General features: G+C 36.2%; 8 protein-coding genes, 1 long non-coding RNA gene and 1 pseudogene across 12 annotated transcripts; 4 read left to right on the forward strand and 6 right to left on the reverse strand.

The window, feature by feature from the left end:
• Window positions 1–426: 426 nt before the first annotated feature.
• Window positions 427–4,232, reverse strand: LOC132191758 (putative disease resistance protein RGA1). Its single transcript, XM_088511117.1, has 2 exons — window positions 1,565–4,232; window positions 427–940 (listed from the first exon to the last, which is right to left on the reverse strand). Exons 1-2 carry the CDS (start codon window positions 4,139–4,141, stop codon window positions 872–874), a joined length of 2,646 nt encoding a protein of 881 aa, XP_088367243.1. The 5' UTR covers window positions 4,142–4,232; the 3' UTR covers window positions 427–871.
• Window positions 4,233–5,860: 1,628 nt separating this feature from the next.
• On the reverse strand, window positions 5,861–18,173 carry NTRC (NADPH-dependent thioredoxin reductase C). Its single transcript, XM_059606399.2, has 10 exons — window positions 17,899–18,173; window positions 17,569–17,776; window positions 17,327–17,432; window positions 16,129–16,394; window positions 9,534–9,813; window positions 8,876–8,983; window positions 7,718–7,804; window positions 7,476–7,580; window positions 6,686–6,816; window positions 5,861–6,098 (listed from the first exon to the last, which is right to left on the reverse strand). The coding sequence occupies exons 1-10, from the start codon at window positions 18,137–18,139 to the stop codon at window positions 6,038–6,040; spliced, it is 1,593 nt and encodes a 530-aa protein (XP_059462382.2). The 5' UTR covers window positions 18,140–18,173; the 3' UTR covers window positions 5,861–6,037.
• Window positions 18,174–24,215: 6,042 nt separating this feature from the next.
• HSFB3 (heat shock transcription factor B3) lies at window positions 24,216–26,559 on the forward strand. Its single transcript, XM_059571966.2, has 2 exons — window positions 24,216–24,679; window positions 25,781–26,559. Exons 1-2 carry the CDS (start codon window positions 24,443–24,445, stop codon window positions 26,252–26,254), a joined length of 711 nt encoding a protein of 236 aa, XP_059427949.1. The 5' UTR covers window positions 24,216–24,442; the 3' UTR covers window positions 26,255–26,559.
• A 3,947-nt stretch (window positions 26,560–30,506) lies between these two features.
• Window positions 30,507–73,458, reverse strand: ABCA1 (ATP-binding cassette A1). 2 transcript variants are annotated; one of them, XM_059572881.2, is made up of 40 exons: window positions 73,211–73,458; window positions 72,644–72,723; window positions 72,072–72,240; window positions 70,313–70,395; window positions 68,717–68,933; window positions 64,933–65,162; window positions 64,738–64,798; window positions 64,489–64,575; window positions 62,674–62,906; window positions 62,426–62,540; window positions 62,243–62,332; window positions 61,119–61,339; window positions 60,811–60,923; window positions 57,749–57,855; window positions 56,609–56,671; window positions 49,932–50,018; window positions 47,832–47,930; window positions 47,571–47,755; window positions 46,221–46,275; window positions 46,039–46,110; window positions 45,258–45,965; window positions 44,931–45,109; window positions 44,176–44,386; window positions 43,478–43,561; window positions 42,077–42,118; window positions 41,882–41,978; window positions 40,440–40,567; window positions 40,250–40,354; window positions 39,148–39,294; window positions 38,090–38,347; window positions 37,858–37,993; window positions 37,352–37,431; window positions 37,111–37,218; window positions 36,571–36,721; window positions 33,982–34,118; window positions 33,824–33,898; window positions 33,452–33,755; window positions 31,277–31,410; window positions 31,017–31,075; window positions 30,507–30,934 (listed from the first exon to the last, which is right to left on the reverse strand). In XM_059572881.2, the coding sequence occupies exons 1-40, from the start codon at window positions 73,295–73,297 to the stop codon at window positions 30,853–30,855; spliced, it is 5,679 nt and encodes a 1,892-aa protein (XP_059428864.2). In that variant the 5' UTR covers window positions 73,298–73,458; the 3' UTR covers window positions 30,507–30,852. The 2 variants fall into 2 exon arrangements, with proteins under 2 accessions (XP_059428864.2, XP_059428865.1); XM_059572882.2 differs by lacking the exons at window positions 64,933–65,162; window positions 68,717–68,933; window positions 70,313–70,395; ... (1 more) ...; window positions 72,644–72,723; window positions 73,211–73,458 and having other exon boundaries at window positions 64,702–64,770.
• Window positions 73,459–83,347: 9,889 nt separating this feature from the next.
• Window positions 83,348–87,105, reverse strand: LOC132191750 (Integrase-type DNA-binding superfamily protein). The gene is made up of 9 exons (XM_059606840.2): window positions 86,748–87,105; window positions 86,492–86,574; window positions 86,364–86,372; window positions 86,168–86,256; window positions 85,752–85,825; window positions 85,628–85,678; window positions 85,022–85,080; window positions 84,193–84,818; window positions 83,348–83,742 (listed from the first exon to the last, which is right to left on the reverse strand). Exons 1-9 carry the CDS (start codon window positions 86,966–86,968, stop codon window positions 83,689–83,691), a joined length of 1,266 nt encoding a protein of 421 aa, XP_059462823.1. The 5' UTR covers window positions 86,969–87,105; the 3' UTR covers window positions 83,348–83,688.
• Window positions 87,106–90,521: 3,416 nt separating this feature from the next.
• LOC148583260 (uncharacterized) lies at window positions 90,522–92,118 on the forward strand. Its single transcript, XR_015909388.1, has 4 exons — window positions 90,522–91,056; window positions 91,337–91,416; window positions 91,542–91,601; window positions 91,853–92,118. It is a non-coding gene; the product is annotated as an uncharacterized LOC148583260 (long non-coding RNA).
• Window positions 92,119–112,354: 20,236 nt separating this feature from the next.
• Window positions 112,355–116,472, forward strand: LOC132162029 (uncharacterized). 3 transcript variants are annotated; one of them, XR_009438196.2, is made up of 5 exons: window positions 112,355–112,681; window positions 113,006–114,270; window positions 114,351–114,526; window positions 114,971–115,010; window positions 116,228–116,472. XR_009438196.2 is itself a non-coding variant. In XM_059572274.2 (5 exons), exons 2-4 carry the CDS (start codon window positions 113,310–113,312, stop codon window positions 114,978–114,980), a joined length of 1,152 nt encoding a protein of 383 aa, XP_059428257.2. In that variant the 5' UTR covers window positions 112,362–112,681; window positions 113,006–113,309; the 3' UTR covers window positions 114,981–115,010; window positions 116,228–116,472. The 3 variants fall into 3 exon arrangements, 2 of the variants coding, with proteins under 2 accessions (XP_059428256.2, XP_059428257.2); XM_059572274.2 differs by having other exon boundaries at window positions 112,362–112,681; window positions 113,006–113,769; window positions 113,845–114,526; XM_059572273.2 differs by having other exon boundaries at window positions 112,361–112,681; window positions 113,006–114,526.
• Window positions 116,473–117,682: 1,210 nt separating this feature from the next.
• Window positions 117,683–118,734, forward strand: LOC148583261 (putative ubiquitin-like-specific protease 2A). Its single transcript, XM_088511049.1, has 5 exons — window positions 117,683–117,754; window positions 117,844–118,016; window positions 118,149–118,280; window positions 118,351–118,432; window positions 118,537–118,734. The coding sequence occupies exons 2-5, from the start codon at window positions 117,904–117,906 to the stop codon at window positions 118,732–118,734; spliced, it is 525 nt and encodes a 174-aa protein (XP_088367175.1). The 5' UTR covers window positions 117,683–117,754; window positions 117,844–117,903.
• Window positions 118,735–118,737: 3 nt separating this feature from the next.
• LOC132162036 (putative ubiquitin-like-specific protease 2B) lies at window positions 118,738–120,427 on the reverse strand (annotated as a pseudogene).
• A 1,447-nt stretch (window positions 120,428–121,874) lies between these two features.
• On the reverse strand, window positions 121,875–122,913 carry LOC148583262 (uncharacterized). Its single transcript, XM_088511050.1, has 2 exons — window positions 122,189–122,913; window positions 121,875–122,049 (listed from the first exon to the last, which is right to left on the reverse strand). The coding sequence occupies exons 1-2, from the start codon at window positions 122,911–122,913 to the stop codon at window positions 121,875–121,877; spliced, it is 900 nt and encodes a 299-aa protein (XP_088367176.1).
• Window positions 122,914–127,565: the final 4,652 nt, after the last annotated feature.

Below are 127,565 nucleotides of genomic sequence, written 5' to 3' on the forward strand. Positions count from 1 at the left end.
AGATCGAGGTCGATCCACATGGAATGGTGGACACTCAAGTAAAATTTTTATTATCATGCAAAGAAAATAAAATGATTTGGTTTTTGTTTTTCACTAAGAAGTGGAGCAATGGAATGATTAAATTAACAAATCTAAATTAATTAAAATAGAGCTAAGGAAAGATTAATGGGAAAATCACTAGGGCTTCAAGGATCCACCTAATATTCTATTATGTAATCTTGAGACATCTTTAACTCAATTAGGTAGAGAATCAACTCTCATAATTGGAAGATTTAACAGTAAAGCACTAATTAAAAATAAAGTAGATTAAGCATGGGTTTGATTGAAAAATTGATTTCAATGACATATTAAGAGAGATTAAGTATTCACAATAGATTCAAATCAAACAAAAAGTAAGCATTTGATATAAACAAAAAATGATGATGAATCAAAAACAACTTGTCAACATAGAATCGTTTTCAAATTAATTAAAATCATTCCCAACATCCGACTATTAATCTATGAAAAACATCCAACATAGTTTCAAGAACACGTAATAAAAATATTAAGTTTGACCCATAGCCCATCTAAAAAGACTTGCCACTCATAATCATGAAAATAAATTCTATGATCAAAATACTAATTACTTGCAGCTCTCCTGTGTCTTCCTCTTTTGATTTTCTGCAGGTGTTCATTTTCCCTTTGTTTGCAGTTGGCAGAGGTGAGTCCAACGAGACAAAGCATCAGCTCCCTGCAATTTCTTATGAAAATAATAGCCACACATCAGATACCGAAGATAAAGGAAAGCAATTTCCTTCTTCAAAAGAGCAGATCCTCTTTTTTCAGCTCTTTACAAGTCAAGCAGCCTGCTGTCATCTTGAATGTCAAAATTCTACTTCCCAGGACGTCGCACTCGCACGTTACTTACAGCATACATGAGCCTTTCGTACAAGGGATTTCCCTAAAAATTAACAAAATTCATTATATCATTTAACAAGCGATCATCTTTAATTTATATTTAACTATAGTCATAAATGCTCCCTACATTTCAAGAGCCAAAAAGTTCAAAGTTCAAAGAACAAAAAGACACATTTACATGGCAATGCGAGTTTTTGTTTTCTTTTTTCCTTTTTTTTTTTTTTTTTTGGCAAAATCATGCCACTTCCTACAAATATATAATTAAGGATTGACCAATATTCCACATTTAAGAATAAAATACAAGAATTTGTACAAAATAAGATATGATAATGCTTACTTTAATTAAAAAAAGAAAAAAGAAAAAAGAAAAAAAGGTGCAGATTTAAGCTATTACCATATGTTCCACACAAAAGATAATTTCTCAATGCATTAAATGAGATTTAATGCTTTAAGAGCGGAATACTTGCACCTAGCTAGAGCTATTAGACGAGGTAAATAGCAAGCAGATTTTGTCCAAAAAGATTTTTTTTTTAGTTTACATCAAATTCGAATAAAGCAAAAGGAATTCGGTGTTTGAATTTTACACGCTTCCACTTGGCAAACATTGGGGTTTGAATCAATAGAGCATTAAGACCAAAGAAGACGAATAAGAAAAACCTGCCCTTACCTCATCATCTTCTTTTGTTGAAGTACCCTTCGTGTCCTCATCAAGTTCAACCTTTCGTACATGAACGATCTTGGGTTGATCTGCCAATTTGCATCTGTTGCTCAATTCATGACAACCTACAATCTTCAATTCTCTTAGCGCAGTGAGATGGTGTGTCCCCTCCGGAAGAGATGATAAATTGGGACAGTTGATAATCTCAAGTGTGTGAAGTGATTTGAGAGTTGGAAACCACTCGGGCAAGAACATGAAATTGTTACAATTTTCAATTCGTAGGTATTGTAAAGTATTAGCAGATCCTTGTAGCCATTGGGGCAAAAACTCCAACTTTGGTAAATCAATAATCGCCAAACTTCGGAGGCTCAACTTGAGATATTGATTGTCTTCTTTCCCCATCAAACTAAGATCTCGACATTGAGCAATGTACAAGTTCTCTAAGGCGGTTAAGTGCTTGATACTAAGTGACAAAGAAGTCAAACTTGCACATTGATTTATTATCAGTGTCCGAAGGTTGGTGAGGCACCCATCCATTCCTTGAAACAAAACTTTTAGTCTCGAACATTTTTCTACAACAAATAACCGAAGAGAATTCAAGGATCTATTCTCCAACAAGCACGAGCACTTTATTGTTACTATCAAAGCCCTCAGGCTAATCATGTTCCTTATATCTTTGGGCAACCTTTCAAGTTCGCTACATTCACTAAGTGTTAATGTTTGCAAATTGTGTAGCTTGCATATTGAATTAGGAAGTAACTTGATTCTTTTATTACCAGATAGGTCAAGATATCTCAAATGTTTTAAAGTACCAATATAACTTGGCAACACCTCAAAAGATGATTTACTTAAATCAAGCAATCGCAAGTACTTGAATCTCAATATGCATGCTTCAACTAAGGACATTGGGAGTGACTGGAAGTCTATAGCGGGCATAACGGTGCGCACATTTGCTAACTTGTCTAAGCATTTTGGAACTTCTTGACCCATTTTTGAAAATGACAAATGATGAACAGTTCCAGAAATGTCTTTGTCGTCCAAGTCTACTACTGAACACTCTCCTTGTGCAACTGAGATTGCAAGATCATGGAAGAGATCATGCATTTTAAATGTATAGAAGGGCAAGCCAGGAATCATTTTCTCCAACTCTTGGAAGAAAGATCTTGACAACAACTCATTCATATACAAGTGCCCAACATCTTCCAACTCTTGTTTATTATTAATAGACGTTTCAAGTATTAGTCCATGTGCCATCCATCTTCGAATCAAATGATGCGAATTGAATACATAATCTTTTGGAAAAAGAGAACAAAAGGCAAAACATCGCTTCAAATGAATTGGCATTTGATCGTAACTCAATTTCAATACAGGTAAGATGTCACTCTCTTTTTGTTCTAATTTCCATATCTCGTTATCTCTCACAAATTCCCACTCCCGTTCATCAATTTTTAAATAAAGCATGCTGCCTAAAGTCCTCACTGCCAATGGAACCCCTTTACATTTTCTCACAATTTCTTTTCCAATTTTTAAGAGGTTTGGATGTTGTTCCTCTTCTCCTTCCTTAAATGCACATTTCTCAAACAAAGACAAACAATCATATCGGGATAGAACATCTAAATTGTATGTCGAATCAGTTTCCATAGTGGAAGCAACCAAGTTACTACGTGTTGTCACTAGAATCTTACTTCCTTTAGAACCATCAATTAACAAACCTCTCAATTCAATCCATTTATTATGATCTTCATTCCAGACATCATCCAAGACAAGTAGGAATTTTGTATCCCTCAAAACTTCTCTCAATTTAGTTTGTATTGTATCCACATTCCAATTATCATCAATTGTACCCCATGCAGATTTAAGGATTTCTTTTATCAATCTTGTAACACTAAAATCTTTGGACACACAAACCCACATTCTCAATTGAAAAGTCCCAACCACAAGTTCATCATTGTACACCAACTTCGCAAGTGTAGTCTTACCCAAACCTCCTAATCCAACTATGGAAATTACATCAACGTTTTTGCTACCATTTGGGTGCATCAAAAGTTTTTTGATATTTTTTTTGTCCTCATCCCTACCGATTACAGTTGATGGATGGACAAATGAGATTGAATCTGGGTCTCTCAACGGGCGCATGATATGTGCATCTCCACGTATTATGGTGAGATTAAATTGACCCTTATCAGCAGCAATCTCATCTAACCTCTCTCTAATTCCCTTTATTTTATGAGCCAGTTTGAAAGGGAATGCACGCGTCATAGACGATGAAAAGGAATGACGTACCTTTGTACCAGTGCTCCCATATGTGGCAACCGCTTGCTTCCTTAAAGCTTGGTACTGAATTTCATCAAGCACATCCTCAGCATCAAGAAGGACATCGTTGAGCTGCCCTAGCCAGATTCTCAACAGGGAGTCGCTTGCTTGCTTCTTTTCGGCATCAAAGAGCACCTCTCTAATGATTGACATGGTGCGCTCAAGCTTTCTCAGATCCCTTTTGACACCCCATATCAAGCCTAACTCTTGGTAAGCAACGGACCCAAGCTTCTCTATGACCTTTCCCACCAAGCTAAAGGCAACTTCAGCCATTTTCTGTAGGATCAGTGGGTGGGGGGTTGAAGCCTTGACGGAGAAGGGAGAGACTCAGAGAGGGAGGAGGCAGCGGAGTTGTTGAGGAAGGAATATATTAAAGAAAGAGTACACGCTTAGCCTCAGACCTCGAGAGTTTTCGCTGCTTCTTGTTTGATTCCATGGCTTGGGACCCATAACAAGAAAGTACCCCCACCTTCTATTTTTTTCTTTTTTTTTTTGACTTATTTTCCATCTAAATATCTTGCTTTTTTTCCGTTTCATCCTGGCATGAAAATATAAATAAATAAATAAATAAAACATCTGTAATTAATATTCTCCAATTAATTTAAAATTAATCGGAAAAAAAAAATACATTTCATTAAAAACACTTAATTCGGCATAAGAAACAAGATTCCTAACTATTTTTCGAAAAAATTGACTTTGAAAACAGACTTTAGCATGGAAAGCAAACTCTTAATAATATATATATATATATATATATATATTTTTCAAAAATACGGGACTTTGAGAAAATATTTTCTTCATCTTATATTATGGGTAAATACATTTTCCTTTAAAACATTTTCTTAAAAAATATTTATTTGACAATAAAAAGAAAATTCTTAAAATTCTTAAAATATGACTTAAGAAAGTTATGTTTCTTCTTCTCTTATTATGACTTATGTATAATGTTAGATCCCAAGGTTATGCGTTCCAACCTTTGGGATCATGGCATCATCTACAGCCACATCCGTGCCTTTTGGCCAATTAATTAACTTGTTGGTGCACTCAACTTGACAAATATGGTAATAGACCACACTTTTATGTTAACGTACTTCAATGAGTTACGCTCTATCCCAACTTTGATACCGTGTTATGCCTTCTCTTATCTCTCTTTTATATACATATAAACTGACCATCTATTCTTATGAGAGCAATATGAAATGAGTTTTTCTTTCCTTGAAAATAATGATTCTCTCTCTCTCTTAGAATCCTATGAATATCATGTGTATTTGAATAACATGGTAACAACTTTGAAACTTGAGCATAATTTTCATAAAATAAAAGCAAAACACGTGATAACATAAACATTTTATAGTGCGAAGAAAATCATGAACATAAAAACATTTTATACCAAGAAATTTAAACACGTAGAATGGGTAATGAATATCACTTTACTTCTTAGCTGCTAGTAGGCCGATTGACTTTTAAGAACTTCAGTCACATAAATGTTTTATTTGGCATCATCCATGTAGCATACTCAAAAGAATGTCGCATATGACTAAGCTCAAGCCTAATTTTTTTTTAAAAAAAAAAACAAAAACAAAAACAAATAGCAAAGAGAAAGAGAGACAGAAATAATAAAGTTGGAAACAAAAAGGCATAATATGCATTGCTTCTTCAAATTTGAAAAAGCACTCAGCTTAAATGCAAAATGCATTTGGTTTAAAAAATCGTATGGACCTCCAAAAATTAACTTAGAGTGATACAGCAGACTGCACAAACAACAAAATTTAATCTCGCTCCACCATATTTTGCCTGTTCCCCAACCTTACCCTCCTATATATATATAGGAAAACTAATCGGCAGAGAGAAAAAATTCATGAAAAACCACAATGATTTTTCTCTAGGCAGCCATGGTCGAAAATTAGTCAATTTAGTAGCAAGTAGTGGAGATGAGAACAAAATTCATAGCTGACCTCAACCAAATTTAGAGAATGATTGAAATTCAAGAGAGGAAATTTAAAACCCATACCAATGAATTGATAGCTCGGCTTGTATAATGTAGAGTGCAGTTGATCAATATGAGATTTCACTGTAAAAATTGATGGCATTATTCAACTAGACTGTTTGGGAGGAACAAAATTGGATCACAAAATGAGGGCATCACCCTAAAAAGTCTTCAAAACATTCTCATTTATTTTCTTCAATGAATTCTTTGTACTCTCTCTTCATTTTCACCCCGGACACCGTCCTGCATAGCCAGAAAAGAACAATCACTAAAATTGAAAAAGTAAGCTTTCTAGACTTGAATTTGACCGTTTATTTAAATTTTTATTTCCTGTCTTCTGTTTCTGTTCCCAAGACGAATACATTAAAAAACATGTCAAAACATAAAACACAAAAAAAAAAAAAACAAACAAACAAACAGTATTCACTTTTACGTCATTTCAGAACATTTTTTCAAACAACAAACAAAAGACACTCCCCAAACATATTAACTAACATACCCGAAATCATTCAACCACTAAAAAACAAGATAGAGAAAAAGAACATTCTTTGTGGAGGATAAGATATGCAAAACTAAAATAAAATTTTATATTCTTAATTATGCTAAGACTTATATGGCAACATGTCATATGGATATGCCATAATGTTGAATAGCAAAGCACCTACTTTCCAACGAAAAATTGCTCATCACAACTAGTTTATGTCAGTCATATTATACAAAAATACATGTGGATAAAGAACAAAGAGTCTAAGAGACAAAATAAACAGCAATAAAAATTCAATAACGCACATGTAGCACTAAGAAGCGCGAAAGGACTAAATATAACCAACCTGATCATTTCCTTATTTTTGAAAAACTGCACACATGGTGTACCCATAATTCCAGCTGCTTCTGCAATTTCTGGATCTTCCTCGATATCAATTTCAACAAAATGTACATTTTGATCAAATTCATCTATCACCTATCATCACAAGTTAAGAAAGAGTTTACCAGTCTTAATTAAACATTCAACAACAACAACAACAACAAAAAAAAAAAAAAAAAAAAAAAAAACCTTAGATATAATAAAGCAAGAATCATTAAACAATAGCCACAGATATAATAAAGCATGAATCATTAAAGATGACACACAGAAAATGCAATGGGATTTGTATTAAGTCCAACATATGAAACAAGTAAATTTCTTTTAAACTGTCATCTCTTTTATTAACAGACTGTCATATTCAACATGCTTCATGCATGTTAAGATTTTATACAACATAATGAATTTCTTTTAAGTTTTACAAGAAGTTTCCGAAGAATTGTTTTTATCATGCATCTTTTGTGAATTGTATGGAAAAATACGGGAAGAGAGAGTGTGACTAGATTAATTCAATCGTAGCCCTCTCAACCCCTTCATATAGATTTGATCAAGTGGTACAATAACAAAGAGTCCTTTAATAGCTCACTAACAAACTCTTAACAACTTACTAAACTAACTAATTCTACAAACATCTTCAAACAAAATATAAATCCACATTAAAAAAAATCATGTGTAAAAGATCATAGTACCAATGAGAACTTAACTAGCATTGAGATTTAAATATCATGCAACAGCAAAACAAATTTAAAATAATGTACCTTACTAAGAATTGGCTTCAACGTCCTACACGGACCACATGTTGGTGCAGTATATAGTACACATATAAGCCTTGGACTTTCATGGTACAATTTTCGTAATGCATACTGGAGGAAAAAAAAAATAGTAACCGTTGTATTAACTTACACAGAAAATCCCAAAACAGGAAAATTAATTTGGGTGAAATGTCACTAGCATAAAAATTGATCATATCCAAGCTAGCATTTGGAGAAATAACTCGTACCTGGCCCTTATGCTTTGTAAGTGTAATGTCAAAACCCTCTCGAACATCTCTGTCCGTGATTTCCTTCTTGACTTCCTCAACTGGCGGCTGTCACAAGTAAATCGATGAACATTGAATTTTGTGAGGGACCATGTCATAGGCCTAAAAAATTATGTGACGATAGACTATTACCATCCAAATTCAAGACTTACTCTTTAAAACTAAAAGTAATCAGTTCGTTTTACACTTACAAGGAGCCAATAAGCTCTGCTCAAATGGCAATTTCTCATCCCATAAGAATGGGATGAAGGGTGAAATCATGGATTCAAATAGATAGTTTTGTAATTTGCCAATAATAAGAATAAAAGGAAATCCAAGAATTACTGCAATGTAGGACAAACCAAATCTAACAAAAACGTAAGAATCTAAAGCCTTGCTCTATAAATGAGTAAACTTTTTATTTTCTTCTCTTCTTTTTTTTCCATTTTTTTTTTAAATAATAATAATAATAATAAGTAATTGGATGAGAAACTTGTCTCAAAGATCTCGATTGTAGATGCATTATACTATATATTGTACATGGTTTCATCATTAATATTAGATCAAGAAAATGGTTGGTCCAGTCTATTGTTTTTGTGCCTATTTCACCTCCGGGACTTGGTTAACATGTATAAACTTTATAACTTCATAGCATACAGACGGATAGGCAATTTACTATTTTTAAAGGCAGCAACTTCATAACCTTGACAATTTATATTTCTGATAATAGTTTAGCATACACTTTGTTGCTTCTATGAGTCAAGAAGCACAAAGAGATCAACAAGGCAGTCTGTGGACTTTATTGCTCTCCGCGGCATCCCTCATGGTAACAATGTTATGGGGGTGTGCAGCAATAAATTTGTACATCTACTATATGACCATTAACTAAAACATGTCTATGGTTAACTAATTATGGGCAGCCGAACTTGATCACTAGGTCAACCAATATTCGCCAGGAAAACTGATAAATTAGGATCAATAATTACAAGCACTAACTTTATTATCACATATAAACTAATTGACCATGCTATGTTCAACTCTCTGTGTTGGAAACAACAGCTTTCCAATGCATGGGGACGATAAGCACATGAATCTACATAGAGACAAGTAGGATTGATGAAGTTGGACTCCCTTGAATACCTGGTGAAACTCAACAAGGAGATCTTTGCTTGCAAGATATCTCTCGACTGATAAAGCAGCAATGCATCCAGATCCAGCAGCAGTTACTGCTTGCCTCCATTCATGGTCCTATTAGGATAACAAGAACTAGAGTTACAAGATTGTCAACAATGATTATGATTCCCAAACATAAGGTTATCCAGATCAGAAGATGGGATTGAAGTTAACAGAAAAATAACTATCTTGTAATTGAACTTGAGAAGTGAATGTGCTTGCTACTTATCAATAAATTCAAATTCTTTCTGTTGTTTTACAAGCATTAAAAGAAAGATTTCGCTTGCAATTGCTAAGATTCACAACTTCAAATACAACTATAACAGAAACTAAAACCTATGCCTTGAGCCTTCTCATCCATCTCTAAATGTGCCATGCCAAGAAACTGATTAGATGACATTCATCACTTCCACCAAATTTATACAAGATATTTCAACTAATTCACAGAATATCCTTGAATATATCCGAATTCCTCATATATCCAACAAGCAATAATTACTAGTAGAACTGTAGCAATAATTGGGCCGCAGTGTTGAATCAGTATCTGGGAGGCACAATAAATCTTGCCAGGTCCTGGACCAACCAAAAACTGAGGAGATAAAAATGATAATTCGGAGAGGATTACCTGTACGTCTCCAGCAGCAAAAACACCTTCAACTGAAGTTCTTGCACTACCCTCTTCAACCAACACATAGCCCGAGCTGTCAAGCTTAACTTGACCTTCCAACAACTGGCTATTCGGCGAATGACCTATACCATAGAATAACCCTTTTGCTTCAAGCACAGATTCCTCCCCAGTATCAACTTTTCGAACTAAAACTCCAGACATCTGGCCTTTTGTATTGCTAACAACATCCAAAGTCTCTGTATTGAAGTGCACGGTGACATTTGGATTGTTGTACACTCTGAAACATTCGCGATAATCAACCTGTTAAACAAACATTCAGGGAGTTGAAAACTCACATACAAGTTGCTCATTAGTATATAATTCACCATCAACAAAGCAGCCAGCAGAAAAAAAGAAAAGAAAAAACCCACAACAAACAGAATTTTTTGCCACCACTTAACAATTGACAGCGGCCTGTAATTGGATAACAAAAAAGATTAGCATCAAAAGCTCCACAAGACCTAATGTTTAAACATTGGCATAGTTAAGATTTGACATATTTTCAAGTGGTTCTCACTAGACAATTGCAATGGAGAAAAATTATAAAATGTTTATTGAGGGGAAAAAGCTGTTGTGATGAGCATCAGACCATGCAAGAAACGTTGGTAAAACCAAGATTACTTTGCCACGCGTTATATCGCTACTACCATCTGCAATATGTTCCATTAAGTTGGGGCTAAAATCAATCCTGTCAACGGGGCACAAATTTAGGGGAGACATACTATAATGTAATTGCCGTTATTTGATGCCCCCTACCACCACATACGTTCAAAAATTAGCTGGTACTTGCAACTAAAACTGTTCATGAACTACACAAGGGTCAGCATTGTTCATGAAGTCATAATTACTTGTGCACGTCAGGGTTATAACATTTTATCTATACTGGCAAGGGCTAAATGAAGAGTAGCCGTAGATTCTAAATATGGCAGCATGTGAGGAGGGTGGAGTTCTGATGAGGTAAATGGGTCGCATGGGGTTCGTCCTTAGAAAAATATCAGGAGGGCTAAAGGTGTTCTCTAGATTCATCAGTTTTGCTGCGGGGAATGGTTTCCAAGATTAGATTTTGGCCTGATGTATGGTGTGGGGACTAGGCCCTTAAGGAAGCGTACCCAGAGTTATTTTGGTATAGCTCACCTTACGGATGATTTTTTTGCTAATCACTTACAGCTCTTCGTGACTCTCATAAGTGGAATGTTACTTTTGGCAAAGCAACGCATGATTGGGAGGTGGATTCCTTCCCGTTCTTCAATTTGTTGTATTCTATCAAGATGAGGTGGGGTGTGGCAGACAACTTGTTTGGACATCACCTTCTACTTACCTTTTTCGAAAGGAAGAGATGCAATTTGGTCCAAGATAGAGGTTTGTGTTAAAAAGCTGTTCCATTCTTGCATATTCTCAAAGAAAAAGATTATATTCTAGAGTAGAAGGGATGCAAAACACTAGAGCTTCATGACTAGGGTTTATTTTATGCGTTTTTGCTTGTTTTATTTTTGTCTTTTTAATGTTTTAGCATAACGGCATTATTGTATTTTCTGTTATTTAGAGTTTCTAAAAGTTTTTCTATAAAAACTAGTTTTAGCTGCCAGACAAGACCGGTAATTTTTTTTGCTGAATAAAATTTCTAAAGAGAAGTTTCCGGCGTTTTTCTACTTTTGGGTATTCTTTTGAATCAACCAATTGTTGATGTCTTTATTCTTGGTATTTTGAATGAATCAATCGGCTTAAAGAAGGATTACACTTCCAGTATTTGTGTGCGGATCAACGGATTCAAGATTGTTTATCATGGGGAAGATGAGGGTGGTCACCCCTTGGTCAGCCTAGATGAGGGGTGGCCACCCTTACAAGAGAGCCACCCCCTATGTGAAGGGATGCCAGCAGCCACCCTTCCTTTCTGTGTCTTTTTTTTTTTTTCTTCTTTAATTTTTAAATTTTTTTGGGGTAGATTTGTAATTTAGATTAGATTGTCACATGTCAATATATCATTATCGTTGATGTGTCTAAGTGGCCACATGGGATTAACTTCAAAAATGCTAACGGAATTATCATTTTTATACAGAAGCAAACCATAGGGACATATTCTATAAAATTCAAACGACAGGGACTGATTTTGCATTTTTTTTTTTTCCCCCTAATTGAAATTTGGGAGTCTTCACCGTAAGTCCTAGAAACTATCAAAAACATACAAAAGCTTGTCAACAATTTTCAAACAGTTAAAGTATTAATTTTTTTTTTGATAAGTAATATTGTTTTTTTTTTATAAGTAAAGATATATTATCAAGGCGCAAAGGGGCGCAACCCTAGTACACAGGGAGTATACAAGAGAGCGACTAAGAGGAAGAAAAAGAAGAAGAGAACATAGAAAGGAAATCAGGGAAGCTTATCACTAAGGGCGCTAGCCATCTAGCGGTCCAAGTGAAAAGGGTATACAAGAAAAAGTGTAGAAGATCCTCAATATTTCTAGACGAATCCTCGAAACATCTAGCATTTCTCTCGATCCAGATGCACCACATAAGGCACAGAGGAACCATCTTCCACACAACAGCGCTACGGGACTTGCCACCCGCCCACCAGGAAGCATACAAACCCCTGACACTCCCAGGCATCACCCAACACAAACCAAACCGAGAGAATACAGCGTTCCACAAGGTACTCGCAACCCCACAATGAAGAAAGAGATGGTCAACTGACTCCCCATCCGATTCGCACATGCAACAACGGTTAATCACAATAATACCTCTCTTCCGAACATTATCCAGGGTTAGAATCTTCCCAAGCGCGGCCGTCCACGCAAAAAAAGCCACTCTCGAAGGAGCCTTGGTACGCCATATGCTCTTCCAAGGGAAAGGGGAATGATCTTTGGAAGCAAGGATTCTAAAATAAGATCTGACCTCAAATTTTCCTTTTCTTGAATCGTTCCACCACATCCTATCCTCCCCTACCCCTCGCATCAAGTGCGAATACAAGAGAGAATAAAAAGAGGCCAAGACCTCCACTTCCCAATCATGAACCCTGTGAATAAAGGAAAAATTCCATTGCACAGAGCCATTTAAACACTCCCTATTATCCGCAATAGACGCATCCTTATTGGTGGCAATATTGAAAAGTCCAGGAAAAGCATCCTTGAGAGACCTGTCACCACACCAGATATCCTCCCAAAACCTGATATTGGACCCAGACCCAGGAACCAATCTAATCTGGCAATGAAACGACCTCCACCCCTTGCTAATGTTCTTCCATAACCCCACCCCGTGCGAACCACTAGGCTCCCTGGATCGCCAACCACCCCAAACCTCGCCATACTTTGCCACTAGAATCTTCCTCCACCAAGCCTCTTTCTCATGAGCAAATCTCCACAACCATTTTCCCAACAACGCCTTGTTCATCAGACGCAAATTCCGGATCCCTAAGCCTCCCTCTGAGATCGGAGAACATACCTTGTTCCAACTAATTAGATGAAACTTAAACTCATCATTAATCCCACCCCATAAGAAATCCCGTTGAATTTTCTCCATACGTTTCGCCACAGATGCAGGGATAGGAAATAGAGACAAAAAATAGGTGGGAAGATTGGATAAGGTGCTCTTGATGAGAGTAACCCTCCCCCCTTTAGACAGATATAGCCGTTTCCATGGGGCCAGCCTTCTAGCATACTTCTCCAACATGTCCTCCCAACTGGCCTTAACCATAAACGGGGCCCCCAACGGGAGACCCAAATACTTCAAAGGCATAGAAGCTGAGCCGCAACCAAGAATGCCTGCCAAAGTGCCTGTATTGTTCATACTACCAACAGGGACCAACACAGATTTAGCCAGATTCACCTTTAACCCTGAAACAGCTTCAAAACAAACGAGTAATGCACCAATGTTTCTAACTTGATTAGGGTCTGCTCCACAAAAAACCAAAGTGTCATCTGCAAAAAGAAGGTGAGAAACAATAACTCGATCCGACTCTCTTCTTCCCACAGAAAAACCCGAGATGAGACCCCTGTTTATCGAGGCATTGATCATCCTGCTAAACGCCTCCATGACTAGAACAAACAAGAAAGGAGAAAGAGGGTCTCCTTGCCTCACGCCCCGTGAGCTATCAAAGAAACCGGAAGAGGATCCATTGATCAAAATCGAGAAGCGCACAGTCGAAATGCAATGTTCAACCCACGAACACCATTTCTCTCCAAAACCGCATCTTCTTAAAACATAAAGAAGAAACTTCCAATTCATATGATCATAAGCCTTTTCCATATCCAACTTGCACACCAAGCCAGGTTCCCCTGATCTGATTCGGCTGTCCAAGCATTCATTGGCAATAAGAACTGAGTCCAAAATTTGCCTACCTTTAACAAAGGCATTCTGCGGCTTAGAGATAACCCTATCCATCACTTCCTTCAATCTGTTGGCTAAGACCTTTGCAACAATCTTGTATGTCCCTCCCACAAGACTAATCGGACGAAAATCCCTAATATCGGAAGCTCCATTGGTCTTCGGAATAAGGGAGATAAACGTAGCATTGAGGCTTTTTTCAAATTTACCTCGCTCATGGAACTCTGCAAAAACCGCCATAATGTCCTCCTTAATCACCCCCCAGCAATCCTGGAAAAACGCCATAGAAAAGCCATCCGGGCCCGGCGCCTTGTCCCTATCCATACCTTTCACCACCTCCCACACCTCCCTTTCCTCAAAAGGAGCTTCCAACCTAGAGGCCTCTCCAACATTCAACATATCAAAATCAAGATCATCTAGCCTCGGTCTCCAGCTGAGACTCTCAGAGAAAAGGGACTCATAAAAGTTGGTAATGTGATTGCATTAGCAATAAGTAATATTGTATATATCAAAAAAGCGCAATGTGCCTCTAGGTACACAAAGAGTATACATAGGTAACCCAACTTTAAACCCAAAGACAAAACCCAAGAAGACCCAACCCAAAAACCCAACAAGTAGCCACAGCCAAACGGTAAAACCAAAGAAAAAGACCCAAAGACTAAAGCCCACACTAGCCCAACACCAGCCCTAAAAACCCAAAACCCCTAATGCACCTCTGGAGAAAAGGAAAGTGCGTTTTTTGTCCCAACACAACCCCGCCGGCGCTAACACCTCTCTGGAGAAAGTCTCCCTCTAGCCTCATAATTGATGGGGCATTCTAAATTCTTGAGTTCCCTCTTCTGTTTTACTTTTGGGGTATAGGGTTCCTGCTCCTCTTCAATATTCGAAAAAAGATTCAAAAGACTTTTCTCGTAACCTCCTTCCCACAAGACAAACCCATAATGGAGGCGAATTTCACCGCATCTTGTACCACCTCCGAATAGTTCTCCACCCCCTTCTCCGCAGTTTCCGCCACAACCTCGGCAAACAATTCCTTGTTCTTATGCAACTGCTGAGCAATCTTCTCCTTCACTCTCCGAGTATACCCTATTTGAGATTTGGATCTAGAGGAGTAAATGTTAAAAGTATTAATTGAATTTGCCTCTTCCTATTAACTTAAGTTTTTTGGACAAATTGTGATTTAACAAGGTATCAAAGCTAGAGGTCATAAGTTCGAACCTGACTCCATCAATTCACCCACATTTTAATTAAATATTCCACGTGTTTGACTTCACCTATTAAAAGAAAGTTTGAGCCCACACATGAAGGTGAGTGTTAAAGTATTAATTACATTTGCCTCTTCTTATTATCTTAAGTTTTTGGGACAAGTGGTGATTTAACACACACACCATCAAACAAACTTTTTTTTTTTTTGATAAGTAAACATTCAAGAGAAAAAACTTTTTTTTTTTTTGATAAGTAACATTCAAGAGAAAAAACTTTCACAAAACTGCTTCCGAAAGTTTACATTTACAACAAACCATTTATCACAAAACGCAAAAAATGTTTTTAAAAATATTTCAAGTTAATAAAAAGTTGGGAACCTTCACCATAAGTCCTAGAAACTATCGAGCTTGTCAGCCATTTTCAAACCATCAAACAAACAACATTCAAGAGAAAAAAACATTAATCTCTTTCATTTACAACAAACCATTTTATCACAAAACTGCTTGTCCTCATCCACTATGTTTTGCTTGTAAGAGAAAGAAAGGTAATAATCTTTACAAGCCAATCAGATAAAATACAAAGAATAACAACACAATAGAGTGAAAAACATGCATGCTGGCAAACAAAAGGAACCTATGGTGAGAAATGAAGAGAACATAATGGAACAAAAAGTACAGGTAGGTGCCATGGGAATTCCTGAGGAGCACATGGGAGAAGTAAAGAAAGAGAATAACAGAACAAAAATAGATTAAAATCTAAAATAAATACGTCAAAACTAAACTACAAATAATAGATAAATAAGTATCGAGGAAAATGACGATGATATTCTTTGAGATAATGACAAGTTTCACTTAAGAGTATCTCTGATATGAAATACGGAATGAGAATGAGATTGAGTGGAACAATCAACAACTTCAATCAAATATTCATAATAAGCAATTTACAATGACAGATCATACTTGTGTTACACAGAAGGGATGCAATCATAACTTCAAAAGAACAACATTAAAGAAAGGGCCACTAGAATTCACCTATCTTGCATTGCTTTGGAAGCCTTTAGTTGGTCCCTACGTACAAGTAAATGAACATGGCGAGCATATTTAGTTAGGTATAGTGCTTCCTCTGTAGCTGTATCACCCCCTCCAACAACAGCCAGAACTTGCCCCTTAAACAACGGTGATGCTCCATCACAAATAGCACAAGCACTAATTCCCCTACTCCAAAATTCTTCTTCGCGGGGTAAGCTAAGCTTTTTTGCAGTAGCTCCTGTGGCATAAATGATACTGTGGCACTTAACCTGAAACATAAACATAAGCAAAAGAACTTCACAAAACTGACGCAAACAGACTTCTCAATAGCCAAGAAATGAAGATTGAATTACAGCCTACACTCATAACATACAGGCTATTAGCAATGACATAAGGGGGGATATGTGGCCATTGTTTACAATGGCAATAATATATTTATAATATGTACGGCAAAATTTAAAGCTTGCTCTTCATTTTTTCTCTTATTACTTGTGATAATATCAATTCTGAATCCCAGCAACTATGACTAACTTTTTGAATAAAAAGTACCATTTAACAAGTTTTGAAACTAAAAGCTCTGTTAAGCTAAGTTAAACAAGACTACTAGACCCTACTGGAAATTAGATATAAGAGAGAAGTAAAATTCTTTTTCTTTTTTTTTTCGGCTTAGTGACTTACACACACACACACAACGAGACCCAAACCTCCCAACCTCACCCACCACATATATATGGCGGGTACCATTTGGCCAAAAGGCCATTGGCAAAAGAACCATAAAGTTCAATGACCACATATTCACATCAGATGTATGTTTTATAACTGTACCATAAATATACATTATTCAATACCGTTTTCTGAAAATGTAGATATCCCTGTCTATGTATATACGGCATTGACAAGTACAAGTTGTGTTTATACTCATTCCCCATCAATGGAATGGCTCTATCTTTTACTATGAACAACTGAACAAGACATTATAAGTGATCAGTTGACACTTGGTTTCCATAGAAACTGCTGGAATCACATCCATCGAGCAAATCAAACCCCATTTGTTTCCGACACATAGAAGTCATCTCTGGGCAGATCCAAAGAACTAGTTTAAATCAAGTTTGAATATTTTTATACAATTTGGAATTTCAATAGTAATTATGCGATTAATCTAACAGATATAAAATGAGCAGCTGCAAAAATAATATATCACCTTACGTTCACTACTTTGCACGGTAAAAGGACTGCTTTTTACGTCAATAAATTCCACATCTTCCTGGAACAATTCTGCTCCCCAACGCTCAGCTTGCCGTCGCATCCTAAAATACCCAATATCAAAATTCTATTCTACAATTCTAGTTGAAATTGCATCTTCCTATAATTAATAACAAAATATGTAAAAAAAAATTAAAAATTTAAAAAAAGTTTGATACCATATAATTCTCCTTTTTTTACCTGTCCATCAAATCTGGACCGGTAATTCCATCAGGAAACCCTGGAAAATTCTCCACTTCAGTGGTAGTCATCAACTGTCCCCCAGGAACACCGCCTACTTGATATCCCTCAAACACTAAAGGCTTCAAATTGGCACGAGCTGCGTATATTGCCGCCGTGTATCCAGCAGGACCCGAACCTATGATAACCACATTCTCAATATCTTTCGCTGCAAAAAGAAGCAAAATGCTTGATTATTCCCCATATTTTATTAGCCATACGTGCATACATATCAAGTAACAACTAGCATACACATACATACATACATACATAAGGGTGTGTGAGTGTTACCTGGAGAGGCTGGGAGGTCGGTCGAGGAGGCTCGGACAGTGAGAAGGGGAGGACGAGTACGGGAAGAGTGGAAACGGAGGGCGCGTCGGCGAGAGGACCAGGTGTTGAGGAGGATGAGGCTGTGTCTGTGTGGAGGAGGAAGAGCGTTGGAGAGAGTGGTGGGGGAGAGCGTAGCGGACATTGGGCTGACTCGGTGAGTCGGCGCGGAGGCTCCGATTCCTATCTTCGCGTTCCAACCCATTCGCTTCAGACCATACAATGGACTTGCCGTTGAAGAGGCATTCCTGTTTTTTTGTTTTTTTTTTTTAATTTTTTGTTTGTTGACGTGCGCACACGCACTGGAGAGTTAGATATACTCGCAGGAGTAAAGAAAGATGTTCTACTCGCTGGGATTATTTTCTAACAGATAATTATGTGTGCTAATTGAGTTGTAGCTTTCCTAATGAGTTTTATTTTTATTTTTTATTTTTATAAGTATTGGGATAGAGTTTTCCTTCGACCTAATTAGGTGAAGGAACTTAATTACTTCAAAAGGAATTTTCTAAAAATTCCTTCAAACATACTTTTGTTTTTAATGCTCTCACAAGTTTAAGGGACATGTACTAAATGACAATTATTTTTTAACGGAAATTTGAGAATTTCATTGATTAAAGATCACGAGTATAAATCTCTTACAGAGCAGAACAAAAAATTCTTACAGCACAAAACATAAAATTTTACAAAATCATAGATACAAACAAAAATTTTTACAATCAAGTGTTATCTATAACTTCAATCTTTCGCTAACTCATGTATAAATACAGTTAAAGAGTAGATCTGCTCCGAGCATACTAGGTCTAAGACATGAGTAGTTAAATTTCCTAACAAGATTTATTTAAACTGGCCATGAGAGATAACCCCTCACACCAAACTATTTAGGCCGTGAGAAATAACCCATCATACTTAAATATTCATCCTCGCTCATGAGGGCAAATCTAGAGATAATAAATATCTTATTCAAAACAAAAAACGCAAACAAACAACTATCAAGCAGGAGCAACGACCGGAAAGGAAATGAACGGCACAACGCGGCGAAAGGTGGATAAACGTATAGCTGAGAGGCCGAAGTTGCTGGTCTTGACAAAAAACACCTACAAACATAAAATTAAAAAATTAAAAATTAAAAAAAAAAAAAAAAAAAAAAAAGAAGGGTGAGGGGGAGGGTAAGAGCGGGGAGAAGAACCCTCCTCCTCTCAAATTTGTCTTTTTACACATAGTGGAGAGACCGAAGTTGCTGATCTTGATAGAAAACACCTACAAACATAAAGAAGAAAAAAATAAAATAAAATAAAATAAAACAAGGGGAGGGGGAGGGTAAGAGCTCCTCCTCTCAAATCTGTCTTTTTATTAAATTTTATAAATTGAGTTTGAAAGAAGTTCAACTAACTCAAATTAGAGAAAATTTTTGTTCTTGGTAATGTAATTTAATTATTCATAATAATTTTTATTTGTTTCCATTTTGTCCTTAGTAATAAAAACAGGAAAGGTCAAGTTTGTCACAAGCTTTAAATAATTTAAATTTAATTCCTTCACAACAAGAGTTAAATTTTTTGTTTTTTTTTTGCACTTTTTTTAAAGTGGAATGTTAGGTGCTTTCATAGTGTTATTTTAGTGTTCTTCTCATCCTAGGTGAAATATTATTATTTTTTTAAATAAAGTGGGAGAAATAAGACAAGTTTCGTTTTTTGTTTTTTTTTTGTTTTTGTTTTTTAATTAATATTCACCTAGGAGTAGGAAAATACTAGAAAAACACTTAACATTTTTCTTTTTAAATTATTAACTTTTTTAATATTGTTTATTTAAATTGTAACCAACACTCTTTTAAGTTTCGACAATGACTCAATGAGTAACGTCAAGGGCAGACCCAGGTGAAGGTTTGGGAGGGGGTTGTGCCTCCCCCTAAAAGTTTTAAGACTTTCCCCTAATTTTATTTTATTTTATTTTTAAATATACCCCTAAAAACATTTTTTTTTACCCTTGATTATTTTTTTTAATTATTTTTTTAATTTTGCCCACCACAAACCTAAAAGTCTAGTTCTACCCTTGAGTAATATTACTATTTACACTTATTCTGTATCGATGGATTTAGCATGCTTTAAGTGACTGACATAAAAAATTACTTAAAATACGTTATATCCGTCCAATGTAATAAATAAATATAAATAATTACATTACTTTTGCAATATCTTTCACCTCAATTTCATGATAGTTTTCAATTATTTGTGCTCGTTTCACATTAAGATTTATATATACTATTTGCAATGTATATAAAACTTTTTCTTCAAAATTTTGGAGCTACAAATGTTCGATAATTACCATCAAAATTTGATGAATTAGGACAAAAATATATGTAACTTTAGCATTGAAGCCTAGAAAACTAAATATAATTGTGGAAAGCAAAGTTTATTAAAAAAATATGTTTCTACTTTTTTTTATAAATAAAAAATAAAATCATTATTATTGAATTTGTTGTTATGCCATTTAAAAATGAAGAATGTTAAGCTTACAAATAAATTTTATAGAAAAAAATTTACAAAGTAATGTGGCAGAACATGATTAGATATAAAATAAGTTTAAATTTTGAAAAAACTTAATCATGTTGTGGGATATTAGTTTGTAAAAATTTTTCTATTAAATTTATTTGTAAGCCTCACATTCCTCTTAAAAAATAAAGAAAAAAAGAAAAAAAACAAAAACCAAAAAAATTAAGGAAGCGAGTAGACCTGTGAAGGTGTAGACGGGCGAGTAGCGACGCCATGCATCTTCTATCTATAGGTCCATCATATGACATCGACCTCGATGATCGCAAAGCCTGTAAAAATTGTAATCTTGAAATATGCACCGTCGATTTTGGGATTTCATTGATGGACGGCTGTCAGCTAGTTCCACCTGGCCTAGAGCTTCTGTATCCAGTTCCAGCATACGTAATCTGCTGCATCTTTTGTTCACCAATGACCTCGTGCCACGTAACAACTTATCTTAGTTTTCATGTGGTGCATTGGTGATCGATTGGAATTTACTACGTGGAAGGTGTAAAATATCTCTCATAGTCTCATAGCCGTACGATGATAGGAATAAGGAAACTGAATATTATTTAGGCCTTCACCCAAAAGAAAAAAGAAAATTGTCAGGCCCATAGGCCCATTTCCTACACAATCGTCCAAATCTTAGCTTATTTGGGCCAACAGACTTTGAGTTAAGCTTGGAAGCCAGGCCTATATGCTTAGCCCAACTCAAAACTTGAGCTCAAACGACAAACAACATGTTGTTTGGTAACGTGTTTGTATAAATATTTTCTCTTTTTAAAAATAAAAATACTTTCTTTGTTTTTTTGGAATAAGTTACCAACGAAATACTTTTTTAAATAATAAAATATAAAATAGTGTTAGAAATAAAGTACAAAATACTTTTCAAAAAACATTTCTAAAAGTATGTGTATTTTTTATAAGCCTATAATCACCCCCACCGGAGGAGAGGGGTGGTCATACCTGGCAGTCACCGGCCCAACCACCCCCAACAAAATAGAGTAAAAGGGTGGTTGCATGGCCATGCCTTTTATTTTCTTTTCCATTTTAGAAACACTTTTTAGATATTTTTTAATTTTTAAACAATGCTAAAGCCTAAAACACACTTTTTCAAAAAGTTTACCAAACAATTTTCTTTTATAACCCCATAAATAATACTTTTTGAATGTGAATATCCCACCAAAAATCATTTTCAACTTTCCATCACATTAACTATTTGGGTCTAATTAAATAGAAAAAAAAAAATAGAAAAAATAGGAATAAACGTTATAATAGACCAAATAGATCTCTAAGAATATTTAAAAAGAGCTTAAGTACTACGCTATCCTAGCTGATGATCAAAGTTATGCATGTTTTATATGTAATAACATGCTTATAAGCCATGTTCGGAGTTGAAATGCATTCTAGAAACTCATAACCTCGTCGTTTTAGTTGAATTTAGATCGCAATCGAGGCATGCATGCCAAATAAACAAATATTAAAAAAAATGCAATGAATTCGGTACCCTCCATAAATATAAAAATAAAAAATAAAAAAGCCGAGGTTTGTCTCATCTCTAAGTGACATTTCAACCACCGATTATTAGTTATTCCATTTTTAGCCCTAAATTAGGTTGATTTGTTTCATACTTAGACACGACTTGAGAACTCGATGCAAATTCAAAATAAAATTAGCGAATTAAAGTTAAGAGATTTAATCTGTTTAGTTAAATAAATTATATTAAAATTGACCTATATAATTTTATATTGCTATCGGAGTAAGACCCAAATAGGCGCATAAACAGAAATTGCTACCGCACTTTTCGCACCATCATTATTTCGCGGGATCCCAGTGGGAAAACAATCCCATGGTTGGTGAGGAGGCTTAGAGAGGACAAAAGCAGCTGACAATTGGAATTAGAAAATGTAGAAGAAAGAAAGGGTTCTAATTAAATCAAGTCAAGAAAGCTCAGCTGCCCAACCAGAACTCCTTCGTACGTGTCCAAATGCCCTGCATTTCTTCCACCCCCCCATTCATTACAGCACGTGCGATGCACGCTCTCATCGCTAATCGAGGGAGCATATATATGGGTCCCACGTAAATATTCACCCCGGAAGAGCTAGAAGCATTTGGTCAACCAAACTTAGTCTAAGAGATTGGCTATGATGAGGGTTGTGTCAGAACTTTACAGCAAATTACTGCATCCGGAGCCCTCATATGCTGACCAAAATGTTCATAGTTTGGTCAATAGTGCAACTCTTTTGGGAATTATAGGTGTTGTTCGGTACAATTCTTCAAATAAATAGTAATTTAACAGAGTATTAGAGTTGAAAATTTTGATTCTGTTATTCACCCGTGTCTCTAATCTCGATGAATTGAGATTCTCGAGAATTTGTTGTCCAAATTGTAATCAAGAGATCGAATTTATATAAAATTTATTTATCCAAATAAATTTTAAGATGTCAAACTATCTACTTGGACAGACAAATGAATCAATATGCTCAATTGTCTTGTTTGTCTTTTTGAATGAAGTGGTGGTGTAGTTATCACACGCGCTTAACTGGTAAGTGAGAGTAAATACTTTATAATGAGAGATTTTGGGCATGGAAATGATGGAATAGCACAGAAAGTCAAAGAAGTCGCTGTTCTAATGGAAAACTAAGAAAAAAGAAGAAGAGGGTTTTGTGATGGAGAATTGAAGAAATCAAAATTCAACAATGGAAGAAATTGGCACGTTGGATTGGGATTTGAGGCAACAAAGAATGTTGAAAGAAGGGCAGACCTGAAGGACTTTAACAAACATTACTTTATTTTTATAGTAGAAAAATATTACAATTGGAGATAATTAAGCCCACACGTGTCTGTCGATCTTGACCGTTTATCCAAACGGTTGGACCCATAAGATAGATGTGATACATGGGTTTTTCGTGAAATTGTTTTGATATGATTAGACAATTATCAATGCATGATTGTTTTTACACCTAGCTATATGCATGCATGCTGCTCAAGATTCCATCGACATCCACCATTTGACCCAACAATATAACCATTTCATATATATATATATATATATATATATATATATATATATATAATGTTTTGTCGAGTTGTGCATTTCTATATATATATATATGCTAGATTAACTAGAAGTATTTGAAATTTGGAATATATAGGATTCTATTGGTTTCAGTTTTTACGGTTTAAATTTTATTTTGTTATATTAAACAGTGTACATGATACCACGTCAATTAAAAGATTTAAATAGCATGGCAAGATATTCACCTATGTGATAACATATATATCATTAGATTTGTAAAACATAATCTGACCCATAAAATGATAAGAATATGACTCAGTCATAAACTTACGAGACTGTAATGCATGTGGATAAGGATTCACAACATTTACGTGCCTAAATTGCTAATAATCTAGACAAATAATGTGAAATATCTTAATGAATCTCATATATCGTCTTTCACATTAATTACCAGATAATTATTGTAGAACCCAGTCCATTGAATGTGATATGTTGTTAATTGACCGGTCAAAATCACGACCCTAGCCATGGATCAGTATTTGAAGGTCTAAATAACAACATGATCGTATGGTGGACGGTGTCCATTCTTAAGTAAGAATACTTCTGGATGCACAGTATCCTTCCAAGACAAAAATGATGTACATAGTATAAATAATAATATGCATGAGCATGAATTTTCTCACTATAAAGAAGTGGTAGGGTTAGTACATACGTTTCAACCATTACCTTTAATTTCTTTCAGAAGGAAGATTGAGAGAGAGAGGGAGAGAGAGAAGAGAGAAGAAGAGGCCCTTGCATTTCTCATGAACTGTGGAGTCGTGTTGGGTTTCTATTGTTGGGGTTGGGAGTTCTTAACTGCCCTTCTTCTCTTCTCCTCTTATCATCCATAATCTTCTTCTTCTTCCTCTTCCTCTTCCTCTTCTGGTAAGAAACTTCTCTCTATCTCTTTTTCTCTCAAGAAAATATGGAGGGTGTGTGTGAAAAGGGTTTGTTGGAATATGTGAGGAAGTCAAGCCCGCCACCTTTCTTGCTGAAGACGTACATGATGGTGGAGGATCCAGCCACCGACGACGTGATATCGTGGAATGCAGAGGGGACTGCGTTCGTGGTGTGGCAGCCGGCGGAGTTCGCCCGGGATCTCCTCCCAACACTTTTCAAGCATAGCAACTTCTCTAGCTTTATCCGGCAGCTCAATACCTATGTACGTTTAACTAATTAATAACCCCACCACTCTTCCAATATATATACTCCTTTTTTAATTATCTCTCAAAACCCTAATTTCAAATCTCCATCTCATCATGTACATCAACACAAAACCACAAAAAAAAAAAAAAAAACAAAACAAAATTCTCTATATTTTGGGCAGTTGATCACTGAGTGCTTAGTTTTCTTGTTCATAAAAATTATTTTTTATGAATAATTTTATTTATTTATTCCTTTTCTTTGGACAAATTAACCATGAAAATTCATGGGCTAGCTTTTTGGAGGAGGCTAAAAACAAAAGACATTTTAGATCTTAGATGATGATCATGGAATTCCTGTTCAACTTTTTTGATTAATATTGTTTATTTATTCTTGACAACTTCATTTATCATTTTGGGTTAGAATTTAATGGAATAGCGTGAGTGGGTTAAAAGTTAAAACCAAGCTTTTGGTATCATACCATGAGGTTTTTAACTTAATTTTAATTATCACCTGGGTTAGGTGGCATCCCACTGTAGGACAGCTGGAATAATATTATGAGCTCCTGCTGGGTCAAAATTGGAAATAATTAATTAATTGACCATTAAGCCGAATAAAAGAAAAGTCAAGGCTCAAACCTTAGATTAATAAATTGCTTGTGAAATTTAATTTCGACTATATATATATATATATCTTGTTTCTATTTCACTTCCTATTTCCAGCGTGGCCAAGTTGGATATTAGTCAAGACTCGAGAAGAGTCAAGAACAGGCTAGTAAAATATTATAAACGACAAGCCTATAATTCCAACGTAGGCTGTAAACGATAATATTAACTAAGGAAACATATATGTTTGGAATTCTTATAACATTAATTAAAATATCGTAGCATCCTTCAGCTTAAGGCCCACTTTTCTACTACTTTACTTTAATTTAATTGTTTTTGTATTTACTATTCCTACCAATACTTGGACAAACTTCTCTTTTAAATTGGGTTTCAAGAAATTATTGCAAACTTACTCTATTAAAAATTCCTGCAACATTTTGTAATAGGTTGTCTCACAGAATATTGTTGACTTCTTAGTATACAACTTACGTTCTTGTATTATGATGCATGCATAGGGTTTTCGAAAAGTTGCAACAAACCGGTGGGAGTTCTGCAATGAAATGTTCAGAAAGGGTGAAAAAGAGTCGCTATGTAAAATTCGTCGTAGAAAAGCATGGGCTAACAAGCAACAAGCGGCGGCGGCAGCGGTGGTACCACAAGAGTTTGATGAAGATCAAAGGTCATCGTCAATGTCATCGTCGTCAGGTTATGGTAGCCTTATTGATGAAAACAAACGTCTCAAGAAAGAGAACGGGGTCTTGAATTCCGAGCTCACGAGCATGAAAAGGAAGTGTAAGGAGCTTCTTGATTTGGTGGCTAAGAACGCACTTTCGGATAAAGAAGAGGAAGATGAAAGGCCAAAGTTGTTTGGAGTGAGATTGGAAGTTCAAGGAGAGAGGGAGATGAAGAGAAGGAGGGCAGAGATTCGTGAAAGTGCAAGCATTTTACTATCTCAACCCTACAAACAAGTTTCATGCAGTCTAATCTAAGTAGTTAGCTACTTCAAAAGTTTAGTGGCTTACTATGCATGTACTACACCGCCGATGAACGAATAAGTGTGTTAAAATATTAATTAAATTATGAAATCAACCATCTCTATCAGCTTAAGCTTTTAGAATAAGAAAAAAAAATGTGATTTAACAATGTGAAAATAGTTTAAGGAATATATGTAAATTGTTATATGTACTCCTAGAAATTAAGGTGATAAAACAGGTACAAGCCTGTTAAACTTGTACAAGTATGCATCAATGCGATGTGTCTCTCCTTTGATGATAAATTAGATAATTTACTTTTCTTTTTCTGTTTTTTAAAATGTAGAGGTATCATTTATCCTATATTGTTAATGTTATATATATTTTCCGTATATTCTAACAGTTAATATACCCATGCAATACATAGACTAATCATAAAGTGAAGAATGTCGGATGCCAGGCCAAGCCAACAAGATGTCAGATGCTCTAGGGAAAGCAGTCTGTATTGATAGTGTGTTTTTCAATAAGATGGTGCCGCGTGACCCAAACTACTACACCCACTTTCTTATAATTCTTAAGAATCATTCACTAACTTAGGCATCAAAGTGTTCTTTGTCTGCACTTTCAATTGGTCACTCTTGTTTCCTATCTTTGCAGGTCTCATTGACTGAATTACTGGCTTGCAATCAACTATACTAAATATGAATATGAATTTGTATCGACTTAATTGTTGACTTTGATAAGAGGGAAAGAGAAATATAAATTTGTCACTTAGAATTTCTTGTAATAGAATTTCAGATGTTGTGTTTTATTTCTTTTTAAAACTTTTGGTCATGGAGACTCACTAAGAGTAATTTTTTCTTTTTCATTCAAATTTTTAATTAATAAAAACTAAAAAAACACAAGAAAAAACCTTTGTGAGTGACATGGTAAAAAAAAAGAAAGAAAGTGTATACGTATTATACCCACAGTGAGCCATTATCCATAGGTAAATACGACAAGTACTAAGACCCAATTTTATATATATATATATATATATATATATATATATATATATTATATATATATATATATATTTTGAGAAATATTATTATTCTATATGTGTGACTAGCTCTCTCTCTCTCTCTCTCATAGTCTGGTATATCATTAAACAAAAAAAAATTGGGAAATTGGGTTGTTGGGTGAAGGGAGCTTGGGGTTTAAAAGCTATTTTCAGTTGACTCCTGTATTCGTTTATTGCGTTCGATATAAGCTCCTTTCATGGTTCCTTCCAAGAAATTAATAGGCAGCCTTCTTTTCCCAACTATTTCATATCCCAAATTGGGGGAACCTACACTTATTTTCCTCTGACTACTACCATATTTACAATATTTTTTAATTTATTCTTAGGGTTACAATCTCCTCCTTACTCTAGGATTTAATCTAATGGGAGGGGAATAATAATGGTTATTTTATGCGATTCAAAATGAAAAAAAAAAAAAAAAAAAAAAAGGAAAAGCAAGTTAATCAGAAAAAGGAAAAAGAAAAAGTAAACAAAAAACCCAGAAAAGACAAAAACGAAAAAGGAAAAAAATTTCAGAAAAATGAAAAAAAAAAAGAAGCAAAAAATAGAAAAAAGGAAAATAAAATAAAAAATGAACAAAAAGCAAAGAAAACTAACGGCTAAGTGCCAAACCCACAACCTCGTAGTGGGTCACCTAGCCTCCTAACCCACAACCAGGCCGTCAGCTAGAAAGTGATTGGACATTTTAGAGCATTCCCAGCAGACTCCCTATAAGGGAGTCTGTTCCCTATATATAGGGAATATGTCTAAAAAATTGCAAAAATCCACCTACAGCAGACACCCTATATGCTTCCTCAAACCATCAGCTGCTACAGTAGAACCCAATGTTTTGGGTTCTACTGTAGCGATCCATATGCATATTAAATTGAAAAAAAAAAACCTCTCTCCTCTCACATCTTTTCCCGCACGTCTCACTCGCCTCTATTTCTCTCTCTCGCACTTCACCAAATGGCTGACACAGAAACAACCCTGCAACCAAAAACAACCCTGCAAACCCAAATTTTCAATACTTCAATCGTTTTCTTAACCATTCCTGGCCGAGGCAAACCGCCTCATTAGATACGCGCTCGGCTAAACCCGAACGCATAACAACACCGGATTCTAGCAAAGCAAGCTCCAATTTGGGAACCCTCGAGTGGAATTTCTTTAAGATTCTATATACCTTTTCGACATCGGCGGCAAATTCGTCGTGCTCTGTTTGTGGGTCTGATCGTCTGGGTGATTTTGAAGGCGAACTAGCCCAAACCCAGTTCTTTCAGCGTCTGATAGATGATTGCAGTTGCTCTGGCCGATGGGTCTTCTACGGCTTGGATTGAATTATGGTGGGGTTTGGGGAAGACCCATTTGCGAGTGAGGAATGGGATTGGGGAATTTCATGGTGTGTGGAGTGTGATGCTGCGTGAAGGAGGTTGAAGGGCTGATTTGATTTGGAGGAAAGGAGGAAGTGAGGGTGCTTATTGAAGAAAGTCATGGTTTTTTAAGATAATCTCTGCATTTTCGTTTGTGGGTCTGCAACTACAGCTCAGCTTGAAGAAGAAGACGGAGACATGAGAGAGAGAGAGAGAAAAAAAAGAGTTTCAAGAAAAAAAAAAAAAAAAGTAAAAAATATTATTTTAATGATATAGGGAATGATTAAGGGAAGCTATTGTGGTGTATTTTGACATAGGGAAGCAAAAAGTAGTTTGGTTCCCTAAACTTAGGGAATATGACAGGGAAGCTGCTGGGAATGCTCTAAACATCACATATAGATCAAGTGATTGCTCTTACCTTTTGACTTAATATAATTTACTAGTGAAAGGAGACATTGCAACCCCAATGATAGATTGGAGTTGGAGATATTGTAAAAAATTAAAAGATTGAGAAGATATTACAAATTTAGTAGTAGATTGAAGAGATAAATATAATTTTCTCTGAAATTGCATGCATTAGCTTAATTAGTAAACTTATTCAAGCTTGTGGCTCAAAGTCAAATTTTTCTAATATATAAAATATTAGATTTTACTAAACGATTAACAGGAAATCTGAGATCATACAATTACAAGTCATTCTACTTCAGCTTTGGTTCGCACCTACAAATACGTAAAACATGAGCTATTCGTTTAAGCATAAGAATTAATGGCCTGCCATCAACTAGATTTCATTTTCAGGGATGAAGTGAACGTGCAATGTACAAGAGATTATACAAGTTGCCGCATAATGAAAGAATGATTTTCATTACCACATTAGAGAGTGTGCACTTGAGATTGCATGAGGCATTTCTCATTTATAATTGATGCTATGAAGAAATGATGATTGATGGTAAGAATGATATTTTACTGTCTCCAAGTAGGTAAGAAAACTATCTACTTGGAAGAAATATCAGTAATACCTAATTAATCCTTCACCCTTTAGGGATGCATGAGTGGATGATCCTTCACCCTTTAATTTATTTAATTTTTAATATTTAATAAATAAGTTAATATTATTTTAATATGGTATAGCAAAAAATGCTGACATGGCTTAACAAAACACATACGAAAAGACCCATTTTAAATCCATGACAAAGTAAACAGTTAAATTCAATTCTTAAGAATTCAAACACTGATTGTAAAAGACTCATTTACTCAATCAATTATTATACATTTACCCTAATAAAAAAGACAATTATAAAACCACACATGCAGAGGTCATACTTCACAAATGACTTCTGTGATCCATTTGTTGTCTTATTTATTTTTATTTTTTAAAGATATTTGTTTTCTTATTTTCACTTTCAAGTTCACAGCTCTTCCCAATTCAAAACCAACCAATTTAGGATGTACTGTAGTATAACAATGTCATTCATATATAAGGCATGGAAAAGTGTTACCTTTAAAATCAATTAACTTGACTTTATAATCTAGGGATAAATGCATTTTTTGTCCATGTGATTTGAAGTTTTGACACAGCTCATTTGAGTTTTAACCGATTAATTTGTTCTTTTTTGCTTATTTCAAGAAGTGATTAATCATTTTTTTAAACTCGGGAGTTATTTGTCAAAATCACAAACCACATGCCTATATATATATATATATCATTCAGTACTAAGTGATTCATAAATATGTTAATTTTCATGAAACCAAGCTCAGCACAATGCACGTAGGACGACCAATACTATTTAGTTTTGACGTGGTAGTGAAAATCACCATATTATTTATATAAAGGCATGAATCATTGCCACACTTTGAATACAAAAACTTGGATTTTTTATTGCCATAGAAGAAGTCCAGTCCCACTCCTTCTATGAAGTATACATAAGAATTTGAAGCAGAATGTATGTTCCATGTACTGACAACGTTTAAAGCCATCGCTTGTATGATGTTGGGATGCAAGCTTTGATCAAGGCAACAGCCAACATTTCCATAGGCAAATGTTTCGACTTGTACACAATTATGTCACTTTCCGATATATACAAATGGCCTTAAAACCTTGTCAGACAGACTCAACCTTTTACAGGGAAACACGAGAGCTACATGTATAATATGATCCTCCTACACTGAGTGAGTGAAAAATGGTTCAAGAAGACCATAATACCTCATGGGTTTGCAGCAAAATGATTAAATATGGTCTCCAGAGTAGATTGACTGATACTGTATTCTGCAATGCCCAGCTGAACTCTGAGAGATTAAACGAAACACTGGTCAGCTTGATTGACAAGAAAGGAACATGAAAAACAAGAAATGTATGAACATATCTAACCTATTTTGTTCCAGGTGTCCAAAAACATCTGCAAGTGAGAGGCCTTCTCCAAATGGCAACTGCAACAAAATTCAAGATCAACCACTATAGGAGTTGTAGAAGCTCATAATAGATATACAATTGCAAATACTTGAAAACACACACCCACACATCTCCATACAATTGCCCATGTTAGGTCACAACTAGTCACCAAATCCCAAATGCATAGGAGGATTATTTGAATTGCAATATGAGTATCCGAAAGTCATTACTGATTTTACCTGATATTTAACACTCAACCCATTGCATCCTTTGAATGTGACACCAGGAAATGAAGAGAGTACAAATGAATCGATCACAGAGAACTTTTCTTTCGCTAACCACCACTCGGAAAATATTGGTAATGGTATGCCACCTACGCCAACTCAAATAATTAGTAAAACGGTAGCAAGACAGAAAAAATAGGAGTTGCAAAATGATTAATAATGTTGACCATCGATTTGAAGAACCAAACATACATGACATAAAATCCAGAACATAATGATTTTTTTCCTTTTTTTTTTACAATTGGTGGCATGCACATGCACGTAATGGGCCTTGAACGCAGACCTCACCTTCCACCCCAATCTTATGGATAGACAAGGTACTATTTGAGCTAGAATTTATTGGCATCCATAACATATTGCTATTTTGGAGCAAAAAAAAAAGGAAAAAAAAAAAAGTAAATTGCACTAGCCATAAGTGAAATTTATAGCGACCTCCCTCATATTATCAAAAAATTGATAATAACACCCCATGCTAGAATAGTTTTTCATATACAACTTCAGCGCTGAACATAAGTGGCAAATTACCACTTATTCCAAAAACTTAAAATAATAAAAAAATAAAAATTTTAAGAATTTAACCACTACTTTAACATATGTTTGAGACCCAGATTCCCCTGTATAAGTAGGGATACATGGAATATTTTATTATGTTGAAGGTATAGAATATAGATTGGGTTTTGAACTCATGATGCCTACTTTAATATTATACTAAATTATCCTTTTCCATTAACTTAAGTTTTGAAGACAAGTAGGCTTTCAACTCTACTGTTAGTTGAAGTAATGGTTTTGGTGTAGCAAATTCTGTAATAGGAGTTAGAAATGGTAATGAAGATGAGGTTCACAATATTGATATATGATATATCCTATTAAGAATTATGTTGTGATACAAATAAGAAGTGGTGAATGGGTGAGGATGAGAATGATATAAACTTTCTACACAGTTCAAACATGGCTACAGTGTAATTCTAAAAATGTGTGGAATGGTTACAATAATTTCACCTAATCCAAAGGAAGATTAGTGTAACTTACCCTAAAATAGGAAAGGAAAACATAAGAAAAAGGAAGAACTTAAAATGTTCAAGAAGCATAACTCACTTTCTATACTGACCAGGAGTAATTACTTCTCAGTAATTGGGAAAAAAAATATAAGAATCAGTTTGCTAAAGTTAGCTTAGGAAGTAATTTATTTCAGCATCTTGCTGTAAGAGATGGAAAAGCCACACAGATAAAAGTGTGCAAGTGAATCTCGTTAAATTGTCTTACGTTAAACAACAAACAATCTTCTAAAACATAAGACAAGCAAGCTGCAGATGCCAAGAAATAAATGCCTTAATTCAAGTCGGACTTAGATGAAAAGTGCAAAAAGTTTATTGAGAACACTTAATTCCGGTCACTAACAAAAATTAAAGGATAACTTGTATAGGAACAAAAGAATCAAAGATCTGGGAAAAAATACATGAAAGCTGGAAGTAGTAGTAGCAGTGGTGGTAGTAGTAGTAGTAGAAGCAATAATAATAATAAAAAGGAGACACTACATTCACCCCCTCAAACTTGCACTCAAATTGTAATGTTACCCCAAACTATTAAAAGTTACAATTGACCCCCTAACCATTAGCCCCTTTCACTTAGCGCCACCGTTAAAATTTTCTATAACTTGGATGACAAACGCATCACGTGATGTGAAATGTCCATTATGTGAGATGCGTGAAAATACCAATATGCCCTTAGATTAAAAAAAAAATTATCTGGCAATGACCCACAGCTGCCCAGGCAGGCCGTGGATGACATTTAAAACAAAAAATTAATGCAGGAATATTATTGTCATTTGGGGTCATGTGTCTTGCAAGTGGTCCATTTTCTGTTTGCTTTAACAAAAAATCTAACAGAGGGTGCTAAGTGAAAGGGCTCCTAGTTTGAGGGTCAAAGTTGACATTGCAATTTACTAACAAAAGTGATGATAATCATAACAATAATAGTAATAATATCGTTAACTTTGTGAAGATGGAGCCCAAAAGCTTATAAAACATTCCATACATATTTCCAACAAAGCAAAAGGTATCAACAGGGAAAAAAAAAAAAGCAACAACAAAAATGAAGCACATAAATCAGCATATGCAAAAGTGCACATACCATGTCGAACCAACTGCTCAGATAGCTGTTCACCAAAATTCCCATCAGAAACAGGTGTGGACAATACAAGTGCCTTTGTTCTTTCTTCATTGCCAAGATAGCGTCCAATTGCAATTATCATTTCCTTTGACAGACTAATCTCTGCTGCGGATGCATTCTCTGATGCTATGGAATCAATACCCCCAATGCAAACTTCAAGATCATCAAGTAAACTTCTTGGGTGAGAAGGAATGTCAAAAAGCCTTTCTCGAATAATTTGGCAAAGGTTTTCCAAGTCCACAGTACTGACTTCAGCAGGTTTAACCTGAAGACAGGGAACAGAGAATTAGATTCCTTAAAATGCTCCAAAAGTTCACAATTCAGCATACATACCTCTAGCTCAAGGTGATTTCCAAATCGTGTTTTCAGATGCTGAGGACTCCCAATGCATCTTAGTCGGCCTCCAACCTTCAAATCAAACACAAAAGAGGCAAAGTAAATGGTTATGTGACACAAGTTCTTCAAGCTTGTAGGGAGCAAAGAAATTGTACCATTATCCCAATCCTAGTGCACAGAGCTTGAGCTTCATTCATGCTGTGTGTTGTAAGAATCACTGCTGTTTTTCCTTGTCTTGTAGATAAACGAGAAATCACTTCCCACATGAATCGTTTGGCAAGAGGATCCATACCTAGGATTATTAATTATTAATAACAATGACAAAATTAGTTGATTGGAAATAGCACTGACAAAGAAGAGAAGATGTTACATGGAGCATGTAACATTTTCATAAAAGGCTTGGGTAGGGAGATGACTTCACAATTGAATCATGAACAAACAAATAATAGGATAAGTCAATGGAGCATTAACTACAAGATAAACTGTAGAACTAGTAAAAGAGAAGTTTTGTGGTAGAGACACGACTCATGTAACCTTATAACTTGAATTTCATGATTTACAGATGCAATTGTAGATAACAATTTGATGTGTCAAAGCTTTTGTGCTGTCAGACCATTAGATGCACTAATTATAATTTTACAAAAATCAAGGCTTTGGACTAGTGCCATAGGTTCAAGGATGCAATAGATCTTCTATCGCTCTTCAAACGCATTTATAAATTATAGGTAAAGAAAACATGATTCAGTTTAACCGATCCCTTTAGGGTAAGTGGTTGTGAAGGTTTGTTACGGAGAGGGAAGCTTTGTGGAGAAAGGTGGCAAACATTCAATATGATAGTATGCGGGGAGGTTGGTGTTTTAAGGAGATTGGAGCCCTATGGTGTGGGAGTGTGGAAATGTATAAGGAAGGAGTGAGACGATTTTGCTAATCATGTGAGATATGTGGTAGGAGATGGTTCTAAAGTGCTGTTTGGGTATGATGTTTGGTGTGGAGAGTAACCTTTGAAGGTCTCATTTGCTGAATTGTTCACTATTGCTTGTGGTAAGGATGTGTGGGTGGCAGAGAATATGCAACTCCATAATGGAAACATTCAATGGAATATTATACTTACTAGACCTGTGCATGATTAGGAGGTGGAAGTGGTTTATGAGTTTTTTGAGTTGTTGTATTCTCAAAGAATAAGGCAAGGAGGCGATGATACAATTTGTTGGATTCCATCTAAAAGGAACTTATTTGAAGTGAAGTATTATTTACGAAAGATGAATATTATTGTGGTGGAGTAGTGCTAGAAATGTGAGGAATTTAGATCATCTTCTCCTTCATTGTGAGGTTGCTATAACAGAACATATGGAGGTTGGCTCCTTTGTATTTGACGTGGTGTCTTTGGAGAGAGCGGAATGCAAGGAGCTTTGAAGATTCTCAAGTGAGAATGGATTGCTAGAAATGAAGAAGATGATTACAATACCTATATATATGGAGAGTGGAATAGAATAGTTAGCTTATTTCTAATTTTTCTGAGTTTTTGGAATTATGTTCTTTTTCTATAAGGGGGTTCTCTTGTATATTCTTTGTGTACTAGAATTGCGCCCCTCTGCGCAATATACATTACTTATCCAAAAATAAAGGGTAAAGAAAACAATATCTATATAATTAGAATGTCTACCAAAGTCAACAAAAGAATTTTGTGACTTAAATAGCCGAAAGTAATAAATGTGAACGAATCTCACCCATGTAAGAGCATAGAACAGGTTAACCTTTCATAATGCCAATTGTGTGCAATTTCTTCATAGACATACCTTGTCAGGTCATGGTAAGATTTTCTAGGGTTTCAGAGTATTATCAAAACCATAAGAAGCTTAATAAAGAACTAACCCGACACATATTTGATTTAGCAAAGAGAATAATTTAAACATAAGCAATCTAGTATTCCAAAACCACTTTAGCCCTTGGGCCAAGACTATTTTTTGAAGACCATCTATTAAATGAATTGCACCAAGAACAGTAAGAGAAGTTTAGCATCTTATTCAGATTCATTGGGCTTCAAGACCCACCAACCATGTTCACCAGTTTTACAAGCCGAAACTGCCTTAAAAACAAGGACACCAAGATTCTCCAACTCATTGACATGCTCACTTAACTGAACGACAGCAGATCCTGACAACATGATAAATGTTGCATTGACTTTTTTCTCACACCCAACCAAAATAATTAGAAAAGGAACCAAATATATATCAATAGGGCTGCGTCATTTATTTCATGCACTCCCTTTTAATTTTTGTTTACCTACACTGATGTGGTCATTTTGGGGCTTATTGTTGGATTGCTCAACCCTTTGTTGTTTGTTATAATTTCTTTGTTGATGTATTATAATAAAAAAAAACACAAAAACAAAAACAAAAAAACATGCCGTGGGGGGAAACTGGGCACAATCTAAGAACTTCCTCTATAACCCGTTGATTTTGTCTATGCAATTTCAAACTTAGATACTTTTAATGAGGCAATGGGCTTCAAGGGGCTGCTCTCCCATCTCCACTACCCTAAAAGGTATATATAATAATAATAATAATAATAATAATAATAATTTGCTAACTAGATTTAATAAAACCTAATATAACTCAAACTAAGGCAAGTTTACCATTTAAAAACAATATTGCTACCTACATTTGATAACAAAAGATTAGGATAGAAAATATTTGTCAAACTTGTCTAGCAAGGTGTAGAATAAAAAGAAGCAGTGTCTATACCTGTGGATGGCTCATCTAGAATGACTATTGGAGGATCTCCCACCATTGCAATTGCAACAGATAATTTGCGCTTGTTTCCACCACTAAGGGAAAATGAAGGCTTGTCCACATGCTTCAACAAATCAAACTCCTCTAACTTTTCCATTACAACCTGTTCAAATGGCTTGAGGCATTATGGATCCCACATGTGATTGACACTATGTACTAAATCATACAATTAAAGTCAAATTTCTCCTACGCAGAATATTCAATATTTGATTGTGCAGGAGAACAATAAACTAGATCATCATTATTACTACTTCTCTCCCCCGTTTTTTTTTTTTTTTTTTTTGAAAGAGAAACAAAAATGGCTGAGCACAACATACTGAACCAGATTCTCTAACTAATACATTTAACCCCAAATTGAGGAAAGGACCTAGAAGAAAGACGTCTCATTGATGCACAATCAAATTCTTGCATATCATCAGAAGAAAGAGATTCTGATTAAACCACCTGCTCAAGCAATAAAAATTACTGTAAGGCTTCAACTAAATTACATACATCATCTATCCTGTATTCTGGAACTCCTTTTATTCTTGCGTAAAGCTCAAGGTGCTCTCGGACAGTTAAAAATTCTAATAGAGCATCGAATTGTGGACAATACCCGATCTGAAAGTGAATTAAAAAAAAAAAAAAAAAAAGTCAACTAGGTTCAATCAGTATATTATAGATAGTGTACATTTCAATTTTTTTTTTTTTTTTTAAAAAAGGAAAGTTTAAAAATGAACTAAATAAGATTTACATGTCGACGAGCAGCCTTGGGATTGGAGCATATGTCTTTGCCAAAAATATAAGCAGTTCCACCAGTTGGCAATTCTTCTCCTGCATGGTAAATATTTGGACAAAAGCAGGCATCTCAGCAAATATTTCAAAATTCAGAAATATGATAACAAAATGCAAAAGCATGCAGAGTTGCAGATATTTCAGTTATTAGCTATTAAAAATTAGAACCCTCTATGGTGGTATAATTGTTGAATATCCACATCATTGTCCTGTTCTTATAAAGTCTATCATCCTGGGAACCGCATAATACCCTCAGGAAAAGTAAAATAAATATATGAATACTTAAAAAGAACAACTTTCATTATATACTTATCCCCTCAATTCTCATAGAAATATAGTCATTTCTTATGAAGTTGGCCCCTCCAAAAACTAAATCGAATTAGAAGTTATTTATGGCAGGGATAAGATATGCTTTGACATTCCACAGATACAGTATTCATGTATTGGCACATAATTTTTATATACCAGACAGCATTGAAAGTGTTGTGGTTTTCCCAGCACCATTTGTTCCTAAAAATCCAAAACATTCTCCTGCTTGAACTGAGAAAGTCAATGACTGTACTGCGACTTTTGTGCCGCAATGCATTCCTCCAGGATACACCTGAAATTGGTATAATACAATAATGGAATGGCATGGTATTGGTCTTACAAAGTTAAGACTTAAAAAACAAGAAATTTTATGCAAAGCAAGTGATACCTTCTGAAGATTACGCAAATAGATGATGGCATTATCAATTGAACCTGAAAGTACCCTGTTTCTTTCCGTTTTCACATCTATGTCTTCATCAAGATCAAGAGCAACAGCTTCTGAGGAAGGTTTCAAGAGAGGTTCTAAATAACTAGAAGTGCCTGGCTGGAGACCTTTCTTACTCCACCACTCCTTGATTCTGACAGGATTCAATTTGTGAGAAGGCCAGAGTTCAAGCCCTAGTGTCAAGAGGAAGTAAATAATGCTCTGCCAGAGGAGAGAAAATCGAATTGAATCAGAGGAAGCCCATTTCAAACACATTTTTAAAGAGAATATAAGAAATAAAGTTGTCAGCATGCTCCAAACTTTCCACTGATACATCTATGCATGGTTAGAGTGTATTGCTTTAAACTAGTGGAAGTCCATGCCAAATACCAGGAATGAAAAAAAAAACCAGAAAAGAAGAAGAAATTTTCTTTTATTGCGCTACATCAAATAAACATCTTGGGTTCCATGTGAAAATTTAGTTTGCATTTGAATGGCACCAAGCTAGAAGTAGTTTTGCCGCTTTATTACAAGAACCAACTAGACAGATCAGCAAAAATGGGTGTTTTTATCATTGATAAAAGAAAAGCTAAATTAAAATGAAACTTTCAGAACTTCTGAATGAGCCATATCTACATGAAGATAGAAAATTACAATTGTAGTGAATCTCAAGATGGATGTCTATAATGTGAATCCATGGCATGAGAATACTGGGGAGATAGGAAGGTGGTATCCTCAGTCCCTTACCGATTAGCCATAAAAAGAAGACCAACAGACTCAAATTAAGTTCACGGCTCAAAGCATATATAACTTTATTTTTCTTCTTTCTAGTCATTCAATGATGTAAACATAACATAATCATGTATAAATTTTATAAGTACCTTTACGCCTACATTTTTTTTTTTAATTGTGTAATACTCACTCAATTTTTTCATGAGCAACACACATGATCAAAGGCTAGTCAACATATAAAATTGTAAACAAGCATATAGCTTCGTGCAGGATTGAGATAAGAAATGAACCTCAAGACCGAGATAACAAATCGAGGCGCCAGTAACATTCCAATTAAAAACCCCATCACTTGATTTATCTTTCATCCCTTGTCGTAGAAGAGCCAACGAAGCAAGCCCATCAGCAAAGCAAAACGCTGGAGATAATCTGAAGAAATTCTGGTACGATATATAACAAATGTAAGGAAAGATGAGATGGTTATTATCAGCATAAATTCTGACTACATATAGAGGAAAAAAATATTTAGTTACAGGAAAATATAACTGAGCAGCCTTTTATCAAGTGATACGTAATTATAGATTCATTGCTCTTGCTATTGTTGTATAGCTTATACATCCATAAAACAATAGCAAAACTGGTTCGAAATTGCACATAATTTTGAAAGCAATCATATGCTTTTCCGATGGAGTGAAGCATTGCAGATGGTAATAATTTCCCAAGAGAATTGACAGCATTGAAGTCAATTTAAAAGGACATTAAACAAAATCTCCATCCTCATCAAGTTCATTCTCCAAAAATACATCAAGCAAAGTAGGCAATACGTAGCTTTCGAACACATTGTCCTATCAAGCATTTTCTAACTCTCATTACAAAGAACACAGTTTGGTAAACAGGTTTCTCATTTAGTTGTTTTAAAGTAAAATCTTGTCAAATACAAACTATATAATAACAATCAAAGTGATAAATGATTAGGTCAAGAGATAGGGTTGAGGACTTGATTTATCGAAGGGCTCAAGATGAAAGTTCTCAGACCACTTATGTAAAATTGAAGTTTCAATTTCTCAATGGTGCTGGTGATTAACAGGTTGTTTTGAGGTTTAAGGTCATCAATGAATGACATGTATGACCTCAATTAACAAATATCTGTAAATGAAAGCTTTAGTTCAATGTTAAAAAAAGAATTTGCTACTGCAGTTGTTGGGGTACAAAATAGGACCGGGGGCTTTATGTTATGGAAGGACTCAAGATAGACATTTCTCTGACCATTTATGTAACTTTAAGTTTAAATCTCTTAAATGTGAACGTTCATCACGGATAGGGAAGTTAAAGCCATCATAATGAATGCCTTTCCACACCCTACGTTGACAATCTAGAACAGGAACAGTATACAACCTTAAGAAAAGAATTTGCACTTGCTGTTGCCGGTATAAGCCCCATAATGAATGAGATAACCATAAGAATGAGTCCAGTGAAAAAGTGGACCAGGAGAACCACATTCTGCAAGATGACTGAAAACATAAGTACTTCATGGAAGTATGGGAACAATGCACCTTGGAGTATATTGAGAAATGAAAATGCCCACCTGTGCCATGGTGTGGTCAGAAAAGAAAAATGTAAGGCAATATGTTAATGACGCAATTGATAATCCATATTCCAAGAACATAAGGACTGTTGGCAAGACACAACCCCTTCCAATAAACTGATCCAGACCTACAGAAATTTAATACATAACACAAAAGAAACAAAATGAGCATTAATCATGACAATAATGTAAAACACAGTGATGATATAAAAAAACAGTAATTGTTAATCTATACTATAATGCTTTCAAAATGGGAGAGGGAAGGGAAAGGAAATTGAGGACAGTGGGGGGGTGTTGGAATGAAGGAAAGCTACCTTTCCTTTGTTGTTTGGTTTCTAGGATACAGCAGGAAATCAAGTGGACCCAAGGGTAATAGGACACAAACTCTAACGGTTCTTCCTCAACACCCAAATCTGCAAGAAGAAATATGGTGGGCCTAGAGGGGAGGAGAATCCATCCATTTTTGTTTTTTTGTTTATCAAATTTTCTCAACACAGACATGCACAAACAAACAGAATGCGGAGAGATGCCGTCATCCCTTTTTCTTTTCTTTTCTCTCACCCCCTTCGCTTTTCTGATTTTTACTCTCCAACAAAAATAATCTCAAGAGTCAGCTAGGAAGGGAAACTGGGCAAGAAATTCAGAAGTATTCTTTCCCTCTCTTGACATTGGTGAAATTATTATCATTGGAAAGGATGAATTGCAAGAACTGTGCAAAACATCAGTTCAAGGTTTATGTCGCTGCAACAATGGTCTGGCTCCATTGTGGAAGCCACAACTAAGCTTATGGGCCCTTTTTTCCAATAATTCTCCATCTATTATGTGGTAGGTTATTATTTTGGCTATTTATGTCTTTTAGATTCTTTTCATTAGGGTTCGAATGTAGGACCAGGGTTTATTAAATCCTAGGGCTGCAGTTTACGTTGCTTTAGGATATTCTTTCCAACATTATAAAAGGGTTGTAATACTCACATTTGAAAGTATGGCAGATTATTGAGAACATGTCCCCATTCAAGCACTCCAACATCCATGAGAAAAATAATGGATTTCACAAATACCAAGTTGAAAAACATATCTTCATTGATTGGTGATCTCCTTATTTCCATACACAATATTCCCAATCTTTTTTAATGGAAAAAATTATAAATACACTATAACATAACTCAAGAGATGGCAAAAGGAATGATTTTTAAAACATGGGGTCAAACATCTAACATATCCCTAGAGCATTGAAATCATTTAATCTCATCAAACTTTCGACAATGCCAGTAGCTGAATATTTGAAAAAATAAAAAGAAAAGAAAAGGAGAATCTACCATTGATTTTTTTTGTTTTCTTCACAAGTATCAATACGTTCACTTATAATAGTGATCAAAATTAAGCCCAAATAAAGTCTGAATTCATAGTAAGATAAAATCACAAGTGAAAGTTTACGGACATACCAAAGATGTAAAAAAGAACTATCGCAAAAGATGAAGGAAATAAGAAGCTGACGAAGTCCCATATATATGTAGACGACCAATACGAAAGTACAGAAACCTGTGCAAGGATATATTCATATAAAATAAATTCCATAATAGTACTGATGAAACAAATACGAGAAGCCAATTTTTCGTTTGCCCAAAAATAAAACTTACCCCACTTATTAGTTGTTGGTGTTTAGCTTTAACTTCGCGTTCCTGGTTAAGATCGTAGAAATTATTTTGCCAAGGAACAAGAAAGTAGAGAATATTTGCAGTGCAAAAGCTATACAATAAGTTACACATATTCTTAAGCAAGTAGTCACAAATGAACTTCATTAGGCAAGATTTCCATAACAGACTATATTTAAACACAAATAGATAATAGAGGATTAGTGTTGCATGTGCAAGTGTAGTGGCAGGAGAGTTAACCATTTGCCATTATAATTTTCCTTGTCAAGAGATCTTATTAGTTGATTGACCTCCATTAGAGAGTACATTCTTTTAATAAAGTATACACAAGGTATACTTGTCAACTATATTTTTTTCCTATATATATATAACAGTGAGAGGGAGGAAATGTTTTTTTTTTTCCTTATTTTTTTCTATAAAACCCTAGAATTAACATGGTATCATAGCAATAATATACGATTAATATTTTTTAATCCCTTTCTTCTTCAAGGAATTCTTCACCTTTTTTTTCCATTTCTTTCTTTCCTGGCCCTCTTTCCTTCTTGGTTTAGCTCTTCTTTCTGCTCATTGTAGTTTTTCTTATGATTCTCAGAAGACCTTGAGGCCAATATTTTGTGCGCTAAAAGAGAACCCTTGCATCCTTATGCTATCAATTCCTTACCTCTTAGAGTTTCTTTGAACCACACAAGTTCACAAAAACCTTTAAGCCATATGAGTTCCAGGTCATAGAGAAGGCTAAATAGAATATTGACTAGATTTCTAGAGCTACTACGGTAAAAGATAAACGGGTTGTTTGTTGGGTAGAAGTTAGGTTTATTTTTTTTAATAAGAAATTGACAATTTATAAGGGCCCCCCTGTGTACATAGGCAGTATACACAGGAAACTCCTAACTAAAACGAGCAAAAGAAAAATCCAAACAAAACAACAAGAAAAACCCACAAAATCCGGAAAACCCTCAAAACACCAAAAGCCCTCTAACCCGAACCCACACGAAGCATAAACTGATTTTAATTTTAATGTTCTATAGTGGATCAGTTTCCAAAGTTTGGCTGCCTCGACGTGGTTTTACTTTTGAAGAGTTCTTCAAAAGGTTTCCACTTCGTCACCAAAATTGTTGTGTTTACTCTGTTTATTATTTTATTTAGTTTTGGTGATATTGTGTGTCGTTACAATATTTTTGTTGGTTGGGATTATTGAAAAACATGTATTCACCCCCCTCTGGGTGTTGTTTGGGGTCGTTGAGTTAATTTCACACTTCAAGCGACACTTTTATTGTTCTTCTTTTTTCAGATAAGTAGACTTTAAATGACAGCAAATGATGGGGTAAGAAATGCCATACACAGTTGCTAAAGTAGATATTTGAGATGTAGCTTTCTAGAAAATACCTTTACAATGGGAACCGCAAATGAGGCAGGAATGAAAGAGAAGGCAATGCTAACAATAACTGCTGCAGAAAATGCATCAAGATCCTACAAATTTAAAATGAAAATAGATGAATCTTAATGAAGAGAAAAAAAAAAATGAAGGTTTTAGCTGGCAGACACTATAAAGTCTATTGATTGGAGAATGTTTAATGACTTGTGATATGTCATTCAAAAGACAATTTGCATTCTAACACTCTTTCAAGAAGGATGCCTGCTTGACCCTTTCTTCCTAGAGGTAAACTAAAAGATATCTAGACTATTTAACTTGGTGCACTACAATTTTAGAAATTTTCCCACATTCCACATTCCATGGCATCCCTAGATAATCTATCAAATAAAAGTCACAAAATGACAGGAATGCATTAATCAAAATCCCAAAAGAGTCTAGTATGCTACAAGATAACGACGTAATGGAAAATAAAACATTATAAATGATTCAATTCCTAATCCACTTAATGAAAAGTGTCAAGCTTTTTCATGGTAAGGAGGAGCTAAATCATCTTGCCAAGCATGTCGATTTGATATTTCTTCTTGATATTTTCTTTTGAAGGTTTAATGCATCATTCTTTACATATGTGCAAAAGGTAACTTTGTGGCAACAGCTGTCAAATAATCATACTTTATGGATAAATCATATTAAAATGAAAGGAGTAGTGTACATGGCGTTGCAAGCGCTGGCTTTCCGTCATTGGCAAAGGATGATTACGTGTTTGAATTGTCATATTTTTGTTATGCGTAGCGAGCCTAAGAATCGCAGCATTCATTAAATTGATAAAAGTTGGAGCAGCATGCTGACAAGAGCTGTTGTGTAGTACAGTGTACCCTAGACTTCCATCTTCATTCTGGTCATCCATCACAATCGCCCCATACCTGCATGTAACCATGATTACATTCTTATATACACTTACAATACTCAAGTTTATTTCCAGTAATCCATGTTGTTGGATATCCATCTGTTATATTTTTATTTTGGCAAATTGCCGATCAACTCTTACAAGTCTCAAGAAAATTGACTATCATTAGTCCGATTGTACTTTCAGGGTTGAATGACTGTAATACTAATAGTATAAAAATACTGGGATGTACTACTCTCCAAGAAAGAATGTTGTTAATCAATTATTCAGTTATCAATATAAATCCTAAGAATTTCTCTTCTTTTCACATTGTGGATTCAAGGGTTCCTAGTATATTCTACGGCTAGTAGTGGATTCTAAGAATTAACTCGTTATAAAAATTGGCTATAGTCCTTTTCATCACTTTTGTCCATCATCAGAAGTGTACATTTCAGTTCTATTATTACAAAAATTGTTTCCATGACTGTGATTTTAATTTCCATTAGTCATACTAACATCATCTTAACAAATGACAGAAAGTCAAAAAGAATGAAGTAAATCAGATATTCAGGTTAACACACCTTGACTGGTAGGATTCGTTAAAGCTAGACATCAAAAATTCACTCATAGAAAGTAAAACTGGACCCAAAGATGGCCCAGCCGCCTCGATTGCATCAGCTAATGTCTTTTCTGAATCTGAGAATTTATATGTACTTGGTTTAAAGCTTTGAATCCACCCGCCTTCAACATACTGTGCAATCTACAGCATAAATAGCTTTTTAGAGGAAGAAATCACTACATTCTCATACCATCAACAATTAGTTAAATCTACTACTTTGAAGACTATAAGACAAGACATCACAAAGAAAAACAAGGAGCACCAACATGAATTAACGTGACTAACAAACCTCCTTTGCAATAGGCCAGGATAGATCAAAAGGAATTGGACCACCACCACCATCACCACGTAATAGAGGATTAAATTGTGAAGTTGTAAAGGTCAGAGGCCGCTGATCAGGATGTGGTTTGAGCTTGAGCAAAAAAAGTCCAAAAAGCAAGAAGACTGCAGGAATTAGAAGCTGGAAAACAATTGTTTTCCGGTCTCTCCGAGCAGATGTCATCCTTTTTATGAATAATGCTCTAGAATGTTGCCAAAATGTTGACCTTGAAATGAAACAACAGCAACAGCACTGCATACTTAAGAAGTTTATGAAACTCAAAACTGTAGCAAAAATTAAACCACAAGCTCTGCCCACTATGGTTGATATGACCCCAAGAATGCATTTGTAATTTCCATGAAGTTTTGAATACAAATACTTTTTGGGAGCATGATCATGAGAAGCAAGAGAAATCGCAGCATCAGGTAAAAGAAAGCCTTCATTACGCTCAATGCATTCCACTTCATCATAGTCACATCCTGCAACTCTCAGGAATACCTCCTCCAGAGTTGTTACAGATATACCATAACTTTCAATGCCCAGATAGTCTTTGTCCTCACACCCACTTGTTTCAGAGTTACCAACTGATCTACTCATGCAACTTTCAATTTCCCTAAACATACTTTCAAAAGATGATGAAGATGCTAAAGGAAGCTTGAAGGAAATCTCGGTTCCAACCTGCAAGTGAAAGGGAAGATCAGCAGTAGCAACATCAGGTCTATCTACTTGAGTTATAAAGTGAGAGCAGTACCTCACTCACACATGTTGCCGATGGAATATGACGGTGTACAATATCAGAAGCTACTGGGGCAGTAGGTGCAGACTGAAAGGAGGAGAACATAAAGCCAGCAGATAGCATGTCAGTGCTAAACAAATATAAGGAAACAGCCATCCAATGAATGAAGAAGAAAATAAATGAAAATTGGAACACACCTTCACTAGTGTTAGTGTATAACCAACCCCATACTGATGCTTCAAGAAAAGGGAACTGTTGAAATAATGAGCATTCAGAACAAGGAATTTTAGAGATATTTAACACTTTTCATAAACCCAAAGACAATGTGTTGAATTTTTTTTTCACATATTATTCAATTAGTTACAACATTTACATTCCAATAATGGAGGCCAACTCGAAGGGCTCAAGTTTGACAAAGAGCTTTGATCATCCTCAGAAGGACTTTCGGAATGACTGTACCGAGGAATGGTAAGAAGGGGAAGAGCAGAAAGAGGAAGATATTCAATTAAACTGGAGCTTCTTATTTTCTTTTCTTTTCTTTTCTTTTTTTCCTTTTTCATTTCCTTCAAGAATGATTACATATGAAAATAGTTGGCAACAAAGTAAATGAGGAAAGAAAGAAAGAGATAATTTTCATTATACTATAATATAACCTATAAGTAAAATAAAATTGATCAACACACTTCTTAAGAATAAGAATTTGTCAGTTCTCCATGTTTATCAATTCAACAACAGACATATCAATGTGTCATCTTCTAGATCAAAAGCACATTCCCATCATCTCTTTCCTTTTGTAGAGAAACAAAAGCATTAAAGTGAAAAATGTAGTGAAAAGAATATAAGATCCTTTTTTTTTTTTTTTTTTTTTTTTTTTGATAAATAAGTAATTCATTGAAAATTGGAAAGAGGAGCGCAACTCTAGTACACAAGATATATACAAAGATAGGCCCCACTAAAGGTAAAAAGAAGAACATAAAGCCAAAAAAGAATATAAGATCCTGTAAGAAGGCAAAAAAACGAATGACTACTTTCTATCATAGAATGTTAGTCAATTCACCTTCCACAGCCTACAGCAAGGTCGTTGAGCTAACTAGATTTCCTCCACTGGTTGTGATGAGGTCTACTTTCCTTCTAAGATGAATTTCAAATTGATGTACTTGGTTATGATGAATCTTGCAAGTGATGACAGACAATAAAAGCAAGTTATGCTTGTTGGCTTATTTCCTACTGGCCTAATGAATAAGGATCAATTGATAGACAAGAGTCTTACACACTGATGAAATCGCATATGAACTAAAAGTTAAAGAGTAATGTGATGCTAATTGTCCTGTATAACTCATGAATTTTACATAGCAATAAGAATGCATACATAATTCAGTAATGCCTAGGGGAAATAATGAGGCTTTCTATTTGGTTCCGTCTAAGAAACTTGGGCTTCAATGGAAAATTGAAGTATGCCATCTTCTTATCTTGCACCCTACTACGTCAAGGAAGAAGAAGAAGAAAAAGAAAATGAAGATCAGAAATTTATTTATGAGAGGATATACCTTCCACAGCATCTCAATGAACCATTCGCCATAATAGCTATTCGATCTCCTAGTTCATCAGCTTCATCCATCGAGTGTGTTGTCAGTAATATTATCCTGCCCTTTTTTATTTTTTTTATTAACTGCCACGTCAAGCGCATTGAGTATGGATCCATTCCACTAGTAGGTTCATCGAGAATAATAACCTGTAATGACAAAAAGAAGGAACCATCTCAGTAAACGCTTAAGTAACAAAAATGTGCAACCAAATTGTTTCACCACCTTGCTATCTCCGATTAGTGCAATTCCAAGAGACAATTTCCTCTTCATGCCACCAGAAAGAGCCTTAACAGTTGTACTGGTTTTATCAGCCAAACCCACCTGGCCATAATAACAGCAGAAAAAGAACCATCCTACCTTAATTCCAAAGCATAGAAATCACAAAAAAAAAAACAAAAAACAAAAAACAAAAAAACAAAAAACAAAAACAAAAACAAAAAAGGACGAACTCAAATGTTTTACAGTAGTCAAATATCATAGCACATCGGATAAGGGGATTAAATAACATAAAGCAAGCCAGCAGAATAAACAGCAAAAATAAATATACTAAGATCTACAATTTCAATCAACTCCATATGATGACCATGTATGTCATAGAAAGTCCATACTACACAGTATGATGTCTATAGAGTCTAGAACAATCAGTATATACTGTTGCCAGGTACTCTACTTTCCATTAAGATGTTGACCATTCAAACAAGTTGGAAACTTGGTTTTCTTGTGATAATTGAATCATTTTATAACAAACAAAAGCAAGGGTTTACGTAGAAAAGAAAAAGAAATCTAACTCATAGTAAAACCAATTTAGGTATAACCACAGAAAAGAGAGGTTATAGAGGATGAACATCTTTTTTGGATAAATTAATCTTATTAAAAGTGGGACGCAATCCGAGTACACAAAAAGTATATAAGATAGACACCCAATTAGAGAGAAGAAAAAAGCAAATCCATAAATTCTAAAAAATATGAAAAGCAAGAATTAATGATAGCAACCATCCACTCGTAAAGAATTTTGAACATTATAGCTTTTATCTCTACCAATGTTCTCTCATAATCTTCAAATTTTGGAATTGTACTCTCTTCAGATACACCACATCACGCAAAGGGAAGCCATCCTCCAGACTTCTAAATTACAGTGACTACTACTAAACTTGCCTCTCCAAGTAGCCAATAACTCCACCCACCCAATGGGGCATTACCCACTTTATCCCAAAAAGAGAGAAAACTAAAACCCACAAGTCTCTAGCTATGTCACAGTGGAACAGAAAATGATTGAAGGATTCTCTGCACTTCTTGCACAAGCAACACCAATCCATCACTATAACGTGCCTCTTTCTAAGGTTGTCCAAGGTCAAGATCCTCCCTCATGCTGCTGTCCAAACCAAGAAAGCTACTCTCGGATGAGCCTTATTTCTCTAAATGCTCTTCCAAGGGAAAGAAAGATCAGCAAGGGGCTAAGCGCATGATAAAAAGATCTGACCTCAAATGTTTGCCTTTTGGAAGGGATCTAACAGATCCTATCCTCACACCCTCGATTGAACCTAATGGAGTAAAAGAGATTAACGAACAAAATGACGATTTCCAACTCCCAATCATGCACGGATATGATAAAAGTAATGTTCCACTAACAGGTATTATTCAGGAATAGCATATGTTCTGCCACCGAGGCCTCCTTGAAGCAAACAATATTAAACGACACCGAGAAAGCTTCCTTCAAAGTCTGATCTCCGCACCATACGTCATGCCAAAACCTAATCTTAGACCTATCTCCCATCCCAAATCTCACAAATTTAAACCACCCATCCCACATGCTCTCATATATGCTTCCACCACCAATTGCCACAAAGCCCCCCTCTCTATGGCGTAACACACGTCATTTTCCCAAGAGAGCTCAGTTTTTTGTTTTTTGATTTTTTTTTTTTTTTTTTTTAAATACATAAATAAGTAATTCATCGAAAGAACCTATAGGACAGAAACATTTCTATCTAAATGAACAAGTCACGCAGTTTCTAAATAAATTCTAAATTGTACCAGGCTTTATCTAAAGGAACAAGTCATGAGATTGCTCAATTTAGTTGTATATTGTGCCAATTCAAATGGTCGGGGACCACATCTTTAACTATTATATTTTATCCACCAAGGAGAAACATAATAAAAGGGGAAACGTTCCTTCACAGTCTATCATTTAGCATTAGCAAATATCAAACAATTCCAGGAGTCATAGACCTGATAGTTAAAAAAGCGCACAGGAAACAATAAACATTTGAGAATACTAAACTAACACAAGCAAGCAAGACTCTAGTAGAGCGAAGAGGAACTCACTTCATCAATCATATCTGTAACAACTCTCTCCAAAAATTCTTCCTTCACACCCTTCAATATAGCAAAAATTTCCAAATGCTCTCTCACCTGGATAGAGTAATTCATCTCATCAAAACTAGAAACCAGGGTATATAAGTATCTAGCAACTTAATTAGATAATACCATTGAATAAGACATTGCTACTAAAGAAAATGCATTCAATAAAGATCAGATAGCTAGAGCTAAAAAATCGAAAATATAAGATGTTCTATTAGCATCATGGAAGTCATTATCTGCAAGAAAATCAGCATAGAATATTATTGACAAGGGTAGATTTAAGATTCATTAGAGCAATTACTTACACTATTATGTTAGAATATAAATTAAAATGATTAAATTCACCATTTCCTATTAACTTAAACGATTGGTACAACTAGTAATGTATATTCATTACTTCTGACATTGTGGTAACAAAAAAACCAAGCATTCAAGGTGATATCCATTGCAAAGTGAAAAATTGAATTTTATGATGTATCTGCACAAGACCTAAGAGAGTGAGTGCCTACGCTGTATCTTTTTTTTTTGATAAGTAAAAGTCATTGTATAAAAAGCGCAAGGGGCGCAACCCATGTACACAGGAAGTATACAATAGAGCCCACTACACGAGCTTTAAACTGAAAAGGACGCACATAAATCTATAAATTCCGTAAGCGTTGAAGCTTGCGAAGAAGACCCCAATATCCTCCAAGAGAATAGAGTTTGTAGCACCCTTTGCTTCAATGCTGTATTGCCCATTTCATGATCCTCAAAGCTCCGCGCATTCCTTTCTCTCCCTAAGGACCACATTACACACAAAGGAGCCATCCTCCAAATGTGCACGGCTGATCGCTTTCCCCTTTGCCCTCTCCAACTTTCCAAACATTCCTTCAAACTCCTCGGCATCACCCACGTTATACCAAATAGCTGGAGTATCATATTCCATACCTCTACAGCAACTTCACAATGCACTAAAAGATGATCAATAGATTCACCACTCTTCTTGCACATACAACACCATTCTGTCACAATGATGTTCTTTTTTCGTAGGTTGTCCAATGTTAAGATTTTTCCCATAACCGCCGTCCAAACGAAAAAAGCCACCCTCGGAGGAGCTTTACTCTTCCAAATAAGCTTCCACGGACCATCTACCGGGCCTGGATTTAACTTCACCTTGTAGAAAGACTTCACCTCAAAAATTTTCCTCTTCGAGGGAAACCAACAAATTTTATCTACCCCACCTTGCCTTACCTGTTGTGAATACAGCAATTCGAAGAAACTTGAAACCTCCTCCAATTCCCAATCATGAACAGGTCGAGTAAATCTTACATTCCAATATATAGCTCCATTTATCCTCTCCATATTCTCCTCTACCCATACCTCCTTATCACATGCAATATTGAACAAGGCGGGAAACAAATTCTGCAGAGGTGCCTCCCCACACCACACATCCTGCCAAAACAACACACGAGATCCGGTTCCCACCTCGAATCGTATATGTTGCTTAAACTCATCCCACCCCCTTCGGATACTTTTCCACAATCCCACCCCATGTGACCCTCCTACCTCCTTGGTACACCAATCACCCCTCATCACCTCATATTTTGTCTCCACTAATTTCCTCCACCATGTATCTCTTTCATGTGCAAATCTCCACAGCCATTTACCCAATAAAACTTGATTAAATTGTATCAAATTCTTTACCCCTAATCCCCCCGCCTCCATAGGCATGCAAATGTTGGACCAACGGACCAAATGGAATTTGAACTCATCTCCGACACCTCCCCATAGAAAGTCTCTTTGTATTTTTTCGATCCGTTTCGCCACACTCACTGGAATTTGAAACAACGATAAATAGTATGTGGGTATACTAGATAGCGTACTCTTGATCAACGTTAATCTCCCCCCCTTGGATAGATACATTCGCTTCCACCCTGCCAATTTCATCTCCAACTTCTCTATGACCTTATTCCATATAGAGGGGTCCTTATTCTGAGCCCCCAAAGGTAGCCCCAAATATATAAATGGTATTGAATCAACACCACATCCAAGTATACTTGCCAATCCTTCTACATCTTCCACCACCCCTATAGGAGCAATCACCGACTTTGCTAAATTTATTTTCAACCCCGCAACCGCTTCAAAGCACAACAACAAACAGCGCAAATTCCGAAGTTGTTCCACCTTTGGCTCACAAAAGATAATAGTATCATCAGCAAAAAGTAAATGCGACACTTCCATTACCTCATCAAACCGCGAACCCACCGAGAAACCAGCCATAAGCTCTCGCTCCACCATTGCCTTCATCATCCTACTAAAAGCCTCCATCACCAACACAAATAAAAGAGGTGACAAAGGATCCCCTTGTCTCACTCCTCGAGAACTACCAAAAAAATCTGCCGGTGTTCCATTAATGAGCACTGAAAATCGTACAGTAGAGACACAATGGTGAATCCATGCTCTCCACCTTTCCCCAAACCCACATCTCTCCAACATGTATAATAGAAAATCCCCGTTGACATGATCATAAGCCTTCTCCAAATCCAATTTGCAAATAAGACCAGGTTCCCCAGATCGAATCCGACTATCCACACATTCGTTCGCCATTAAAACAAAATCTAAAATTTGCCTGCCTGGTATAAAAGCATTTTGGGTTTGTGATACAAGCTTCCCCATTACGGAGTTCATCCGGCTAACCAACACCTTTGAGATTATTTTATACACTCCGCTTACCAGGCTAATAGGTCGAAAATCCTTTATGTCCACCGCCCCGGCTTTCTTTGGGATAAGTGCCACAAAAGTAGCATTAATGCTCTTCTCGAATTTACCACTATCATGGAATTCCTTGAAAACAGCCATCAAATCCTCCTTAAGGACCTTCCAACATTTCTGATAAAACGCCATAGTAAAACCATCCGGTCCAGGTGCCTTATCACCCTGCAAATTCCTCACCACCGCCCAAATCTCCTCTTCCTCAAAATCTCTCTCCAGCCACATTCTCTCCCCTTCCTCAATAGAGTTAATATGTTCCATCAGAGGGTCTAATAATGAGGTTGGTCTCGCCTGACACTGCTCAGAGTATAACGCTTTATAAAAATGTACAATGTGCTCCTGTATAGCTACCGGATCCTCGGTCCTTCGCCCACCCACCATCATTGCCGCAACCGTGTTATTTCTCTTGTGTGAGTTTGCCAACCTATGAAAGAACTTCGAATTCCGATCGCCCTCTTTTAGCCACAATGCTCTAGATTTCTGTCTCCAACTCATTTCTTCGTGTAAGAGTGTCTTCTCTAAGTTTTGAGAGCATTCCTCTCGCTGAATCGTCTCCTCGTCCGTTAATTCTCTACTTTCTATTATTCTGTCCAGCCCACCCAAAACCTCCTCCAACTCCTTTTTACGTTTGCCTATGTCGCCGAAAATCTCCACATTCCATTTTTTGAGGTCCCCTTTCAAAGCTTTCAACTTACTGGCCAGCACATAACTAGGATTACCTTCGAAGGAATAGGAATTCCACCAATTCTTTACCTGCTCCACGAACCCCTCCGCTTGTAACCACATGTTTTCGAACCTGAATGGTATCCGACCCCTTCTTCCAGCTCCACACTCCAATATCACTGGAAAGTGGTCTGATATTACTCTAGGCAATCTTTTTTGGCATACATCTGGATAGTGTTCCTCCCATTCTGTAGAGATCAAAAATCTATCAAGTCTGGACCCTGCACGCCTATTAGACCATGTGATCCGCCCTCCTACCATTGGAAGGTCGATAAGCCCATGCTCAAAGATGAAATCAACGAAATCGGTCATTGCTTGTGTTTGTCTTGTAGCCCGTAATCTTTCTCCAGGATTGCGCACGATATTAAAGTCCCCTCCCACACACCACGGTCGATCCCACACATTCATTACACCTCCCAGTTCATCCCAAAAATTGCTTCGGATACTAGCATCAGTTGGTCCATACACACCCGCAAAAGCCCATTCAAAATTTTCCGTGACACTTCTGAAGACACAGGCTACTACAAAATGCCCTACACATTCCTCAACTTTCTCCACCACTCGTCTATCCCACATTAACAAAATACCTCCAGATGCACCCATGGCTCTCAAGTACAACCACCCAACATGATTACACCCCCACACACTCCGAATCACCTCCATATTGATAACCTCCATTTTTGTCTCCTGTAGACACACAATATCCGCTTTCCACTCTCTTAGTCTCCGCCGAATTTTTGCTCTTTTCTCCGGCTCATTCATACCTCGCACATTCCATGAAATTATTTTTGGCTTCATTGACAAGATTTTCCAACCCTCCCGTTACCATTCTCGTTTCGCGATCCTTTCACATCATAGTTCACTGTGTTTTCCAGTCGCTTTAATTCCCGACTAACTCGATTCCCCACTTTAGCAATCCCCGGGTGTCCAGTGCCCCTTCGCCCATTTGCTCGATTGTTCTCGATGGCAGTAAACAGTGCCAGTAACTCCTCCTCATGCCCATCGCACTTGAGGCCCAATTCTTGGCAAAATTCTAACACCCGTTCTAGGACCCAATCCGGAGACAGCGGTGTATTTTCTCCCACTCCCATTATGGCTAGAGGTGAAATATCTAATAATTCTTCCCCCCCCAGTTCGTCGAGTAGACGGACCCCTTCTATTTCTGCACCAACCCCCTCACCCACAACCAAACACTGCTCGAGCTCCCTCACCTCTCCCATAACTTCAGCTTCCCCTCCTTCAGACTGCTCCATATATGTCTCCATAGCCAAACTCATCTCCCCGGGTATTTTCGCACCTTCTATTTCCTGAACTGTCGCCGGTAAGTCTCCGGCAGGAGTTCCAGTGATGTCAGGTATTTTCGAACACTGATCCTCGGGCTGACCCACAACTCCAGAGACTCCCAAAATTTCTGTGCTCCCCTCTTCGGCTCTGTCTGATGCTGTCGCCCCCTGCTCCACCACCCCTGGTGCCGTCGTATCTCCAGTCGCCGTCGCTGGTACCATGGAAACGTCACCGGCAGCGTCTGGACCGTCTCTAGTCCCTTCTTCGGTCGTCTCTGTCTTATTTTCAGTCTGCCCAGATGGTCCATCCTTCTCAGCGGCTTGCTCTGTGCCAAGAGGTTCCGTCAGTTGCTCATGCGTTCCGCTCCGATCAGCCTCCGGCGAACCTGTAATTGCCGGCAGAGAGATGTGGTCACTCGCATCGGCGTGTTCTGTGTCAACATCCTCCTTTTCTTGCTCCTGCGTCACCTTCTGGTCATCAATCGACGGTATTGCACTCACCGGTTTTGGGCGCCATCGTCGATTTCTAGTGGGATACCGGCGAACATATATCTTCCGATACCTGTTGATAATCTGCAACCTTGTGGGCTTATCAACAGGCTCTATAACCATTTTAGTGTTCTCAGGCCCATTCGCATTCACCCCATTTGGGGCCCATTCCTGCAGCCCATTCCCCACTTTGCTCTGGCCCAGCTGATTCGCCTTCCCCTTATTACCCCAGCCCATTTCCATTTCCTTATTCCCCCTGCCTATCTCCATCCCCTTGTTCCCACCGCCCTGCTCCAGTCTTTCTAAACAGCTGGAAATCTGTTTTTGTAAGGAAAGCAGAATTTCCTTAATGCTCGTGATATTCTCCAGCGTGGGTATCGCCAAACTTTCCTTTTGCTGCTGAGCGTGATCCCCGTTCGTAAACTCCATAATTTTCGCACTTTCCTTATGACTATTCACCCCCCCCTCACCGGCTGCCTGTGAACCGGAGGTGCCGGTCGTGCTATTTTCCCCGACCACCACTTCTGAATATGAACGCCGGTTCTGAAGTTCCTTCTGCTGATTTTGGGGCCCCACCGGTGACATCTTTGTGGTCCCTCCGCTCTTCGGTTGCATCTCTTTGGTCTCTTTAGGAGCCTTGCTGGTTTGGCTCTTTCCCTCCGACTCCTCCCCATTGATCACCCCTACTCTGTTCTTCTCAAAATGCAACTTTAGTCTCTGCAATTGCGAACGGCAATCTTTCCATCCCTTCCCTTCATACCCCTCCGGTATAATCACAAAACTTCTCCGTCCCTTCCCACCATATTCCGATAACTCCAGATAATTGCCGTGGGAATTCTTTTTTCGCTGCATCACATACGAAAAACTACCAAAGCGAAAAGTCCTCCAATTGTCACGAATGATCTCAATATTTGTCAAATAGTCCCATGCACTCACTAACCAGAAGATAGTTGGCCATGCCATGATCACATCTCGTGTTTTTCCCCGACTCTTCTCCGCCAATTGGACTCTGCCTTGCACATTCGATCTAATCTCAAAAGATTTAGTTTCTACGTAGAAGTACCCCAGATAACCCATTTTTCCAATCAAAGTTCGATGTTTCTCAATCTACTCTACCGGAATTCTGCATAAAAGGTATCCGGCATACAAGATTGTGAAGCCTGTTTTCTAGTACAAGTGAGAAGATTAAACATGCAAAACAATTTCTAATGATCATGTATAGCATTCAATTTATTGGACAAGCTTCGTCATTCTGTAACAACTGCCAATCAAGGATCTAACTTGAAAAAAAAAAAAAACTTCATGTTACTATCTTAAGAATACATCTTAAAGCTATTACAGTTTCAAATATGTTACTATACGGAAAATTGAAAATGAAATATGCTTCTTACTTACGGTCAATTCTGGAAAAAGAATATCATTTTGAGGGCACACACCTAATCCCTTCCGTATCTCATCCTGCAAAACAGATTCAAATTGATCACAAGATCAAACAAAAATTCAACTCTACTTCCAAAAGAATAGGGCAAACTTTACCAAATATTAACAAGAATAGATTGCTAGTAAATGGTTTAAATTGTGAACTCCTAAAATTAACAGTGTAAGCACCACACATTTGCTGGAATGAGTAAATAATACAAATGATAAGATAATGGAGCATGCCAGTTATAACTATTATTGGACGCTTCAGCAGTATAATCAAACCAAAGATAAAAGATAAAAAAGAAAAAAAGAAAAAACCATTCTTTGAACACTGCTTCATAGATTCTCATGTCAAGTTTGACTCCTTAATAGTTACAGAGCCTGTGTGCAACACAAACTCAATGGGTATGTACAAAGCTGCATGTAGTGAACAAATAAAATCTGCTCAAGTGACTTCTTATTTAGCATACTTGTGCACTCATATCAAACCAGGTCATAAAATCAGGTGTCTAAGAATATTGTAATACTAATCTAATAGGATTCCCATGTTTCCTTACCAGCTATGATCTTCAGCAGACATAAATATCTTGTTTTGAGACATATAGAGGGTGTAGAGCATGGCAGCCGTCTGAAATCCAGAGACGAGGACACAACTATGCAGATGCAGGTGATATCTTTTAACCTTATTTTTTTACAATTTCAAAAAAACAAAAAACAAAAACAAAGCTCATATATAGCATATGAAATCCATATATTTTCAAATTGTAAATGTTTAAGTGATCCATGCAAAAGAACAAATAAGGCCAAATTAAAGAAGAAAAATATTAATTACAAAGGAGCTCAAACCATCCAGATACAGCTAGCTGCTTGGAAGTATCTAACAAGTCAAACACCCCAACAATTGGTGTCTAATTTTTGTTATGCTCTTACAAGAATTTTGGGTAATTGTCCAACTCAAACAGCAAAACAACCACAAAACCAAATGTAAATACATCTAACCACTCTGCCAGAAACCTTGTCTCTATGGGCAAATAGTTTTAAGCATGGGAAATCATCAAACATCGAATAAAGGGAGAAGAGTGGAGGCGACTCATCTAAAAACACAAAACTCACCATGTCTGTTATGATATTCTTTCCAAAAACCGTAGCATCTCCTGAAGTAGGATGAAGAAGGCCAACAAGCATTGAAATGGTTGTACTTTTTCCAGCTCCATTGTGCCCTTCAAAAATCCAAATTCAACACACCAAAGTAATGATATATGTCAAGAAATGCAATAGGCAAGCTTCTAATAATGGGGGTAGGTAAAGACAAATGCATTTAGTATCTAGCAGATAAGGAAGCACAACCATAGGTATTTCTGTCAATTTTATTTTTGCTTCTTTATAAGAAGGGAAAAACTTAATCTCCCCCCTCCCAAAAAAAAAAGGCTACCACGCAATTTGCAATGTCCTCCCAATCTTTTGATTTTGTTAACATACCCAATTGATCTACCATTGGAGTCTCAATGTGCCCCTTCTGTGATCCAAAATGACAAAAATACTTTGTATAAAATTAAAAATTTCAGAAAAAAGGCATCACTTTGGTCTATTCAGATTTTTTTGCTTTTTTCTGAATTTCTTGTCAATTTTTTTTTATGCAGGGTATTTTTCTCATTTTAGGGGCGGAAGAGGACATTGCAATCCTAATAGTAGATCAGTAAGGTACATTGTCATTAACCAAATTGAAAAATTTGAGGGACATTGCAAATTACGTGGTAGATTGAAGGGGGTAAGTATAATTTTCCCTTATGAGAAACTCCAAGGACCAACACCCAGTATTGTTAAGGAATTCTACTTCGGATGGATGTATGCTTGGGTACAAGTATACGTACTTAATGGGCCTCTCCACATACAAGCTGAAGCTTTTGGGTTGGCTACTTTAACATAGTATCCTAGTACATAAGCACCACCGAGCTACTTAACAATGAGGAGAAAAGAAAAATCTGAAGAGCGAATCTTAAGCAACTGAGGAGCTGATGAGTAAGGTTGTCTTCCTCAACCAAAAGGTGATATTATACTTAATACACAATAAGCTTATTTAAGTCCATGAAGTCATCAAATGAATAAGGTGTTCTTATGGAACAATGAGTGTGTGGACTATGAAGGACTACTTCAAAAAACGTTATGTTAAAGGGAAGCAAATGTACTCTAGAAAGTAATGTATTATTGTAGCAACCTTTCTGGGCTTTTACAGGCCTCTTTGGCTAGGTTTTTTTATTTTGTTCTTCTTGCTTCTTTTTTCTAGGCGTTCCTTTTGTATACTTTATGTGTACTTAGGGGGACTTTATACTTTTAATGATATTTCTCATTACTTATCAAAAAAAACCAGGCCACTTTAAAAATCAACTTCAATTGTACACTTGTATTAGTTGTTTAGCTATTTTGCTCTTTTGACTAGTAAGTTAAGCATAATTTATCAAAAAAAAGAGTTATGCATACACCCGATGACTAGACTTTTTCCTGTGAATATGCTCTTTATGACAAAAGGGACTTAATGAGGATAGTCGCTCTAAGTTTATCTAGGCTAAAATTAAACGGGGCTGAATCTTCTCTTCTTTTTTTTTTTTGATAAGTAAATATGCATTATCAAAACGCAGAGGGGCGCAACCCTAGTACACAGGGAGTATACAAGAGAGCGACTAAGAGGGAGAAAAAGAAGAAGAGAACATAAGAAGGAAATCAGGGAAACTAATCACTAAGGGTGCTAGCCAACCAGCAGTCCAAGTGAATAGGGTGTACAAGAAAAAGTGAGTGAGATCCTCAATGTTCCTAGACAAGTCCTCGAAACATCTAGCATTTCTCTCAATCTAGCATTTCTCTTAATTAATACCTTATACATACACCCATTGATTTTTAAACACACAAGATCACTCTCCACCATATTCTTTTTTTTTTTTTTTTATAGATAATATCAATGTATTAAAAGCGCAAGGGGTGCAACCCATGTACACAGGAAATATTCAAAAGAGCCCACAAAACAAGCTTTAAACTGAAAATGACACAAAATTCTAGGAATTCCGCAAGCGTTGAAACTTGAGAAGAATGCCACAATACTCTCCATGAGAAAAGTGTTTGGAGCACCCTTTTCTTCAACTCTATAACTCTCCACCATATTCTTACAAGGGGGAAGGTGCAATTTAAGCTAGAGCTCACTGGCATTAAACAGGGTCACTCTTGAAAAGGACATGTAACATGTTAGAAATGGTTGAAACTCAGAATAAGAGTCAAACAATGTTGTCAAGCGTGAAAAATCTTAGTGCAGTTTAATGGATTGAAGGCATTAATCCTAAGAATGATACATTAGAAGGGTGACCATCTGACCATGAAATTCTTATGCTGAAGTTTATGGCAGCAAAGCAGGGAAGAGACCTAGATAGATCACGGAGACAAGTCAGTTCATGTATGGACAAAGTACCAACCATACAAAATCATAATATTGGTCAAAATCTCAAACAACATGGTCAGGAATGATCTTAATATTGTTTGGAATGTAATCTCTTCTTGTTTAATGCGGTGCATTTGGAGAGAAAGGAATGCTCGAAGTTTCCAGGATTGAGAGAAGACGAGCTCGGATCTACAGCTAAGATTCCTTAAATCCCTCTTCTAATGGAACTCTGTTAATGCCCTTTTTGACGCCTTCAACTTTGCAGATTTTTGTGGTCTTTTTCCTTGTTCTTCTTGATCTTATTGGGTGTTCTCTCTTGTGTACTTGGGGTTGCACCCCTTGCGCTTTTAATAAATTTGCTTTACTTATATATATATATATATATATAGACACACACACACACATTATCAGCAGACAGTTTAACATACTTTTTTCTGATCCAGGTAGATCTGATTCAATTAGTCTTCAACTTTTGAACTGGAGACCTCAGACTAACACAGTTTCTTCTAAACATGGGGTTTATTCTTTCTTTCTCCAACAAAGAAAGAACAACAAAATGAAACCAAGATAAACCGTTGAGTTACAAATACAATCCTATAACCTATGGTAGGTATTAATCACAAACTAAAGAGAAAACACTTGAGTTATGACCATTAATAAGGATATTAGGATATTGGGAATCAGGCAAGCAATTAAAAAAACAAAAAATGAAATCGACATACAATGAAGAAAGTATAAAGAATACACTCACCTAGAAGAGCAAGAATCTGATTTTCATACAAGGTCAACTTCAACGAGTTAACAGCACAACATTTCCCCTTCTTCGTAGCATACACCTTATGCAGATTCCTAATTTGGATGCATCTACAGGTTGAATAAAAGACCTTTTTTATTAGTAATAAATCTATGGAGAAGTTCTAAAGTAAACAACCCAAATACACATGGAGTGTACAAAATAAGAATGTGAGGAAAGTATCATTTTAAATGCACAAACACTAACGCATTCAAAATTTTTTTTTGATAAGTAACACTAACGCATTCAAATTATAGTGCATATACCTGCCATCAAGCTCTTGTTGCTTCATGTCCAAGCTTATCGCTTCCACGGCAGGTTCAAAAGTATCTTTACCAGAAAAACTTGCCTTTTTCTTCAAAATCTTATCACTAAATGTAACTTTTAAACTGGAAGCATGATGTTCAACAATACTTTTCTTTTTCCAGAAGCACCTATGGAATATGAAGTGCCATGGATAACGTAGTCCATTCTCCCTGGGAAGGACCTGATTACATGAACAAATTTTGAACATTTTCATTGCATGTAAGGTAACGCAGAAAGAGGAGGCACAGTAAAGAGGCTTATCCATAGCCTGCTAATGGAATAATGACAACACTAACAGTTTTTTTTTTTTTGATAAGTAATAATGAAAACACTAACAGTTAATCAAAATCACTTAATAAATCTATCAATTGTTCAAAATAAGAGCCCATCTGAAAGATTCCTGGTATAAAATGTCAATTTTTTTTTTTATAAGTAAAATGTCAACATTTATCAACTGATGGCCTTTGGATAGCTTGATATAATTTGATATACATTCTTTAGACCAAGACATACCACATCACATATTTTTTGTTAGTTTTTTAAGGGAAAAAGAAAGGTCTAACACCTTCAAATTATTATCATTTTGGAACAAACTAAAGCCTTGATCAACCTCATATGGCTTGAAATCTTAGCTTTTTAAGCTGATGTCATTATGAACATAATCGGTAGACCAAGAGTGACTGCTCATAGTATAAGAAAATAAATACCAATCTCTCCAATATGGTAAACTTAAGAGAAAAATTAAGAGGACAAGAAACCCTCTTTAAAATATAAATTTGATTATATAAATTAGCACAGGAGACCAGACAACTTGACAGGACAATTTATCCACATCAACATAAAGCAATCTTATACCATTTGAACTGTGAAATCTATCCATGTGTAAAACTCTACCAACAACAAAATGGATTCCCGTAAAATTCCAAGTTAGCATTTTTTTCCGTGCTAGCAACCCACAGAATGCCAGAAACATCATACCAATATGCATATTTTCTAAAAATAAACACACAAAGCAGTAAGACAACTATTCACTAAAGCAAACTAAACAATCTTGATAGAAAATATTTAGAGCTTAAAGATATACCTTATCCAGGTAAAGACCAATCACACAATACAGCAGTGCATCAAGCAACATCATCAGGAGACAGACCACAAAATTCACTCCAGATGATGCCTATACAGATCAATTCCTCAAAATGTTAGACACGCACACAAAGAAGGTTTAAACTAAATAGCAGTAGCACAAAACCCCAGATACAGAGCATACCCGCCATATGTTGCTCCAACGAAGTCCAACTTGAGCACGCTCATAGTCAGCAAAGTTAATTGACCCTAGAGCAAAGGCTGTAGGAGAAAGAAAAGAAGCAAGGACCTTTAATATCCTGAAATAGGAAACACAATTGAATTCCATCAGCCTTCTTAAATTTCAAAAGAAAAATAAAATAAATAAAGCATAAAGTTGTAGCCTGGTCGTTGACAGTGTAATAAAGAAAAGAAGCAAGGACCTTTACTTACATAGGGACAGCCTGGTCGTTGACAGTGTAATAAGGAAAATAGGCACCTAGAAAAGATAGGGTTCCAACCGCCACAGCTGTTTTGGCTCGTGTGAAGAATGTAGAGATCAAAAATGATAGCATGATTGCACTTAGTCCAAACGAAAAGAAGTACATAAAAACCACCGACTTATCACTATACTTGAAAAGGCTTGTCATGGTGCAGGCTGTAATAATCCCAGATGAAATCGCAAACTGCAAAGGGAGAGAGAGAGAGAACTCCATGACAATCTTTTTATTTGGAAAAAGCAGATACCTTCTAACTTCCAATAAAACCTGAACTAGAATATCAAATGCCAATAAATTAACTAATCCAGCACTTCTACAGTTCATACACATTGATCCATACTGGCAACTCTATGAAAAGAAAAGGAAAAAAAATGTAAATAATGCAAATCAATCATTTTTTTTTTTTTTAAGTAGTCGAAATATTATTATATATAAAATTCAATCTCAAAGATAGCGCGGAGTGGCGCAACTTTGGAATCATATATGATTATATTCAGTTTCTCCCTTTTTTCTTTACTATATCTTGGTTGTCTCCCATTCCCAACAAAGCTAAGATCACTAGAACTCTGCATAACCAGGCAGCTAGAACCAAAAAATCCCAATCAACAAGAAGACAAAATAAAACCTAAAACCAGAACCAAAGTAAACAGCCATCCCCTTTTAACTTCCTAACCCGAGCCTTCAAGGCTCTCAATTTCAGGTGAACCACACTACTACTTCACACACAAACCCACTCCATAGTTCCAACTCCATCCTCAATAGATTTTTCATCTCATAATTGATCCAATAGAATTCAATCTCCATTTCCCCCACAGTAATTTCCTATTGCACCATCTGGTCATGGATGTGTACCCCATGACCGAACCTCAAAAATAGCAGCCGTGATGTGTGGGTATGTGTGGGTCAACACCTTGGCAAGTAGATGAAAATGATGGTTAGGGGGGTGTTGGGGGTGGCTTAAGGAGGCAGTGGTGGGTTTGGGTATGCGGGGGTCAACATCAGGTTTTGGTTTGGTTTTTAATGTTGATGGCTATAGATTTTGGTTTGGAGCGGGCAGTCGAGACTCAGGATACTCATTCCTTCCTATAAATCACTAATAAAAATTCAAATTACGAGGTATCCTGTCATTCATGAAGCATAATTAAGATAATAACTACAATGAAAGAATGCTCTAGATCAGCATCTTTAACTACTCCAAGTAGATGAGCAAATTTAACATGTAAAATGGTTAACAAAAATATATTATTCATAACACATAAACATAGGTACACCTAGGGCTGACCATTTCTAGTCAAAAGAACCCAGAAAATTATACCTGGACAGAGAATTCCTGTCCAAAAGCTTGGTCTTTTTCCATTCAGACAAGCAAAACGGTCCTCTAATTATCCCATCAAACCATAACCCTTACTTTCAGGCAGGGCTTGGACATGCCATATAGACATGATGCCCTCCTTTGTCCAAAGACTGCAAACCATACGCACTACTGTAATAGTTTAACAATGTCGAAATTGCATCACCTGATCCTAATTGAATTAATCAACCAAAGAAGACATTTAAATTCATTGAAACTTATCATTCTCAACCAAGTGTCTCAGTAATAGAGACGTGCCAACAATATTCTTAAATGTCTACACTAGAAAGCAAACACCGACAGATACTAATACAATAGAAATGAGAGAGAAAAGAAACCATTTCCTGAACTCTATGAAAAATGCAAAGAGAACGTAGACAATTATGATAATTCAGTCAAGGAAAAATGACAATATACCTGCAAAGCATATGCAATAAACCACGAAAGATGGAAAATCCCCTCTTTTAGGCCCATCATGTAGAGACCTTCTTTTATTTTCTGTTCCTGAAATATAAAACAATTAAATTGACTTCACGAACTTAAGGCAGATAATAGATCATTTTATACTAAATTGTAAGAACAAAGAAAAAAATTATATAAATTATCTAAATGCATAGATAGGTACTCAGCTTTATGCCAATTTCAGTAACATAGCCATTAACAAACCTTCTCAATCACAGAATAGCTTATCAGGCGAGAGATTGGATAGAGAAATCCCAAAAGATACCTGCCCATCCCAGTTGCAGGTCACCAAAAATAGAACATTGTATAAAATCAAAGCTATAATCATTAATTTCTGATAAATATAATACAAAACCAAAAGGATCAATAACAAATACATAAATTTCAAGAAGTACATACAATACACCCATAACATTCTTAATGATGGACTGGAACTCATCATCAGTGTATTCACGAGTTGGAAAGGGAGCTATTCTTATGCTTGAAGGGCTAAATTGCATCAGTGGCAACTTAAGCGAGGAGGCTGTGCCGAAGGATTGCGCTGAAGTAAGTTCTATATTTTGAGAGGTAGAGTTAGTTTCAGCTTGCTGGGAAGCAAATATAATGAATGCATCCATTACTTGTTGAAGCTGCAAAAAGTATGAAATCATCAATTACAACTGTCACAAATTTCCACAAAAGTGGTCTTCAAAAATGATGTAGTTGAGATAATAATCCGACTTAAAAAAAAAAAAGAAATAGGACTTGAAGCATGATTATGGAACAATGCATGCAATTAATTTAAAATGAAACTGAGAAAGAGATCAAATCATGATTACTACATATACATAATATGCATGGGAACACTTTTACTCTTCCTTTTGAATTTTAAGGACCTGAAAAATGATAAAACGACTTGAAGAAATTAGCTCTTCTATTCAAAGGACCTCATGCAACAGCATGACACATGTGTGCGCATGTGTGTAGGCATTGTGACCTACAAGGTAAGAAGACACCATACTTCGATTTTCCATCAAAGCCAGTGGTTCTCAACAGGAAACAAAGGGACACCCCATGCTAAATCAGAACTTAGGTTCTCTTTAGAACCTAAAAGCCAAAATCTAATTTCATTGTTAATACATGTTATGAGTTTAATTCAACTGACTTGAGAGTTTATAAAACCATAAAACCCAAATAATCATTGATCTGAACAATTAAGATGAGGCGAATCCTAGTGGTAAAATATAATCCAAATTGTTGAGAAAAATAATATTGGGCGTATATTATTTTCTCCTACATTAATGTTTACTTTTTTGATAAGTAAATGAAATAACATTTTAAAAAAAAATTGATAAGTAACGTTGAAAAGCACAAAGACGCAACCCAAGTACACAGGAAATATACAAGAGATACACCTAGACAGCAAGAGGAAAAAGATCAAGAAAATCATAAAAACTAGGCAAATAAGATAGTCTAAAGCAGTTGTTCAGTGGTAAAGAGTATTGAAGAAGAAAGACTTTAGTTTCACCACTATACTCTCACAGTCTTCAAAACTTATGTCATTTCTTTGAAGGATTTCTTTTCCTCCAAAGACACCACATTAAGCAGGACAAAACCATCTTTCACACTGCTGCACTCTGAAGACTATCACACAACCCCTTCCAACAAGTGAAAACGTCTACTACTCATTTAGGCATAACCAAAATAAACCCAACATGACTGAATAGCATTCCATAAGGCACTAGCAATTTCACAAAGGAGTAGAAGATGATCCACATACTTTCACTCTTCTTACACATCCAGCACCAATCAATCACTATGACATACTGCTTCCTTAGGTTATCCATGATAAGGATCTTCCGTAGGACAAACGACCAAGCAAAAAACACCACTCTCATGGAGACCTTGTTCCACCAAATGCTCTCAAAGGGAAAGAAGTACTATTATGAGGAACAAGGACATTGTAGAAAGATCAAACACTGAACAACCCTATCTTGGAAGGGGCTCAACAAAGCTTGTCTTCACCTCTCCATTTCAATCTAAAGGTGTACAACAAATTTAAAAATGAAGCAAAGACATCCATCTCCCAATTGTGTGCCACTCTGATAAAGCTTACATTCCACTGAATAACTCCAAATGATCTACCACGGAGGCATACCTAACATAAGCAATATTGTACAAATCCAAGAAAGCTTCCTTAGGGATCTAATCCCCACACAACATGGCATACTAGAATTCAATCTTGGAGCCATCACACACTTCAAATCTGGTATGACTAGAAAACTCCCTCAGTCGCTCCTAATATTTTTCCATAACCTCACCCTATACGACCCATGAACCTCATTTGAATACCACCACCCCACGAGTTGCCATATTTAGAATCCACAAGGCCTCATGCAAATAGCACCATAGCCACTTCCCCAAGGTATGGTTGAAAAAAAGCAAGTTTCAGACCCCAACCCACCCTCAGAGATAAGAGAACAAACCATAGACCAATATGGGATTGAGCTGTACTTCACCCTCCATCCCTTATTCATCAGGAGATGATATATCTTGGACATCCACCTCCCAATTATGAATTGCTCTTATAAAGCTTACGTTCCACTAAAGGGAATCACTAGAAAGCTCCAAATGAACTGCTACAAAAGTATCCTTCACACAAGCAATACTATATAAATCCATAAAAGCTTCCTTAAGGACCTTCTCCCTACACCACACATCATGCTAAAATCTGATCTTGGAATCATCTCCCAACTCAAATCTAGTATGACTAGAAATCAACCTCAAACCCCTCTTGATATTTATCCATAACTCCACCCTATACAGCCCATGAGGCTCATTAAAACACCACCCACCCTACAAACTACTAAATTTAGAATCCACTACAACTCTCCACCATGTCTCTCTCTCATGCACATAGTGCCACAACCATTTCCCTAAAAGAGCACGATTGAACATCAGCAAGTTCTAAATCCCCAACCCTCCCTCAAAGATCAGTGAACAAACCTTGGACCAGCTAACCAAGTGAAATTTGAACTCTTTACGTAGCCCACCCCATAATTAATCTCGATGAAGCTTCTCTATGTGGTTTGCAACACCAGCAAAAAGGGGGAAAAGAGACATGACGCATGTAGGTAAGTTGGAAAGGGTGCTCTTGATATGGGTAACCCTATCTTTTCAACAACACCATCGCAAACAAACTTGTCCTTGTAAGGGGCTCTCAACGGAAGACCAAGATACTTCAAAAGCAAAAATGAAACCCCGCAATCCAAAATGCCAGCCAGCCTATCCACACTATCAATATTACCCACAGGAACCAATTTCAACTTAACCAGATTAATCTTCAACCTGGAGACAGCTTCAAAACATTAAAATAAAGCATGTAGATAGCGAAGGTGATCAAGATTGGCCCCATAAAAAACCAAGTGTCATACGCAAATAACATGTGTGATACATTAATCACACTAGAGTACTTATCAAAAAAAACGTTAACCACACTAGAATGCCTAAACCCCAAAGAAAAGCCTGAGAGAAAACCCCCCATCAATAGTTGCAGAAAGCATTTTACTTAAGGCCTCCATGACAATAACAAACAAAAAATAAGACAAAGGGTCTTCCCATCTCATACCACGAGAGCTACTAGAGAAACTAGACAGATTTATAAGTGAATAATCATATTCATGACCTTAATTTTTATAAATGATTTTAAATTATAAAATAATTGAAGAATTTATGATTAAACCAAATCTGTTAATGATTTGGTTCAGAAAACGTTAAGGTCTAGGTCAAGCCAGGGACATCCCAAAGAGGCAATCTGGAAAGTTATTCCTACTTTATTAATGTGGAGCATTTGGAGAGAAAGGATTCGACACCTCTTTCAAGACTATGAGTCCAACGTGCTTTTTCAAAATTCCTCTTTTCTGAGATCTTTTTTGGATTGGATTGTTGCACACATTCCTAACTTTTCCTCATCGGATTTGGCAAATCTAATTAATTTTTTAGATTGTAGAAGCCTTTAGGGTGTTGGGCACTCTTGTATGTTATTTGTGTACAAGGGCTCTATCCTTTTCTTTCAATAAAATTATTATTTCATTAAAAAAAAAAAAAACTATTACCAGTGTTATAATAAAGCAGAAAAACAGTAGTAAAAAGAAGAAGAATGTGTTTAGAAAAAAAAAATGAAGAGGTAACAATGCAATCATACAGTCAAAAATCCGCTGAAGCTATACTGCATTGTTGGTACAGGACTGACACCCAGTTCCAAGTCATTGAGATAAGGACCATTTACGTCCATGATGGATTTAACATTAGGAAATCCCGAGAAAGCCCATGTGTGGTTGAGGCGTATACTGTAATCAAATAACTGAGGACCTTGATCATGAAACACTACTGCGCCTTCGATCTTTGGATTTGAACAATTCCTTAAAAAAGAAAAAATCCATTAAATTTGTCAGTGGATGGCCCAAATAATCTTGAAAGCATATGCAGCATATGTTACAAAGACATTGGCTATGTTTGTTTCTGCGTAAAACATCTTCTAAAAATATTTTCCTGATTCCCCAGTATTTAATGTGGGCAAAAAATGTTAGTCAATGGAGATTTTTTTTGAGCAAACCAAAAATACATGCAACCAAACGTAAAATGGCTTCCACTTTTTGGCTGGTGATGGTCTATTTGGGGTCTTTTAGGCCATGGGTGGCCATAGGTGTGGAGAGGCTTCACTATGTTGTGAATCCTTAACCACAGTGTAGGCTTTTCCTTTTGGTTAAGCGGGGGACGAAGAGAAGTTTTGGGGGGGCTCATAGTAACTATAGTTTTGAGAGCCGCCACATGGTTGTGTGTAAGGAAAGGCTGCAGTTTCAGCTATGGGTAGGCGAGCGATTGTTTTTAGGTGATAGGGGTTCTGGCATTTTGGATGTCAGTTTATGAGTGTGAAGTGGTCATTAGCCACAGTGCTATCTGTGGGGGTTTGGGTACTGATGGGCCTGTATTGGCGGTTGGATCCAAGAATGTAGTATCATTTTTGGTCAAAAGGGGTTGTTTTGGTTAGGAGAATGCCCATGTTGCAATACGAGTCAATCAGTGAAAAACATTTTCAAGTCCATTTTCAAGAAGGCACTTCATCAACTACGGAAAATCAGTCATTTTTACATTCCAACAGAAAATGTTTTACGTCAAAACAACCACAGCCATAAATGAAAAAAACAAAACAAAACAAAACAAAAACAAACCAACACCACCAACAACAGCAACAACAAAAAACAAAACAAAATAAAACAAATTAAGAAAGAATGGATAACTCCAAACTACTAGACTAGTTCATATGAGTAATTAAATGTGTTTTCAAGATAATAAAAGCAGATTGTAAGATATTTGAGTACATCAGAAACAATGCATAACAAGGCCCACATCGTCTTCATCCAACATGACTTTTCATAATAAAAACATCTTAAGTGGTCATGTGGTACAAAATATAAAGAAGAATTGAGAACTTTTTTTTTGATAAGTAAACTTAAAACAAATTTAAACTTGAATCTATGGTTGAACTTATAGTTGACAAAAAAACTAATCAGTTTTGAAGAGTTCTTAAAGTTTATGCAACAATGAACCAACACAGTGAAGCCTTCGAAATAATCAAGTTTGTTATCCTCTTTCCTTCATCAAACGAAAGAAAAAGGGGTCAGTTTTCCTTCTTTTTTTCCCTTAAATTACTTTCTATGATCACCATTGAGGCACACAATAAAAGAACTCCATCTTCAGAAAATGGCCTAAATATAAATACCATTAGAGTATGACTTACTTGACTTGATTATAGCTACCGTAGAGATCCGAGCGTATGTAGGTTTCCAGGTCTAATTCATCTTTGTAAACTCTAGTAACTAGCTGTAAATATGAAATGAAATTCATTAGGCTTGAAGTTAAAAAATAAATAAAATCTTACCAAGGAAGTAAATGAAGATGATACAAAAACTGTATTCCATGTGGGTTCATGATACAAGAAAAGCTCAATAAGAAATCTCACTCACATGCCTTATTAACACATATGGGGGAAAAAGCTTTTTTTGGGTGGGGGAGAGGAGGGAGGGGAATGGGAGCCTTTGTCTTATTTAGGAATCTGATAAAAAGAAGCCAGTGTAGTACATGACGAATCCATCATGTCTCCACTAGTGTTTTGGAAAAACAAAGGACTGGAAGACTTAGCTCACAACCCAAGATATGACATTGACATGGTCCCCTTTCATAAAATTGGTTAAGATCACTAATTTGTAGTCCTAAAGCCCCAACTGAGAGCTAGCAGCCCTGCTCAAAAAGGGGCCTTATGCCAGCAAATTTGTAGAAAGCAGAAACAACATATATATCATCGTCATATCCACAGTATTCACCCAAGCCCATGCTGCCAAGAACTCCTAAAAAACAGTCATGAAATCTCAACACTAAAAACCCATCACTAAGGGAAACCCATATATGATGAAATGCAGCTTTAGTCAAAACCTATCATTTGTGCACATAGACATAACTGTAATATTAGAGAGTTCTCATGAGCAAAAGTTGTACAAAAGCCAAAAAAAAAAAAAAAACATTCTAAAATCATAACACCTCCTTCATGAACTTGTTTGCATTTAGCTGCATAGCCACAAGTAAGGCCCACACATGAAAGGTAGTCTTAAAACATATAACTGCACCATCTTCTATAGCTTAAACTTGTGTCTATTAGTAAAACCAAAAGCCCCCTCTCAATTTTAGTTGGTGTGAAATTCTCCATGATGCACATGGATGGAGCAAAACAGCACCACCCAAATGACCTTACCTATGACCTATTTCGTTATTATATCCATGCTACCCATCCACAATGACTTGGAATAAATAAACTAAACATGATGTAAATCCAAGTTGTCCAAAGTTAGAGTCTATCCCTCTTAAGGCAAAAATGAGATTGACAAGTGCTTTTGTTAAAAAAGTGCACTATCGCGTCTAACACTATGGTAAGTTTGCCCCAAGATCATATTCTAGGGTTCAGGCCACCCTGCAGTGTACACCATTTTAAAAATGGAGATGGAATGTTAAAGTCGATAAGGCAAACAGGAGGAAATCAAGACACAACAGTAGGGACCTTCAACTGTCTGTATTTAGTAATACATTGCTCATATGAAAGTCACATTATGTGTTAACATATTACAAACTTTAACACTAAATTCACATAATATCAAAGATTACTTCAATGCACCATCCTCATTCCACTTCAAGTCTTTAGCAATTGTCTTAATTGATTGGTTATGAAGAATTAATACCGTAAAATAACCTCCATGGTGGAGAAAAGGAACTGAGAATTGATACCATAAAATAACCTCCATGGTGGAGAAAAGGAACTGAAAGCATAGATAGCTGAGGAAAATATAAAAGCATGTCCTGAACATATAAATATATTTTTGATGAATTGAATATATACATATATGTATTCATCAATGCATAAATATGGGGACCTTAGACTTACCCATGTAGGATAAGAGAGACTAGCAATGAAATTTAAACATACATACTTGATACATAAAAATGGATACCTTCAACAAGGGAAATTTCATTGAGATTAAGTTAATCATTGTCCTCGTCTCTTCTGTATCTGGTGCAAAAGCCAAATACTCTCCCTTTGCCAACAACGATTCTAAAATTTGTTGGAAACTAGGAGATTCTCCTTTGCCCACTTCCACAAACATTCCTTTCCGGATATACCTGGTCCAATTGCATAGTGCCATTATTTCTCACAAAACCATAAATGTCTACCCAATGTTAAACTAAAGACTTGCAGGCAATGAAAACCATTTTGTCTCTTCCTTTCCTTTTCATTTTTACAAAAATTACAAGGAATATGTTTCTAGGAACAAATGTCATAATTTTAATACGAAAATCTTCGTATTCAAAGATCATAGTGCCATACCCAATATTGGCATTAGTTAAGGTTAAATCTATTTTTTGTTCAACTTCTAAAATGCAAATAATTACCAACTAGATTTTTGTTTTCTTTTGCCTGTTTCTAGTTTTTTCAGACACCAAACAGAGAGTAACACAGATATACGCATATGAGAGGATAAAGAAACATCAGCATGCAAGAAAATCAGGGTCAATGAAGACTCACGGCTGTGCTGGGTGAATTTGGGTATCGACTTGCGTCCTTACTGCTATTAACAACAACATCACAACCGTAGGGAGCAATATCTGCCAGACAATTTATATGAAAATTTCAGGGGTTTTATTGATCCTTCAGTGCCAAATTTCCAAATGCAAAAACACCAAAGTCAGCATACACAATATCTCCTTAAAAATACCACATTATAGCGAAAAAAAAAAAAAAAAACAAGATGAACTAACTTCATTACAGATATCAATTACCTCACCAGAGAAAATTAAAAAACAACATAAAAAAAAAACCAAGCTCAACTGCAAAGAGTCGCAACAAATTAGTCTCACTAAAGCAAGATGATCATCGAAGATATTAACACAGAAACAAAAACATAAGGAAATGAAACACAACATTCAATTGCAGTGAACTCGTAACACAAAATAAACTTCGCAAAGAAAAACAAAATAAAACAAGTTCTTAATTGCTGAATGGTCAAGCATAAGAGTCAAACAAACAACAAGAGAATCAGAAATTAAAAACAACCAAGTCTAACGAATTCACAACCGAAAAAGGAAAAGAGACCTCAGCAGCGGTAGCGAAAGGGTGACGGATTTTGAGGAGCCAGTTCTTGCGGAGCATGGCCTTCAACTGTCTCCGCCCAGTTCCCATCTCCGCAAAACCCTAGAGAGAGAAAGAGACAAACAGTTTTTTCTTTTGAGAGAGAGAGAGAGAGAGAGAGAGAGAGTTTCAGAAAGGCATGGTGGTGGTGGAGGTAGGGAAGAGGAAAGGAGGAGGTGGCAACAGGTCAAGACATTCCTTTCGGTTGGACATTGGAGTTTGCACACTGCCGAATAAAGATCATTTTTTCTGAATTAATTAATTTAATTTAATTCGGTCCAATTTCTCTAGTCGTTTATTATTATTCCGCCCAAAAGGCCAAAATAAATAATAATAAGGATTTGTATGTTTTCGGTGAAAATATTTTATACGAGATAAAAGTGGATTGGTGTAACCGTTGAAAGATAATGAAACTGATTAGTTTATTCAATGTCATAGTCGCTTTTTCGTTGATGGCAATTCTTATTAATTAACTGTTGGACGATATCGTGAGATGAGAGATGTTTAATGAAGGCGATAAAATGGGAATTGAGAAGGAAAGTGATAGTCGGGTCCCCGTTTGGCAAACTCTTTCTCTTTTCAATGTTCATGCCACTTTTTTCGGAAAAAAAAATCTCTAACATAAAAACTTTTTTTATTTTTTCACTTTCTATTATTGTTCAAATAAAAAGAATTACTGCAAAACAAAATTATTATTTTTCTTTTCTTTTTTCTGTTAGCGGCCTATGTGTCTCAAGGCGATTGGTTGCAATTTGATTAAATGAATTATTGATAATTTGGACAATGAATAGGAGAAAATCTTGATAAGGTTTTCATGTCCAAACAGGTAAGCTTTGAAGTTCGAACCTTAAAAACTTGTCCACAAAAGTAGACCCCATCAAAACTCTCTCGTATTGACTGTTTTGATTAATTATAATTCGATTAGAAAATTGCTATCAATCCCGATCCTTATGTGTTTGTTAGGTGGATGCGATCCTTCAAATTTGTTGCTTAAAGAGCATATAATTCAAATAATCCCACAAAGAAAAAGGTTTGAGGCTTAGCTGCCCGTGCAATTTAACCAACAAATTTGAAGGAATTCCAATCCAAATGAGGAAAGTTTGATTAAATGTTCAATTTACCATATATTAACAGAATCTTGTACTTAGTTATACATACAAAATTTCTCAACATTATCCAATAAATCTCATGCAATATTTGTGAATGGTGAGATTGTCACACTTCTAATTATTTGGATATGTCTCATGCGGATTCAAATTTTTAACAATTTGATGTTCCTATTGCTAGTAATTCGAACAACAAATATAAAATGGTTGAATAAGAATAATGTTTGGCTAAGATTACACATCCCTCCAAATGATCCAGTTCAATCCTTTCTTTTTATAGAGTGTTTTCCGCACATTGTGGTTAAGGGAGAGATTCATGGGGTTAACTGAATTTGATTCTATTGACCCTCATTATGTTGGACATATACTCGTCATTTTTCAAAAATAACAGAATGTCAGTAATTTAAGTGACAATGACTTAAATATGATAAATGTGGCTTATTTCTCATGCAGCTGTGCACTCGTTTTTCTTACTCAAGCTGGTCTAGTCGGCTTAGATCAGGTTGGGTTGAGCCAACTAGCCGACCTATTTAGTTGGGTTATGTCGGCCTAGATTTGGAATTGACATACAGCTTAAAAAAGCCCGCTTATAACAAATTTATGGTGTGACACACCAACTATTAACTAGTGAGTGCAACTTCAGCATAGCCGCAGTGAGCCTCTAGGAAATTTTTGTCCAAATTTTATAAAAATCCGACAAGAAATGAAGGGGTTAAAAGGCCAGAAATAGTTGGGGCAATTTGGAGTACTGCAGAATTCACCCGTTTTTAGTACACCTCCACAAATTCCAAGAAATCCCAATAAATAATATGCAGTATATGGACGGACGCCTACGAGAAAAGAAGCATTAGGCAAACGAGAAATTGGGAGTGAGAATTCAATAATTCGTGATGCGCAAATAAATAGCAAAAATGGCCGGTGTCGGCTTGTACCCGTCTTCAATGAAAGCCATCAAAAAATAATTCATTAGGCTTGAGTGCAACTGGGAAGGTGGTTGTATACGTGTAAGTGGTAGAGCCAGCCAAATCCGATGGGTTGTAACTTGTGAATTTGAAATGCTATTTTGGTAGCCCCCACCAGCATTACCAAAGGTCCAAAGCTTCTAAGTCGGTGGTAGATTATGGTTTATTGCGTCATGGTCCGCATAGAATATTCCATGGCATCTGGTAAGATTTTTTTTTAAGGTGGTAAGATATTTTTGATATTAGGATTGTGTACGTCTCACTTGAAGTGCTTAATGGCCAACAAATCACTAAAAGGTTAAATTTTTAGATTTTTTTATTTATTTTTTATTTTTTAATCCTTATGATTCATAACAATTCATTTTTAAATTATTTACAAACTAACGTAACAATTCATAACTAATAAAATAATTAAAAGAAATTGATAAATCAAATTTTATGTTTAATTATTTCACCACCGACGCAACATTTTGAAAAATAACATTATAGTAAAAATTGTAATATTCTTATTATTTACGGGTCATAAATACCGATTCGACGTGGGATGGTCAATTATTGTTTATTTTCATTAATATGATTAAAAAGATGGGCCACATATCATAGGATATGGTATCGACAATTTCAGCAACTGGAATGGTAGGTTATACAAGAAAAAAAAAAAAAAAAAAGGATTTATAAATAATTAATCTCCTCTATTAAATAACAAAAAAAAAAGGCAATAATTTGTTACATAAAAAATAATTGTAATCTCTCTCTGTCTCTGTGTCTCTCTATTATTAGTCATGTACTTAAAAAAGTCATCAATAAGCAACTTTCAGAGGAAGCAATGCACCGTCTTTTTTTCTTTTTCGTCACTTTAAAGGCAGAATAAGACATAACTGATGATGGAACATCGATATATTATTAAATATTATCCTTAATTTTGCCCTTTACGATAAATCACTTTAGAAGCTTTGTGTTCTTCTATCTTTCGACGAATTATCATTTCATCCAAATTTTTTATTCCGACTTTAACGAGTGTTCTATGTTCAATTACATAATAGGGTTAATAATTTCTTTGGTATTTGGGTTTTAATGTTTTTATTTTTTTTTATAGGTTTTAAAAAAGACAAATCTAATATTTCAAATTTTTAAAAAGATTGAATCACCACCTCCATTAATTTTTGTCTATCTCTTTGGCTTTAGGAGTAGTTTTGGCCACCATTTTTTAGTCCTTGGGGGTGGCCGAACTATCCCCTTTGGCCTTGGCCACCCCCAGTTTGACCTTGTGGGTGGCTGCCGTTAATTGAGATAGATGAAAATTAACGGAACTGGTAATTTGATATTTTTCAAAATTTGAGGTATCAGATTTATCTTTTTTAAAATTTAAGGAAAAAAAAATAAAAACATTAAAACTCATGTACCAAAAAAGTTATTAACCCTAAATAATATTTAGTTTAGTTATATTTTAGAAGTATTTTTGTCTTTTTATTTTTTGAGTAGACAAAAATATATTTTTCAATATAACTAACCGAATATTATTTCTTTAAAAAAATAAAAATAATAAATAATAAATTTTTTAAAAAAAGTAAAAAGTAAAAATTACTGTTTAGCATGATGAACCTTTTTGAAGCCTCACGCAAAGCCTCAACAGTAAATCCATCCACAACGAAACTTCAAACAAAATTTTGACGTCCCAATCCGACTAAGTTCATGGTATCCGTCACAGACACAATATTTATAAATATCATCAAGGTAGTTGGTATGTGCGGACAGCCAAAAGTTCTCCCGTGGATCCCACCATTTGAAAGACCGCTCAATGGGGTATTGGTTCGGTCAGTGTCATAAGGGCATTTTTGCTTTGAAGTCAGTTAAGTTAATTAGTTAATTAACCGAATTTATACCAACAATGAATGTTTTCACTTTTAATTAGTTAATTAATCGACTTTATCAACTTTTTTCTAACTACATAATTAATAAAGCATATGCTTTATAAATAAAATAATAATAATAATAATAAATGTATAGAACACAAACCAAAAGGACAATTACAAATCAAAAAAAAAAAAAAAAGGAAACCTACAAAATAAATTCAAATTTCACTTGAAAAATTGGTTAAGTCGGTTTACCGATGAAAAAAAAAAAAATTCTACCACCTACTGAACCCACTACCGACCATCGAAAGTCGATTGCCGATCGGTAGGCGATAAACGATTAATCTGTTCATCCCTATGAATGACCTAAAAGAGTTTAGACCACATTTATGCTATCACTTTAAAATAATTAACTGAATTATAATTATACTCTCTAGAAAGTACAATCACCTACTAAGTTAGAGTGAGATATAATACCTACGAGCATATTTATAATCCACCCATTTAATATGGAACTAAATTTATGAGGTATTACAATCTTTTCCACTCAAATCCATTGTCATCATTAGGGCTCATATAATGCAGTGACTCAACACTTCATGGTATTACTAAATTGCTCTAATATTATTTATAACGATCTAAGAAAAACAATAGTCATATCTAGGTTAACGTTATTACTCTAAAATGATTAATCAAATTATAATTGAAGCTCTAAAAATTAACTTATAAAGCCTAATCTCACGTAGTAAATAATTAATATGAGATTTAGCATTCACGAGTATTTTTATAATTCACTCACCCAAAGTGAAAAAATTAATATTTCTAATATAAGACTAACCTTTTGGGGTGTCACAAACTTCTCTACTCAAATTTGTGATGTGCTCATCAAGGTTCATGTCATGTAGTATTTAAGCGTCATATGGTGCTATTGAGTTACTTTGATATTATTTGTAACGACCCGGAAAAAAACAATAGTTACATTTAAATTACCCCTCCTAATTAAATGACTAATAAAGTTACAGTTGGAGCTCCTTATAATCACTTATAAAAGCCCAATTTCATCCAATAAGAAATTATTGTGAGACTTAGCACCTATGAGTTATTTTACAATTCAGTTACTTAACATGGACAATCCAAATATAGGACCATCTTACAGAGGTCACAATCTTCTCCACTCAAATATTTGACATGACCTATATTATGTAGTGGTCTAACACTACTACATTATGTTTCTAGTTTCCTCTGACTTCTTTTATAATGACCAAAGGAAAGCGTTAGCAACATATGTAGTATCACTCCAAAATGACTAATCAGTTTATAATTATAGCTCCATAAAATCACTTATAAAGTCTCACTTAATAAGGGAATCAATGTAGAATTAGCACTTATAAACATATTTGTAAAGCATCTACTCAATGAGGGCAATCCACCTATCTAATATAGGACTAACTTTACTAGGTATCACAATCTTCTCTACTCGAATCACTAGTATCTTTGCCAACCCATGTCATGCAGTGCCTCGACGCCATGTGATATTATCAAGTTGCTCTAATACGGTTTGTAATGATTTAAAAAAAAAAAAAAAAAAAACGATAGTCACATTTGCACTGTCACTTTAAAATGATTAGTCAAATTACAATTGGAGCTCATAAAATCACTTATAAAGCTAAAGCTTAGTCTCGCATACAATCTCATACAATAAAAAATCAATGTAAAACTAATTAGCACATATAAAACAACTTTATTATCCACCTACTCAAGATAAACTATCCACACACCTATGAAACTAATCTCCCGGGTGTCAAATTTAAAAACAACACATTAAAGGCTTCTCAAATTGTGATTAATGCCATCCAAAACTACCCCCAACCAGTTGATCACACATATTGTGTTGTGACATTCACAATTTACTCTCACTATGAACTTTGAATAGTTCAAAAGGTTCACAGAGACGCAAATATTATAGCTACGTACGCACAACTTAGCCAAGTGGGCTGCATGCAGCCAGCCGCCTTGCCTATCATCCATCTACTTCCCCTGAAGTAGGTGGGAGTGATCATGGATGAGTTAATTGGAACCCTTCTAATTATCTTCATCAATTTTAATTTTCTTGTTAAAAAAGATAATAAAAGAAGAAGTTAATAATTTAGACAAAAAATTAGAAAAAAAAAAGAAAGAAGAAAAGTAGGGGCCATGACTATCACCTCCGACCGGCGTCCACCATCATCAACACCAAGATAGAAGTCGAGTTCTGGTGCTTCTTTCTTTGTTGATGCCTCATGACTCAACTATGAAGGGTTTGGAAGCAAAATGGGTCTCTTTAGTTATACGCATGCATGCATTTAATTAATTATAAAAAGTTTTACACGTTTCAGGTGAAAAAGAAAAGAAAAAAAAGGACACGTACATAAATTCCAGAAAAAGAAAAGATACATAAATTAAGAAAGAAAAAGACGAGACAATAAAACAATTTATCATCTCATTTCATATCACAGATCGAGCAAAAGGCACACGTTGTGCCTTTTTTTTCTTGCCTTTGAATAAAAAATCATTAAATAAATAGTAACGTCTCTTCCTCATTAAGTCATTATTGTTTCTATTATTCTCACCAACCGAAAATGTTGCAGGAAAATGAAATTTTCCAGACAAAACTAAGGTCCCTACGCCTTTTTTTTTTTATTTTTTATTTAAGGGTAAAGTCTATTTAACCCTCTCAAACTATCACCTCAATAATAATTTACTTCTCAAACTACCAAAACAATGACAATGTACTCTCCAATGCTAGCAAAATGATGAAAGTACCCCTATATAATTTTCAATAAAGCAAAAATATCCTTGAAATTTGAAAAAAAAAAAAAAAATTAGTATTTTGTTTTTATTTTAGTAAAGGTAATTTCGTCATTTTACTAAAATTAGGAGTATATTGTCATTATTTAATTCAATCTATTAAATTGATATATGTTATTCAAACACGTTAATTTTTTAATGTTATTAAAAATACATGTAAAAATTATAGGCCGCAAGAACAAAAGTTAATTTAATAGGCTAAATTTAAAGTTATTTGATCCTTTTGGTTTTTACAGCAACATATTTGTAAGTTGTAAGAATGGACGGGCTTGATTTGCTCAGGAAAGAAAAAAGGACGGGCTTTATTTTTTTTCGGAAAAGGAAGTTTCGTAGTGGGCCCAGACCTCTAGCCCACATTAGGACTGCAGTTCTCTTGGCTGTCGTATGATGTTTTAGTTCGGTTTGACACGCAACAACGTTTGGCGGGACCAAAGGAATAAAGGTCTCTTTAGTGGACAGTGGAACCCACACTGATAATCAGGCTTTTTTTTTTTTTTTTTTTTTTTGTGAGAGGTAAAAAAGAGATAATGCTGGAATTATTCTTGTGGAACTTTGGATTTTGGAAGCCAAAGAGAGAATATTTCTTTTTCTTTTTTTCTTTTTTTCTTTTTTCTTTTTAAATAACTTGGCTACAAAAAAAAAATAAAAAATAGACATGTTTTATTCCAAACTTCTTTCAATCAAATTTATGAAATTGATATATATTTTTAGAGTATGTAATTTATATGTATTTTTAATAATGAACGTGAGGATTAAATGTTCTATTACTTAATAAAATTGCACGTAAATATTACATATTTTAAAGATAAATGTCAGTTTAATAAATTGTGTTTGAGGAATTTATTCCGACATGATTTGAAGAAAAAATTTATATAATATTTGAGATATATAATATTTTCCCACAAGTTTGGTTCAAGCAGAAACTCATCATCCATAGATGAAATTAATTGTTTTTTAGACAATATTTAGCGGATGATCTCGTCTTATGAGAGTGGGCCTTAAATTCGCTAAATGTCTAATCAATTATGATTCATATTATGGAAAATATAAAATCAACAGTTTTTTTTTTTTTTTACATGTCCACACAAGAGGGGGAGGGGGATCCGAACTAGTGACCTTCGCTTCATAAGGCGTGGTTTCTAGCCGATTGAGCTATCCCTTGGGGGTCAAGCAAGAATGATTAAAATGATAATCTACCACAACAATATGATTTGATGGGTTAGTTTACATATATATCATTAACATATGATTTTGTTTTCACCCAATTTAGACAATTTTATGTTGCATAAGATTTTGTTTTTTTTTTTTAAAAAAAAAAAAAAACAAAAAAATGTATTTTCAGTGATATTATCAAACAAGACCTAGATTATTATGCAAATTTTTTACAATATAGGAGAAATGCAACTTAAATCCATAAAATATCTTAGGGTTAAACCACCATTCTCTTGCTTTTGATGGTTTGGTCAGCTTAATTGTTTGTTGCAGCCTTAGTGTTGAATATTTGTTTAAGATTCAACGTGGACTGACGGTTCTCTACCGTGCCCTTCCCTATTGGTCCCTTTTTCAATTTCTTTGAGGACATCAATTGCACAACGAAGATATGAGAGAGAGAGAGAGAGAGAGAGAGAGAGAGGGGTATAAAGTTTTTATTTTCACAGCAATACAATGGGGTCTGTTAATAGCCCAATAACAGCGAGTTCCCTTCTAATTATGTTTGTTAATATGTTTTGGGTGCATTTTGCATTTTTTTTTTTTTTTTGGTTAGAAAATGTGTTTTAATGTGACATAAATGTGAAAATTGTTTTTGCGTTTTAAGGAACATTTTGTGCTTTTAAGTTATTTGTTAATGTATTTATCTTGAAAACAGAAAACAAAAGCACAAACAAAACATAATATTTTATACTCTGCGAATCAATATAGTATTAACATACCCTGTAACCGAAAAAGTTTTGTAAGCAATTGTGATTCCAATGACATAAACATTGCGAAATATCAATTTCAAGGATAGAAGATTTAGGTTTACCACCAGGTTGATGAAGGTGGCAGAGTCATGGATAATCCTTCAATGCTCATCTACATATGTGGTGGATTGAGACTATCCACATTGCCATCGCAATTTCTTGACCATCTTAAATCCCATGGTGACTGTGTGGTTAGAAAAACTCATATTTTTGTATTGTCAGCACTATTTTATAACGCAAACATGATGGTCTTTATTAACTCTGTAAATTTTCTTAACAATAATTAATTAAAACTGTCATGTCAGTATTGTAAAATAAAAATGTGATACCTAACATTATTCGAGAAGAATAGTGTTGTCTCATGTTCACCATTTTGTTGCGGTCAATGTATTTGTTTAGAGAACAAAGGGGTAATGCGGACTTTTGGGATTGTTTTATGCAAACTAGTCCAAAAGCAAGTTTACTTTTTCGTCTAATTATTATTTTCTTAATGAATTCAGAAGCAAGTTAGCAATAGCAGCCAATATAGGCCTAACAGAGAACAAATGGGAAGGATGAGGTTAATGGTTTTGGAGTGTTTTCTTAGAGACAGATGTGATGACAATGATCATTCAACTACTACATTTACCTGGTTTAATTTTTCTTCACCCATGTTATGTTGTGTCACGTGTAGTACTCAAAACAGTTTTCGGTTTGGAGATGTGCTTTAATTTGTTTGCAATTTGCTATCATGTGTTCTGTTTGGGTTCTCCTTTGGGCTTCTTGAAGCTTGGTTTGCATTGAGTTTTCATCAAGTTCAATAGCCCAACCCAAAAAAAAAAAAAAAGTTTCTGGTGTGTACCGGAAATTGATTGAGCCATATGGTTTGGGATCATTACTTGGGCTTCCTTTTGGGCTACATCGGGTACAGCCTTAAGTTAGAAACTTAAGCAGAGCTTGATTTACAAATTTGGGATGCCAGAGGTCCCCCACACATTAACCCATTAAGGTAGTTTCGCCCCCGTTTATATATATATATATATATATATATGGTGTGGCTCTCTCTCAAGGTCCAGGCAAGTTTTTTGTAGAGCCAGTTTTTCCCCTCAAAAACTAGTGGAGCAATTGTGGTATCAATCTGAGAATATAGTTCAATGTAAGATGCATCTTTAACATGGAAACCATAAGGTTAGGTAACAAGGAGATCAATACAAAAATAATTTTGTGACTTATTAACCAGAAATTAAGCTACCATCCATCATCTTACATACTCAAGTGTTTGCTACATGGCAGTAAAGCCACAATAATTGCAAACAAATTAAGCCAAATGCATTTGAGATGTTACTAACAAGAAAATAAGACATCAGCATCTGCAGATACACTAATTTGCGCATGTTACAACTAGCTCCTCTTATTTCTGTACAAAAATATTCATGAAAGACTGAAATTTTCCCTATTCAATTTCTACGTTATTATGAACACGAGGACATATTTGTATTTCCTTTCTATATCCCTAGATCTGATTGTAGAAATAAGCCTGCAACCATCAAGTAAAAATCCTCATTTCTTAAGATAAATAAACTAAGCTCTCCATACTCTTGAGTCTGAGCTCTTCATACACTTCCTGAGATGTTTGCTGATGTTTGCTACAGAGTGCATAAACCCTTCCAGATAGAAGAAGTCAAAGCCGATTTCCGCCTCTCACCAAAATTTAGATAAAAAGGAAATGTGTTGTTATTCCTCCGCATGAAAGAGTGTGTAAGTTGAACTGGTCTCAGTCTTTGTAACCTGCAGGCAAAGGTTTAAGCTTTTTTAGGGTTGTATGGGTATAGGAAAATGCATTAGGGAAGAGATCTCCCTGATGCCATCTTACCATTAAACCTGGGACTGGAGGGGTAATATTACAATTGTTTTCAAATAACTCATGGATCAGTTATTGTCCCTGCCATCGCATTATTGTTAGATACTAAATGCACAAGGTGTTAGGGTCAATTTCTTAATGTTGTTTACTGATAATTAGTCTCATGTGGTATAAAAGAGATGCACAAACTCTTCTCCTGTCAAACTTTACTATTAGCATCAATCTCTCCTGTCAGATATTTTTGGAAATAATGCATAATAAGAAATTTAAAGTAACAATCTCCATAGCTTATAGCATTGTCTTATTTTTTTTTTCTTTGGGGATGAATATTTTCTTTAGTTCTTAAGAAAACAAGCTCTCATAAGAAATATACCAACCTCAGCTGTGCGAGAAAGTCCAGTCGGAAGAACAGGAACAAGAGACGTCCAGAGAATAGGATCTACTAAGGGATCAACAGTATTGTAGCTGGTCATAAGCGGTGCAGATAAGAAAGGAGTCAATGGGTAGACATTTCTCTGAAGAGACAATCCCCCACTCATTCCTAGTGCAGCTCCAACTCTCCCAGTTCCAACATCACTTGTGGATTTCTCAACTGCCTTGCCATAGTCCATCTTGTTGATGGTATTTTTGTCTTCGTTCTCATCATTATCAACGCCGTTTTCTTGCTTTTTTGATGCTTTCTCTTGCAAACTCTTGTAGGCAGCTGACCGTGACAAGATGCTCAAGGCAGAGACGGTAGAACCTTTATGCTTTCTTCCTTCATTGGGCACACCCAATCGTGGCATCTGGTATGGTTCGGTAGGCTGAACTTCCCATTCCAGTGTTTTCAGTTCGACACCAATATCTCCGGCATGCTTTGTTTCTTCCGATGATTTTGTCCCAGTGTATCCTTGACGAGTTTTATTGGCCCCCCACCACTTGATATAACTTGTCAAGTCAATCCTTCTTTCACTGCAGAAAGTGGCAAAATATTCACTTTCTGCAGCAGGATCATCGCCTGTACCTTTAAATAAGATAGACCAGTAATATAGTTGTTAATGCTTCACGAGCAAGCACAAATGGAAGAAATTAAAAATAAAATAAAAATAGAAGCTTATATTTGCTAATTTTTAGGCAAAAGATGGTGTACTCAGTTATTAGGTGAATTTGTACTCTCATAAAAAAAAAATTGAAATTTGCTTGAACATAAAAGTCATCAGAACTTACTATAATGCATACTGTTGAAGTAGTCAGATCCAGCCATACCACCAAACGGCTCCCATCGACTGCTTTGTGATAGCATCGGGTATGGAGTAGAAAGCAAAAGCATAAGATCAGTAATGATCAAATCAAAGAAACATCAAGTACTTCAAGCATCTACCAACAGGAAAGGAACAACACTATAAAAGAACTAGTGATTTAATCATTCTGTTCCAGGTAGCATGCCAGACAATTAATCATAACTCTATCAATATTTTTCAAGGAATATCACACTAAATTATTAGATTTCTCATAAATGAATTCAGAGAAGATCATTAAAGAAATTGGTAACATATGTTATACACTTCCTGCTGAATACTTCACTAAAATTAAATTTGATTAACAAGAAAGAATTTCTTTCTCCCCTTGGGGCCAATTACTTATATATAACACACACACACAAAAAAAAAAAACCTTTAGGTGCCTAAAACTCCCTAGTGGGTAAGAAACCGTTACAGAGTGATTTCCACTAAGTGCTTAAGATTTTCCAAACCAGCATTCCTTGGGAAAAACATGACTTCCTAACTTATACTCTGGCAGCAAATATTATATATTTTGCATGCATGAAATTACCTGGAAAGCCCACGATATTTAGAAATTCCTCTTGAGAAACCACTGCTCTTTCTGCAGAGAGTATCAAATATAAGGGACACTGCAAATTCAGTTAAACAAAATAAATTTAAAAAGTAAATCACACCTCCGCAGGGATGCAAGGTATTCTTCTCTTGAGACATTCTGCATCTCTTCAAGATCCCTTGTATAATCAGTAACCTGCAGCAAACATATCCCAAGTCATGAAGATAGTAATATAAAATTGGAAATGGGAAGAATCCTATGAGCCAAATAAGGAATACAAGAAAACACCTTTTTCCTTTAACTACAATATTTATACAAAAAGATCCAAGTTATAAATAATTAGATCAATAAAAATATCAGTATCAAGTTGACGGGGCTAATAAAAATCAGAACCAGTGATCAAAAGAAGTTCATGAGACCTAAAAATTAAAGAGAGATCAAGAAAAGAAACCATTCTTGAACGATAAGAGAAGGACAACAAGTACAAACGGATTCAACATAGAAGCTTATTTTTGTCTTGAAAAGTGGTTAACTAACAGGAAAATTAATGAGAGTGCCAGGGCCCCAATATTTTAAGGCAGCAAGATCATAAGCTCTAGCTGCAGCCTCCTCATCATCATATGCTCCTGTTACACAAACGTCCTTTATATAAGATAACGTCATTAGCAAGTTTACCCACAAAAGAAGAAAGAAAGAAAAGATGGGAAAAGATACGTTACAGCCACTAACTCACCCAAGTAAACTGGAATAATGATTTGTGTACCAACCATCCCATGCAAGAAACGAAAAACAGTGTCAGCAACACAGATAAACAAACCAATGGGTAAATTGTTAGATATTCCTGTGGAGGGCGAGAGAGACCTTGTTTTCCCTTCTTATTCTGATTCTGGTTCCAGGTACTTTTGTCCCAAAGGTGAGCCTCATAACGACCAGTCCATCTATGCCTTTTGTTCCATCAAAATTGGAAACGACGAAGAAGAGTCAAAATTCAAACCAGCAAGCAGATTCGACGCTAATACAAATTCTCGGCGCAGAATAAACTCCGATTCGCGTGAATTTTCTCAGCAACCAAAGATATTTCAACAGAAAACTAAAATATTGAGAGCCGGAACAGTACCTGGTGACTCCACGGTAAATGGAGCTGCGTTTTCCGGCGGCGCAGGGAGGCATTTTGCTGATGCGCTCCTTGGCAGTACATCCTCTCTCCTTCTTTGCTTTCTTCAGTCCTCTGTACAGCAATAGCTGATCGTTCGCTATCACCGCCTCAGACGCCTCTGCCCCGCCGCCACCACCACCGACTTCCGATTTCAAACCGGGATCAGAGGAAGACGAAGCCATAGCTGAATCCAAACCCTAACCCTAGGAGAGAGAAAAACAGAAATCCAGCAACAGAGGAAGAGAGTGTGTTTATCTGAGTGTCTGGGGATTTGGTTTGCTTTGAATTGTTTTTTTGAGCGACTGTGGAGGGGAAAACTACAGTTAGAGGGTGGGGAGGACTGAGGAGAAGTTTGGAGGTGGTGAATTTACGGATACGTCCTGATGCTGATTAGGCAATTACGTAGGGGGGAATTAGATCAGTTGGGGGTAGAAAAGGGTGTAACGGCTAGGATGGGTGGAAGGGTAATTGTGTAATTGGGGTTGGTTTGAAAGTGTAGGAGGCCACGTGGAGGTCCATCGCCACCTGTCTGCTGCTTTGTCAAAAAAGCCAGTGTAAACCTGTCAGAGGGCCACATTTTTCTCCGAAAATTCCACCGAAGCCAGTCGTTATCTCTTTCACGAATCATGAGTCATACAACGATAGTGGGACCCACCCGCCTCCACGTACAAAATCTTTTGATTATTGTTTTTGTGAATCATGAAATGTTAACACCTTTATTGACCATATAGTATAATCATTGTCATTATGTAATAATTACTTACAGCAAAAACCCATACGACTCATAACGTGGGATTTATTTATTTATTTATTTTTAAAAAGTGGTTCATGTGGGATAAGAAGGCAAATAAATATGATAATTAAGTGTGAAAATAACATTATTTTGTGACACTTTGTAAAGTTAATTCAGTAAATAAATCATTAAAATATTTTATGAATGTTAAATCTCAATTTCTTATAAAATAAGGGTGGATTTTATATATAATATTAAGGAGTTCCTTAATGTTCACAACCTAGGGAATCCTGCTTGATAGGTGCCCCAAAGCAAACAAGCCTTTGCCCGGAATGGATGTCCTTAATGTGGAAAATGTCAAACATGCATATCCTGCAGCAACTGGATATCTAACTCGAATCGGTGACTCTTGCAGGTTGTGGCTTTATGCTTCTGCTCCACTTGTCAATGGAAAGGTGGGATGAAGAGCATCATTATTTGCTCACCAAATTTTGATCTGGAACTTTTCCTTTCAAGGATTCTGTAGAATTACACAATTCATATGAAGTTCAATGGACCAATGTAAGGAAGAAAGCAATAGATTGATAGAAGAAAGTGTGACAATGCAAGTCCTAATGACTCGAAGAAAGAGAAAATATGGCTCTGAATATAGACCTTATAGATCATCAAGGGATGCCCATTAGAAGTAATTTTTCTTGTATGAATCATACAAACTTGAAGTTCATCAGTTTGAATGGTTTCATAAGTGAAATACTGGAAACAGGATCGTGAGCCACAACTTGGTAAAGATTCTTTTTCAGCTCCAAGACCCCCTCCAATCTAGATTAAAGAGAAGGCAACTAATTTGAAAAACATATCTATGTAGGTCTCATGGTAATACATAAGTTCATTCACTTGGATAAAGGACATGGGAAAACATACAACAGCTCATAACTTTTACAGAGTGCACAATGTTCAAAATCTGGTTCTGCAATTAATTTGGTCCTAGTTACATCAGCATATGGAGATGGCTTCAAACTTTATAGGCATGTGTTTTGCAAGTGAATTAGGAAACATTCAATTCTTTTTGCAAATCAAAACAATAAGAAATTGTGATAAAATTTCTATAAAGTTGAAGTTAGTTCAATTTCCTAGCTCCAAATCATTGTTGCAATGCTTGAAACTGCATTGCAACTCCTTACAAGGCTAAAGATCCATCCTACCAACATGTTATAGCATTACCTTCTGTTCACAATCATGTAATCCACCTAAGAAAAGAACCATATTTTTAGATACTAGGCATGATTATAAATTTGTTTAAACCATAAGGAGCACTGAATTTAACAAAAAAAAAAAAAAACCATAAAGAGGAGGGCCCTGAAGAGGATACACTCTCTGACCCGCTCCCTGAAATGTAGGATCCCACTTTGCAGAGCCAGACATTGCCTCAAAGCCTTCTTTATCGCTGTTCCAGAAAAGCCAAGAATGATATTATTTGAAAGAACTCCTACGTTCTTGTGTCTAGAAATTCCACAAGAGTAAACTGCATGTCAAAAAAAAACGTGGAGACAAAAACAACAAATCAGGAGCCTACTATCTATGTTTAGCCATGCTAACATCATAACTTTATAATGTCAGTTAACCCCATTAGCTGCTTTAGGTGATCCCTATACATTAGATAAGCAAGTTTAAAAAAAGACAGAAGTTTACCAGAGAACAAAAAAGAAAGAAAAGAATAAAAGAAAAAGTACAATTAGAAGACCCTAAATATAATCAGGCAAGAATGTCATTCATTTTGCTTGAATGGTGCTGCTACATACAGAGAGGTGACAGCTTCACAGACAATAAAGTCAATTTGTGCAACTGCGTCAAGGTCAACAAATAAAGAACTGCCGGGACAAAAGTTAAAGAAAAATAAAATTGAATCAGTCATAACTCAATGTGGATCAGCATAGCCAACAAAATCTAATTACCAAAGCCGTCACAACTGAAATCTAGTTACATGCTGCAATCCAATCCATACACCCCACTACCTCTTTCTCAGCCATGTCACAAAACATCCATACACCCACTACTGCCCAACCAACCAAAAATGCTAATGAGTGGCCCTTTCCATTTGTGCAGTAGATGTGCTGCCTTTGTCCTTGTCCCTGGATCACACCACTGTCCTCAATAGGTTGGAATGCCTACATCAAACAATATAATGGTTGAAAAGTTTGGAAGACAATAAAATGTTAAGAGCACTCACTTGCACATGCTAAACAAATTTTAGAAATTTTCTCCTCATGAATAGAAGAAAATGTCATAGACAAACAAAAAATAGAAATAGCTAAGGACATTCATAAAATTTCATTAGAAGAACAAAAGTTCACAAATTGAGGCAAAGTAGAAAACTGGGAAACATCATGCACACTTCATATATTTCCACACTATTAGCTAGAAAAACAATTTGGTACACTTTAATAGAAAAATGACTCATTAATAAATCCGACCGAATCTAAACTAACATGTAAAAAGAAAGGAATAGCAAGACAAAGCAAGCAACTTACAGTAAAAAGGAATTTTGTATGACAGAGGGGCTCTCCACCTTATATTTGTGGGTGCTCACCACAAATATTGCCAAACTGTTGTCCAAAGGAACCACATCAATTATGACACAATGAACATAACCAAATGCGAATTGTGTCATATTGAACCTCTTGTCCTCTAAATGGAGTATAATAGGGGGAGAAGACTCCTTGCATTTATCAAGAAATGAAATTCCACGACCTTTAAGATTCCCTAAAAGCCACTTGTTGTCGTCCAAACAGTAAACAAGCAACATTGCATCATCTGTTATCCAATACAATTTGTAGCCCACGGCTAAAGCCTTTCCTCCATCATATCCTAGAGGGCATTTGGGGTGGATGTAGCGCTCAGACAAAATTTCCCAATATCGATGGCTTAGGTCGTACTGAAAAAACTTAGCTTTTCCATCTAAAAATGGTTCGCCACTTTCTGTAAGCGATGCAATTAGAATCCTGTTTGGGTTCTCAAGGGCTGCACAAATATAGTGAGATTCCATAGGAAATGGAGGCGGGGCCAAGGTATCCCATCTTCTAGTGATGGGGTCATAAACCTCAATCGGAGGGTGAAGGCGAGAGTGATAAAGCTTTACAAAGGAAACTTCCTCGTATTCCTCTATGAGCCCTTCCTCATATTCCTCTTCCTCATATTGCTCTTCCTCATATTCATCTTCCTCATAATCCTCTTCCTCATATTCCCAACAAATATCCCAACAAGTAGTAGATTCAGTTAAAATATTCTCACCTACAATAAAGAGCTTACCATCTAGCAATAAGCTTTGAGGGTCAAGTCTCGGGAAAATCATGGACGCAGCACGAAGCACGTCAACGATAGGCCACCAGTAGACATCCAGCACATTCAGATTGGGAGAAAACGTAAAACGATCCGAAGACGACGAGTGAAGTTGGCCACCAAAAGTGTATATATTGGTGCCTAGGGCCGCAAAGCTTGACATGTGTGGCAGCCTTCCCTCCCAGTACGGAAAAAGCTCCGGTACCTCACTCCCTACCGGTCCTTCTGCAAAAATCTTGATTTTATACCATTTGTAATATAGCATTCCATAAGCTGCAAGCACATAAGGGATATATCCTTAAGTGCCTTCTTTCACCCGAGTTCTGTGAGCCACAGAGGCAACTCCTTAGATTAATACCTTAATTTCTCTATTATTTTTTTTTATCAAATATGTATCTCACTTGCATATTGCTTTGTTTCTACCTAACTTTCTTGCTGCTGTAAGATGGAAGCTAATTTCTGCTTGCATTATATTTTCTAGATATCTAGCTACTGCGTCTTCTGATAACACTGTCAAGATATGGAATGTTGATGGCTTCACATTAGAGAAAACTCTAACAGGTATTCATCAAGTTACAACTTTCTATTGTGCTTGCCGTTTTCTTTGCTTGTCAAAAATAGACCCGATAGTTACTATTGAGCCAAAGTTGATATTGATTTTGCTTCTCCATGCATGTACTTTCCAGGACATCAACGCTGGGTATGGGACTGTGTGTTCTCAGTAGATGGTGCCTATCTTATAACAGGTATTTGTATTAAAATCTCTTTATTTTGAGTACCTGACCCTTGATAATTTCTCTTTCAAAGCAGCTTGGGTTCTACTACTTAATATTTAGGATTTAGGCTATTATGATCTATTAAACAAATCTTCTTTCAAACCATTTGATTTGGCACACAACTCGCTCATATACATTTTCTAGAGTAATACAAGAAGCAGCTCTTCCTAGATTATATTCACTCCAATTAATTTTTGCACCTCCATCCTTTCTCCGTGCAGCTTCGTCTGACACAACAGCGAGACTTTGGAACATGTCAACTGTCGAAGAAATCAAGGTGTATCAGGACATCATAAAGCAACTGTTTACTGTGCTCTCCATGATGGAGCCGAACCCTCTCCTTCGTGAATCTACAGTACTCTTAGTTTGCTTCATGTGAATTCGTGTATGAGCATGTGGCAGTAACATTTTTGTACATTGATTAAACATGTATACCCTGAATGAAAAGATCAGTTGTTCTGGAATGGGATACGGGTCATTGTGAGAAGTCAACATGGTTTTTTGCCATTAATAATTGCTATGGAAAAAGTCTCAGAATTTTACTCTGCCACTGAAAAGGTTATCAAATACTAGCAACTAGTAATATTAGCAGAATGATGCAAACTTGAATGTGAGTGAGATCTTGAAGTCACTTACCCCTTTAGTTTGTGATATTGTTGTGTATGTGAGTTTCCATGGATTTATTGCCTTCATGGGCATGAACATTTACATTGTTAGATGAACCGCATAAATGTTGTGTCGTTTCTTTCAAAAAGCGTGATTTTCCCAAAAGATTGAACATCTAAAAAGAGTTTTGGGTCCTATAGTGAATATGCTGGCAAGAAAACTTTGCATTACGAGCAAAGAGGTTGAGTTTTTTTTTTTTTTTTTTAATTTTTTTTTTAATTATTATTATTATTATTATCAGAAAACATTTCTATCATTTTGAATCACAGAGAAGGACGTTGCATCATCATTGGAAGATTGAGGTAACATTGAAAAAATTGAAAGTTAAAGAAATTGCAAATTTGGTAGTTTGAGGGAGGTAAATGTAGTTTTCTCCCAAAAAAAAAAAAAATTGTTCGATTGTCATTGTTTTCTGAGATTTAGCAATACATTTAGAATTTGCCTAGTTCCATGTACATACCTAATTGGTTTTCTGTGAAATTGAAAATTCCATCACCTTTTGTACTTCCATCAGGTATGAGATGCTGCAATGAAGAAATCTCGTAGTGTTTGATCAATTCAAGATAGATTAGGATATCTTGGCAAAAATTTTACTCAACAACCAACTTTCCGAAAATCTTAAACAATGCACAGTTATGTAGTGCTTCCGACCAAAATTTGCAACAATTTAAAACATAGATAGTTCTATACATCAGATTTTCAAATTCTGCATCAAATCAACACATCCAGTACCCATCTTCACCAGTAATCCAACACAAATCCTAGCTGACGGAGTCTCCAAATCATCTGTCTCCCCATAATATGATGCTCCAACAATGAATTCTGAAGCTGTCTCAAAAGACATCTTACAAAAATGAGATATTGATTCGGCTATTCTCCCAAGTCTATTTATCGGACGATAGCCACCCGAATGAGTCATATAGTCAGCAATAAGGGTTAGGTGGCACATATTGACAGAAATACCATAAGAGCCGAAGACGTGTTGTATTTCCCTGATGGTTTCTCTGGCAGCTTCCACTCCATAAGTGGTTAGCATAGAATGTATGTTATTGGAATATAAATATCTGACATCAAGAACATCCTGGAACTGCCACAATGTACTGAAATCTGGTTTGCAGAGCCGGAAGTTTTTTTTTTTTTGTTTGGTTGTTTTTGTTTTTGATGAATAAGCATTTTCATTCAAACAACTAAACCAAATACAAAGTAGCACCAAATACAAACCCTTCCAACGGGCCAAGAAACACAGCCTCACAGAGGCTAAACCAGCCAAAACAAATCAACCCCAAACCTGCAAAAACCAGCTAACAGCAAAACAAAACAACTAAAAACAGAACAAGCCCTTACAAAGGACAGAAAAACATAACAAGCCAGGACTGTATAGAAGCACCTCCTGCATAGAAAAATATGATTTTTTTTGAAAAATAATTGGTTTTTATTGTTATTTATGTGTAGTCTTTTCACGGTTGGCTGGAATTATTAGAAACTGATCCAAATGCAAAAGCTCAGCAACAAATCTTCACAAAAAAAAAAAAAAAAAATTATGTGGGCTTGGACTAGGAGCAAGAAAAATATTTAGAGAAATTGCAATTAATCTGCGCAATTTCCACAAAGCTGACTTGTTTTGCGGTGATGTAATTGGACGGATTCAGATAAGTGTACCATCACTGAATGTTGCGTTTCCATTTTCCTTGTTGAAGGCTAACATGATGCATCCATCCAAAGAAAATAGATATGACGAGATTTCTCTTTTTGAAGGGATTAAAGGAGACATTGTTAACTTTTGTCATATGGTAGGCATGTTAGTTAAAAACTACATTGAATTTAAGAATATGTGCACTGACCTAAAGTTTTTTTTCTCAAAAATATTTATTGAAGGCATAGAAAATGGGCATGAACTGCTCGAAATGAGTTGTTATCAACTCTTTCACCCAGCTTTTTATGATGAAAAAGACCGTGTAGGTTTTAGTACTTTGGCAAATGAGTATAGGGACAAAGTGGAGTTGACGTTCGACAAGGAGCTGCAACTAGTGGGTGAAAAATATGGACTCACATCTTGGTTTGACACTGTCAATGACCCTAAGCTTTCTAAACCTCTGAAACTGATACTTGACTTTTTTACGGTAAAAACCCAATATGCCACCCTTCTCCGTTCAATTAAATTAGGTATGAACATTCCTCATAAAATAGAGAAGGGTGGCATATTGGGTTTTTACCGTAAAAAAGCCAAGTATCAGTTTCAGAGGTTTAGAAAGCTTAGGGTCAATGACAGTGTCAAACCAAGACGTGAGTCCATATTTTTCATCCACTAGTTGCAGCTCCTCGTCGAACGTCAACTCCAATTTGTCCCTATACTCATTTGCCAAAGTAATAAAACCTACATGGTCCTTTCCATCATAAAAAGCTAGGTGAAAGAGTTGATAACAACGCATTTCGAGCAGTTCATGCCCATTTTCTATGCCTTCAATAAATATTTTTGAGAAAAAAAAATTTAGGTCAGTGCACATATTCTTAAGTTCAATGTAGTTTTTAATTAACATGCCTACCATATGACGAAAGTTAACAATGTCTCCTTTAATCCCTTCAAAAAGAGAAATCTCGCCGTATCTATTTTCTTTGGATGGATGCATCACATTAGCCTTCAACAGGGAAAATAGAAACGTAACATTCAGTGATGGTACACTTATCTTAATCCGTCCAATTACATCACTGCAAAACAAGTCAGCTTTGTGGAAATTGCGCAAATTAATTGAAATTTCTCTAAATATTTTTCTTGCTCCTAGTCCAAGCCCACATAATTTTTTTTTTTGTTTTTTGTGAAGATTTGTTGCTGAGCTTTTGCATTTGGATCAGTTTCTAATAATTCCAGCCAACCGTGAAAAGACTACACATAAATAACAATAAAAAACATTTATTTTTCAAATTTTTTTTTTAAAAAAATTCATATTTTTCTATGCAGGAGGTGCTTCTATATAGTCTTGGCTTATGTTTTTCTGTCTTCCATTCAAATGCTGACACATCATCTAGTACATTTTAGGGAAATGCTAGAATGCAATCAATTCCCCACAATTTCCTCATAAAAGCTGAGGTGGCAAGTCCACTTATAATATTTTATTATTTATTTTTCACATAAATTAAAATCAAAATAAAAATAAAGAAAAGTTAATAAAAAAACTTAAAAAACTAGAAGGGGGTGGCCAGAATAGCATAGGGGTGGCCGAATAGCCGAAGCCACCCCATGGCCCTTTGGGGGTGGTTCAAAGGGCCAAAAAAAAATTTTAAGTATATTTTTTAAAAATGGGTTTGGCCTTTGGGGGTGGCCGATCCACCCCCAAGGGCCATGGGAGTGGCTTCGGCCACCCCCAAGGGCCATGGGAGTGGCTTCGGCCACCCCCATTCCGGCCATTGGGGTTGGCTTCTGCCACCCCCATGGCTCTTGGGGGTGGCCAATCCACCCCCAAGGGCCAAACCCATTTTTTTAAAAAAAAACTTTAAATTTTTTTTGGCCCTTGGGGGTGGATCGTCCACCCCCAAGGGCCATGGGGGTGGCTGAAGCCACCCCTATGCTATTCTGGGGTGGCCAGCCATCCCTAAGGGGTGGCTGGTTTTTTAAGTTTTTTTATTAACTTTTCTTTATTTTTATTTTGATTTTAATTTTTTTGAAAAACAAATAATAAAATATTATAAATAAACTTGCCACCTCAGCATTTATGAGAAAATTGTGGAGAATTGATTCCATTCTAGCATTTTCCTACATTTTAAGAAACTAAAACCAAAACATGTGTCTTCTAAACATTAAAAAACAATCCAGATCCAAGTTTCTCATTTTCTTAATCTAGCCGTCAGATGAATCTAAGGGTCTAAGATATTCCAATATCAAAACCCAAAAACAATCACAACTACAAGATTATATACTAAATTTGAATTAAAAAAATTAATTAATTATTTAATTTTTGATGGAGGAGAAGCACCCAGAGGGGCGGCGCGGCCCATCTGAGGGTGGCGCACGGCCACCCCTAGTCCATGGGGTGGCAGCGCCGCCACTACCAGAAGATCTGGGAGTGGCGAACGGCCATCCCTAGGCCATGGGGTGGCCGCGCGCCACCCCAGACAGATCTGCGGCCACCCCAGAGATGGCGGGGGTGGCCCGCGAGCCACCCCAGTGGTGGCGGGGTGGAGCGCGGGCCACCCCAGAAGGGACGAAGTGGCGGCGAGCCGCCCCCACCTCCCTCTGGGGTGGCTCGCCGGCCACCCGGAGTGGACTCTAAATTAATTTTTTTAAAAAAAATAATAATAAAACCTGATATATAATCAGGTGTGGTTGTTTTCTTTCTTATTGAGTCCTAAGCATAAAGTAATTGAAAAACAAAAAAAAACAAAATACTCAAAAGACAGACTTACGTAATTTTGTCCTGGCATGGGATCTTGTGGTAGAGCACTGGAATCTCTCCATGGTAGACTTTGCAATTCTTGACTTTGCAATTCTTGAATCTCTTCAACCTCCTCTGTTACAGGTATATTTTGGATGGTTTTCTCGTCCCGGAAGGCCGGATTTGAAGGTAGAGTCGCAGTCGCCATGGCAGCTGGTAGAGGCTTTTGCCTACTGAGTGATGTGAGTGGTGTGAGGTGAGCTTGTTTTTTCTCTGAAGACATGTAATAGCTTTAAAGAGTTGTAAACGTTCAGCTGTCTGGAAAAAGACAAATATTTCTCAAAATGGAGCACTTGTTCTGAAAGAGCCATTTATGGTGCAAAGACCAATATTTCCAGAAATTGAGCACTTATTTTGAAAGAGCCGTTTGTGCAGACTGCAGTCTTGAATACAGCTGCACACCGTAGTATAACACAAAGACTTATGATTATGCAAGGTCTTCGTTTTGAGAACAAATTTATGCGCTTAAAAGTAAAATATTACAGGCAAAGGCAAAGTTTATTAAAACGCCACTTAAACACACCGTTTCATTAACTTGGAGTCTTTCCTTTTTCTTGTATACCATACAGGGAAAGGAAAAGTTAACAACCTAAACTCTGTTGATTTCAAAATTCACAAAATTTTATATTTTTCCCTTAAAAAATCCTTTCTCCCGCGCGTTCTCCTGACAGGGAGCACTAATTGGTATCTGTCGAGGACGTACGTGTATGGTGGGGATCATTAATATAATTGTTATGAATGTACAAACAGATACCATTAGAATTATTTAATATGAATAATATTATTATAATATGTTATCGTAGTATAATTAAATTATTTAATTTTTGTTTTTAAATAAGATTGGTTTCGTTCTCCAAGAATTTTCTCTGATTAATAAAAGCTGTTTTTTTGTTGTTTTTGTTTAGTACCAAAAAGTATTCATATTTTTACATCATTTTATTTATTTATTTATTTACTATAGAATGTAACGTATAAAAATTTAAAAAATCAATTGAATGACCGAATAAATTGTTTTTATTTTATTTTTTATTATTATTATTAATAAATTTCATTATGTATATTTGCTTATGGACAAACATTTGGTGTTTTGCTATAAATTTTTCATTGATTTTACCCATTTGTATTGTTCACTATTGATTGGTTGGTTTGTGCTATTTCGTGATAATATTTACATGGGATTCCTCATTTATTTTACAAATAACTTTTGTTGACTTTTTTCTCGTAAGATCAATTATATGAAAAATAGGAGTTATTTATAAATATTGACATATTTTCATTCATATTCTATTTTATATTACTGAGAATATTTATAAATAAAAATAGTTTAGATAAGATAAAAATCTTTAAAGAATGTAGATATAATTTTTTATGAGTTTAGATCACTTAATCTGTACGTAAAAAATAATATTTATCATTTTGCATTTAGTTATTTTTATATAAGAATCTTACCTTACTGATTACTGAATATATTGAACCATTATAAACTTTCATAAATATGGGTGAAAATAAATGAGCAGTTAGAGCAAGTCATATCTTATAAAAAAAAAAAAAAAAAAAAAAAAAAAAAAAAGCCCTGTCATGCATGGTCGTCGTGGGTATATATATTTTGTAAGGATAAAGTTTTTCTCTAAATTGGGTTGGAGAAATTTCCTTCAATCTACTCTATAAAAGTGATATGTGTCTTTTTTATAATAACATGTGAGATACACATGAGTTTTTTATAAAATTTATTCTAATTTTGTCCCTGCTATTAAGAAAACATGTGCATCTCACATGTTCATGGGACACGTGTCACTTTTATAGATTAAATTGAAAAAAATTCTTCTAACTCAATTTGAAAGAAAACTTTGTCCATTTTTTAAAGCTTTTACAGTAATGGGTTTGTATATTCATAATGGAAATCGAAACACTCCAATTGGATGATGTAAAAATCACGTATTAATGAATAAGATAATAAAAATGGACTATATATATTTAATAGTCTAGTATGAACGTACTCTGAAGAGCCATGCTTTAATAGCTGGTAAATACAGTAAGTACTTAAGTGTACATATTTTTGCTTTAGGGACCACAAATGTGTAGAGATATTTGCTTTTGGACCTTTTCTCTGACCGAGAGTGGTTGTAGTAAAGGAATATGTGTGCGCGACTGTGATGTACAGTACAGAGTCTCACACAAGAACTTGGAGAATCTCGCTCATAAGAAACTGTGACGTAAGGAGCTACTTATAACTTAACCCCATTGTAAGCAAAAAGTTACATGCTTTTGTCTTTTTAAAGATTTAATGGTACTTTGGTCCGAATGTTAAATTGATTTTTTTTTTCATCAACTTTTAACCTTTTATGGAAGCCCCAAAAACGTTTCAATCTTGTTTGAGTGCATATTAAAATAAATTCTACACAATTAAATTTTTTAACTAATATTATCAAGCACTCACTCCAATCATTAACGAGAATAAACTTACAACCCCTCCTTATATCTTCTCTAATGCCTTTCTTTGTCATATGGTACATTTTCTTTAATGTTAGGTAATTTGGTTCTCACAATAATCATATGAAAATTATCTGATAACTATTAGAATTATTTAATTGAAAAATATTTATATCTTTTCTTTTCATATCAGATTTTTTTTATATATATAAAAAAAAAATTGGAAAATACATTCATTTATAAATTTTGTAAATAAATTGAATTAAAACAATATTTAATAAAAATTTAATTTTTCCATCTATCATAAATATTAATTATAAATTTAAAATACATTAACAAAACTAATAAAACTATTTGAACGCGTGTCTTGCATCCACCCAAAAAGGCATGAAGAGAGAGAGAGGGGGTAAATTATGTAATTGGGAATATCTTCCATTTGGTCATGACATAAAAGTCCCATTTTTTGCCCACCAATCAATAAATGACAAATCAGCTTATCACAAGTTACAAAATGACCTTGGCTGCACCAGATTATCCCTCCTAAAAAAGTTTCCAACCCATTATTTATCTCTTACCGAAAAAATCTGATTTTCGCCGCCCAGCCCACCGCATGGCCGGAGCCGGCCGCACCCACCGCCCGAAACAGGCCACCACCCACGCCCAGCCAGCTTCTAAAATCCCTCGCCGGTGGCCACGCCACCCAGCAGGCTACCACCCATGCCGCCCAACCTACAATCCCCTCGGGCCACCGCCCACCGCCCAGATTCGAACCCCACCACGGCCATGGCTGCTACGGTTGTACGCCACCACTGCTCCTGCTGTTTTTGATTTGCCTTTTGTGATTTGTATAGTTGCAGAGGATTGATTTGTACAGTGATCATAGCTAGCAAATCGACATAGATTTCTCCGATTCTTGCTTTTTTTTTTGGGGGGTTATTTTGTTTCATTTTGTTGCTTTTACATCAATTTGTGGTGCAAAAATGTGATGAAATTTGAAAGAAACTGTAATTGGCATGATGGACATCTCCAATTGAGTTAACGCTGGATTAACGCTTTGATTGCTATAGTGTGTTTGGTGCACAATGAATATCCATTTCAAAAAAAAAAAAAAAAAACTTCAGATGGGCGGCGTGTGCTTGGCAGAGCCAACTGGGCGTCGTGGGCTTGGCGGAGCCGGCTGGGCGGCGTGGGATTTTTGAAGACGGGCGGGGCGGCGTCTCTGCCAAGGAGGTGGCGGCGTGGTTTGGTCGGCACGGTTGGCGTGGCCTGGGCAGTGGCAGTGTGAAGTTTGGGAATACATTTGGGTTCAGACCGTTTTGTACGCTTTTGTTGTTTTCGCTTGATATTTAGGATATTATCTAGTGCTGCCAAGCTCATTTTGTAATTTGTGATAATCTGATTTGTCACTCATTTATTGGTGGACAAACACAGGGATGTTTTTGCCAAGACCGTATAGAAGACACACTCTGTAATTACATGCATTTTCCAACGTCAAAACAAATAACAAAGTATAAACGAGCCATAAAATTATCTGCCACAAAAAGAGAGATGGGTCCCTTGAAAGCAGAATGGAAATTAATCAGCACATCACCGCCGTGATGTAACAATTGCAGGAAAGGAGTGCTCGTCCCATAATTCTGGGGCTATGGTCCCTATTTTCACTTTTCAATGCAAGTACGATTAAATTATTTAATTTTGTTTTTTTAAATAGGCTTGGTTTTGTTTTTCGAGAATTTTCTCTTAGTAATAATTTTTATGAGTAATGATACGCAGAACGCCAAGCGTGCATGAACAGTCATGCACGCCTAGCGTTCTTTTTTTTTTAAAAAAAAAAAAAAAAAAATTCTTATTATTTTAAAATATTAAATACGCTGGGCGTGCCCTCTTTATCATCACTCATTTTTTATTGTTGTTTGATTAGCACCAAGAAGTGTATGAGAGGGCTTCGGGGGGCATAGGCTCAACAAAGATAAAACATCAATCTTCTTCAGCCGAAATACTAAGCAGGAGGCCCGACTACATTTTACAGTTGGCAGGCGTTCCTACCTTGCAACAGTTTAATACATATCTGGGACTGCCTACTTTAGTGGGGAGATCACGTGTTAGTGAGTTCCATAATATATTGAGAGAGTCAAAAGGAGAGTGAATGATTGGAAGACGAAGTTTTTATCTCAAGCCAGCAAAGAAATTCTCTTAAAAGCGGTGATTCAAGCTATCCACACCTATAGTTTTTGTTTTACCTAAAGAATTGTGCAGGGAGTTAAATTCATTTGATGAGCTGAGAAAAAATGAGGTTTACAAAATCCTAAGGTGGCATGGGGTTTTGTGACCTAACTTGTTTTAACAAAGCATTATTAGCCAAATAATGTTAGAGATTAATCCAAACTCTCGAGATATGGGCTCGACATAATGCTGTGGTGCATGGGGGCGAGTTTATCCATCCCAACAGAATTGTCCAAGGGGCGAGGGTAACACTTCAACAATTCCTTACAGTTTCAGGGGGAGGAGAGGCAACGGAAGGGGCTATGCAACAAGCAACGACTGTATCAGTGAAATGGGAAAATCCTCATTTTGGGCGCTATAAGGTGAATTGGGACGTGGCTGTAGACACTCACAGAAAATGTTTGGGCTGTGGGATAATAGTTTAGGACCACAAAGGTTTCGTCATTGTTGCATAGAGCAAGAGGTTGAACGTCCTCAAAGAATTGATGATCGCGGAAGACATGTCAGCCCTAGTGGCTGTGGAATTTAGTTGGAATTTGGGACTGCCAGACATAATTCTTGAGGGAGACTCATTACAGGTCGTCCAAGCCATGAGGGACCATGGACAAAATCTGAGACCTTATGGACAGATTGTGGACGACGCTCGAACAATTTTACAGATGCAATGAAGTAGATGGTTTCCCACGTCAAGCGGGAAGCAAACAAAGCGGCCCACTACCTAGTGAAAACTGCCCTCACTTGCACCATTTAGCGAATATAGGTAGAGGAAATACCCAATTGTATTCATGACCTTGTTACATTAGAGCAACTTGCTATTTCTGTTTAGAGATTTATGCTCTAGTTGTTTTCTTAAGGAATGAAATTATCAATTTTCCGAAGAAAAAAAAAGAGTATAAATATTTTTACATAATTTTTCATTTACTATAAAATATAACGTATAAAAATTTAAAAAAGTGATTGACCATATAAATTGATTTTTTATGAACAAAATAATAACAAATGAGAAATTTCAAACATGTATATTTGCCTATGGACAAAAATTTGGTGTTTTACCGATTGATTTAAAGATTTGTTGCACTGAAAATTTGAAATTAGTGAATTAAAGTTGAGGAATTTGATTTATTTATTTATATTTTATAAAATCGGTTGTGTTATAATTAACTTATATAGTCTTATACATATATCTTAACACAATCCAATCTGACATATAATAACTAGGGTTGACAACTTTTTACAGGACCTACGAATCGGGTACGAACTCAAATATAAAATTAACAAGTTAAGGATGAAGGGTCTGACTTATTTAATTAAATTGATCGGATTATAGTCAACCTATATAATCTTTTTTTTTTTTTTTTTTTTTAAGCAAGTCAACCTATATAATTTTATACGCATATCTCGACATGAAAACATATAAACCATCTTTTGTAAAAGCGTACTTTGTCGCTATAACAGGAACCAAAAAATGGCTTATACCTAAATTCCTTATTTTTCATTGATTAGACAAATAATTTTTTAACTTTTGTTGACTTTTTTCATTTGCATTAAACATTGAAAAATATGAAAATATTTGTTGGACATATCTTTTACGCCCAAACAAATGCAATCTGAATTCTTAGTACATATAATATTTAAAATTGTTACAATTAAGATCAATATGAATGATACGATAATATTTTATATCATAGTTTCTCCCTGAATAAAGTTATCATAGCTTCTTTTTTTTTTCTTTTTTTTTTTTTCTCTTGATTGTCTTGTATAGCTTCTTATAGGAGTTTATAGGTGGATTTATAGCTTGAATACTTGATGTATAGTTTCTGTGTTCAGGGAATAATTGTAATTCCTAGAGTTTTTGGTTGTATGACCCGAGTGCATTGTAATACTTTGCTGTTAAATGATAGAATTTACTCGTTCATAAAAAATAAAAAATGATAAAATAAGACATTGTTATTATAAATATTAACATATTTTCATTAATATTCTATATATTTCTGAGATTATTTATAAATCAAAACTATTTAGATAAAAAAACTTTATAAAATATTGTAGACGTCAATTTTTTAAACTCGCTACTGAATTAATGAGTTAGATGACTTAAGTAGTACTGTGTTTGGCAAATGCCCTTAGCTAGAAGAAACGAATTAATGTATATAGCGTCGTATGATGTCATGTAATACAAAAGTAAGAATTTAGTGTACCTTTTAAATGTTTATAGACAATTGACATTATTTTACATGGATTAGAGGATATTTCCTCTAGACTGATTTGAAGAAAATTTATGTCCAAAGTAAAATGATTTTTAAGAAGTGTATATAGCGTCATTTACTACAGAATTAATGTGTATATAGCGTCATTTAATACCGTCTGTAAGAAGTGTTTTCATCACTCTTTTTAAAACTGCACTTTCAGCATGGTAGTGCAATTTGGTGAACACAAAATCCAAAATTCACTATCATATTTTCTTCGGTTGCTTCTAAAAAATGTTAATTTGTTGATAATTATTTCAGTTTAGCATAACATAATTTTGTGTAGGTGGGGGTGTGAATAGGTCATAAATTAATAATCTTTTACCAAGTATCGAATGCGGATAGCAAAAGTAAGATGCAGATACCAAAAATCATTATCCGCATATGCATTTTCTTGTATATATGCTTTTTGGCAGGATATTGGTGCCTATATAGGTTGAGTGCCTATTTTTACATTTTTAATAATATTTTTATTACTATTTTTGTTTTGACAAAAGATACATATAATTTTTTATTTAGGTTACCTACGGTGAATTTTTTTTTTTTTTTTTATTGGACATGTCCTGTTAAAAATAAAAAATAAAAAATTGATAGGATTGCTTATAATTTAAAAAATAAACATATTTTTCTTCAAAAATTAAGGAGCGGAGCCAAATTTAATATTTACATATGAGAAATGCTGTGGCAGTGAAAATCACCATTAAGGTGAAACATACATATTAACGCATCCAAAATCCTATAATAATTTTTACAACCATGTACATCAAAGAATAAGCATTTGAAATTACATGTAGTATTTCTGTTTCACATTTTTAAATGGATAGGTTGCTTCTATCTATTCACTTTTTTTTTTTAAAAAAAAAAAGACATAATATTCAGTTAATCTAGATTAAAAAAAAAAGAAAGATATTTTCTCCAAACTGAGTTAGAGGAGTCTATAAAATTATTCAGTGTCTTTTGAGCATGTGAAGCACATACCTTTTAATAGTCTAATATATAAAATTTTCATATGTTTTTTTGAGAATGTTGAAAGCACATTTTTTTTAATACTATTAAAAACAGCATGTCTTTCTTACATGCTAAAAAAAAAATAAAAATAATAAATTGAGTTGGAAGAAGTTCCTAGATCCTAGCAAGGTGATAATTGATAATGACTATTCTCCATGCTTAAGCTATTTTTCTTTTCTTTTCTTTCTTTCTACTTTTTTAATTATTATTATTATCTAAGACATTTTTCTCAAAAAAAAAAAACTTTATAAAGTTAAATTATAATGTAGTTATTGAGAAGACGCGCAAAATTTGGTAGAAGAATAGTTAAGCTAGAAACTACAGAAGCATTCTTAAGCCCAAATATTCCAATGACAATAATATGCGAGCAATGTCATTAAAGGAAGGTTGTTAAATAATGCACTAAAAATAATATTATTATTTCTTCAATAACCAAAATTTATTTTTTTTATTTTTTATTTATTTTTGAAAGTACATCAGAAATTGAAATAGAGGGCAAAAGAATCCTCTCCATTTCACTTGAAATGGAGGGGGTCCATTTAGTGCATTTAGGAGGGTAATATTGTCCATTTATTTTTTGAGTAAAATGTTTTGGACAAATATGCCCTCCTAATTGCAATAAATGGATACTTGAAATGAGAGGATCTATTTCCGTATTAGGGTGCCTATCATTGTTAAATATGCCAAAATGGTGATTAAATTTATTACAAGCAGCATTATGACTATTTTTTGTTGTTTAATGTTGGATTAATTCGGTGGCCACCCAACCATCAATCACCATAAGGCAAAAATCAACAATTATTTGAATTTGATAAATTTATCTATAATCTTTCTTTTATATATATATATATATATATATATTCTTGTTTATCATTATTTATATTTTTACTATTATTTTCTAAAACGTTTTCATAAAAAGAAAATAAAAACTAAGCTATAATTTAAAACCTGCGGTATTAGTAACTAGTAATTGATAAATATATATGCAACGTTCACCTACAATTACATAGACATAATTTAAGGAAATTCAAGAAAAAGAAAGAAAGAACATACCTCATAAATCATAATAGTGGCCGGTTAATTAAAGTTAGAGTGGAGTAACTTTTACTTAATGTACTTACCAAAAACCTAGCTACCTATACATAATTTATTAAATGAAGTCTCATCTGCCTAACAGATGAAATTTATTTATTTGGGGGTCTTCGTTGCAATAAATGAAGCTTGTTTGTCTTAATTACAAGCACAGTTGAGTCACAGGGTTTTCGAGAATTTTGAGTCGGTTTTGTTGAAAGAGAGAAGAGGATCAGGTTCATCTATAGGAATTGTAGTCTCCAAAGGCATTTTGGCCGAGTTTATTTTTCGTCGTTTTTACTATTGTTCAATGAAAGACGCAGAGAAAAAGAAGGTAGCTTGTATTTTGAAGCAGAAAATGAATAAACACATGTCACGTGAAAGGAAAAATTCTTCTATTAGAATGTACACCTATTCTGTTATTAGAATAACAGATTGAAGATTCATTTCAATTTGAATCTTCAATCTGTTTCTGGCAAGTAAAAGTAAATATACACCTATATAAACTGTACTTGAGATTTATTAAAGCTTCTCCGATCAGGTCATCAGTCTCCCATTTCTACCCCATCTCGTCCACAACCTCAGAAATTAGATTGGCTTGTCTCTTTTGATTCGCACAGGCATGAAAGTATTTTGTATTTCTATCCCCAAACTGCATCCAATCTTCCTTCGCTCTTTGTCGCCAATACAGATCCTCCTCCTCCTGTTTTTTTTTTTAAGTCCATGTGTAGCTTTCGGAATAGGTCCGTATCCATCTCCTTAGGATTTTCCTGGCATGCAGTTATTTGTTCAGAAAGCTGTATTATTTGCTGGCCCTCTTTTCTTCCGTGAACCCGTTTCCATTCTTGTAAGCCCTGTTTGCTCTCCTTTAATTTTCTGTTCACTGATCTCCATGTGCCGCTCTCCACCCCTTTGACCCTCCAAATGTTTTTTATCACCTCTTTACAGGCCTTATTGTCTGCCCATATTGCTTCATATCTGAACCCTCTTCTCTTCCTGCTCCTCATGATACGGCCTGCAAGATTAATTATTAAGGAATGATGATCAGAGAATACAGCTACCTCCGAAAACACATCCACATTGGGAAACCTTTCACACCATGCAGCATTAGCTACTACTCGATCTAATTTTTCCATCACAAAATCACTCCCTGTTTTTCCATTATTCCACGTGCATAAAGGACCTCGGCATTCTAGTTCGCTTAACCCACAATATTCCAAAGTGGTTTTAAAATTCGCCATAAGATAGTTGGGTCGGAGGCCTCCACCAACCTTCTCCGATTGGTCAAGTATTTCGTTAAAATCACCGGCACAAATCCACGGGCCCGAAACAAATGTTTTGAGATATCTTAAAAGGTTCCATGCCTCACCTCTTTTATGCGTTTCCGGATGACCGTAAAAACCTGTGAAAAACCATGGACTTGAATTCAAAGGAGAGATAACTGCATTGATGTGTCTATTGCTGTAATTCTGAATTTCAATTCCCAACCCATCCTTCCAGAGTAGTGCCAAACCTCCACTTCTTCCAATACTGTCAACAACCAACATATTAGAAAATTCAATTTTTTGCTTAATAACTGACATTTTATTTTTTTGTAATTTGGTTTCCATTAGGAAAACCAAATCGGGGCACTTATCTTTCACCTTTCGGCATAGTTCCCGAATTGTCGCAGGGTTCCCAAGCCCTCGACAATTCCAACATAAAATTTTCATGTCGGTCGGCGGGGCTGTGAAACAGACCCCGCCAGTCCCGATCCATAAGTAAATTCCACGTCCTCATCACGCAAAGCTAATGAACTATCCCCCTTGGGCTTCATTCTTCTATGCACAGGTGCCATCTTTCCTTCATGTTCAACACCGTAATCACCCAGTTGCTTTCGTTTCCCATTAGCCTCAATTTGCTGGATTTCATTCGGCCACTGTTGTCCAGCTCGTGCTCTTCTTTTCCATTTCTGCACCACGTGTCCCGAGCTGGCTCTTTCATTGTTTGACACTTCAGTTCTCTTATCTTCACGTGGCGCAATCCCATGCAAATCAACCCTTTGTACAGATGGCCCAATCTCTTTATTACTGTCCCGGATTATAGCTTGCGTGCCAGCTCTCTCCTTAATGCCAGCTCTCCCCACAATTCCGCCCTTTCCAAAACTGCAATATTCTCTCCCCGCGAACCCTTCTTCTACATTAATGCTGTCTTCTTTCCCCTTTAAGATTCCACCCGTTAGCTCATTTAAAAAATTTCCTTCCTTAACCTGTGCCTCTTGAAACGCATCCTTGGGGTTTTCCTTAAACAGATGGGTTCCCATATTCGTATTAACTGAAATCCCCTCAATAAAGTCCCCATGATTCCCGCCTGTAATTGCTCCCCCGTCATAATTGCTTTCTTCGGCCGTAACTGACATGGCCTCTTCCGCTGCGATCTTCTCTGGGTTCATCGGAACATCTGTATTGGGTGTTTCTACCGCCTTCGATGACTGTGCTGCCCCGTTTCCATCCGAGAACTGGCTGCTGCTGGTTCGGTCATCCCTCCCACCAAAAGCCTTTCGACCCCTCCCTGTCTCCTCATCATGCCATTCAGACGGGTAGGATTGTGAAAATTCCCTTCGTTGTCTTGGTGAAGGTACTCGAAGCCAAGGACCATACTGTTTCTCTGATTCTCTAATTCGATATCCTCCTCGAATAGTGCATCCCTCCCGTCCATGCCAGATTTTTCCATAGTCAAAGCAATACTTGGGCAACTTCTCATAACGAAAACCAATAAGAACTTGCTTGCCGAGAAGATTGATAACTCGGCCTCTAGCAAGGGGTTTCGTTACGTCAATTCTGATTCTAACTCGTAAGTATTCCCCCCACCCCACTCCTTCCTCATCAGTGTCAACTTCCTCCACCGTTCCCATCGTGGCTCCTATTTGAAAGCCCACCTCCTTTCCCATACACGCCAAAGGAAGGTTGAACATTCTAACCCAGAAAACCGCATGATCAAATACAATCTCAGAAGGTGAAGATAGGCCGTCGAAATCTTCGACGGAGAAAAGATTTCCCTCGAATATCCAAGGTCTCCCTTCCAACACCCTTACTTTATCCCATTCCTTCTCGAATTCCACTAGAAATAAGTTCTCCCCCATCACCTTAAAAGTAAGGTGACTCGATGGACGCCATCCCTTAATCAACTGACGTCTGATTATCTATTTTCCCACATATCGATCTGTCAACAATTTCCCTATCAGGCAGACTTTTCCACGTGATACAACATTCTCCACCGACCATGGCTGGATTGCCACCTCCATTGATTCACCCACATCAAGAGACAATTTCCCCCATAACTTTGCCAAATCCTCCGCCATTGCACACACCGATCTCTAGATTGCAGAAAGTGCGATTGCAATATGTCTCCACAGTCTTTAAGAGACTTGGAAAAAGTTTCCTTCTCCTCTAGGTTTGAAGTCTAGAGAGAAAAAACTCCTTAACTAAACCTGGATTTCTATAATCCAAGCTCCTAGATGGGTGTATTTGATAACCTCTTTTTAAGAGGTAAATTGTTTGGATTTTTAGTGGGCTAATGGAAGATTATAATGTGTTTATTTGCCTTTTTGTGCAAAAAAAAAAAAAAAGGAAAAAAGAAGAAGAAAGTAGATAATTAAACATTGAACTTGAGATGATTTATCTGATAGCGTTAAATACTGAGTGCAATATTTTGTTTTATTAGGTACTTATAAAATTAAAAGATTTTGTTTATTTTTGCATTGTATTTGATTTCATCTAGGGTTTCTATTTAATTGAAAATTTTGTTACTTGGATTTATTTTTGTGTATCTATGTATAAATTTTTCACAACAGTAAATTGATTATTTTTATGTTTGTTTCTCTAGAAAGTTTATTGGATAAAGTCCTCTTAACCCTCTCAAACTACCACCCAATGACAATCTACCCCTTAAACTATCAATTGCGACAATTTACCCCACAAACTACCAAAACAATGACAATGTACCCCAAATTCTAAAAAAATGACAAAATTACCTTACTAAAATAAAAACAAAAATACTAAAATTTATAAAAAAATAAATAAAAAGTATAAAAATAAATAAATAAAAAGCAAAACAGGGTGCCAGACCACCCCTAGGTAACTGGGGATGTTCCGGCCACCAACCAGGGGGTGGATCAACCAACCCCGAGCGTTTTTGGGCATAGCCAATGGACCTGCAATCCATCCTAGCTGAGCCATGCTCGAAGCCTCCATGCCAGAGACAGCACTCCTGATCCTATGATCCTATCACCCATGTTATCATATGCGCTACTGCCGTCCATACATTCCCTATTTCCCTTAATCATCATCATCTTTCACACATTAGAAAATTACCCATCAACGCATAAATGAATTATTCTTTCTTATCACCATTGAAAATAAAACCCAATGAAGATTTTCACCAGTTCTCTTGAAAGGAATCTCTGCTGGTTGAGCTTGCAACAATGACACCTAATCTTGATTATCTGCAGTTGCTACTACCAAGATGTTTCTGGGGGTGGCTGGGACACCACCGTCGGCGAACCTAGGCCCTCCTCAGCACTTGGTCCACCATGCCCATCCACCCCCAAAACTCTTGTCACCTTCAGCGCAGTTCCCGGCGTGTTGCCGGCTCCCTAGGAGCTTTCCAGCGTCAAAACCCCTTCTTCAAAACCTTCCCCACTCCAATCACCCCAGGCTGTGCTCGGAGACTACTTTCTACAATCGGAGGCGCCTTTTCTATCTTTGGCGATGTCTGGGCTAGCTCCGACGGCGGCTGAGCTAACGTCGACGAGAACTGAGTCGTCGTCGACGACCCACTTGAGCTCTGACCAGCGAGATGTCTCTCGACTCTCGGGATCCCCGCCAAGCCCAACTTCAACCCCTTCGCCGGGGAGCTTGCTGGCGACACATGATCTTGCGCGAAAGATTGATTCGCCTTCAACCCAGACTTCGACCCCGCAAGTGATCTCGGCCACCCTATGCACCTGGGGGCGGTAGAACCACCCTTTATTTATTTATTTATTTTTTATTTTTATTCAACTTTTGTTTTTTAAATTTTAATTTTTTTTTAAAAAAATTTTTTGGAATATTTTTGTCTTATTGAAAATTTTATATGGGTAATTTTGTTGTTTTTTTTTTAAAAAAAATTGGAGGTACATTGTCATTGTTTTGGTAGTTTGGGGGGTAAATTGTCTTTTGTGTGGTAGTTTGAGGGGGTTAAGAGGACTTTACCCCCCAAAATAATACAAAACAAAGTAACAAATATTTTTGGATAAAGTCCACATAACTCCCTCAAACTACCACCTAATTGACAATGTCCTTCCCAAACTTTCAATTGTGACAATGTCCCCCCTAAACTACCAAAACATTGTCAATGTCTCCCAAGAATAACCAAAAGATCAAAATGCCCTTATATATTTCTTAATAAGACAAAAATACCCTTATAAATTAAAAAAAAAAAATTAAAAAAACAACAAAATTTAATTTCAAAAGAATTTTTTTTTTTTTAAAAAAAAAAATTAGTTTTTAAACGAAATTTTTTAATTTTTTTATAAGAATATTTTTTTTTTAAAAATAATTATAAAACAAAATAAAAAACGAATTTTTTATAACAAAAAAAATCAATTTTTTTTTTTAATTCTCTTCTTATAAAAAGGATTTTTTTTTTAATTTTTAATTTTCTACCCTTTTGATTTTTTTTTTTTAATTAGTTTTAGGTTTTTTCTAGAAGTTTTATTATTTTTTGTTTTTATTTTTGTAAGGGTAGTTTCGTCATTGGGGGGAACATTGACAATTTTTAGTAGTTTAAGGGGGACATTGTCACAATTGAAAGTTTGGGGGGGACATTGTCAATTGGGTGGTAGTTTGAGGGGGTATGTGGACTTTTTCCAATATTTTTTTTGGGTAAAGTCCACTTAACCCTCTCAAACTACCACTCTAATAACAATTTACCCCACAAACTATCAATTACGACAATTTATCCCTCAAACTATCAAAACAATGACAACGTACCCCAAATGCTAACAAAATGACGAAATTACCCCTATAGAATTTCTATAAGACGAAAAATCCTTAGAATTTTGAAAAGAAAAAATAAATAAATAAAATTTAGTATTTTTATTTTTATTTTAGTAAGAGTAATTTTGTCATTTTTTTTTTAAATTGAGGATACATTGTCATTGTTTTAGTAGTTGGGAGGTAGATTATCATTGAAGTAGTAGTTTGAGGAGATTATATGGACTTTACCCTTTTTTTTTTTATGGATACAAAAATAACAAAATCTTTTTATCAATATTTAATGCAACCAAATAAATCATTTTACGTCATGTTTAATACTTAATTATCTTTTTGGTGTTTTGAAAGTGTTTCTATTCATTTTCTAGACAAGAATCAAATAAGTTTGTGTCTTACTTTGCTTTCAAAAGTAAAAAATTCAAAAAATTATTTGAGTTAATCATTATAATTTAATTTTAAGATTTAAACACATCCTTCTTTCACCACCTTAATTCGCGTATGTACTCCAAAGAAACTACTATTAGAGCATAAATAAAATATAATATACGTAAATTTGAATAAAAAATTAGAAAAAAAGACGTATAACTAAAATCCAGTAAATCGTTGACAACCCCTTCAACAAGAAAGCACAGAAATTTACCTCAACCAGTCTAGCTCTAGAAAGCACACAAAATCTGAAGCTCTCACCAGGATTGTGTTTCCTTCGACTTCGAGTAATGCTACGGAGTAGCGACGCATCATCAGAAAACCATCCTCATCTTGCTGAGCTGGCGTGGTTAACTGAACCACGGTTATGAGCTTAAAAAAAAAAAGGAAAATTCAAAATCACGCGTGAAGAGTAAAAGCAGGTTAGGGTTTCAAATTTTTTATTTTTTCCCCCAAAACTTTTCCTTCCCCTCCTCCCTCGCTGCTCCCTCCTCACTCAAGTTCGGCCGCCACCGGCGATTCCCACCGAGTTGAATAAGGTAATATTAGATTTTTATTTATTTGTGATTTAATTTCCCAAATGGATTTGTTTCGGTATGTTGTTTTGACTTTTGAGTTGGGTTTGGGTCTTGTTATGATGCCTTGTGCTCATTACAGGTTTGTCTGTTTATCTACAATTGGTGGTTTTTTTGTTTGATTTCGAAAATGGGCAAGAATTTTTGGTTATTTTTTGTTGTTCTTTGGGTGACCGAATATGGGTTTTGTTCTAATTTTGTGATTTCCTTACTATTCTGACGGAATTTGAATGATGGATTTTTCTGAGGTTGATTTTTTTTGTTGTTGTGATTTTTGTGATTTTTCAGACTCTGTTTGGTTGGTTTTTGGCGACGAAGAGGGCATTGGCGTTCGATTCAGAGAGGGGGAGATTTTGTCGATTTGATAAAGCTAAAAATCTAGTGTTTTCGTCGCTGATACGGTAGCCACCATATCTAGTCCACCGACTTTCCCAATTCCCCAATTCGCTCTCTCTATAGATCAAGCCACGGTAGCCACCACATCTACTCCACCGACTTTCCCAATTCGCTCTCTCTATATATATTTCCTATAGATTCTTTTCTTCCCAGATCTCCACTACATCTACACTCAACCGACCTCATCACAATCACCATGGCGATGTCAGGTCGTTCGAGGTCATGTCCGACTCGTATTTCACTTTATGAATCATCAGTTTTTGATCCATCGCCGTTTATTTGTCACCGTCGCCTTCGGAATACACCTTCTCATCCTTATTACGACCTAGTTTTCTTTAAGTCTTTCTTCCTCCTTGGGACTATGGAGGATCTTACTAAATGGTACAAGATTAAAGTTTGTGCCGAAAGTTGTGCGAAGGTCGTGAATGAGATAGAGATCCATCCGTTGTGGAGAGGACAACTTCCACTAAACGCAAGCTATGCAGCATTAGGTTGTGATCTATACTGTTTTGGTGGCGAATGTCCTTCTAGTTCTTTTGTGCCTTCATCGGAGGTTTATAAATTAGTCTCTAACTTTCCTATTTCTAATGAGAGCTGGATTCGGATGCCTTCTATGAAAGCTCCAAGAGTCGGTGCTCGCATTTTGGTACTTGATGGTAAGATATATGTTGTTGGCGGTCATAGATTTTTCTTAGGAAGACAGAATGACAAACAACGTGTTGGTGTTTCAGCTAGAACATTGGAAGCTCAAGCCTCGCCGGTTGTTGAGGTCTTTGATCCCACCACTGGAGAGTGGAAGGCCTTGCCTCCTCTTCCCATTCCCCTTCCCTTTGAATCAAAGTATACTTGTGCAGCTCTTGAGAATCCAAACAGGATTCTTCTCATTGCTTCCCTTTCAAGAACTACTGGAGCTTTAGTCTTCTGTCAATATTACGTGCATCAAGCTTGTTGGAAAATGCTTAACAAGGTACACATTGATTGTCCTCTTGGAAAAAAGCCTCTAACGGCTGCCAACATTCAGTATTGGCTAACCGTTGATTCTATTCTTGGAAAAAATGCTATAACGGCTGGCAGCACTCTGTATTGGCTAACAGGCGACTCAAAGTTGGTTGCCTACGATGAAGTCCAGGACGTGTGGCTTTTAGGGCAACTCAAAGGTCAGGGAATCTCATTTCTTGAATGTGACTCATGTGACGAGCCCCATCCATCTCAAAAGTGTAGTCTAATCCATTTACAGGGCGAGAGGTTCGCCATGGTGCAATGTGAATCTTGTACTGATGTTGAGGTTCAGTGTGTCATATTTGATGTCTATCGGCAGCCTTGTAACAAGCGTTTTGGATTGGGAATTTCACTGGTGTCCCTCCATAAATGTAAGACGGAGATAGACTCTTTCGTATCGGATTGCTTTGTACTGTAAGTCTCTTCTTAGTTCTTGCCTTTTCTCGATATTCTTTTCTTTTTACCAAACACAAACATTTCCTCTCCACCAATTATTGTAAAGTTTGAACTTGTTGAACCCAAAAGGCCTACATGCTTTATGCATAAATTTTGTAGAAATTATTTGTGGACAGGAAATTTTATTTCTCTTCAAGATTCTTAGAATCAAATGTGTGTGGACATAAAATTTAGAAATCTACAAAGAGGCTACAATTTATCAGAAGTTGACCCAGGACCCTCTGAATGTAGTTCTTGAGCATGATTTACCTCTAGTAGGACATGGAGTGCTGCCATCTTTTTTATTTTTTCCCCCTTAACCAAGCTATAACCATGCACTAGGGGGATCTTATTTGACGTGCACATAAGAATGACATTGTTGTTAGTCTTTTGTGTAAGTGCTAATGGGTGTTAAACTTGCAGGGGTAAGTAGATTTCGTGGATAAGTTAAGCAAGGAGGAAGGTATTCCCTATTCTATGCTCTTATGCAAGCACTTTATATCATGACATTGTCCTATGCTCTCAAAGGAATATGTTTTCTTTTGATGAGGACCCTAAAATCATTAATACTTTTGTTAATATTTATTCAAACTTATTGAGGCACCCATAATTTGATGCGGACCCTGAAATCTTGTATGCACAAAAATATTGATACTTTTGTGATGAATATTTATTTAAACTTACTTATTGATCATCAAAATAAGCATGTTTGCAAAGAATTTTCTTCATGACATGTGTTTAAAAAAAAATAATGGGGGAAAGGCGATAGTTAAAATATAATCGAAAACATTGATTCATGGTTTTTGATTGGAATGAGAAATATTATTTATTTATTTACAATATTTCCCTAATGAATTTTATGAACGTCCTTATCTATTTCTATTTTTTGTTTGTCTATGACATTTTCTTCTTTTCATGAGGAGAAAGTTTCTAAAATTAGAGACTTTTTAGTTAGAGGAAGGACTCTAGATCTCAATTTTATTAATTAAGAGATAGGTCAAATCCCTTGTCAATAAAGCATAGCATGTAGTCAGACACTATGTGGAATTTTGGAGGTTTATGTAGCCTTGCAGAAAGTGTGCTTGTCTAGGTGTGGTTGCTTTTGCTTTCACAAACCTTTTTTTTTTTTTTTGTTTGACATGTCCACACAAGGGAAAGGAGGGGATTCGAATTAGTGACCTCCGCTTCATGAGGCGTGGTACACAGCCGATTGAGTTACCCCTTGGGGACAGTTACTCACAAACTCTTAAACATATCATTCTTTCCCTAGTTGCCGCATTATGGCATTACAAGTTTGAAAGTGTTGCACCCAAGAGACCTACTAGCTTCAATGCGAACAAGCTTGATTTGTAAATTTTGCAGAAATGTTTGTGGACATAAAATGTAGTTCTCTGCCAGATCCGTAGAATCTACAAGAAATGTGTGTGGACATAAAATTTAGACATCTACAAGATCTTAAGAGTGTGCAAGATACTAAGAGACTACCATTTACCAAAAATGTTAGCCTGTGACCCTTTTGAATGTAGTTATTGAGCATGATGTACCTCTAGCAGGACCTGTGTTGCTGCCATCAATTTTTTCCCTTAACCATGTTCTAACCATGCACTAGGGGATATGCGCATAAGAATGTCACTGCAGTTAGTCTTTTTGTGTAATTGCTAATGGGTGTTAAACTTGCAGGGTATTTTGAGAAGTCAAGCAGGGAGGATGGTATACCCCATTCCATGTTACTATTTGGCAATTACCTCCCCCAGATCAAACTAGCTTTGTGCCCTGTCGGTTAGTTTGCAAGCACTTTATATCATATGACATTGTCCAATGCTCTCAAAGTAATATGTTTTATTTTTTTCTTTTGATGAAGACCCTGAAATCATGTATGTACAGAAATATTGATTCAATTGAGATGAATATTTTATTTAAGCTTACTTATTGAGGCTCCCTGTTCTATAATTCCATTTAGAAAATTATTATCTACAATAAAAGATATTATCCTGAATAAATAATTAATGTAAAATCAAGGGGAAATTTCAGAAAGCCCCCCTGAACTTCCAGCCAATTTGAAAAACCCCCCCTGAATTTCCAAAACTCTCATTTAGGCCCCCTGAACTTTGGTTTTCTCTTACTTTGGACCCTTTTAACATTAAACTACGTCGTTTTGTATCCTAAAATTAAACACCTACCCAGCCCAAAAACGACGTAGTTTAATGTTAAAAGGGTCCAAAGTGAGAGAAAACCAAAGTTCAGGGGGCCTAAATGAGAGTTTTGGAAATTTAGGGGGGTTTTTTCAAATTGGCTGAAAGTTCAGGGGGGCTTTCTGAAGTTTCCCCTTGATTTTACCTTTTTTGTCATCAGGGCAGTAAAAATGTTGTAGGATGGCATGAGGGAAAAAGGAAATCTAGGGTCTAGGAAAATTATAGTTAGGGTTTGTAACAAGTTGGTATTGGTGAAATTTGTTTGTCAAATTAGGGGTTTATGTATCTAGTTGCTTTTGCTGGAACCAAAGAACGTACAATGAAAAGTAAAGAATCACTGCTAGCATCAAACTAGTAGGAATTACTCCTTCGAAAATAGCATTAAATCTCTAGGGTTTGCAGAAAACTTGAAACCAGCTGCACAATTGTTTAATATGTTAGATTATAATTTATAGTCATTGCAATTTATATAGGGTTCCCAATGACCTAAGTGTAATAACCCTCAATTCTTAATTGTTACCTTTGAAAGAAACTAATTTGGACCATACATTATTACTTAAGATTAATAATAGAACCCTAAAGCCTTATTATTGGACCCACAAATAATTAAAAATGAAAAAGAAATATCAACACTGATGTGGGATATGCTCGCCACAGTGCTGTGAACAGTTATTCTCAGGAAGTGAACTTTAATTTAACTGCAACATAGGAGCCACAACATAATCTTTCCACCAAATTGAAGCTTGGGGTTGCTAAATCTGCTCCTTATTTATTGTACAAAGTTTAAGTGGCTGCTTTCTATCAATAAAACAATTTTGACCACATTTTTATCGCTCTGACAATTTTTGGGTAATCAAATTTCAGAGAATGTTATAGTGTTCTTCTCTGCTTGCAAAAGGACGGGTGAACAAGAAGCTGAAGATCGCGTTCGGCGATCAAAGAGGAAAGCTAACATTAAGTATGCTATTTCTAAGCAAAAGAAGCTAGATAGTGGAGCTTTTGAATGTCACTTTGAGTGAGTCATAATCTCAATTAATATGGTGTGGGAACGATGGTCTCAATGTTTTTCCCTGTTTTCTGAATAAAATTGTTTGACATGTGTAGGAAATTATGGGGAAGCTTTTTTGAAGATAAGAGGACCTCATTTACGTACCTTGACTGCTTATGGTTTTACTTGTGTATATAGGAGCGAACCCTATAAAGCCAAGGGTGCTAACATGGATTAAGAAGAAGCACATTTTTTCAAAGAAATATGTTTTGGTTCTTATTATTTGCTGGTAAGTCCTTTCCATTAACTTGGCCGCTAAGCATTATTTTTATTGCAAATGCATGAGATTATATTTTGTTGTCTTGTTTCTTTGGCGTATAGATTGGATTGGATTTTATTGTTTGAAATACCATTTCTTTAGGCATCACTGGAGCCTCTTGATCTTCTGCCACTTTGGTGAGAGCTTGCAATCAAAAACCAGAACACCATGCATGTTATTGCTGGATTCGCTCCAAATGGCAAATCTAAGGCGGGTTGAACCAGATATAAGAAAGCATGCATCTAAACAAACCCAGACTCCTTGTTTCAGTATGGTAGTTTATTGATTTTTTGGTTTCTTTCAGGTTTGTGTTGGACATTTATAAAGTAGAGGGTAGGCCTGAGAATGAGGACTTTATCTATCGAATTCCTCTCCTGGTGCCTAAGGTGACCACAATATATGCTCTTGATTCATTTCCACTTTAGTGCTATTGTATTTTCACTTGTATTTACATCCTGGTAAAAAGTGGATTTTTTTTTTTTTTGTTCAGGTTCCTCAACAGACAGGTAATGAGGAATGCGGCAGTTTTGTTCTTTACTTTAGTAAATTGTTCGTGCAAGGCGTTCCGGAGGATTTTAGAGTTGAGGATTATCCTTACTTTGTAAGTTTCTGCTGGCTGTCATGTTTATTGTATGAAGCACCTGAACATATATTTAGTGTTGGAACATACAGGTGCTTCATACAATAAACATGACAGCCAGCGGAAACTTACAAAGTAAGGATAATCCTCAACTCTAAAATCCTCCGGAACGCCTTCCACGAACAATTTACTAAAGTAAAGAACAAAACTGCCGCATTCCTCATTACCTGTCTGTTGAGGAACCTGAACAAAAAAAAAAAAAATCCACTTTTTCCCAGGATGTAAATACAAGTGAAAATACAATAGCACTAAAGTGGAAATGAATCAAGAGCATATATTGTGGTCACCTTAGGCACCAGGAGAGGAATTCGATAGATAAAGTCCTCATTCTCAGGCCTACCCTCTACTTTATAAATGTCCAACACAAACCTGAAAGAAACCAAAAAATCAATAAACATACTGAAACAAGGAGTCTGGGTTTGTTTAGATGCATACTTTCTTATATCTGGTTCAACCCGCCTTGGATTTGCCATTTGGAGCGAATCCAGCAATAACATGCATGGTGTTCTGGTTTTTTATTACAAGCTCTCACCAAAGTGGCAGAAGATCAAGAGGCTCCAGTGATGCCTAAAGAAATGGTATTTCAAACAATAAAATCCAATCCAATCTATACGCCAAAGAAACAAGACAACACAATAAAATCCCATGCATTTGCAATAAAAATAATGCTTAGCGGCCAAGTTAATGGAAAGAACTTACCAGCAAATAATAGGAACCAAAACATATTTCTTTGAAAAAATGTGCTTCTTCTTAATCCATGTTAGCACCTTGGCTTTATAGGGTTCGCTCCTATATATACAAGTAAAACCATAAGCAGTCAAGGTACGTAAAGGAGGTCCTCTTATCTTCAGAAAAGCTTCCCTATAATTTCCTACACATGTCAAACAATTTTATTAAGAAAACAGGGAAAAACATTGAGACCATCTTTCCCACACCATATTAATTGAGATTATGACTCACTCAAAGTGACATTCAAAAGCTCCACTATCTAGCTTCTTTTGCTTAGAAATAACATACTTAATGTTAGTTCTCCTCTTTGATCGCTGACCGCGATCTTCAGCTTCTTGTTCACCCGTCCTTTTGCAAGCAGAGAAGGACACTACAACATTCTCTAAAATTTGATTACCCAAAAACTGTCAGAGTGATAAAAATGTGGTCAAAATTGTTTTGTTGATAGAAAGCAGCCACTTAAACTTTGTACAATAAACAAGGAGCAGATTTAGCAACCCTAAGCTTCAATTTGGTGGAAAGATTACGTTGTGGCTCCTATGTTGCAGTTAAATTAAAGTTCACTTCCTCACCTACAATTTTTTTTTTTGGATAAAAGCTCGATTCTCATTAATTCAAATAATCAGACAGCCAAAGCAGATTGCTCTGCTATCAAAATAGCACCAATACATTCTGGCGGTTCCGAAGACCACACCATTTTCATGTTTACATTCACTGCTAAGCGGGCCAAGACATGGGCCACCCGATTTGCCTCTCTAGGAATAAAACGCATTCTCCATGATGAAAAATTCTGCAGAGTTTAGCGAATGTCATTCACCAAGTGACCCCATCCACTCTCGGCTGCCTCCTCCGTCGTTACAGCATCAACCACTTCCTTCGCATCTCCCTCCACTTGCACACGAGAGATTCCCATTTCCCGACACAAACTAATGGCCATGTGCGCTGCTAACGCCTCTGCTGCCGTAGCCTGGTCATGACACACTCTTAGCGGCATGCATATTGCCAAGGTCATCCCGTACCACTGCCCCTAGGCCCAACCGACCCTCCTTCTGCATAACCGCTGCATCCCAGTTTACAGAATACCACCCATGGGGAGGTGCCTGCCATTGAGCATGGCTCCGTATAGCGACAACGGTTCTCTCTGGCTTCGTCCTTTCTCCCACTTCTTAGAACGCCATTGTCGCAGCTAAAGCTTGCTTAAGTAAGAGAGTAGGATGTACAAAGGAGCCGCCATGGACCACCTCATTACGCCTTAGCCATATTCGCCTAGCTATTCCAACAAATTGCTGAAACTCATTAGCATCACATCTGTCCATCATTCATTCAACAACCTGTCGAAAGTCAGGTTCAGTAAATACACTCTGTTGAAACTTCAGACAACCCACCGCTCCAAACATCCCTTGCAGAGGGACAATTCCATAGAGCATGATAAACAGTTTCGGCTTTCAGCCAGTGTCACATAAAGGACAAGATGGATCGGTGATCACCTTATGCCGATAGAGATTGTCCCTCGTTGGAAGGATATCATGGCAAGCCCGCCATAGAATTTTTTTCTCCACACTCGGGCATTGGAGCTGCCACAATTGCCGCCACACACAACTCAAAGTAGACCTGGAGGATCCCTCCGCCTTCTCTGCATCTTCACGTTCCTTTTGAAGGTGGTATGCACTCTTAACCGAAAACATGCCTTTAGCCGTTCCCCTCCATATGAGCTTGTCTTGCTGGCCTGTTTGGCTAAGAGGAATAGTCTGAATTATTGTGCACTCCCCCCGTGAGAAGATCCGTTCCACCACTTTAAGTCCTCATCAATGAGTTGGCTTACTGTAGCTGTGGGCGCAAGAACTGTAGGAGGAGATTGCACCTTGTACGTGGAAGGATTAGGAAGCCACCTATCCTCCCAAATCCGGACATCCATCCCAGTCCCAATTCTCCACACCAATCCCTCCCGGACTAAAGCGCTTGAGCTTTGAATACTCCTTCAAGCAAAAGAAGGCTTTTTAACTAGAGGGGCATCAAGGATTGAGCACTCCGGGTGGTATTTGGCTTTGATAATTCGTGCAATCAAACTGTTCGGGGACTTCCATAAACGCCATATTTGTTTTGCCAATAGGGCTATATTAAAACAAGATAAATCTCTAAAGCCCATCCCTCCATACCCCTTTGATAAGCCCATTTTAGCCCAAATCATCCAGTGGATCCGATTTTCCTTTTCTTGGTCTCCCCAATAAAATTTGTTCATCATAGTATTAATTTCCGAACACAAAGCTTTAGGTAGTCGAAAAACACCCATACAATATGTCGGTATCGCTTAGACCACTGCTTTTAACAAAATTTCTTTACCTGCCTGAGACAAGAATTTTAATTTCCAGTCCTAAAGCCTCTTCCACACCCTCTCCGTTATATTCTTGAAAGCGGCCATACGGGACCGTCCCACAAGGGCAGGCAACCCCAAATAGGTGTCATATCGTTGCGTCGTTGGAATTCCAGCAGTTCCTTGGATTTGATGCTTCTCTGTTGTTGGGGTTATTCTTGCTAAAAAATATAGCAGACTTGCTACTATTCATTTTCTGTTCCGACGCCGATTCGTATATTTGCAAAATGGAGGTCAACCTGGTCCACTGGGATAGATTAGCCCTGCAAAAAAGCAAATTGTCATCCGCAAAAAAGAGATGACTTATATCTGGACCCCTTCTGGACGTAGGGACCCCTGTCAAGTGCTCGTCTCGGTTTGCTTGGATCATCATCTAAAGCCTAATTGGCCTCATAATGAAACCGTGATCTTCGTTTAAACTCTACCTGCTGCTGCAGAAGACTTAATAACAATGGTGCATGGTCAGAACTAAGTGCCCCACAAACCAGAACTTTAGCATCCAGAAATAGACTTCTCCATGCATGGTTCGCAACTCCCCTATCCAATCTCTCCCTAATGAGCGCATCGCCTTCTTGGCAGTTACTCCATGTAAATTTGGGACCCGAAAATCCCAAATCAGACAACTCATATACCTTTAAAGCTTGTTGAAAGGCTTGCATGTGGCTGTTCTGCCGTATACTCCCTCCTAATTTTTCTGACATCGTCACCACTTCATTAAAATCCCCAATACACACCCACCGTTCGGGATTCAGCCCAGCTAAAAACTTCAGCAAGCTCCATGCCTCGTGACGTTTAGATGCCTCCGGGTGCCCATAAAACCCAGTTAACTTCCAGCTAAAAGTTGGGTTGTGGACTACGACATTTATGTGCTGTTGGCTGAAATTTTGGATTTCTACCCCGAATTCTTCCTCCCACAACAAGGCCAGTCCACCACTACGCCCTATACTGTTTACTACAAATATATTAGCAAAACAGAGCTGAAGCCGAATGTTCTCCATTTTATTCCTATTAAGCTTGGTCTCCTTAAGGAAAACCAAGTTGGGTTTCTTCTCCTTTACCATCCGACAAAGGTCTTGAACTGTCCGAGGGTTCCCAAGCCCTCGGCAGTTCCAACTCAAAATGCTCATTGCGGTCGGTGGGGCTGGTCACCAGCCACCGCCATCCCCGAACCATGTGTTGAAACACTATTGTCACTCTCCTTGCAGTCCTTCTTTGCAAGCTCAGAATCCACCTCGTCAACCCCCACACCTCTTTTTTTTTCGACTGACAGAAATGAGGGAAAGGCCACCATTCAGTTCACCCATTTCCTCTCTGTTTTTCCTCTTCCATGGTGTCTGCGTCTTTCCCTGGTCGTGCACTCTGAGGTTTGTCTTTTTCATGCCCTGCACTTGGGTTGCCTTCATAGTCTTCTCTACATCCGAAAGAACAGGGCCAGTAAATGAGCCTCTAGGACTATTAAAAATAAAGCCCACCTCCTGTTGGATTGGGCTCTTCTTTTTTCCTTCAAAGCCTGTGGACCACTCCTCAGCAGGCGCTAGCTGTGAACTGCCATGTGGCGAGGCACTTCTTGCTTTTTCCACATGTGACTCCACGCTATTCTTTCCTTCCTTACTATGATGTCGCATAGCCATTTTGGGAGTTGATAAATTTTGAAAAAATTCCATGAGTTTCCCCATAACTCCTTTCCTTATTCATCAGAATCTCCTCATTAAAGCAGCGTCCATCACGTCCCCAAGTTACTCATATTGAAGATCCGTTACCCTGTTTAGTCTGGGTATTTCAATTTTCCCGAAATGTCCATCTAGATTCCTCGTTGCCGGCGGCTAGGTCAAGACGACGACGGCCATTGCCATGCCGACCCTCCATAGCACGGCGATTCTCATTGTCAGATCCTGCCCCATGTTTTACTGTAAACCTTACTTGGCTCCTTTCCACCCTCCTCGTCATAGAAGAAGCTCTCATCCAAGGTTCGAATTCCACCGTAGTTCCCTGGTTCCGCAAAGAACTCCTTTTCATACAGCCCTCCGGATCATGACTGATTATACCGCATTGGAAGCAAAACTTTGGAAGTCTTTCATATTGAAAGACAATCCAATGTATTTCTCCCTCAAATTTCAACTTCCGGCCTCGAGGTAGAGGTTTGGATAGATCAACCAACACCTTAACTCGTAAGTACTTCCCCCACCCGATACCATCCTTATCCGTATCAATCTCCTCCACTCGCCCGACAGAAGAGCCGAGTTTTAATCCCACTTCCCTTCCCATACATGCCAACGGCAAATGTAGCATCCTCATCCAAAAGTAGGCTTTTTCGAAAGTGATCTTTGACGGGGGGTACGTCCATCAAAATCCTCAACCAGAAAAAGATTGCCTTCAAAGTCCCAAGGCCTTCCTTCCAAGACACGATCTTTATCCCTGGCTTTTTCAAACTCAATCAGAAATAAGTTCTCTCCTAGAATTTTGAAGGTTAGCGTCCCAGACAGTTTCCACCATCCCAAGAGCGTGGATTTTATTGTCTCCTTACTCACTAGTTGATCCGAGACATCCGACACAAGTTTGCCCACAATGCATGATTGGCCCCTGGTTATTGTCCTTTTCACCTCCGTTGCCGTGACTTCAATCTCCTCTTCCTCATCTCTTGATAGTGAGAAACTTTCCCACATCTTCGAGAGATCTTCCTCCATTGTTCGTAACTGGTTTGCAATCCCAATCTCCTTTCACGATCTCAATAGGTCATGAAAAACGTTCCTTCTCCTCTAGGTTAGGCTAGAGAGAAAACTTATAATTCAAATTTCATCCTCTTCAAGGCACGTTCACCTACAATTACATAGACATAATTTAAGGAAATTCAAGAAAAAGAAAGAAAGAACATACCTCATAAATCATAATAGTGGACGGTTAATTAAAGTCAGAGTGGAGCAACTTTTACTTAATATACTTACCAAAAACCTAGCTACCTATACATAATTTATTAAATGAAGTCTCATCTGCCTAACAGATGAAATTTATTTATTTGGGGGTCTTGGTTGCAATAAATGGAGCTTGTTTGTCTTAATTACAAGCACAGTTGAGTCCCAGGGTTTTCGAGAATTTTGAGTCGGTTTTGCTGAAAGAGAGAAGAGGATCGCGTTCATCTATAGGAATTGTAATCTCCAGAGCCATTTTGGCCGAGTTTATTTTCTGTCGTTTTTACTATTGTCCAGTGAAAGAGGCAGAGAAAAAGAAGGTAGCTTGTATTTTGAAGCAGAAAATGAATAAACACATATCACGTGAAAGGAAAAATTCTTCTATTAGAATGTACACCCATTCTGTTATTAGAATAACAGATTGAAGATTCATTTCAATTTGAATCTTCTATCTGTTTCTGGCAAGTAAAAGTAAATGTACACCTATATAAACTGTACTTGAGATTTATTAGAATGATTAATGTTACGTATTAAACTCTTATTTTATTGGTCTGGTGTGATAGTGCTCATCAACTCTACATAAATATCTGTAAATACCGAAGTAAACAAGTATCCGCAACGCAAGACAATTTGAAATACCATTACATGAAATAGAAACGAAAAACGCAAGGGCAAAGGTTTAATAAATTTGACCTGCTTCCATTGCAATTGTAAACTAGCTATCTTTATATGATTAATGTCAAACAAAGGAAAACGCTTACTCTCTCTCTCTATTTATTTATTTATTATTTTATTTTATTAAGTATAATAGGGTCAATTCATCAATATTAGCATAAGCACTACTTTAGTCTCCTCAAACTCTACTATTCTGTTCATAATTATCTTTCTTTCACAAATCACAGTTATTTAAACAGTTATCCAAGAAACATGAATTGATATGTTAAAAATCTATAGGCTCATAACATAATCATAAAGAGTATGAGTAAAAGTTTTTTAAATTATACCAACATAGCATTCTTTAAAATGGTTTTCTTTTCGTAGTTCCGTAAGTATTTACTTAGCTTGACCAATCAGATGATTCTTCAGTCATCCTAACTTCCCGCAATGAAACCAACCTATAATTAGACAAACGCTAAACACAATATTAACACATATTTAGGAACATAATTCATACCCTAGAACCCCTAAAACAGGCTTTAAAGACAGTTGGTAGGGGTGAAAAGCCAATTACGGGTAACGGTTATTGGTCAAAACTGCTAACCATAACCGCCTAGGCGGTTAGTAAAATCTACTAACCGTCTGCTAACTGCCTAGGCGGTTAACTGGCGGTTAGCCGTTAGTAACTCTAATAACCGCTAACTGCATTTTAAAATAAGGAATTATAAATTTTTTGATTTTTTTTTTAATAAAACCAAAACGATGATAATATTATACTACATATGACATCCTTTCTAGATTTTTATACATATTTAAAATTTTAAACACAAAACTACATCATTTCATGTATATATATATAAAACCTAAAACCGCTAACCGTAACCGCCTAGCACGGTTAGCGGTTAACAGTCAATGTGGTTAGCGAACGGTTATTAACCGCCCGCCTTTTCACCTCTTACCGTTAGGATCACTCTAGAAAATATGGGATCGATCCTGTGCATTCCAACACCAAGTTTGAGCCTTCCGAACCCCCAAACATGTATCCAAACATCCCGAAATGCCATAGGATTTTGAAAACACCCTAAAACGTTCAAAACAATTTTAGGATCTCAAGGGTTACACTCTTGATATGAGATTATCAAAAGTTTGCCTTGATTACCTTTAAACCAATCATAAAATAATTGACGTGTGCAAGGAAGGAGCCAGAGCTTGGGATGGGTAGGGGCCAATAGGCAAAAAAAAAAAAAAAGTTTACCTTATAATTTCTTTTTCATTTTTTACCTTATAAATTTTTTTTCCTTAGGATGGGGGCATGACCTACACCAGCCACCCCGTAGCTCTGTCCCTGAATGTGTGTCTGTGTTGGTTTAAAATGTCGTTTGAAATACGTGAATACATAAATATGTAACCCAAGCTGAGCCCTAGGGGTGGCCGGAGCCACCCCTGTGGCCCCAGGGGGTGGTTCGGCCACCCCCTAGCGCCAAACCCAAAAAATTTTTGGGTTCGGCTATAGGGGGTGGCCGAACCACTCCTGGGGCCATGGCCACCCCCAACTGGACCTTCAGCCACTCCCATGGCCATAGGGGGTGGTCCACCCCCGTAGCCTTAGGGGGTGGTTCGGCCACCCCCATGGCCTAAACCCAAAAATTATTTTTTGGGTTTTGGCCATGGGAGGTGGCCGAACCACCCCCTATGGCCATGGGGGTGGCCGATCACCCCAGTTTTTTATTTTTTTTTTATTTTAATATTTTATTTTACATTTTCTTTTAAAAAATAAATAATATTTTATTATTTATCTTGAGTGGGACATGTGTCGAGATGGTGGCCGTTGGATAGCATTGGATGGCTAGGATTTGAAGAAAACTTGATGGGCAATTTTGGAGTATTGTGGAGGATCCCGATGCTATTTGCCACAGACGTATTACCTGTTGCTCTACCAATTGAAGCCACTTATCCATTATTATGCCAAAAATAAAAACACTAATGGTAATAATTAGAACAACTTTTTAGATATTATAACTTGGAAGTCTTTATGATCCAAGTTCCATTTCAAATGGTCCTTCCAAAGAGTACTCAGACTTAGAGCCTGTTTGAGATTGTATTTGAGGGGGTCTAAAAGTGCTTTTAACACTCAAAAAGCCCGTTTGAAGAAAAAAATACTCGTTTGATAAAAAAAATTAAAAGTACTTTTAAGGGTAAAAAAAAACCTAAAAATG

The sequence above is a fragment of the Corylus avellana genome, chromosome 10 (assembly GCF_965113065.1).
Source record: "Corylus avellana chromosome 10, dhCorAvel1.hap1.2, whole genome shotgun sequence".
NCBI classification, from domain to species: Eukaryota; Viridiplantae; Streptophyta; class Magnoliopsida; order Fagales; family Betulaceae; genus Corylus; species Corylus avellana.

Excerpts from the sequence above, each read along its gene's own strand:
- LOC132162029 (XM_059572273.2), top strand. The coding sequence starts at position 113,310 with ATGGCGATGTCAGGTCGTTCGAGGTCATGTCCGACTCGTATTTCACTT.
- NTRC (XM_059606399.2), bottom strand. The coding sequence starts at position 18,139 with ATGGGTTGGAACGCGAAGATAGGAATCGGAGCCTCCGCGCCGACTCAC. Across the intron at positions 17,777-17,898 it reads CGACCTCCCAGCCTCTCCAG|CGAAAGATATTGAGAATGTG; the intron begins GTAACACTCACA and ends TTCTTTTTGCAG. Across the intron at positions 7,805-8,875 it reads TCCTTGTTGAGTTTCACCAG|CCGCCAGTTGAGGAAGTCAA; the intron begins GTATTCAAGGGA and ends TACTTGTGACAG.
- LOC132191758 (XM_088511117.1), bottom strand. The coding sequence starts at position 4,141 with ATGGCTGAAGTTGCCTTTAGCTTGGTGGGAAAGGTCATAGAGAAGCTT. Across the intron at positions 941-1,564 it reads CAACAAAAGAAGATGATGAG|GGAAATCCCTTGTACGAAAG; the intron begins GTAAGGGCAGGT and ends GTTAATTTTTAG.
- LOC148583261 (XM_088511049.1), top strand. The coding sequence starts at position 117,904 with ATGGTTTTACTTGTGTATATAGGAGCGAACCCTATAAAGCCAAGGGTG. Across the intron at positions 118,281-118,350 it reads GTTGAACCAGATATAAGAAA|GTTTGTGTTGGACATTTATA; the intron begins GCATGCATCTAA and ends GGTTTCTTTCAG. Across the intron at positions 118,433-118,536 it reads TTCCTCTCCTGGTGCCTAAG|GTTCCTCAACAGACAGGTAA; the intron begins GTGACCACAATA and ends TTTTTTGTTCAG.
- LOC132191750 (XM_059606840.2), bottom strand. The coding sequence starts at position 86,968 with ATGGCTTCGTCTTCCTCTGATCCCGGTTTGAAATCGGAAGTCGGTGGT. Across the intron at positions 85,826-86,167 it reads GCACTCTCATTAATTTTCCT|GTTACTGATTATACAAGGGA; the intron begins GTTAGTTAACCA and ends TGTTTGCTGCAG. Across the intron at positions 84,819-85,021 it reads CTTCAACAGTATGCATTATA|GTACAGGCGATGATCCTGCT; the intron begins GTAAGTTCTGAT and ends TCTTATTTAAAG.
- ABCA1 (XM_059572881.2), bottom strand. The coding sequence starts at position 73,297 with ATGGGAACTGGGCGGAGACAGTTGAAGGCCATGCTCCGCAAGAACTGG. Across the intron at positions 33,899-33,981 it reads GCACTAGGATTGGGATAATG|GTTGGAGGCCGACTAAGATG; the intron begins GTACAATTTCTT and ends TTTGATTTGAAG. Across the intron at positions 33,756-33,823 it reads GAAATCACCTTGAGCTAGAG|GTTAAACCTGCTGAAGTCAG; the intron begins GTATGTATGCTG and ends CCCTGTCTTCAG.
- HSFB3 (XM_059571966.2), top strand. The coding sequence starts at position 24,443 with ATGGAGGGTGTGTGTGAAAAGGGTTTGTTGGAATATGTGAGGAAGTCA. Across the intron at positions 24,680-25,780 it reads TCCGGCAGCTCAATACCTAT|GGTTTTCGAAAAGTTGCAAC; the intron begins GTACGTTTAACT and ends ATGCATGCATAG.
- LOC148583262 (XM_088511050.1), bottom strand. The coding sequence starts at position 122,913 with ATGAGCATTTTGAGTTGGAACTGCCGAGGGCTTGGGAACCCTCGGACA. Across the intron at positions 122,050-122,188 it reads GAGTTTAAACGAAGATCACG|GGCTAATCTATCCCAGTGGA; the intron begins GTTTCATTATGA and ends GCTTTTTTGCAG.